This window comes from Marmota monax, unplaced genomic scaffold (assembly GCF_021218885.2).
Source record: "Marmota monax isolate L192 unplaced genomic scaffold, Marmota_monax_Labrador192_F-V1.1 WCK01_AAM20220418_F8-fsc00012, whole genome shotgun sequence".
NCBI classification, from domain to species: domain Eukaryota; kingdom Metazoa; phylum Chordata; class Mammalia; order Rodentia; family Sciuridae; genus Marmota; species Marmota monax.
The window spans coordinates 7,851,851-7,996,029 of NW_026695227.1; the positions used below are offsets into that span (position 1 = coordinate 7,851,851).

Sequence of the window (144,179 nt, forward strand, 5' to 3'; positions counted from 1 at the left end):
TATACCTCCATCTGTGAATAGTCTTTCTGTTTTGAACTCCATCATCCCCTTCCTTCCCTGAATATAGAAACACAAGGATTGAGAGGTGGGTATGCTATGTTATTCTCAGGAGAAATAGAGACATGGCATACATGCCAATATCTGGAAGGTGAAGTTCCTGAAAATTGTCAAGTTCAGTGGAGGGATGATTTGTTTTGGGAAATTAAAGTCAAAGAGTTCTCAGGAGGACTTGAGCTGGGTGAAATGGCTGAAGATTACATAGCAAAAGGAATTGGGTTAAATCATAGGAACTGCAGGCACACTCCTATTTTTTCCCTAGTGTTTTTTATTGTCTGATCTTATGAACTTTCATTGCATCCTTTTCTAGATACAATACCGACATTCTTGATACATACAGAATTTGCAGAAGTTCCTATTTCTGTGTTCTGGAGCTTTCTACTTTATCACCTTGTGTGCTGAACTCAAGGTAAACCAATTATCTCCATCTATAAACTAAACTGCTTCTGCAACACATTTTCCCTTAAATTCCCATGAAGTAAAAAGAATAGTCTAGCAATCTTCCACTTGTATTGCTCATAATTCTGGGCAGATAGTAAACCAATTAAACAGCACAGCTGTACAAACATTCCAACTATAATTTATGAAGCTCAGATCATGAACACATTTTCATTGTCTTCTTTCTCCATATGGAATCTCATTGTTTCTTTTAATTATTTTTTAAAAATGTGTTTATGGAAAATGGGATGTTCTTTAGCTAGTTAAAGTAAATTTAAGCTGTGTTTGAAATGTTAAAATGAATTTTTTAGAGTAAAACATTTTTTGGGGAGAATATATAGCATAAAAATATTCCTTGGGAGTAGAAATTAACGAATATCTGAGTCCAGCTTAGACAATGTGACACAAGCTTCTCCTTCACTGTTTCTCAGTAGTTATCTTGTAGGACTATCTCACTGGATAGGTGTCTAGCTTGGTAACCGCAAGCCATTCTGCTAAAGGTATTATCATTGCAATGAACACTAAAGAGTGCTGGCTTATAGCAGATCGATTCTAAGCATATTACATTAGTTATGCTATTTAATTTTTAAAATACCCTGTTATCCCATTTTGTGGATAAGGAAACAAAAGTCATCTAGCAAACCAGGAATTTTGACTCCAGATTCCTACTTTGAACCATGTTACTTTATTACTCTCTTTAAAAAGGAAGCAACTCATTTCACTGGTTTTCCTTAAAGTGATCTCTTTTTCCCAGGACTACTAACTGGTTGACTGACTAATTGGTCCATGACTAACTGTTCATCCAGTCTTCAAATGACAATGACACAGTTTTCTACATTGCATCACTAAAAGGCAGACCAAGAGAAATCACTTCCTAGAAATGATTAGAGAAAGAAAAATAAGTTTTGCAGCTCTACTTTAAACACAGGGACAAAATTGCCTGTTAAGTTTTTTTCTTTCTTTTCTTGATTGTTGAGATCCTTGTGCTTTGCAGCAATCAAAACAGAACTAACTGTTGAACAGTCCACATTCCTTATCCTTCTGGAAACTAATGCTTTGAATCTTAAGGACAATATCTTTCTTTTTCCCCTCTAATTCTTCCTTGTAAGTTTCTAGGAAGGGCACTCTCTCAAATGAACTGCAATCAGTTGCTCATTGTTCATGAGCTCTGCTGTGTCAGGAACGTAGCTCAGGTCCTCCTGACAAGTGTGGATTAGTGGTGGCTAAGGTTGATGGGGGCACACTTCCCTTAGTTCTTGACATTTCTTTGTATAACTTTTCCCATGGTATATTTCAGACACTTTAGATATTGTAGGAATGGGGCACAAAAGGTAAATAACTTTTCAAAGATCATGTATTTTGAGAGCCGGAGCTGGTCATTTTCTTGGCCTCAAACTCTTTTTTTAAATTTTTTCCTCCTCTCTCATCTTAATTGCACCTTTGTGGTCATAGATACCAATCAAGAAAGAAAACAAAATAAAACAAACTCAAAGTAACCAATAAAATAAAAACACAAAAACTTTGTTTTGAACTGTTTGGCCACAGGACTTATCATTTATATACACAGGTTGAGTGTCCCTTATTCAAAATGCTTAGGATCAGCAGTTTTTCAGATATAAAAAAGATTTTGGAATATTTTCATATATGTAATGAGATATCTTGGGGATGGGATTCAAGTCTCAATGAAAATTTCATTTTTGTTTCATATATACCTTACACACATAGCCTGAAAGTCATTTTGTATAATATTTTTAGTGTGCCTGCATTTTGACTATTATCTGTTACATGAGGTCACATGTGGAATTCTCCAATTGTGGTGTCATGGTAGTGCTTAAAGATTTTTGGGTTTGAGAGCACTTTGGATTTTTGATTTTTAGATTAAGGATGCTCAACCTGTATATTTTTTGAAAATGTAACAAATATATGACTTACCATATTGTGAGGTGCTTCTGTTGAACTCTGTAGCTTAGTTTCACCAGGGATGATAGAGCTTTAGGAAGCTGAGTCACACCAGCAAGACAGGAAAAAGTGCTTATGAATTAATTCCCCTCACCATGCCCACTGAGCTGTTATGTTATTCTTGGAGGGGTTGACAGTAGGAAGGTGTCAATGACATGGCCTCCCCCATGGCTCGGTGCTCCATTAAGAAAGTCCATGGTGAAAAATTCTGGTTTATCTCCAAGTAGAGACTTGTTATTCATTTCTCATTTTTAACAACAAAAATCAACCATAATTTTATTTTCCTTTAAACTACCTGAGAAAGGAAAAAATCAATTAAATGGCACGTATGATCCATATGATCCGAGTACTGGCTTTACTTCCTCCCCACCTATGCCTCGATCTTTCCCAGGAATGTATTATCATTATTTGGTTGTATGTATTTTTGTTGTGTAACTTAAAATTCTTCATAGGATTTGGTTGGCGTATGAAATAATCTATAATTTGTAATTTATAATCTATAATTATAAATCCTAATTTTACTGCAAGAATAACAGGGTGAGTAGATTTTTTTCTTTATTTGGGAGAAACCTATGAGGCCAGATTCCTTTTTATAAAAGGAATTCATTTTCTGTCAGGGGAGAAAAACTTTTCCTCTACCCTCTTAGGTTTAGTTATTGGAAGCCTGTGAATTATTGACAAAACAAACAGCCAAAAAACAAACAAAACCAAAAAACCTCCCCCCCCCCAAAAAAAAAAGAACCAGATTTTTGTTCAGATACACATGTAGAAGTTCACAGAAAACTGACTGGAGGAGGTGGTTGGAACTTATTCTCCCATCCTAGTAGGGGAGGGGAAGGAGAGAATAGCACTGATGGGAAAACAAGTGAATTTTAGGAATAAAAAAAGAACCCTTAGGAGAATATATGGGAAATATCATAGTTTGGAGACAATGTTTTTTATTTTATTTTATTTTATTTTTTTTTATCTTGGGGCTGGCTTCTCATATCTGGTTATAGGAGTCAATCTTCCCCTGTTTGTGAAACTTCCTAGGAGGAAATTCATGACAATTGAATTCTTTATGGAAACTGCTTTAAGCAGGTAAGATAAGTTCAGGAAAAACAAAAAACAAAAAACTTGTCCATTCTGGGTCCCTTCATCTTCAAAGATCTCTGCTTTCAGAAGGGAAGTCAATCTGGGTAGACGGCTTGACATTGTGAAGTTTATGTGTTAGAATGGGCTCCAGATTTTTCCAGGTTTTAGTCAAATCTGATAACATGTCCTCTGAGACAGTAGTGGTGGTATGCACTAATTAGATTTCCAGAGTGTGGAAGCTGATACTCTCAGGTCTTTAAGCTCTTTCTTGCTCTACTCCAACTCAACATGCAAACTTCAGGATTTTGGTATTTCCTGACATCTGATTTCCTTTTTTTTTTTTTGAAAGTTATAAATACTTTGTCATTTCTTGCTTGAAATGACAAATTTGTGTTTATTTTAAGTCAATTTACACTTCTTTTAAATGGACACTAATGCTAATACCACTTCTTCCACCAGGAGAGAGGGACCATGTCTTTTTTGTTGTTGTTGTGGAGAATTAAAATAGTTTTATTTTTCCACATTTTGTTATTGGTTCATTACAGTTGCATATAGTGGTGGAATTTGTTGTTACATATGCTTACATGCACACAATATAACAAATACAATTTGCCAAATATCATTCCCTGGTATTTCTCCTTTCCTTCTTTTTTCTCCCTCTCCCTGGGAGAGCAACCATTTTTACTAAATAAGTATATATCAAAAAGAGTCATTCCTGAGGCTAAGTTAGGGTAGAGGAAGGAATTGGGGAGGGAAGAGGGGAGCATAACGGTTGCTGGGGAGTAAAACTGATCAGGTAATGTGATATGCTTGCAACATACCACAGCGAAACCAACCATTCTGCATAATTAATATGTAGCAAGAAAAAAAAAATAGTCCTTTTTCCATTTTCACTTTTGCCTAGATTTGTTTTGTGTTTAGTTTAACCAGTCTCACAGACATCTATTACTTTATTCTTGCCAAGGTTAGAGTCAAGTACTAAAGTAGACAGAAGTTAGTTCAAATACATAGAATCTGCTCAACCCCAAACCACATATTTTATAAAAGTCTGTTGTAATATTATGAAATTCAAATTATATCCCTGTCTACTTCATTATGTTTCAATGGTTATCCCATTTCTTTCTTTTCATTATTTCTTCTTCTTCCCAAACAATTCCAACATGTATTATAATAACTTCTACTGCCCTTAGAATAAGACCCCAACTTCTCAAAAAAGCCCACAAAGCCAATTATGAGTTTGCCCATCATCTCATTTTGGACTTCATTTCTTATTGTCTGCCCTGTTGGTTTGTTCCAGGATACTGGCTGCCCTTCTCTTCCTGTGAGGAACCAAGCTCATTCTTGCCCAGAGCCTTTGTACACACTTACCTTGCCTGGGTTGTTTTCATTTAGACTTTTTTTTTTTTTTTTTTGTGGCTGGTTCTCATCATTTGACTATCATCTCTCCAGGGAAGCCTTTTAAGTTACCCTATCCCACCTCATCCACTTTCTCTCACATTATCTTGTTTTATTTTCTGCATATCAGGACCGCCATCTGAAGTTATCTTGTTTATTGTCTATTTCCTCAGCAGAATGTAAACCCAGTAAGAATCAGACATTGCCTGTCTTATTCTCTCCTGAGTCCTTATTACTTCCCCTAAATGGACTCATTCACTCAACAATTTGTTGAGTGAATCATATCAAATAGAAAAAAAATATTGTACTGCTTTATACATAGTTTCAGGGTGATAAGTTTTCTAACCAAATAGTAAATTCAAGGAACCTTTGTAGAAAGTTGGTTTGAAGTTCTTAAATGAATATTTTGAAAACAGCTTTACCCAAATTTTAGATATTCATTCATATAATTCTTAAAATTTTAGAATAAGCATAAAAAATTGGAAATATAGTACTAGATCCAATTCCTTTTCTGAAGCTTTTGGTATTATGTTGCTCACTCCTGAGTACTTTCATGTAACTAACAAGGACATTAATTTCATTCCTAATTAAAAGGACATTCTTCTACATAAACACATTTGATCACCAATAAGGATATTTACATGGATACATTACTATGGTATATTCCTCAGAATCCAGGAAAGTTTCATCAGTTGTCCTGGTCGTGCCCTTGATAGCAAAAGAATCCAGGAGAATGGCTCACTGTATTAGTCGCCATATTTATTTAGCTCCCTTCACTTTGGAACAGTTCTTTAGGCTTACCTTGACTTTAAAGTTTAGGCCAAATATTTTGACGAACATCAATTACTTTTGGTTCCTCAGGATTAGATGCTTCCTCAGGATTAGACTTAATTATGAGTCTAGTGGGAACATGACAAAGGGATGTTAAGTTCTTCTCACTGCATCCTATCATGTGGCATGTGATTCTGATTTGTCCATTACTGATGATATTTATCTTCACCTCTTGATTAAAGTGGTACTCTCCAGATGATACTTTAAAGTTATTATTTCTCTTCATAATAAATATTTTGTGGGGCTGACACTTTAATATTATGCAAAATATCTCTTTTTTCCCTCATCAAAACTTTCCTGTATCTAAGTATGTTTTTTCCTCTTTTATTTGGTTATAATCCATTATTTTCTTTATTTGTTATGATGCTCAAACTGCTCCCAGTTGAACCAGTAGAAGTTTGTTCAAGCTGGATTCTATGTCCTTTTGATATTGTCTCCACCATTTTTCTGCACATCCTCGATCTCTAGCACAGCAAGACACAGTAGTTTATCTTGTCCCTTTTACTACTTCAATTCTGTTAATACCCAGCCATTTCTCCAGGGAGCCTTAATATTCCAGGATCATCATGTACTTTCCCTACTTCACTTTGTCTATAAACGGCTATTTCCCCAATGAGACTTAGTGTCTTTTGCTGAAGAATGGTAATTAGAAACCAAGGTCTGCACACTTGGTGTACTTATTACTATTGAGGTGTCATTGCTATTAGACCCCTCAGCAGATTTAAACAAAATGAATGTAATAAATATTCATATCTTATTTCCATATATGTGTGTAGATATATCTATACAAGAACTATGTTAAATAGAAATGGTGAAAGAGGGTATCCCTGTCTTGTTCCAGTTGTTAGAGGGAATGACTTCAATTTTTCTCTATTTAGAATGATGTTGACCTGGGGCTTAGCATAGATAGCCTTTATGATGTTGAGATATGTTCCTGTTATCCCAAGTTTTTCTAGTGTTTTGAACATAAAGAGGTGCTGTATTTTGTCAAATGCTTTTTCTGCATCTATTGAGATGATCATATGATTCTTATCTTTAAGTCTATTGATGTGATGAATTACATTTATTGATTTCTATATGTTGAACCAACCTTGCATCCCTGGGAAAATTGGGAATTAAACCACCATTTGACCCAGCTGTCCCTCTTCTCAGTCTATACCCAAAGGACTTAAAAACAGCATACTACAGGGACACAGCCACATCAATGTTTATAGCAGCACAATTCACAATAGCTAAACTGTGGAACCAACTTAGATGTCCTTCAATAGATGAATGGATAAAAACAAAGGGGCATATATACACAATGGAATACTACTCAGTAATAAAATAGAATAAAATCATGGCATTTGTAAGTAAATGGATGGAGTTAAAGAAGATAAAGGTAAGTGAAGTTAGCCAATCCCAAATGCCAAATGTTTTCTATCATATAAGGAGGCTGATTCATAGTGGGATTGGGAGGGAGAGCATGGGAGGAATAGATGAACTATAGATAGTGCAGAGGGGTTGGAGGGGAAGGGAGGGGGCATGGGGTAATTAGTGATGGTGGAATGTGATGATCATTACTATCCAAAGTACATGTATGAAGACATGAATTGATGTGAATATACTATGTATACAGAGATATGAAAAATTGTGCTCTATATGTGTAATAAGAATTGTAATCCATTCTGCTGTCATACCTTTTTACATAAATTTTTTTATTTATATATATCTAAACAAATGGATCTAAAAGGACTTAAAAACAGCAAACTATAGGGAGGCAGTCACATCAATGTTTTTAGCAGCACAATACACAATAGCTAAATTGTGGAACCAACCTAGATATCCTTTGGATAAAGAAAATGGGGTATATATACACAATGGAATATTGACTCAGCAGTAAAAGAGAATAAAATCATGGCATTTTCAGGTAAATGGAGTTGGAGAATATAATGCTAAGTGAAGTAAGCCAATCCCAAAAAACCAAATGCCACATATTTTCTCTGATATAAGGAGGCTGATTCATAATGGGGATGGGGGTAGCATGTGAGGAATAGATAAACTCTAGATAGGACAAAGAGGAGGGAAGGGAAGGGAGGGGGAGTGGGGGTAGGAAAGATGGTGCAATGAGACAAACACCATTACCCTAAGTACATGTATGAAAACATGAATGGTGTGACTCTACTTTGTGTACAACCAGAGACCTGAAAAATTGTGCTCTATTTGTGTAATATGAATTGAGTTGCATTCTGCTGTCATATATAACAAATTAGAATAAATAAAAATAAATTTTTAAAACCATAAGTTTACATAATTCGTCCAGCTCAGTCTTCTCTAAGCATATCCTAATTTGCTGTTTCCAGTAAATTCATATAGTAATGATGTGTCAGCCTAAATGTGTCCCAAATCTAGCCTGACCTTTGATTGCAAATTTTAAAAAATTCTGTCTACAATTGGTATTGTTCCATTGAAGTCTAAGATAAATTGTAAACAGGGTATTTTGGGGAAAAGACATAGGAAAGAAAGATTGAGAAATGTATATTTCCTATTCAAGTGATTATTTAATAACAATTTTTCTCAACTATCATTCCCCATGTGTTAAAATATTTTAGAGTGTAGCACACTTTCCCAATCTTCCCCATCTGGATCCTTGTAACCACTGTATATGCTTTTACTGCCTTCATATCTTTTTAGCTAAGGAATAAGCTTTTGTTCTTAAGTGTATAAGTTTGTTTACCATATCATACTTTACATTTTATGATATCTGAGTTGTGTATAAATAAGATCAACTTATGATCTGAGAGTGGGTGAAATAAGATATTCAGCAATTTCAGGCTTTCCAATAAATATCAAGGCCAAATTATTTTTATCAATGGTAAATGCTGAGAAGTCCAGAGGAAATAGATTTTTTTTTGATACCAGGGCTTGAACTCAGGGGCACTTAAGCACTGAGCCACATCACCAGCCCTTTTTTGTATTTTATTTAGAGACAGGGTCTCACTGAGTTGTTTAGGGCCTTGCTAAGTTGATGAGGCTGGCTTTGAACTTGAGATCCTCCTGCCTCAGCCTCCAGAGCTGCTGGGATTAGAGGTCTACACCATCCTGCCCCACCCTCAGACCTCTTTGGCTAGTCAGAAACAAGGTGTCCACAAAAATGAACATATGAAGATTGCCTAATAATTGGGTAACACAAATCCAATCTGAATGTTTTAATAAATCTATGTGAGTGTGGATTGACCATTAAAATATTAGTTTTCTTTAATATCAGTAAAAGTATGGAAATGTGGTGAAGTGTAATTATTAGGAAAAAAGGATGGGCATTGGGACTAGAAAAGTTGTGCATAGAGGGAACCAGAGTTGTTGCAGCCTGGTCTCCCCTGATGGTGAAGGATAATTCCTGTGTTGAAGGTGAGGTAAAAACAAACATGCTCCACCCATCAAGTACCCATTCTGGAGTGCAGCCTTGAGCAGGATCCCCAGTTAGTCTGTTGACATAATGAAAGTTAGTAATTAATTTAATATCAAAACATTGTAGGTCTTGTCCTCAGTTATGCACCACTTTTGCGAGCAAGAACAAATTGCTCACTCTTTTCCTGCCTTTTGCTCCCCAGCTCTCCAGGAACACCTGAATGCCTAGAAGGCAGTTGTGTTTTCTACTCCAGCAGGAGGGCAGGTGAGTAGGAAAAATGGTGTTTGCTCTGAAGTAAGTTAACATTCCATCTCATTTAAAAGAAAGAAGCAAAATGATTCCTATAAAGGAGGAACATAAAAATATCTGAAGGAAACTGAATAGATTATTTAAGAGTCATTGTTATTCCATTTTAATGATTTCAGTTATGATATACATCATTAGTTTTCTATTAGCTTTTTAAAATTATGATTATACTGCTTTGTAAAGTAATGCTATTAAAACTAATGTTTTACAATATAAAGGGAATTAGTTCATTGTAGCTTTTTATGTTTCCAGAAAAATTAATTTTGGTAAAAGTCTTTAACTTCTACGGCTCAAACAGAAAAGTGGAGGGTAGGAACCCATCCATCTTGACTCTTTAAGCCTAGTTTTTTGTTATTGTGGAAAAAAGATAGAGTTCAAATAATTTGCTTTTCAATTTTTTGCTGTTATGAATACTGTAAAATGGGCATTATTCAGATTTCAAGAATTTTTTCGCCTGATATTTGAAGATAGAGCAAACATAAGGTTTCATTCTTGTCGAGGAGCCAATAACACATTGATTCCTGTCGGCCACTAGATGTCCCCGTAGAGATGTTCCTACCTTAGAGGCTTCTGTAAAAAGATACCTACAAGGCCATGCGGTGGCTGGCTACTCCCAAAGCCCTTTTCCTTACTTTAAGTTAGCACCCAGAACACAAAAGATGCTTTCTCTTCCTTTCTAGAGGATTAATTACAGAGGACTGGATGGGACTTGAATTTAGCAAAAAGTGAGTAGAATTAGGTTTAGGCATTTGCCCAATATTTATATTTATTAATTACTCAATCAAGAAAAATGAGAAGCCTTGCAAGTGTAGTTGAGATTTATAGACAACTTTAATTAAGCATGCTAAAATAAGGAGTGGCTTGGGTTTGAATTAGATAACAAAATGACAAATAATAACAATTATATTTGTTAATAAAATATTTTAATATTTGTATTTTGAATATAAAGGTGTTGAATGTTCTGGAAATTAAGGAAAATTTCAATAAGGAACTCATTCAGGCAATGTTGATCTCCAAAGGAAGTTGGAGTTGTTGAGATTTCTTATATAGCTTCTCACCTCATAACTCTTCTCTGTTCTCCATTCTGACAAAGGTTGACCATGCCAGCTGCCAGAGCAACATGACATGATGCCTTTACTTAAGTTAATATTTTTCATAAGTTCATTTAAGTTTTAGCTCTAAGATTACCAGCAAAAGGAGGAGGTAACTGAATATTTTGATTCAAAGGGTCACTTAATTTGGGGGTTTTATAGAGTCACAAAACTGGATTAGAATAATAAAATTCATGTTTTAAAAATTATCTGAATCATTCAATAAATTTTGGTGTAAACCAAAAAACCAAGGCAAACCAAACCAAACAAACAACAATAACAGCAACAACAACAAAAACTGAATACAGTGTTAAAAATATTTCTATTTAAAACCTGTCTTTGATTTTTAAAATTGGGAAATAATTATTTATTAGAATAGGTGAATCATTTCAAAAGGATAAATCCTGTATTTAAAATAATATAGACTCCATTTATCAATTGAATATGCCTTATCAACTTTGTGACTATATAATCTCTTATAATGTTGATTTAGTATTTCATGATGTATTACTTACAATCCAACATAAGAATAATATGGGGAAATGAAAAATGAATTAATGGAAAATAACTAAAATTTTTTCTTTTTCTAAAGAAAGCATCTGCACTGGGGGGTGGTGGTTATTTTCATAAAAACTTTCTTTTCAATATGGAAGAAAAAGACACAAGTGGACACCCAGTCTTTAGATTCCCTTAATTAAAGTGACAAATGGTGATATTTGAGCAAATTTGGAGGATGGGAACAATGGCAAGAGACTGACAAAGGCAATTACTCTATTGTCTCTAAAAATAGGGAGAAAATTATACAATGGAAGAGATAGAGGATTTGATAATCCTGGGAAAAAATTCTTAAATATTGAATGAAGTTTGTGAGCCCTTTAAAGAAGGAAAAACGGGTCATTAAAAATAAGCATATGAAATTACAAATGACAAGTGCTAGAGAGGATATGAGAAATCAGAACCCTGAGAGGAATGTAAGGTGGTTGAGCCAATTTGAAAAATGGACTGGCAATTCCTCAAATGATTTAACACTGAGTTACCATATGACTCAGCAAACCCACTCCTGGTTGTATACCCAAGAGAAATGAAAACATATGTTCACATAAAAACACATACTTGAATGTTTATAGCAGCAATATTCATCATAGCCAAGAGATGGAAGCAACCCAGATGCCCATAAGTGGATGAATGGGTAAGCAAAATGTGGTATAGCCATATGACAGAATAGAGTGCAATCACAAAAAGAAGTGAAGTACTGCTACCTGTTACAACATGGATGAACCTTGAAAACATGCTCGGTGGAAGAAGTCAGCCACAAAGGACCATATATTATGTTTCCATTTATGTGAAATATCTATGATAGGCAAATCTATAGAAACAGAATTAGTGTTTGTTCAGAGCTGGAACAGAGGTTAGAATTTGGGGTGTGACAGCGAGAGTTTCTTTTTGGTGTTGTGAAAATGTTCTAAAATTGATTATGGAGATTGTTACAAAACCCTATAAATACACTAAAATTCATTGACTCATACACTTTAAATGGGTGAATTGTACGCTATTCGAATTATCTCAGTAAGATTTTTTTTAAAAGAATAAGTATGGGTATGTGAAGAACACACACAATAAAACCTGGAGTTCTAACCCTCAGGTTTATAGTGATAGCATCCACATCAAAGTGTGGGTGAGAAAATGAGGATAGAAAAATTAGATGTGGCATAATCCTGAAGGACATTGTTCCAAATGCCATAATCCTGAATCTTGAAATTCTGAAAGATACCTGAAGTCTAAAATCCTGAAAGATCAAAAAACTGAAAATATAATTGTGGAAAAAATAATTTTAAATATGTAAAAGACATTTATTTAGATTTTTAAAAGAAGCTTTATTTGAAAAAAGTATATGTTTATTATTTGAAAATTCTTTTTAGATGTTCATGACAGTAGAGTGTATTTTGACATATTATACATAATGGAGTATAACTTATTCTAATTAGGATCCCATTCTTGTGGTTGTACATGATGTGGAGTTTCATGGTGGTGTATTCATATATGAACATAGGAAAGTTATGTCTGATTTATCCTACTGACTTTCCTATTTTCATCCCCTCTCCCTTTCCTTCATTCTCCTTTGTCTAATCCAATGAACTTCTATTCTCTTATCTCCCTTATGGTGGGTTAGCATTCTAATAACACAGAGAACTCTTTAATTTTAATTTTAATTAAGCCTTTAATTTTTGGGGATTGTCATATTTCACTTAGCATGATAGTCTCCAGATCCATCCATTCACTGGCAAAAGTCATAAGGTTATTGGTTTTTTTGAATGAATAATATTCCATTGTGTATTAATACCATAGTTTCTTTATCCATTCATCTGTTGAAGGGCACCTAGGTTGGCTTCATAGCTTAGCTATTATGAATTGAGCTGCTATAAACATGGATGTATCCATGCCTCCGTAGTATGCTGATTTGAAGTCCTTTGGGTATATACCAAGGAGTGGGATAACTGGGTCAAATGGTGGTTCCATTCCAAGTTAAAAAACACATTTAAATATGACAGAATACTATATACATCATTTTACATAATGAATATACAATAAGAACATACATATTTTTGCATACATATACACCCAGGTATACTGCCAGTATAATAGTGGCAGTATACCTGGGTGTATACCTGGGTGTATACCTGGGTGTATAGCAAATGAATTATATTCTTAAAGAAATAGGTCAAAAGTTAAATGTTTAAATGCAGGTCACTATAGTTGGTAATTGTATGCATCCTGCTTTATAACTGCAGTCTTCTGAAATACTGTGATAAACAACCTAAGACTTTTTTTTTTTTATTTTGACAATACTGGGAACAACCTAAGTCTTTCGATAAGATTGATTTAAAACTGCAGTGGGTCAGCACTGCATATGCAATTGCTTTTAAGTGCAGAGATCGCAAAAAATTTTGTCTTTCATAAATGCAGATGTACAAAAAGGACATTTCTTCATTTGCTGAGGCAGTTTCAACATTTTTACATACACCAATTCTTACACATAAATTCAACATTGTGATAAAGCAATTTGCAGAGTAAAATTTTGCAAAACCATGCCTAAAATGAGTTGGGACTCTAAAAGTCTTTACAGAATTTATACCTCCAGTATTGGAAATTATGCAAAGATGAAATGCATAATAACATAATCCTGGCAATTGAAAATATTGAGGAATAAAACTAAAATGAAAGACAAAAAAAAAAGGGAAAATCAAAATAAAACTACCCCCCCTCCCACACACACCAAGAGGAAATTATAAAAAGTATTTCACAGGGATGGATTATAGGCAATTGCATGGAAATAATCCATAATGGCTGACTTTGATGATTATCAACTATGTTTTGAATTCTTGCATTACAATAAATAGTTACTTTTTTTTTTTCCTGTTAGGAAATGGCTCTCCTTGAAGAGTACATTCACATTAGTTTCCTAGGTGGTGCTGCTGTTTTGGAATTCTTGTGTTTCAGCGTTCACCAACATAAACATCCCCCTTTCTTCTGTGCCGGGCTGCATGTTGTTTTGGGTATGTGGAAATCTATTCCACATGTGCTCATATATAGACCGCAAGAAAAAATACTAGTGATTAGATGGCGATATTGGTGTGTGTCTTCTTATCCTACTGTGCACACAATTATTTTTGAATCAGTCAGTAGCTTTGTGCCACCTTCAGGCAAATATAGCTTTTATGAAGCAAAAGCTCCTCGGAATTCATTAGCTAGAGAAATGTCAATACAGACAAATGGCACATTTTTAAACTGAAGTTTTGCTTGTTGCTGTGTAGTGTGACCCATCCCGTCCCCAGAATTCAGTTTTCTACTCCTCTTCTGCAGCCTTTATCCAAGGGGATTACGGTTTGGGGATTTTGGCATTTAGGAGTTTAGCATTCAGAAGTTTAGTCTTTTGGGATGATGATCTTGGGAATTTTAGACCTTAGGGATTTAAAAAATTTGTTCTAATTAGTTATACATGACAGTAGAATGCATTTTGACACATCCTACATACTTTAGGGATTTTGATCTTTAACATTTGGAATTATGGCATTTGAAATTGTGACTTTTGAGATTCTGACTGGCACTGATGGCATCCTAAGTCATTCTTAGGATGTTCTCCCAGAATATGAAACCTCACCCCTCACCATGGATGTTGCCTGAGCTGGGGGCTGCTCTTGTTCCCTGAGGAACCCACGTAACTTCTGTTCTTGTGTTGGAGCCTCTGCTCTAGATTTTGGAGGAGTACATCACACCTCTTCATTCACTCTTGTCCCTTATCTCTTCAATTCCAACCAGTGGGGGAAATATCCCATATCTCACAACTTATAGATGCCATTTTGAACATCATTATTTGACAGAATTTTGATAGCCTGAGGAGAATTTGGAGTGCTGTAGGCTAGGCAACAGTTTGGATGATTATTATATATTGGTAATTATTATATAGCAGTGATGTACCAAAATGATCCAGGAAGTTAAGCTGCTTAACTTAACTATAGAGGCTTATAAGCTGATTATAGGCCTCTCTTGTTCATATTATTGAGTACCACAATTTCTTCTCTGTGATGTGGGTGAGGGGTTGCAATGGCAGGTTGACCACAGTAAGACACCCAAAGCAAGGAGGTATCACAAATACACTGTCTATTAGAAGCATCTGCTGATTTTGCTAGGCTGAAATGGTAAATCAAATACAAAACCAATAACATAAGATATGGGTTAAGGTGGCCAAATATTTACATAAGTGAAAAAGACTATTGTCTATTTCACCCATAATGTCAGTATGGGTGAACAACTTTTATGAGTGATTAAGAAAGACTAACAGAGTTAGCTTGCTGTGTTATCAGCTTTCCATCACTACAATAAAAATGAGATAATTAACTTATCAAGAGAAAAGGTTTATTGTAGCTCATGGTTTTAGAGGTTCTAGTCCACGATCAGGTGGATCTGTCACTTTTAGGCCCCTGGTGGAGGTGCTGGATGGCAATGGTAGGAGGAATGTATGGCAGAGCAAACTACTCACCTCATGGCCAGAAAGCAGAAGAGGAAGAGGTCAGAGTCACACAATCCCCTTCAAGGGCATGACCCTCATGACCTAAGGGCCTCCCACAAGGCCCCACCTTCTAAAGGTTCCCCTACCCAGGGACCAAGCCTTTAACACATGGGTGTTTGGAGGACGCTCAATATCTGAACTCTAGCATCTGCCTTTGTACGTCTGTTCTACACAGATCAGGTCAGATCAAGATTGTCTTATTATTATATCTTTGTTTCAGGAAGCATGCCATAAGAAAAGTATTGACCAGAGGAACAGAAGGGTATGGAAGTCATGGCAAAATATAATAGTTGAAATAAGTGAGGAGGTTGGTTTGGACACACCACCTTTCTCTGATGTAATCACTTGCTCTTCTCTGTATCTTGTGGAAGTTGTAATTTTGTTCAGATGAAAAATTTATATACATTCACATCTTGTGGAAGTTGTAATTTTGTTCAGATGAAAAAGTTATATACATTCACATCGGTCTCCCATGACACACTTGAAGGTTGGACCATTCTTGGTCTTCATATCCTTTTTGTATTATATTATTCATATCGTTTTTAGGATGATATTAGTTTACTCACGTGGATCTCAATTAACATATAGATTTATTGAAGGGAAGAAAATGTAGACATTGTCAAACCAGAGGACAGACTTAGGGCTGACTGGTGAAGGGTACAAGGAGGTAAACTATGGCTGAATATAAGGATGAGATTGTGCAAGCCCTCATAGGGTCCTATAATTTTGAGGTAGGTTATATTAAAAAATATTCTTCATCACCCCTTGTGTGTGGATGGCATTTCTCCATCCTCATTGACTTCAGGTTTGCTACGTGAATTGTTCTGGCCAATGAAACCTGAGTGGAAATGCTGACTCATGGTTTTCCATGTCTTCTTTTTTCTCTGTCAGTGTGACTGGCACTGTTCAGAGAGAAGCTGCTCCTTCATTCTATATCCTAGACTCAATACCAGATGTAATGTAGCCTCAGGTTGCTCATCCACGATGGACTTTTTCTATTGTGAGCAAGAAAGGACTGGTATTGTGGACCACTGAATTTTGAGTTTGTTATTGCAGCATCACCTGGTATATAGGTACTGGTATTGTTTTCCCTGAAGACAAAGGCGATTATTTCTAGTGCTCTTGTGGGGGAAGTTCCCATGTAGGACAATAGTTTGGATCGCCTCTCCTCAAATTCTAGGAGTCCATGAGCATCGTTCATAATCTCTGTTTCCTTCTGTCTGGAGCTGCAGTATCCACTAAGGTTTCTCCTAACATTCAGTGAAACTTTTAGGCTCACAAAACTACCATTGCCAATTTGGCTCTAGCCTGTCCTCCTAGCAGGGGTCCTAACTTGTTGTCAGGGTAACACCAGGGGCTCTACTTCAGGGAGAATCCTTGAGTCAGTTAACATAACAGCATCTGGAGTTACTGTTTCTCTGTTGTAATAGCTCAGGTGACAGGAGACGAGATCTGGGCTGGGTGGGCAGGACTCTGCCTTGGTTTAATTACCATCTAACAGGAGCCACTGCTCCTTGGAACAATTCCATTGGCATGGCTTTCAAAGTTTCCTTTGGGAAATGACTGGTCACAAGAGTCAGTGCCCTCAGGGGAGTCCAAAAGAGGGCTTCCATAAGATATTTATTGTTTTCCCAGCCAGATGCAGTCTAATTAGACATCATTTTTACCAGAAGCAAAGTTGCCTTGAAAAATAGGCTTTCATTAGGTTACCAAGGGAACTGAGCCAGAAAGTTAACAAAAAACTCAGATTCTCATATGGAAAGTAAAAAGTATCACTGCCTCTTTGGCCTCAGACACATTGTGAACTCTCTGTACTAATCTATTTTGTATTTAGATTCTACTCATCTTGATTTATGTGTTTTCATCGTATCCTTGGAAGAATCAGTACTATTGGGGTAGAGTACATTTCTTTATTTTGATTTTTTTTAGCTTTATTACCTTTAGCCAGAATCTTCTTTTGGTTAACTAGAAAATCAGTTGATGTGGTAAGGAAATTTTAGGTCTTGCTGGAATATATATTTTTCTCCACTAGTATCAGAGATAGCAACTTTGATGCAACTAGATATAGGGTTAGATATATTTGAGCAAAAGTGTTCTGATATGCAGTTTCCAGATAGGACAGGATTATGACAACAGCTGATACCCCCAACATAACTTGCCTGCTTTTTATGGAAATGCCAGATATATACATGTTGATCTTTGTTTTTTAACTCTCTAATATGGGATCATGTTCTAAATACATTTTCTTTCAATGGTTTTGAGTTTGAAATGGGTAAAAGTGGGACCTCATGGCACATGCCTCTGTCCCAGCCTCTAGAGAGCCTGAGGCAGAAGAATTGCAAGTTTAAGGGCATTTTAGCAAAAAAAATCCCATTTCAACATAAGTAAATAGGGCTGGAAATTTAACTTGGTGGTAGAAAGCGCCTGGGTTCAACTCTTAGTACTGAAAAATGAATGAATGAATGAATGAGGGAAAGGAGAAGGGAGTCTGATGTTCTGCAGAAAAACGCTAAAAATCTATCTTTCTTTCTTTTTTCTTTTTTTTTTTGAGGCAGCCTTTGAGCCTTCTCTGGAGAGCCCAAAGTTTATGGAGAACATAGTTGGAAACTCTGTAGTATAATACAAAGGATATTAGAGTTCTAGACATACCTTCACAATTGATTAGTTAGGCAACTCTGGACAAGACACTTTATCTCTCCGGGTCTTTATTATCCCTGTGTGAAAAGTGAGAGGGAATAAAATGATTTTTAAGGTTCTTTCAGACTCTGATTCTACTTTTGGGGGATGAGGGCAAAAAATTCAATGAGGAATTGAATCCAGGGAATCTTTATCATTGAGCTATATCTATTCTTTTTATTTTATTTTTAAAAATTTTAACTTGGTGAGATCTCACTAAATTGCTGAGACTAGTCTGGAATTTGTGATCCTTCTGCCCCACCTCCCCAGTTGCTGGGATTATAGGCATGTGCCCACTGTGCTTTGACTCTAATACTTTTGTGGTTTGGACCAGAATGTTCTCCAAAGGCCCATGTGTTGAAGGTTTGGTACCCAATGCAGCAATGTTCAGAGGTAGGTTCTTTGGGAAGGGTTTGCATCATGAGGGCCCTGGCCTCATTAGTGGATCAATCCATTGATGGATTTATAGTTTGACGGCATTACTGTGGGGTGGTGTAAACTGTAGGAGGTGGGTCTACTGGATGGAGTAGATGCCTTGGAGTGTGCTTTGGAAGGGCACATTTTGTCCCTGGTCCTTCCACATATGCACTATCTCTCTCTCTCTCTCTCTCTCTCTCTCTCTCTCTCTCTCTCTCTCTCTCTTTCTCTCTCTCTCTCTCTCCCCCTTTCCCTCCCTCCATCCTTCCTCACTGCTCTGCTGCACCCTTCCTGCCATGGTGTTCTGCCTCACCTCAAGTCCAGAAACAATGGAACTGGCTGACCATGGACTTAAACCTCTGAAATTGTGAGCCAAAATAAGTCTGTCCTCTTTAAATTGTTTTCCTTGGGTATTTTGTCACAGTAACTAACACAGATACCTTTTGATTATGAACAAGGATCCCTTAATAAAGATAGGTACACAAATATTGCATTGAGAATAGAACTTTAAATTTTAATTAATTGGTCAATGAATAAAGATTTGGAGGATGATTTTTTTTTCTATTTCTTCGGTTTTTAAGTTTTAGAGCTGTAAAAATATATTAAATCTAAGCCAAGTACCAGCTTTGATATTTAAGAACCCTATTTTAATCTACTTCTGCTTGTAGGAGTTAATTGACAGCATGTTTCTGGCATTTGATAATTTCCTCTTCTTTTATAATCACAGAGTTTCAAATCATACAGTGCAGGCTGTAAACAAAGGAAGAAAGTTATGTTTTTGATTATTTTGAATGACTTTTCATTTATGCTAACAATCCTGCTTTTTTTTTATATGATGCAGTGCTCCAAGAATCACTAGGACAAGTACAAGCAATCTGAGTCCAGGAAAGACACTTTCTTGGATGAATTCTTCACTGTGTGCTTTACGGAGGCTGCATAGCAAAGTATGGCAGGGCACCAAAGCAAAGAGCAGATGTGTGTGCTCTGGGTCTGAGCAGTAACCAGGAGGCCTGGTCCACAGGTGTTCCTCCTTATTATTGGTATACATATGTCATACAGTCTCGTAGTGTTTTGCCAAGTGACCTGGGGGTGTAAGGATTGTTTTCCCCACTTACAATGTTGAAATAGAGAAGGCTATTTTTATAAACATTTAAAAAATTATAGTCCAGGAGCTACTTCACCAGTATCCTCTTACATAACTGTAGATTCTACTGGGGGACCCGGGAGTTCAAATCACACCAAATATATGGATATTGTATGGTATTTTCCTTCACCTGACTTAAATCTACTCTTATAATAAGAATAATACTATACTTAGTTATTGACCCCAGTGAATCAGATGATGCAATTATTTTTGCTATTTCACTATTCCTTTTTTTTTTTCTTTTTTCTTTTTTTGGTACTAGGGATTGAACTCAGGGGCACTTGACCACTGAGCCACATCTCCAGCCCTATTTTGTATTTTATTTAGAGACAGAGTCTCACCGAGTTGAGTTGCTTAGTGACTCACTTTTTGCTGAGGCTGGCTTTGAACTCGCAATCCTCTTGCCTCAGCCTCTTGAGCTGCTAGGATTATAGGCTTTTGCCACTGTTGCATTGCCTTCACTGTTCCTTTATGTATATTCAGGGACGTGGGTTCTACTCTTACTCCTGATGTGCGATGAAATGAATTTCTGGTCAATCTTAATTAACTAAGTCTGGACCCCAAAAGTAAAGTGTCTGGTTTCAGTGAGAACCACTGTATTCAAAGGTGAGACTTGATTTAAAGCCCGAGCTTCTCCCCTCCCTCCATTCAGGGCTACTGCAGGCTGGGAGCCTCGTGCTCCTAGAGTGGTGGCAACAGTTGGCTATGTCAAGGGCTTTTCCTTTCATAGGCAGCTAGCCTCTAGTTCCTCCTTCCTTCACTTGCTACCTTACTCTGACATGTTTATGTTGGTGGGTGGGGAGGGAGTAGGGCCCTGGGGCAGAAAATGTTCCTTGATTGGAACTGTGGCAGTAATGGTGACATGCATGACATGGTAGACATTAAAGCTGATCTTTCCTGGCATAATTGCTGCAGTAGTTTGCATACCATTTGAGTGTGTGCCCCAAGGAATCATGTGTTGGAAATTTGGCCTCTAGTGTGGCTATGTTAAGTGGTGGTAGGACTTCAAAGAAGTTGAACCTAGTGAGAGGTAGTGGGGGTTCTGCCCTTAAGAAGGACTAAGGTGGTTCTCTGGGAACCTTGAGTTAGTTATTGTAAAAGGCTTGCTATAAAAGGAGCAAGCGTGACTCCTCCCCTTACTCTGGATCCCTGTCTCACAATTTGATCTCTCCCTCTCGCACATGTTCTCATTCTGATACCATCCACCATGAGGTCCTCATCAGAGCTGAACTGATACTAGCGATGGCCTTGCACTTCTATAACCATGAGTGAAATAACCATTTATTATACCTTTATAAATTTTCAGCCTCATATATTTTGTTATAGTAATGTAAAATAGACCAATACGTGCACATACATATATGTAGGTGAGACACACATCGCAATTCCTCTGACATGGGCAAATGCATTTCTATTTAGTTGCTCACTTCTTTCATCATGCCAAGGAATAAAAGTTCTCACTTCTTTTTGTTGATGCTTGTTAATATTTCTTGCAGGTGCTCTGAGTGTCTCAAATTCCCCATACAGTCCTTTTTCTCATGTGAAACCTCATTTGGTTTAAGAGAAACACTCAGACTCAACACTCCTGCATTCTTTGCCCTGATAAATCCCAGTAACAGTTACTTTCTTGCATAGGCTATTTGGCCTGATTCTTGTCCCTGTGTTCCCAGCCTCCTTTTAAAATACCTATTTCCAGGCTTGAGTTGAAGTGTAAGGCAATTTTCTGAAAAACTTAAAAAAAAAAAAAAATCCCCCTCTGGATTTCTGTGGTGCTGCCAATGTTCTGTTTCTTGACCAAAAAGACACGTGTTTATTTAGTAATAATTCATTGTGCATTTTGTTTAACTTTTGTAACTTTTCTGCGTCTTACTTGCCATTAATTCTACTTAAGGATAAAAATAGTCAAAATAATATCACCAAGGTGTTAAAAACAATGCAAAAAAATCATTTCAAATCTATAATACCCAATTTTCATTTACTTTCAAAGTAGGGTATTTTTTTTTCTGGTTCTTGGATTCTTTGAATAACTTTTACCTTGTTCTGCTCCTTATTGGAAGAAGGATCTCAGTTGAAACTTTAAACATCTGTACATTGATTTTAAAACTACTGTCTAGTGAATATTAATATCAAGTGCCATTTTTCCAATTATCTATAGTAAACTTTATCATGTTTACAATGAGGAAAATTGGAAATCATATTTTGGAAAACATATTTTTGTGATACATTTTAAGATCAATGGATTGAGTTTACCAAGAAACTGAAGCAAAGCAATGCAGGAAACTCTGGTTCAATATAGAGGCATTACCTTCAGACCTACCAGGCTCAGTCTTAGGACCAAGATTCTCATGGGTATGACTTGGGGGCTTCCACAAAAGTGACCTTCAATTCCATGAAAAGTAACATAGGCCAGTTATCATCATGACACGGATGTCAGAGGTGTTATCTACAGCAAAGCTGGTGGGAGACTAATCATACATTGCTCAACTCCTTTACCTCTAAAATTAGTGATTTTTAAAATTATCTAAAAGCAAGTAACTAAAAACGAGTGCAGTGAGTTAAGTCTAGATGTTTTTTTCAGATTTTCCCTTGATTTTACTATCTGCCTCATAAATGGGCAATAAGTAATAGCTATTGGTAATAGACTTGTAGATCAATATAGCAGAAAGTGAGGAGGCTTGGAAGTCTGGATTGCATAGAAGGAGTAGTTGCGGCGAGTGGTCCTATTCCAGACCTGTTAGGATCAGGACATATGGTTGAACAACTTTAAGTGGGAGTGGGGGAAGGATGAATGAATGGGGTCTTTGAACAAAGAATGTAATAACAGAAAACCTGTCTTTTTTTGTTTTTGTTTTTCCATTTTGGCATACTTCATAGGCAATATAAAGTGTAAGAAAAATAAAGACATAAGAAGAAATACAACTGTCAGTTTTCACAGGGGACAATTATTTACATAAAAAATCAAAATATCTCTAGATAAGCTATTAGATTGTTTAGTGAATTTAACAAAGTAATTTTTTAATGTTATCATAAAAATTTGTTTCTAAATACCAACAATTAGAAACTGAGATTTTAAAATACCATCTATAATTAAAAAATTAGATACTTAGGACTAAATCTAATGAAAGAGAGGCTGATATTTTACATAGAAAACTATCAAATAATTCTGGAGAAAAATGAAAGATCTAAATAGAGGAAAGGTCTGACAAATTCATAGTTTAGAAGACTTTGTATTATGAATATATTACTTTGTCCAAATGCAATCTCAATTAAAATTCTCATAAAATTGTATGTGGTATGTATATTTGTAAATTGATGATAAAATTTATTTAAAAATGTTAGATTCTCTCAAACAAGAATCACAAATTTGGAAGACTTATATGAGTGGATACCAAGATTGAGTTTAATCCTAAGTTAATTACTATGATATATTATTTATGTAAGACTAGGAAAATAGATCATTAGGGCAAAGCAGAAATCTCAGAAATTGACCTACTTCTAATTTATGGCAAATGTGACACTGCAGAGAATGTGAATGAGACAAGCTTTTAAATAAATTGTTCTGAATTAGTTAGGTGGAAAAAAAGAATGCTTTAACTCTATTCTACATGCTTCCCCCAAATCAGTTGGAAGTAGAATCTGGTTCTAATTATGAATAATAAAACAAAGTTTCTATAAGATAACATTGGAGAATATATTCATGTCTGGGGGTAGGGGATGATTTCTGAAAAGGTATACAGAAAATGCCAATTGTAAAAAAATTATTAATAAGTTGCCCAATATAAAAATGGAGAACTTCTGTTTAGCAAAAATATCATTTTTTTTCTATGACAGTGGAATGCCTTACAATTCTTATTATGCACATAGAGCACAATTTTTCATCTCTGGTTGTATACATAGTGTATTCACACCAATTTGTGTCTTCATACATGTACTTTGGATAATAATGATCATCACATTCCACTATCATTTATAACCCCATGCCCTCTCCTTGCCCATCCAACCCCTCTGCCTTATCTAGAGTTTGTCTATTCCTCCCATGCTCCCTCTCCCTATTCAAATATGAATCAGCCTCCCTATATCAAAGAAAACATTTGGCATTTGCTTTTTTGGGATTGGCTAACTTCACTTAGCATTATCTTCTCTTATTCCATCCATTTACCTGAAAATGCCATGATTTTGTTCTCTTTTATTGCTGAGTAATATTCCATTGTGTATATATGCCACTTTTTTTTTAATCCATTTATCTATTGAAGGGCATCTAGGTTGGTTCCACAGTTCAGCTATTGTGAATTGTGCTGCTGTAAACTTTGATGTGGCTGTGTCCCTGTAGTATGCTGATTTTAGGTCCTTTGGGTATAGACCGAGGAGAGGGACAGCTGGGTCAAATGGTGGTTCCATTCCCAATTTTCCAAGAAATCTCCATACTGCTTTCCATGTTGGCTGCACCAATTTGCAGTCCCACCAGCAGTGTATGAGTGTATCTTTTTCCTCCACATCCTCGCCAACACTTACTGTTACTTGTCTTTATAATAGCTGCCATTCTGACTGGAGTGAGATGAAATCTTAGAGGAGTTTTGATTTGTTTTGATCTCTAATTGCTAGAGATGAACAGTTTTTCATATATTTGTTGATTGATTGTACATCACCTTCTGAGAAGTGTCTGTTCAGGTTGGGTTATTTGTTTTTTTTGGTGTTTAGCTTTTTGAGATCTTTATATACTCTAGAGATTAGTGCTCTATCTGATGTGTGAGCACTAATTTGCTCCCAAGATGTAGGCTCTCTATTCACCTCACAGATTGTTTCTTTTGCTGAGAAGAAACATTTTAGTTTGAGTCCATCCCATTTTTGATTCTTGATTTTAATTCTTATGCTATAGGAGTCTTATTAAGGGAGTTGGGGCCTAATCCCACATGATGGAGATTAGGGCCTACTTTTTCTTCTATTAGATACAGAGTCTCTGGTTTAATTCCTAGGTCCTCGATCCACTTTGAGTTGAGTTTTATGTATAGTAAGAGATAGGAGTTTAATTTCATTTTGTTGCATATGGATTTCCAGTTTTCCCAGCACCACTTTTGTTGAAGAGGCTATCTTTTTTCCAATGCATGTTTTTTGGCACCTATGTCTAATATAAGATAATTGTAATTTTGTGGGTTAGTCTCTGTGTCCTCTATTCTGTACCATTGGTGTACTGGCCTATTTTGGTGCCAATACCATGCTGTTTTTGTTTCTCTTGCTCTGTAGTATAGTTTAAGATCGGGTATAGTGATACAACCTGTTTCACTCTTCCTACTAAGGATTGCTTTAGCTACTCTGGGTCTCTAATTTTTCCAGATTAATTTCATGATTGCTTTTTCTATTTTTATGAGGAATGTCACTGGGATTTTGATCGAAATTGCATTAAATCTGTATATTGCTTTTGGAAGTATAGTCATTTTGATAATATTAATTCTGCCTATCCAAGAGCAAGGTAGATCTTTCATCTTCTTTTTTTCATATTGGTGCATTGTAATTGTGTAATGCACATAATTACATAATGGTAAGATTTATGGTTACATATTCATACATGCACACAATTCAACAATATAATTTGGCCAATATCATTTTGAAGTACTTCCCCTTTCCTTCCTATCCTCCCTCCCTTTGGTCCCTTTCCTCTATTCTACTGATTTCTTGTTGATTTTATTGAGATTCCCCCATTTTTCTTTCCCTTTTTCCTCTCTAGCTTCCAAAATTTTCACTAATTTATATTATAGCATTTCTTGGATACAGGTGAAATAATTTTGATGATGTGAAAACAAACATATATTTGGTGCTAAAAAAAAACAAAAAAAATAAAGCAAAAGTAAGAAAAAAGTCTATGAACAAAATGCTTAAACATGCATTCTATTATGAGTTTGAGTCTTCTTTTTCATGAAAAGGAAAGAAATTCTTTTTTTTTCCACATCTTCATACATGTATTTTGTACAACGATGAGGGTATCCTTCCACCATCCATGCAATTCCCTTTCTCCCTCCCTTTCCCTCCCACCCCTCTTCCCTATCTAGAGGTAGTCTTCTTCCCATGCTCTTCCTCCCTACCCCATTTTGAGTCACCCCCCTCATATCAGAGAAGACATTCGGCATTTGAATTTTTGGGATTCGCTAAGTTAGCCAATCTGCTCTAATGCCATCCATTTACCTGCAAATGCCATGATCTTATTATTTTTTAGTGCTGAGTAATATTCCATTGTGTATAAATGCCACATTTTAAAAAATCCGTTCATCCATTGAAGGGCATCTAGGTTGGCTTCACAGTTTAGCTATTGTGAATTGTGCTGCTATAAATATTGATGTGGCTGTGTCCCTATAGTATGCTGTTTTTAGGTCCTTTGGGTATAATCCGAGAAGAGGAATAGCTGGATCAAATGGTGATTCCATTCCCAGCTTTCCAAGGAATCTCCATACTGCTTTCCAAATTGGCTACACCAATTTGCAGTCCCACCAGCAATGTATGAGTGTACCTTTTCCCCACATCCTCACCAACACTTGTTGTTTGTCTTCATAGTGGCTGCCATTCTTACTGGAGTGAGATGGTATCTTAGAGTAGTTTTAATTTGCATTTCTCTGTTTGCTAGAGATGGTGAGCATTTTTTTTGTATATTTGTTGATTGACTGTATATTCTCTTCTGAGAAGTGTCTGTTCAGGTCCTTGGCCCATTTATTGATTGGATTATTTGTTTTTTTTGGTGCTTATCTTGTTGAGCTCTTTATATACCCTAGAGATTAGCGCTCTATCTGATGTGTGAGGGGTAAAAATTCATTCCCAGGATATAGGCTCCCTATTCACCTCACATATTATTTCTCTTGCTGAGAAAAAACTTTTTAGTTTGAATCCATCCCATTTGTTGATTCTTGGTTTTAATTCTTGTGCTATAGGCATCTTATTAAGGAAGTTTGGGCCTAGCCCCACGTGATGGAGATTGGGGACTACTTTTTCTTCTATTAGATGCAGAGTCTCTGGTTTAATTCCTAGATCCTTGATCCATTTTGAGTTAACTTTTGTGCATGGTGAGAGATAGGGATTCATTTTCATTTTGTTGCATATGGATTTCCAGTTTTCCAGCACCATTTGTTGAAGATGCTATCCTTTCTCCAGTGCATGCTTTTGGCACCTTTGTCTAATATAAAGTAGTTGTAATTTTGCGGGTTAGTCTCTGTGTCCTCTATTCTGTACCATTGGTCTAACAGCCTGTTTTGGTGCCAGTACCATGCTGTTTTTGTTACTATTGCTCTGGAGTATAGTTTAAGGTCTGGTATCGCTATACCACCTGTTTCATCCCTCCTTCTTAGAATTGCTTTAGCTATTCTGGGTCTCTGATTTTTCTAGATGAATTTCATGATTGCTTTTTCTATTTCTATGAGGAATGCCATAGAAATAGAATTGCATTGAACCTGTATAGTGCTTTTGGTAGTATGGTCATTTTAATAATATTAATTCTGCCTATCCATGAGCAAGGTATATCTTTCCATCTTCTAAGATCTTCTATTTCTCTCTTTAGGGTTCTATAGTTTTCATTGTAAAGATCTTTCACCTCTTTTGTTAGGTTGATTTCTAAGTATTTTATTTTTTTTTTTGAGGATATTGTGAATGGAGTAGTTTTTTTCATTTCCTTTTCAGAGGATTTGTCACTGATATACAGAAATGCCTTTGATTTATGGGTGTTGATTTTATATCCTGCCACTTTGCCGAATTAATTTACTAGTTCTAGAACTTTCTTGGTAGAGTTTTTTGGGGTCTCCTAGGTATAGAATCATATCATCAGCAAATAGTGCTAGTTTAAGTTCTTCTTTTCCTATAGTTATTCCTTTATTTTCTTTTGTCTGTCTAATTGCTCTGGCCAGTATTTCAAGAACTGTGTTGAATAGAAGTGGTGAGAGGTCATCCTTGTCTTGTTCCAGATTTTAGCAGGAGATCTTTCTATCTTCTAAGGTCTTCTTTGACTTCTTTCTTTAGGGTTCTTTAATTTTCATCATATAGACCTTTCACCTCTTTCATTAAGTTGATTCCCAAGTATTTTATTTTTTTGAGGTTATTGTAAATGAGGTAGTTTTCCTCATTTCCATTTCTGAGGATTTATCACTGATGAACAGAAATGCTTTTGATTTATGGGTGTTGATTTTATATCCTGAAACTTTGCTGAATTCATTTACTAGTTCTAGAAGTTTTCTGGTGGAACTTTTAGGGTTTTCTAGGTATAGAATCATATCATCAGCAAATAGTGCCAATTTGAGTTCTTCTTTTCCTATGTGTATCCCTTTAATTTCTTTTTTCTGTCTAATTGGCCAGTGTTTTAAGAACTATGTTAAGTAGAAGTGGTAAGAGAGGGCATCCCTGTCTTGTTCCAGTTTTTAGAGGGAATGTCTTCAATTTTTCTCTATTTAGAATGATATTGGCCTGGGGATTAGTGTAGATAGCCTTTATGATGTTGAGATATATTTCTGTTATCCCTAGTTTTTCTAGTGTTTTGAACATAAAGGAGTGCTGTATTTTGTCAAATGCTTTTTCTGCGTCTGTTTAGATGATCATATGGTTCTTTAAGTATATTGATGTGATGAATTACATTTATTGATTTCCATATGCTCAACCAACCTTGCATCCCTGGAATGAATCCCACTTGATTGTGGTGCATGATCTTTTTTTTTTTTTAATTGGTTGTTCAAAACATTACAAAGCTCTTGACATATCATATTTCATACATTAGATTCAAGTGGGTTATGAACTCCCATTTTTACCCCAAATACAGATTGCAGAATCACATCAGTTACACATCCACATTTTTACATAATGCCATATTAGTAACTGTTGTATTCTGCTACCTTTCCTATCCTCTACTATCCCCCCTCCCCTCCCCTCCCATCTTCTCTCTCTGCCCCATCTACTGTAATTCATTTCTCTCCTTGTTTTTTCCCATTCCCCTCACAACCTCTTATATGTAATTTTGTATAACAATGAGGGTCTCCTTCCATTTCCATGCAATTTCCCTTTTCTCTCCCTTTCCCTCCCACCTCATGTCTCTGTTTAATGTTAATCTTTTCCTCCTGCTCTTCCTCCCTGCTGTTCTTAGTTGCTCTCATTATATCAAAGAAGACATTTGGCATTTGTTTTTTAGGGATTGGCTAGCTTCACTTAGCATAATCTGCTCTAATGCCATCCATTTCCCTGCAAATTCCATGATTTTGTCATTTTTAAGTGCTGCATAATACTCCATTGTGTATAAATGCCACATTTTTTTGATATGTTTTTGTATTTGATGTGCCAGAATTTTATTGAGAATTTTTGCATTTATGTTCATTAGAGATATTGGTCTGAAGTTTTCTTTTTTGATGTGTCTTTGCCTGGTTTTGGAATCAGAATGAAATTGGCCTCATAGAATGAGTTTGTAAGTGCTCTCTCTTTCTATTTCCTGAAATAAATTGGAGAGTATTGTTAGTTCTTCTTTAAAGGTCTTGTAGAACTCGGATGTGTATCCATCCGGTCCTGGGATTTTCTTCTTTGGTAGATTTTTGATGGCGTCTGCTATTTTATGACTTGAAATTGATCTGTTTAAATTGTACATATCTTCCTGATTCAACTTGGGCAAATTATATGACTCTAGAAATTTGTTGGTGCCTTCTGTATTTTCTATTTATTGAAGTACAAGTTTTCAAAATAATTTCTAATTATCTTCTGTATTTCTGTAGTGTCTGTTGTGGTATTTCCTTTTTTATCATATATGTTAGTGATTTGAGTTTTCTCTATCCTTCTCTTCGTTAGCATGGCTAAAGCTCTGTCAGTTTTATTTATTTTTTCAAAGAAGCAACTTTTTGTTCTGTCAATTTTTTCAATTGTTTCTTTTGTTTTAATTTCATTGATTTCAGCTCTGATTTTAATCATTTTCTGTCTTCTGCTGCTTTTGGTGTTGATTTGTTCTTCTTTTTCTAGGGCTTTGATATGTAATGTTAAGTCATTTATTTGTTGACTTTTTCTCTTTTTAAGGAATGAACTCCATACAATGAACTTTCCTCTTAGAAATGCTTTCATAGTTTCCCAGATATTTCATTGTGGTGTATCTGTGTTCTCATTCACCTCTAAAAAATTTTAAATCTCCTCCTTGATGTCTTCTGCAAATCAGTGTTCATTCAGTAGCATATTATTTAGTCTCCAGGTGTTGGAGTGGATTTTATTTCTTATTTTATCATCGATTTCTAATTTCATTCCATTATTATCTGATAGAATGCAGGGTAGTATCTCTACTTTTTAATATTTACTAAGAGTTGCTTTATGGCATAGTATGTGCTGCTGAGAAGAAAGTGTATTCTCTTGTTGAAGGATGAAATATTCTATATGTGTCAGTTAAGTCTAAGTCATTGATTGTATTATTGAGTTCTCTAGTTTCTTTGTTCAGCATTCTTTGTTCAGTATTTGGAAGATCTATCCTGTGGTGAAAGAAGTATGTTAAATTACCCAGAATTATTTTGTTGTGGTCTATTGGACTCTAGAGCTTGAGAAGAGTGAATTTGTTTGAATGTAGATGCTCCATTGTTTGGGGCATATATATTTATAATTATCAAGTCTTGTTGGTGTATGGTTCCTTTGAGCAGTATGTAGTGTTCTTCTTTATCCTTTTTGATTGACTTTAGTTTGAAGTCTACTTTATTTGATATGAGGATGGAAACCCCTGCTTGCTTCCACAGTTTATGTGAGTGGTATGATTTTTCCCAACCCTTCACCTTCAGTCTGTGGATGTCTTTTCCTATGAGGTGAGTTTCTTGGAGGCATCATATTGTTGGGTCTTTTTTGGATCCAATATGCTAGTCTATGCCTTTTGGTTGGTGAGTTTAAGCCGTTAACATTCAGGATTATTATTGAGACATGATTTATATTCCCAGCCACTTTTGTTTATTTTTGGTATTTAACGTGACTTGGTTTCTCCTCTGATTAGATTTTCCTTTAGTGTAATGCCTCCCTCTGCTGATTTTCATCATTGTTTTTCATTTCCTCTTCTTGGAATATTTTGCTGAGGATGTTCTGAAGTACAGGCTTTCTAGTTGTAAATTCTTTTAACTTTTGTTTATCATGCAAGGTTTTTATTTCATCATCAAATCTAAAGCTTAGTTTTGCTGGATTAAGATTCTTGATTGGCATCCATTTTCTTTCAGAGATTTGTATATGTTGTTCCATGATCTCTTGGCTTTGAGGGTCTGTGTTGAAAAATCTGCTGAGATACAAATTGGTCTCCCCCTGTATGTGATCTGATTCCTCTCTCTTGCAGCTTTAAGATTCTATCCTTACTCTGTATGCTAGGCATTTTCATTATAATGTGCCTTGGTGTAGCTCTATTGTAATTTTGTACATTTGGTGTCCTATAAGCCTCTTGTATTTGGTTTTCCAATTTGTTCTTCATGCTTGGAAAATTTTCTGATATTATCTCATTGAAGAGATTGTGCATTCCTTTGGTTTGAAACTTTGTGCCTTCCTCTATCCCAATAAATTTTAGATTTGGTCTTTTGATGCTGTCCCATAATTCTTGGATGTTCTGTTCATGATTTCTTACTATCTTCACTGTGTGATCAACTTTATTTTCCTGATTGTATATTTTGTCTTCATTATTTGATGTTCTTTGTTCCGAGTGATCTAGTCTGTTGGTTATGCTTTGTATTGAGTTTTTTTATTTGATTTATTGTATTCTTCATTTCAAGGATTTCTGTTTTTTTTTTCAGAGTCTCTCTCTCTTGAAGTAATCTTTTGCTACCTGTATTTGCTCTCTTATCTCTTTGAGTGATCAATTTTTGCCTGTTTTGCTCATTTAAGTCATTCTTTAATTTAAATTATGAACCTTTCATTTTAATTATGAGCCTTCTGAAGTCCTTCTCTGACATTTCATCAACTTTGCTGTCCATGGGTTCTGTCATTATAGTGTCCTGGTTTGTTTGGGGCACTTTCCTCCCTTGTTTTTTCATGTAGTCTGTGTCTTCCTTTCTTGCAGTGTGGATCTGAGATGTTACAGTTTCTTTCCTATATTCTTGTAGTACCCATGCAGATTCTGTAAAACATCAACCTTACCTTGATGTTGGGCTTCCAGACCCTGCAGGTGTTCCTCACTGAATGATACTGTATCCTGGATCTGGGTTCTGTGCAAGTTGGTGTGGGTGGATCTGGGACCCTGGGCTTGACCTCCCTCAATAGTCTGCTGGTTGGAAGGGGTGGTCCTGTGCCAGAGGCTAGGCTCTAGCGGGGGTCTTCCCCACCAGGAAAGGGGTGAAGTGGGCCTGCTGTGAACCTGGGACCCTCACAGGCCAGTATGGGTGGATCTGGGCCCCCAAAGTAGCATTTAATGAGCAAAGAGGCATGCCACAAAGTGGAAGAATAATGTCAGCAATGCCTACAACTGACAGGGCCTGTAGCCTGGGCATTAAGAACCCCTACAGAGCAGTAAGACAAAGACAAGTAAACAGAAAAATTGGGCACTGGATTTGAGCAAACTCTTTATAAATAAGATATCCAACTAGTTGAAAAGTATAAAAATATATTCTGACTCAATAGTGATCAGGGAAGTGCAAATTAATATTGCAGTAAGGTACTTTAAAGCATCTGCCAGATGGTTAGAAAGATTGGTAATACCAACTATTTTTTTTATTGGTTGTTCAAAACATTACAAAGCTCTTGACATAACATATTTCATACATTAGTTTCAAGTGGGTTATGAACTCCCATTTTTACCCCAAATACAGATTGCAGAATCACATCGTTACGGTAATACCAACTATTGAAGAGGCTGTAGAGCAAGTGGAGCTCTTACACTGATAGAATATAAAATTTTGTACTTTTAATGGGAAATTGGAGTCATTCACTAAAAATGAACATGAACACACTTTGACTTAGCAACTCTATTCCTGAGTACATATATTCATGTATGTAAGAATGTTCAGAGCAGCTTCAGGAATGTTGACTACATAAGCCCAGTTGGATTTGGTCTTGTTTTGGTCCCGTCTCTTCTTTCTATGCCCCTATTTTTCTGAATGGAAATGTTTACTCTGTGCTATTATATATTGGATACTTGTAAATTGCTTTTCTTTTACAGGAGCTCACAATGTGGGATCGCCTTGAGCCTCAACTTTGAACAATTTCAGAATTGTTGAGTCTACGGGGACTCTTGGGAATGAACTAAGTATATTTTGAATTGCCAGATGAGTGTGAGCTTTGGGGCTAAATATTCTGGCTTGGATGTGAGATGTCCTTCAAAAGCTCACATGTGAGATATGGCCAGAGGGTTCAGAGTGGAAATGGTTGGGTTGTAAAAGCCTTAACCCAACCAGTGAATTAATCAACTGATGAGATCAATTGAGTAGTAATTGAAGGCACAGGGGCTGTGGCTGGAGGAGGTGGGACATTGGGGACATGGCTTTTGGGTTTATATTTGTATGTGACAAGTGGAGATCTCTCTCTCTCTCTCTCTCTTTGCTCTCTGATCATTATGATCTGCTTCCCTGTGCCACCCTCATCCACCAGGATGTTCAGCCTGACCTCAAGCCCTAAGGAATAGAGCCAAATGTCCATGGACTGAGACCTTTGAAACCATGAGCTCCCAAATAAACTTCCTCCTCTACAGTTGTTCTGGTTGGGTCTTTTAGTCACAGCATTGAAAAAGCTGACTAAAATAATGGCACACATCTGTAATCCCAGTTATTTGGGAGACTGAAGCAGAAGAATCACAAGTTCAAGGCCAGCCTGGGCAAACTTAGGTCCTATAATAAATAAACAAATAGGTAGATAGATATAGATAGATAGGGGCTGGGATTGTAGCTCAGTGGTAGAGAGCTTGCCTATCATGTGTGAGGTTCTACATTTCATCCCTGATACTGCAAACAAATCATAACAAAACTGTTCACAACAGCTGTATTTGTAATAAACAACATACATATGTATGCATATTGTCACAAAAAGACATATATACGTATATAAGAGTGTACACAGGAGTTTTATTGGTGATAACCAAAACTTGGAAATGATTTAAATATCTGCTATCAGGAGAATGAATAATTAAATTATATTCATGTATGGACAGTGTAATACCATAAGAAATGGAAAAGAATGAACTACAGTTGTAAGAAATAACATGGACAAATCTACAAACATAATGGTTGAGAGAAAGGAGATGCACAAAATTGTATATAATATGTGATTCTACTCATGTAGCACTGAGAACCAGGTGACAGTCGTGGTGATGGGAATGGGTGATAGAAAAAGGTTATCTTTGAGGAGGAAGTTGATAGTGGTTTTATCTCTGAGGGCTTCTAGGGTACTATTATAGTCCAATTTTTGTGTGAGTTGTCATATGGGAAAATTTACTTTGTGATAATCCATTGGATTGTACAATTATGATTTTTGTATTTTTCTGTATGTATGTTATATTTTAGTAGAATTTCATTTCTAAGAACCTATTGTATGTCTAAATAACATTATCTGTGTAGATTTACCATTTATAATATTAGTAAAAGTTAAGTTCCTGGGAATCAACCAAACAAAAAATGTGCAAGGTCTTTATGAAAAAAAATCCATTAACTTTCTATTAAAGATGTTAAAACTATTCTAACCTGTGGAGAGACATGTCATTTACACAAGTTTCAGTATTGCAAGATAATGTGTTCACATATATTTATCTATAATGTAATAAAGTCCCAGATTTGAAATATCTTGAAATGAGATTGAAAGGTTTATAATTATGGAGATGTATGGACTATGAAAATGTAGTTATAGAGTGTGAGAGTGACTCAGATACGGAATGGAGAACTCAGGACTAGAGAGAGATCAGAGCACACATGACCCATGGTGTTAGATGGATACAGTGCCTTTGCAGATCAGCAAGGAAAGGACAGATTTTTCTACAAATTGTGGGGGTTACATGCTTAATGATGTATAAAAAAATATCTCTACCTTATCTCATAAATAAATAATATCTATTAATTAATGAATTAAGTGTAAAAGGCAAAGCTATAAAATTTTAGAAGACACAATATAGAAGAATGTCATTATGATGTCAAGGCAGGGGATTTCTTAAACAAGAAACAACCTGTATAAAACACAAAGGAAAAGATTTATAAATCTCATCACACTTGTTATGCTTTTGATTAAAAGTATAACATGAAAGCATAGCTATAGCAATAAATAGGAGCATATCAATAAAAAGATGAAAAAAGTAGAAAAATAGGCAAAAATGCCTATAAAAGAATTTTGCAAAAGAGAAAATGCTAATGGCTCATAACCACCTGAAAAGATGCTCAAGTGCATTAATAATCAGAAATGCTAATTATTGAGATACCTTTATTCTTGTGAAATTGGCAAGCATTAAAAATATGGATAGATTATGGCATATACTAGAACATTATATAATAGTGAAAATTAATAAATTTAGCTGCATATATTATTCTTGAATCTCAAAAACTTTTTGGGCAGAAAAATCACTAATGAATCCATAAAGTATGATAGCATTTATATAAAGTCCTTAAAGAGACAAAATTGTTTTGATAAATTCACAAATATGTGGTAAACCTATAAAGAAAACAAGAGAATAATTAATGTAAAATTATCTGGCTACTGGATAAAGTTACCTGGAGTGGGATTAGGTAGAGGGGACAGGAGAAGGAGGTGGGAATATGCCCACAGGAACACATAAGTTACCAGCAAAGCTCTGTCTCTTTAGGTGGGTGGTGAGTTCAAAGATGATAATTTATTGTTTCTCTCTAAAAGGTGAACAATTAGTGTCCTCTTTTATTAAGATGATATATTTCCCAAAGGACTTAAAAACAGCATACTACAGGGACACAGCCACATCAATGTTTATAGAAGCACAATTCACAATAGCTAAACTGTGGAGACAACCTAGATGTCCTTCAGTGGATGAATGGATAAAAAAAATGTGGCATATATACACAGTGGAATTTTACTCAGCATTAAAAAAGAACAAAATCATGGCATTTGCAGGTAAATGAATGGCGTTGGAGAAGATAAATGCTAAGTGAAGTCAGCCATTCCCCAAAAAACAAATATTTGAATGTTTTCTCTGATATAAGGAGGCTGACTTATAGTGGGGTTGGGAGGGGGAGCATAGGAGGAATAGATGAATTCTAGATAGGGCAGAGGGGTGGGGGCAGGGGATTAGCCAAGAATGGTGGATGTGATGGACATCATTATACAAATTACATGTATGAAGACTTGAGTGGAGTGTCAACATACTTTATATACAAACAGATACAAAAATTGTGGTATATATGTGTATTAAGAATTGTAATGCAAAAAAAAAAAGAGAGAATAGGTTACCTTAGATTAGGTAGAGAGAAATGAAAGGAGGGGAAGGCAGGGGATGTGGGGATAAGATAGATAGTAAAATGAAACGGACATTATTACTGTATGTATGTATGTGACTGTATGACCAATGTGATTCTATAATATGTATACTCAGAAAAATGAGAAATTATATCCCATCTATGTATGATACATCAAAGTATATAAGCACATTCTATTGTCATGTATAACTAATTATAACAAAAAATTAAAAAAGATATATTTCATAGCAAAAGTGTAAAAGTAAATTCTTTGTCATTATTAAAGAACCAAAAATATAATAATCATATTATTAACTTCACTGATAGAAGAAGTTTGAACTTGGGAATTGGTACCTTAACAGATCTTTGAAATTCGCAGAGGGGAAGTTTCATCTCCATAATATGAGTTGCCACTACTCATTAAAGAGAAGAGGTGCCATTTCACAATGAGAAAGGAAGCCCCAAAACACCCGAAGAAAACTCTCAGGAAAGGAGAATTCTAGTTGAGCATGTCTTACTAAAATACATTGAAAAAACTTTTTGGAGTCATGGGCCAAAGATCACACAAAGGGTACTTCATTTTTATATCTTGAATTCATATGAAAATATGCTTCACAGAGCATTAGTCTGTCTGTCCATGGGAGTTTAAGTAATGTGTGTTGCCATTTTAAACAGAGGCAGTAAATCTCATTAAGTGAAAAATCCTGAATGAATTATTACCATAGATATTCACTTACAGAGGAAAGTTCAGGAAAAGCGAAACTACCATTTCGGGACAGAAAGGCTTAGTCTGCAAAGGATGTTGCAGAGAGGGTATCCTGCCAATATGAATGAGAGAAGGTCGAGAGAAGACAGTCTTCTATAAAGGGCAACAGAGGCACTGTTATGGAAATGAGTGTTTTGGAAAGAGAATGATTTCCATATGTATGTATGATTCTAGAATAATAAGCCTAGTTAAAAATCTACCTTTACAAAGTTAAAATATTTTATAATTAAAATAATGCTAATCACCAAGGAGGGGAAGATCAGAATTTTTTTTCTTTTTCCCTAGAGCTGTCTAATTCTAACCAGACAAAGTTTCTTATTATTTTTGTTTTTTACATTGTGTGGTTTTTATTTTATTTCTTGCTTCAAGATGGTTACGTTTTACTAATTTGCAGGTGAATTGCATTTGGCATGTTAGTAATTAATAACTGGCAGAAGATAGAACCAGACAGGTATAGCTGTTCACTGGGAAATACAAGTTGGAAAAAAATTATGAGCATGCTCAAATCATAATAGCTAAACTATGGAACCAACCTACATGCCCTTCAACAGATGAGTGGGTAAAGAAAATGTGGTACATATGCACAATGGAATATTACTCAGCCTTAAAGAAGAATGAAATTATGGCATTTGCAAGTAAATGGATGGAACTAAAGAACATCATGCCAAGTGAAATAAGCCAGTCCCTAAAAACCAAAAGCCAAATGTTTTCCCTGATAAGCAGATCCATAGTAGGGCAGGGAGTGTAGGGAGAATGAAGGAACTTTGGTTTGTGTAGAGAAAAATGGGGTGAGGCAAGGGGAAGGGTAGGGCTATGGGGTTGGGAAGAACAGTAGAACAAGACTCACATTATTACCCTTTATACTGGAGTGACTACTGGAGTGACTCTGCACCATGTATAGCCAGAGGAATGAGAAGTTGTGCTCCATTTGTGTACAATATGTCAAAATACACTCTACCGTCATGTATAAGTAATTAGAACAAATAAAAATCTTAAAAAATTCTGGGCATGCAAGGGAAAATCTTATCTTTGGGAATGAACATGGCTTTGGATGAGAGCAGAAATGGCATGATGCAGGTACGACAGCAGGCTGTTCTTTTATTTATGAATAAGATCAATTTGGAGAGTTTGGCTTTAATTTTATAGGCAGAAAGGCCACAGAAAACATTCTGATAAAACACACATGTGCAATATTTATTTTTTCTTTCTTTTTAAATTAATTAACTAATTTTAATTAGGAGTGTATAATTGCAGAATGCATTTTGATTCATTATACACAATTGCGGCACAACTTTTCATTTCTCTGGTTGTGCATAATGTAGTATTGCACCATATATGCAGTAATACATGTACCTAGGGTAATGATGTTCATCTCATTCCACCATGCCTTCTTCCCACTCCTCCCTCCCCTTTGCCCCTCAAAGCTCCTCCATTTTCCCCATGTCCCTCTCATTACGGTTCAGCATCCACTTATAAGAGAGAACATTTCGGCCTTCGTTTTTTTGGGATTGGCTTACTTCACTTAGCATGATATTCTCCAACTCCATCCATTTACCTGCAAATGTCATAATTTTATTCTCTTTTAATGTTGAGTAATAATAGTCCATAGTGTATATATACCACAGTTTCTTTATCCATTCATCTATTGAAGGGCATCTTAGGTTGCTTCCACAGTTTAGCTATTGTGAGTTGAACTGCTATGAACATTGATGTGACTGCATTACTATGGTATGCTGATTTTTAGTCCTTTGGGTATAGACCGAGGAGTGGGAGAGCTGGGTCAAATGGTGGTTCCATTCCAAGTTTTCTAAGGAATCTCCAAACTGCTTTCCAGATTGGTTGCACTAATTTGCAGTCCCACCAGCAATGTATGAGTGTGCCTTTCCCCCAACATCCTCGATATAATGCTATTTTAAAATATTAAAGTCTGGTGGTCTTTTGTTTATACTTTAAATTTACTAAGAGTTGGTGTCCCTCTAGGAAACACTAACCTGTGAGTTGTACGGCTGCTATGCTTTACATATTAGGTGTCCCCAAAAGAATGCATGTGTGAAATAATTAATGCAAGACAGTTCATAGGTGAAATGATTGGGTTATAAGTGCCTAAATCTAATCAGTTTGTTAATCCACTGACAGGGATTAGCTGGGTGGTAACTGTAGGCAGATAGGAGGTGGGTCATTGGGGATGTGCCTGTGGGATTTCTGTTTTGTCCTGGCGAGCCAAGCTCTCTGCTTCCTTGTTGCATGTCCTGCTCTGCTTTCCTCCACTGTACTCTTTCACCATGATGTGCTCGCCAATGTCCCAGAGCAATGGATTTGGCCATCTATGGACTGAGACTTCTAAAACTGTGAGCATCAAATAACTTTTCCTCCTCTAAAATTGCTCTTGTCAGGTCTTTTGATCACAGATATGAAAAAATAGACTAAAACAATGGCCAACTGCTAAACCCTTTAGTTCACTCATTTATGCAGTAGATGTTTAGCAAATGCCGTGTGTGTGTGATCTCCTACCTATGGAAAAGCCTGAGTATAGATCAGGAAATAAGGCAGATAGGTAGTATGTAGCCTTACTTGGCTTAGCTTTTATATCATGAAGCAGAAAGACGATAAGTGACTACATAGGAAAAGTAGAGGGTATAAAAAATACTAAAAGAGGATGACTAGTCTTCTCTGGAGGTGACATTTTGCCTAAAGCTGAGAACATAGTTATGCAACAAATAATATTTGATTGACTGGTTGCCAATAGTGTTATTACAGACCTAAGGGTTTTTGAAAATTCTTTAATTCATGAAGTTTTTGCTTGTCAAATTCTGTATCTTTCCTTAGCTCTCAAAATAACCAGCCTGAGAAAGAATAGGCATCTGCCTCTTAACAAAAATCTAAGAAATGCTCCACAAGTCTAAATCCAAGGAAAATATAACCAAAGACGTTTTGGAAATGGGGTCAAATGTGATAACTTCTTTTAGGATTGTTGCCATATTTTCATTTTCCCCATCGTTATTTGGGCCTTGAGAAAGATTCAAACTGCTATCCATGGTTATGTTTGTTCTATAGATAGTTGTATATTCTGGGAAAATTTTGTGAACCTCATTTCTTCCAAACAAATTAACTGGTTAATATTAAATCATGTTTGGAATGAGAAAGAAAGTCAGTTGCTGGAATTCCAAATCTGAAACCTGTTTGTATGATGTTGGGTGAGTCTTAATCTCAGTGACACTCCCCTTTCTTACATGAAAAATAGGTATTTTCTGTATTGCTATCAGAATGGAGATGATCTATGGGAATATCCTGTTACAGTGGCGGGAGCGTGGTAGTTTCTCAGCAAGCATGAGGCTTCCCCAGTGTCTTGGTAGGGTAATCTGAAAGGGCCTAGCACATGATAAGTATACAAGAAGTATTAATTTCCTTTTTCTATTTCCTCTAGATAAAGAACAATTATTAGATGAGATGTTCTTTTAGAAATCCCAGGGAAGGAAATAATCATGCCACAGTGTAGAAGAAAAAAAAAATCGAGTCTCATCCAAAAAGAAAAAAAAAAAGTGTAGGCAATAGAAAGATATAAATTATATAATCACTAGATATTCAATTTATTTATAAAAATTCTCCACTTTTTCATAGAAGTTATTAGACAAATTATGGATGAAGTTTGTGTAATGTATAGATAACAAATGGTCCACTGTGTGCTGGGCCTGGTATGTGGCGCACAGTGCACATATGTGGTCTATGTGTGGTGAATGTAGAGCTCCCTTTGTCTTTCTAATAATTATGTCTTTACTTTGTGTTAGAAAGTGCTCTACTTCCAACTTCCAGGAGAATTTTGGAACAGAGTTAGGTAAGACTCAAGAGGATATCAAATTGATAACTCTTCAAAGATGATCAAATAATTAACATAGGGATTCCTTGTTTTCAACAGGATTCTGTACTTTGCAAAGAACTTTCACACAATTTTTTACCCTCATGATAAGCCCAAAGGTGGGTGTTATATAGACTTCTCCTTTTCTTCCTTTCTTCTTCTTTGTTCTTCCCACCCCTCTTCTTTTTAATGAGAAGGATGAGCCTTAGGAGAAATAATAGACTTGCCCAAGGGTACATGGGCTTGGTCCCAGGCGTCTGGATGCCAAGCCTGGTTGTCCCCTGCTTGCTGTGTGTGGGTCAGCCATACCTCAGGCACCTCCTTCATGAACAAAGACTGTCTATTTCCATCTACCTTTAAAAACAACAACAGCAAAAGTTCGTTTTTTTTTTTTTTTTTTTTGCTTTTGGAATATTTTCCAGAGGGAAAGCACCAAGGACGATGATGCTTTGGCCATCTCGCCCCTAAGTTTTAGTTGGTGACCTGGAAAGGTCCAGGCCATGGCAGGAGCCTGGACATGCCTGCTCACAGCAGTATCCCTTTCTCTTCCTGTAGTTTGGGGCTGGGGTTCCTGAGAGGAGCAATGGGAGTAGGCCTCTGTTTCTAGAGGAGGAATTCCGAGATAAATGAATTTTAGAATGTTGTCATTTGGGGTTGTCTTCAACAAGCAGTGCTCTATTCCAGGCATTTAATAATTACTCAACAAATACTTTGTTGCTTAATTACAATATTATTGGAGATTTAAAATGACCTTGTTTTCTTGCGTCCTGTAAGAGAGAATTCTGCATACAGATTCTTCTTAAGGAACAAAAAAATAAGGCTGGGTAGCATAGCCCAGCACTTTCTTGTGAACTCTGCACTCCGTATCCCTGACTACCTAGGTGCATTCCGAGTACTCTATAACTCAGTATCCCCTTACTGTTTTATATAATATACTCTCATTATGAATATAGAGCATGGACATCTTAGGAGTGAATGAACATGTTTACTTGTAGTACTGCTTTATTTGTGATTTGGAATTTAGCCATTACCTTTTTCCACCTCATTGACCCCGTTAATCAAGAATTGACTGCATAGATATTTCAGTTGGAAAAGTTAACTGCTTCCAAACCATAGAGATGCCGCCTCTGAATGACTTCAAACACTAATTTCAAGGATCAAAGAGTGTCTGGGCCAGTCAAGCCCTCCTTGAACAATAGAGGTCAGTCCACTGTGGTGGTGCTGTCTTGTGGTTCTCTGACTTGTCTGGACGTCATAAAGCTGGAGCCAGAACCCAGACATTATGCCTGCTTCAGAGAAATTCTAAGTATAAATTAGTCAGAAATTAAGTATATCCCATTTGGCAAGGGCATGACAAACATCCCAGAGTCTCAAATATATTTAAATGCCATAAATGGTGAAATTCGCAGCTCATTAAATATGAGGAAATGATTTAAATAATAAAACTCCAAACTTCAAACTCACTGTTATTTTTTTTTTTTCCCACCTTCAATTTCCAGCCAGGAAATCGTGTCATAGAAAAACAATCTGTGGTTGGATGCTCTGCTGCCAAAAGAGTACATTAAAGTTATCTTAAACTAATTCCTTTAAATGAGTGTCTAACTGATTCTTTAAAACCTCTGAGGGAGATTCTGTAAACTCCTTTGGTAAACGCTAGCAATGCTTGAGTGACCTTGCAGTTAAAAGGGGCTTCCTAATATTTGAACTTAACCTCCTTGCCGACTACCATGAGTTTGTTTTTGTGCCTGTTAGAGATGGAAAAGATCTGTCTTGCGTCTACATGGGAAATACTTGAAACAATACTTCTGCGTTTACTAAGGTATTTCTTGGAATAGCTTTTTTTCCCTTATTCTTTTAAATAGTTTGTAGGATTAGCCCTTTAATCTGTTCATGTAGGATTCTTGTTAAATTATATTTTTGATATGTGATTGTTGAGTCGTAGTAACCTTTATGGTGAAGTGTTTTAGAGGAATCTGAGGGCCTTTTCTATCTCGAGACTTTTTAAAGATTGTGAAGGATGGGGGTTATTCAGTAAATCTCATTTTACCCTAAATGTTCTAACTCTGTTTCTTGGACTATAAATAGTGTGGATAAAATTTGGAGAAGTCTACAAACTTTCCACTGACTTTATTAGACCAGTGTTTTCCACTGGTTATTCCTGAGGGGCAGGTCAGATCTGATATGAGGTTGGCTCAGCATAAATACTGTGTATACTGACTAACCGTGAGAATGAAAGCCATTAGAAGAGAAATGACAGAAATGTGTAGGCTTGAAAGAATGTTTTGGAATTCATACCATGGCTGCCCATTTAATCTCAATGTTCCTTAGAGGAATTTATGCATTCTTGAAGTTTTCTATACCACTTGCAGATTATAGATTCCCAGATTTTTTTTTTAGGGGGGAAATCTAAAAACATTTCCAAAATACATATGTTTTAGAAAGAGGACATATTTCCAAAATATGAATGTTTCAGAGTGGTCAAAGATATACAAAATGAAGTCTCCATAATATCCAGCAATTAGCAGTTGGTTGAGATATGGCAAAGCTGTAGTGATTTCAGAGGACAGCTGGTGGGCACGAAACCTGGCTGTGGTTGGGTGTAAGAGTGTAAGGAGGAAAAAGGATAGCGAATTTGAACATGGTTGTAGATAGAATGGGAGGCAAGAGGGAAAATCAGGGAGTTGAGATTCACTCAAATTCTCTGATTTTTTTTTTAAGAAGAATTCTACTTGCAAGACAATAGGGAAGGTGTCATTCACATTCTGCTTCCCTCCCTTTCTCAGCTCTGGATCAGATGAACGTATGCATGTATGCATGTATTTATTTCCTTGAAAGGCATAATTGGAAGAATTGAAAAGAACATCAGCCACAGTTTAGATTTTTACAGATTGTGGACAAAAAAGGGGAAGGCTTTGACACCCAGGATTATTTATTGAAGGGAATTACCTTGTAGCAAGGTCAATTAAACTTGAGTATTTATTATGTGTAAGACACTGTGCCTGGCACCAGGATAATGAACATGCCCTCAAAGAGGAAACTATCTTTGGACTTCAATCTCTACTGCAGTTCAGTTTAATGAAGTGACTCTTATTTAAGTCCCCCATACAATGACCCATGTAGGAAATTTCTTTCAGGATTCGGTATTAGCATTAACCTTGTCTTCCTTGAGAAATATGATTTGTATTTTTTTTTTGTATAGTAATAATAGATAACATATATCTCCTGAGTGTCCAGGGACTATGCTAAACATTTCATCCACATTTTCTTTTTTTAAAAAGGATAAAGCTTTTGATGTAAAATAATATAAAACATTTTATATAATAAAATAGACAAATTAATTAATTATTTTTCTCAAAAAGGGATTATATATTTGCCCAAAATGGCTTATGGCCAGACCATTGTATTGGTAGAGGCTTTAAAATTTAAGGAAATATATTGTCTATGATACTTTTAGCATCAGTAATGAATGTACTTTCCAAGAACCTTTCATTTCCTTTTTATTGGTGTGTTATAATTATACCTAACAGTGGGATTTGTTGTTATATCATCATACGTGCACACAACATAACAGTATAATTTGATCAATTTTATTCTCTAGTCCCTCCCCTTTTCCTTCTCTCCTCCTTCCCTCTGGTCTCCTTCCTTTATAGTGTCTCCCTTCTATTTTCATGAGATTTACACACACCCTCCATGTAAATACTTTTTCCCTTTTTTCTCTAGCTTCCACATATGAGAGAAAGCATGTGACCCTTGCCATATGAGTCTGGCTCACTTAGCATGATGATCTTTAGTTCCATTCATTTACTTTAGTTACACTCATTCTTCTTTATGATGGAATAAAACTCCCCAGTGTATATATACCACATTTTCTTTATCCATTCATCCATGGCCAGATACCTAGAGGCTGGTTCCATAATTTGGTTATTGGGAATTGTTCATGGCTTTAACTCTTCTGGATAAATGCTCACACTCTTGAGTATTTATTGTTATTTATATTCTTGATGGCTGACATTCTAACTGGGGTGAGATAAAAATCTTAGTGTAGTTTTGATTCGCATTTCTCTAATTGCTAAAGAAGTTGAACATTTTTCATATGTTGGCCATTTGTACTTTTTTTGAGAAGTGTCTGTTTAGTTCATTTGCCCATTTATTGATTGGGTTATTTACTTTTTGGGTGTTCAGTTTTTTTGAGTTCTTTTTGTATCTGGATGTTGATCCTCTGTCAGAGGAATAGCAACAAACATTTTTTCCCCATTTCATAGGTTCTCTGTTCATGTTCTTAAGTGTTTCCTTTGCTGTACCGAAGCTTTAGAATTTGATGCCATCCCATTTATTAATTCTGGGTGATATTTTCTGAGCTGTAGGGGTCCTATTGAGGAAGTCATTGTCTGTATCTGTATGTTGGAGTTTTGATCCTTGCATAGTTTCTGATCTAATTCCTACATCTTTTATCCATTTTCAATTGATTTTTGTGCAGGGTGAGAGATAAGAGTCTAGTTTAATTTGTCCACATATGACTATCCAGATTTCCTGGTATCATTTGTTAAAAAAGCTGTCTTTTCTCCAGTGTATGCTTTTGGCACTTTTGTCAAGGATCAGATGACTCTTTCTGTGTGGGTTTGTCCCTATATCTTCTATTTTGCTCCATTGGTGTATGTGTCTGTTTTTATGCCAGTACTGTGCAGGTTTTATTATATCTCTGTAGTATAATTTGAAGTTGGATAATTGTGATGCCTTAAGCATGGCTTTTTTTGGCTTGATTTGCTTTGGCTATTCTGGATCTTTTCTTCTTTCAAATGAATTTTAGGACCATTATTTTTTCTAGTTCTGTGAAGAACTTCATTGGTATTTTGACGTTCACCACACTTTTCTCAGGATATTCCTATAGTGTCTCTTTGAAGAAAGTGCTGTCATCATTCCACTGGTGAGGTTAGGTAACAGACTCTTGAATTTTCCACTCTCTTTTAGCTGCCAGGAAGCTTAAAGCAAAAAAAGCCAAAATCAGCAACTGCACTAACCTCTCCTTAAAAAAATAAAAAAGAAAAGTGGAAAAGAAATTAGGCTTAGACTATAATCACACTTCTTAAACATTCAGTTAGGATGGCTCAATTTCAGTTGAAGGTTGCTGAAAAATATTAGTTGACTTTAATTTTCTACACATTTTTTTCTTCTCTAGACATTCTTCATCATTATAAAAGTTTTTTTTCATCCTTTCTGTGATCAAATATATATTTTTTATAAAGAAATGGGATTAATTTTGTACCTGTATTAGCATTCACATGGGACCATTCTGTTATAATTATGAGTTGGGTTCTGATTTGGTTCTTAGACTTCTGATATTTTCATCAATTAACATACACAAACATTTAATGCAACTTTTGCTTCTTTGGACCAACTTTATTTATTTATGCATATAATAACATTTGCAATCACATAAGATATTTTACATGTCCTTGGGAGGGGGGACTAATAATATGTTTTAGTGAAGAAACTAATAAAAATGTCGATATTTGAAATTTGGAGCAAATCTAATTGTGAGAAAACAATGGATGTTTTATACATTCATTTTCCTTTTAGATTTTTCATCTGAGTAAAGCTTTTCTCTGAATCTTTGAATAGTTTTCCTTGGTAAGATATGGAATTATGAAATAGCTATTTACACAATTAACATAACATTTTGACCCTAGTTTTTATGTGTATAAAATTTCCATTCAGAAATTGTGATGAAAGATTTCATAACACAACCTTTAGGTGACCTTCAGGATATATATCAACTGATTTGGTTAACTGTACTTGGTCAACATGAGTAAATGTGATTTACCACCTAAGAGATTAGGAAATGAATCTTATTTTCCTCATTTGTATTTAATTTTATCAGATGTAATAAGGATGATAATTTATAATACAGAACACTTTCCCATAATGATCATTAATCATTATAGAATAAATGAGGATAAATAACATTTTTGAGTTTTAGTATCAGATGGATTAGATTTTCAAAAAGTTGAGAATAGAGTTAACTTCCTTGAACTTGGGATTTTCCTTATTTAAAATAAGTTGATGATGTTTTTCTCAACTTAGAGTAAGTTGGAAGGCACATGTATGGATTGAATTGTGAATGTTTAACAGAACTGTATTGGCCAACCACTGCTGTACAACAGGGGGGGGGACTGACATGGGTCTCCATGTTACAATTCCAAAATGAATGGCCCATTACTTAGGTCACTCTTCATTAACAAACATTTAATTAACTTTTCATTATAATACTTTGAAATAGCAGTGAAATACATGAATGAATATCTCATTCTATTAATATTTATTGTGTATCCTCTGTATGCAAGTCACATTTTGGACCTTGGGGATAAAATGAATCATCAAACTTAAACCTCTATACTCAAGAGGTTGCTGTTCAATGGGGGAAATCAAATATGTTCACAAAATAATAGAGCCCTAATAATAGGAGTAGATCAAGGACCCTGGGGATCAAGAATTTATAATTCATATCCTTTGCCATATATTCCCCTCACTCTATACCACAGACCTAAGGATCAAAACCCATGGTCTCACATCCCCCGCCCCCAAGCCCTTACAATTTATATCCAGAATCCCCCAAATACTTGATTTGACCAAGTTAAAAGTGATTAGCTATAGAGTCTGAAAAATCACAAAATAGACACAAATAGAAAACCCCTACATAATTATGGTAGAAAACACATTTGAAATATATAACTAGCGTGTTCAACACTGTAACTCCATCACTTCTGCAGTGTCCTGGTGAAATTCTCCTTTTTATTGTTTAAACAATATTTTGTACCTATCCCATAATTTTCAGTCACTTTTAGTTTTTAAATATGTGGTCTGGCCCAATGAGAAGCATTCATTTCTTACACAATCCTTTTCCCCCCAACACCAGCCAGCTTTAGGCCCCAGAGGCACTTTTCCTTTTCTCATTTGAGATTTGAGATGGCAGGATTATGCAGGGATGTGGTTGCCACTGGGTTATCACTTCTTCCCCTTTTTGGGTTTCTAATGGGTCCTGCAGGGGCATTGGAGGAACTGAGGATGGATAGCAGAAATTGCATTTTTATGTTACATAACAGGTTGCCTATGTTGGGAGGAAAGCCTGGCCTTGCATTAGCTCAGTCTGGTTCTGTGCACTGATGGTGGCCTTCCATATGTGGTTTTCCTCTGTAACAATGGTGTGATGTTCTTGGGAAGTATTGGCTTCAAAAAGAGGGGCACTCTGGGTTCCATGATAGGGCTGCAGTGCCAACCTTCTCTCCTAGTGGAAAATATGGCAGGCTCATAGCTCAAGTCTTTACCTTTGTGCTTCTTCACATGATTTCATAGGAATTTCCACGATTGTCCTTGATAGCCTCTGAGGTCCTAAGGAGACTGCATGTGAGGTCTCCTCACTTAAAACACACTGTATGGTGTCCCTGATTGCTTTATTTGAATAGGTGTTTGAGCACACCTATCTAAAGATATTTCTAGTCCAGAGGTGGGCAAAACTATCTAAGCTCATCTGTGTCCCCCTAAAATATATTTCTTTAAAAAGGCCATAATTTTATTCCAATGATAATTCATTGTGGTCCACAGATTTTGTAGCTCTATAGGTAAGCAGCCAGGGAATGAAGCGGTGGCTTCCTTTCCTACAGGCAAGAGATACTTTGGGGTTCCATTTCACTGGTTTTTACACCTACCAGTAGATATTTACTTTTTTAAAAAAATCTTTGTCTTTATATGTACACTGCTTTGTTCAATTTTTTTAAACCTGCCCCTGCCTTTTTGTAGTGTTGGGGATCAGATTCATCCTTACATATACCAGCCCTATCCTGCCCTTTTAAGATTAAAATTGTAAAAAAATAATTTCTTTATGCTATTGTAAGCCATTTATTTATTTATATTATTATTTTTAATGTCTGAAAAATGTTAGAAATTTAACTAAGTGTGATGGCGCATACCTGTAATCCCAGTGGCTTGGGAGGCTGAGGTAGGAGATCTCAAATTCGAAGCCAGCCTCAGAAACTTATTGAGGCCATAAGCAACTTGGTGAGACCCTGTCTCAAAATAAATTATAAACAGAGCTGGGGACATGGCTCAGTGGTTGAGTGCCCCTGGGTTCAATTCCTGGTACAAACAAACAAAAAACCCAAAACAAACAAACAAACAAACAAAAAACCCAAACAAATTTATTCAAGGATCATCCATGACTATAAGCAGAGCATACTTGAGGATAGTTACAAGATTGTTATTGAAAGCTATTTATAAAAAGAATTTTCATTGAGGAAAATAATTTTCATTGTGTATTTGCCATTTCACATTTCACTTCATTGACCATTCACTTACTTAATTGTGATAATTTTGGGTCATTTGGATGGTTTCAGATGGAAATGTTTTAAATAATACTAAAGAAGAATATCTTTGAGCATGAATGTTTTGCTCCTCTACATTGGATTTTTCCATTTGTTTGAGAGGCAATAACTACTTAGGGAATGATAGATAGCAAGCTACTGAGCTTGTTTCTGGGAACCATTGAAAACATTTTGTAGTGAATATAATTTGGTATTGGTTATGTTTTCTAAATGGTATCTACTCTGATCCTGGAAGAGATCTTCAAACTTTCTCTTTTGGTTGTAGCTGGTTTCTGTCTCTAAGCTTATTTTCAGTGGAATATTTTTTATCATTTAATATTTTATTTTCATGGTTTGGCAGCAAGGGATATATTTATTTCTGCTTTGAGAATTTGGCAAAAACTTTCTGAAGATCTCATAATCATGCCAGCCAATTTACAGTCTCTGTGATCCAAGACCGTGATCACTTCCCTGAATTCTAACAATGTGGTAAATTTTCAGGAGCTTCATGAATGCCTTTCCTGGAAAACTTGTTAGAAGCCCCTGATTAGACTTCTTCCTTTTAATGAGTTCTTCTAACAGTATAGTTTTAAAAATCTATCCTTTTTTGGGAATAGACCCCAAATGCTATTTTATTTAATAAATGCTTCCTTGTTAGAGTGTAAATTAAATGAAACAAAATATTATTCTTATGTTCTCATGATACCACAGGTGGGCCAGGTGTGTCAAGGTGTGGGCCAGGAAGCTAAGAAACTGAGCAGAAAGAACATATTTGTGGAGCATGAACTCGCAGCAGTTATGTCTGAAGCGGACAGCTACCAGAATGGCCCTGTTACTACTCTCTCCTCTTTATAGCTGGAGGGACAAAAAGGGAGGTTCCTAAACACTGAATGTGAGCAAGTAGATTTCTCACAGCAGATATCTACTATTAAAAGTGATTAGAAAAACTAACCCAAGAGTATCTTTGCTGTTGAATTCCTTTGCAGTCACTTCCTGAGGACTCACATTCACAAGGTGGTGCATTCCTGGTAATGAAATGTAGATGCAGGCTTCATTACGTAGCTCAGCATCAGCTAGAATCGAATTTGCTGTTGGAGCAGACCAAACTCCAATGGGCCAGGTTACAGTATGGATGGACAAAGCCTAGAAGATACCTGGCCTAAAGTGCCTCCATTAGTGAGTCTGCTGAATAAGGGGATATTACCGTGGGCATGTGTAGTGAATAGCAAGAGCCTGATAATTCAGACCTTCAGTCAGGATATTTGGCTAATGTCATTTCCTAGGACTGGTGGGGGGATAAAATAATAGGAATTGTGCAACAGCAGGCTGGGTCCTCAGGGAGGAGAGGTTACTAAAAGAATGAACAGGAGGCATAATAGGAAAAAAACTGCAGGAAATTGGAATAATCAACATCATGGCCCGAGCCCAGAAAACTAAGCAGGTTGTTTGCTCAGGATAACTTTGTGTTTCTTTTTAGGGAAATGAAACAGGGAAGGAGAAACCCAAACTCAGCTGTATTGTGAGAACTTTGGTGGATCACATAAGTCTCTTCAGTTGATGGGGAATTATCTCTTTTTTTTTTCCCCTCCCAGTGCTTGGGACAAATCTATGGCCATCTGCATGCTAGGCAAGGACTATAATACTATAATACTGAGCTACATTCTCAGTCCTTTTCATGTTATTTTTTAAATTTTTTTTTTTATATTTTTGGTACTAGAGATTGAACCTAGGGATGCCATAGCCCTAGCTCTTTTTAAGTTAATTTTAATTTTAGGACAGAGTCTCACTAAGTTGCTTAGGGCCTTGCTAAATTGCTGAGGCATGAATTGAACTTGCGATCCTCCTACCTCAGTCCCTGAAGCCATGGGATTACAGAAGTATACCACTGTGGCTGATATTCATTTGATTTTTTTTTTTTGATACTGGGGATTGAACTTGGGGCACTAAACTCAGGGCCACATCCCTAGTCCTATTTTGTATTTTATTTAGAGACAGGGTTTCATTGAGTTGCTTAGCACCTCGCCATTGCCGAAGCTGGTTTTGAATTCAAGGCCATCCTGCCTCAACCTCCTGAGCCTCTGGGATTACAGGTGTATGCCACTGCACCCAGCTTCATTTGATTTTGATAGGCTAAATAAACCATATGATTTATGAGTTTACTATATGCTTGCAATGTAATGGCTATACAAATAGTTGTACTGCATTGTTAAAAAAAATAATGACAAGAAAAGTCTGTGCCTGCTCAGTACAGATGCAATTAAAAATTCAGTTGAATCCACAGAAGTGGAACTGTGATGTACACTGGGCTGACTGTATATCAGAATCAGGCTGACACAGAAGTGATGTCAGAAATCCAATTGCGGACACTGTAGTTTGCCTTCTTTTTTTTTAAAATTTTTTTATTGTTGGTTGTTCAAAACATTACAAATTTCTTGACATATCATATTCCACACTTTGATTCAAGTGGGTTATGAACTCCCACCTTCACCCCATACACAGATTGCAGAATCACATCAGTTACACATCTATTGATTTACATATTGCCATACTAGTGTCTGTTGTGCTCCGCTGCCTTTCCCATCCTGCACCCTCCCCCCTCCCCACCTCTCCCCTCCCCTCCCCTCCTCTCTCTCTACCCCCTCCACTGTATAACCCTGAGGGTCTCCTTCCATTTCCATGCAATTTCCCTTCTCTCTCCCTTTCCCTCCCACCTCTCATCCCTGTTAAATGTTAATCTTCTTCTCCTGCTCTTCATCCCTACTCTGATCTTAGTTACTCTCCTTATATCAAAGAAGACATTTGGCATTTGTTTTTTAGGGATTGGCTAGCTTCACTTAGCATAATCTGCTCTAATGCCATCCATTTCCCTGCAAATTCTATGATTTTGTCATTTTTTAATGCAGAGTAATACTCCATTGTGTATAAATGCCACATTTTTTTTATCCATTCGTCTATTGAAGGGCATCTAGGTTGGTTCCACAGTCTTGCTATTGTGAATTGTGCTGCTATGAACGTCGATGTAGCAGTGTCCCTGTAGCATGCTCTTTTTAGGTCTTTAGGGAATAGACCAAGAAGGGGAATAGCTGGGTCAAATGGTGGCTCCATTCCCAGCTTTCCAAGAAATCTCCATACTGCTTTCCAAATTGGCTGCACCAATCTGCAGTCCCACCAGCAATGTACAAGTGTACCCTTTTCCCCACATCCTCGCCAGCACTTATTGTTGTTTGACTTCCTAATGGCTGCCAATCTTACTGGAGTGAGATGGTATCTTAGGGTAGTTTTGATTTGCATTTCTCTGACAGCTAGAGATGGTGAGCATTTTTTCATGTACTTGTTGATTGACTGTATGTCCTCCTCTGAGAAGTGTCTGTTCAGGTCCTTGGCCCATTTGTTGATTGGGTTGTTTGTTCTCTTATTGTCTAATTTTTTGAGTTCTTTGTATACTCTGGATATTAGGGCTCTATCTGAAGTGTGAGGAGTAAAGATTTGTTCCCAGGGTGTAGGTTCCCTATTTACCTCTCTTATTGTATCTTTTGCTGAGAAAAAACTTTTTAGTTTGAGTAAGTCCCATTTGTTGATTCTAGTTATTAACTTTTGTGCTATGGGTGTCCTATTGAGGAATTTGGAGCCCGACCCCACCGAATGTAGATCGTAGCCAACTTTTTCTTCTATCAGACGGCGTGTCTCTGATTTGATCAAGCTCCTTGATCCATTTTGAATTAACTTTTGTGCATGGCGAGAGAAAGGGATTCAGTTTCATTTTGTTGCATATGGATTTCCAGTTTTCCCAGCACCATTTGTTGAAGATGCTATCCTTCCTCCATTGCATGCTTTTAGCCCCTTTATCAAGTATAAGATAGTTGTAGTTTTGTGGATTGGTTTCTGTGTCCTCTATTCTGTACCATTGGTCCACCCGCCTGTTTTGGTACCAGTACCATGCTGTTTTTGTTACTATTGCTCTGTAGTATAGTTTGAAGTCTGGTATCGCTATACTGCCTGATTCACACTTCTTGCTTAGCATTGTTTTTGCTATTCTGGGTCTTTTATTTTTCCATATGAATTTCATGATTGCTTTCTCTATTTCTACAAAAAAATGCTGTTGGGATTTTGATTGGCATTGCATTAAGCCTATAGAGAACTTTTGGTAATATCGCCATTTTGATGATGTTAGTTCTGCCTATCCATGAACAGGGTATATTTTTCCATCTTCTAAGATCTTCTTCTATTTCTCTCTTTAGGGTTCTGTAGTTTTCATTGTATAAGTCTTTCACCTCTTTTGTTAGGTTTATTCCCAAGTATTTTATTTTTTTTGAAGATATTGTGAATGGAGTGGTTGTCCTCATTTCCATTTCAGAGGATTTGTCGCTGATATACAGGAATGCCTTTGATTTATGCGTGTTGATTTTATATCCTGCCACTTTGCTGAATTCATTTATTAGCTCTAATAGTTTCTTTGTAGAGCCTTTTGGGTCTGCTAGGTATAGAATCATATCATCTGCAAATAGTGATGATTTAAGTTCTTCTTTTCCTATTTTTATGCCTTTAATTTCTTTCGTCTGTCTAATTGCTCTGGCCAGTGTTTCGAGAACTGTGTTGAACAGAAGTGGAGAGAGAGGTCATCCCTGTCTTGTTCCAGATTTTAGAGGGAATGCCTTCAGTTTTTCTCCATTCAGAATGATGCTATCCTGAGGCTTAGCATAGATTGCTTTTACAATATTGAGGTATGTTCCTGTTATCCCTAGTTTTTCTAGAGTTTTGAACATAAAGGGATGCTGTACTTTGTCGAATGCTTTTTCCGCATCTATCGAGATGATCATATGGTTCTTATCTTTAAGTCTATTGATGTGGTGAATAACATTTATTGATTTCCGTATATTGAACCAGCCTTGCATCCCAGGGATGAATCCTACTTGATCATGGTGTACATTTTTTTGGATATGTTTTTGTATCCGATTCGCCAGAATTTTATTGAGGATTTTTGCATCTAGGTTCATTAGAGATATTGGTCTGTAGTTTTCTTTCTTTGAAGTGTCTTTGTCTGGTTTAGGTATCAGGGTGATGTTGGCCTCATAGAATGAATTTGGAAGTTCTCCCTCCTTTTCTATTTCCTGAAGTAGCTTGAAAAGTATTGGTATTAGTTCTTCTTTAAAGGTTTTGTAAAATTCTGCTGTATACCCATCCGGACCTGGGCTTTTCTTAGTTGGTAGTCTTTTTATGGTTTCTTCTATTTCCTCAATTGATATTGGTCTGTTTAGGTTTTCTATATCCTCCTGACTCAATCTGGGCAGATCATATGACTTAAGAAATTTATCTATGCCTTCACTATCTTCTAATTTATTGGAGTATAAGGATTCAAAATAGTTTTTGATTATCTTCTGTATTTCTGAAGTGTCTGTTGTGATATTGCCTTTTTCATCCTGTATGCTAGTAATTTGAGTTCTCTCTCTTCTTCTCTTCGCTAGCATGGCTAAGGGTCTGTCGATTTTGTTTATTTTTTCAAAGAACCAACTTTTAGTTTTGTCAATTTTTTCATTTGTTTCTTTTGTTTTGATTTCATTAATTTCAGCTCTGATTTTAATTATTTCTTGCCTTCTACTTCTTTTGCTGTTGTTTTGCTCTTCTTTTTCAAGGATTTTGAGATGAAGTATGAGATCATTTATTTGTTGGTTTTTTCTTTTTTTAAGGAATGAACTCCAAGCAATGAATTTTCCTCTTAGAACTGCTTTCAATGTGTCCCATAGATTCCGATATGTTGTGTCTGTGTTTTCATTTATCTCTAAGAATTTTTTAATTTCCTCCTTGATGTCTTCTATAACCCATTGATCATTCAGTAACCTATTGTTCATTCTCCAATTGATGTATGCTTTTTCCTTCCTTCTTTTATCGTTGATTTTCAATTTCATTCCATTATGATCAGATAAGATGCATGGTATTATCTCTACTCCTTTATATTGTCTAAGAGTTGCCCTGTGACATAATATATGATCTATTTTTGAGAAGGATCCATGTGCTGCTGAGAAAAAAGTGTAACTGCTTGATGTTGGGTGGTATACTCTATATATGTCAATTAGGTCTAGGTTATTAATAGTGTTATTGAGTTCTATAGTTTCCTTATTCAACTTTTGTTTGGAAGATCTGTCCAGTGGCGAGAGAGGTGTGTTGAAGTCTCCCATGATTATGGTGTGGTGGTCTATTAGACTCTTGAACTTGAGAAGAGTTTGTTTGACGAACATAGCTGCACCATTGTTTGGGGCATAAATATTTATGATTGTTATGTCTTGTTGGTGTATGGTTCCCTTAAGCAGTATGTAGTGTCCCTCTTTATCTCTTTTGATTAACTTTGGCTTGAAATCTATTTTATTTGATATGAGTATGGACACGCCTGCTTGTTTCCGAAGTCCATATGAGTGATATGATTTTTCCCAACCTTTCACCTTCAGCCTATGTATGTCTTTTCCTATCAAATGCGTCTCCTGTAGGCAGCATATTGTTGGGTCTTGTTTTGTGATCCATTCTACTAGCCTGTGTCTCTTAACTGGTGAGTTTAAGCCATTAACATTTAGGGTTATTATTGAGATATGGGTTGTTCTTCCAGCCATATTTGTTTATTTCTGTTACTAAACATTGTTTGTTTTCCTCTTTGATTATTCCCCCCCCCCTTTACTGTCCTACCTCCCACTGTTGGTTTTCATTGTTATTTTCCATTTCCTCTTCCTGTAATGCTTTGGCGAGGATGTTTTGAAGAGATGGTTTTCTAGCTGCAAATTCTTTAAACTTTTGTTTATCGTGGAAGGTTTTAATTTCATTCTCCATCCTGAAGCTTAATTTCGCTGGATACACAATTCTTGGTTGGAACCCATTTTCTTTCAGTGTTTGAAATATGTTATTCCAGGATCTTCTAGCTTTCAGAGTCTGTGTTGAAAGATCAGCTGTTATCCTGATTGGCTTACCCCTAAATGTAATCTGCCTCCTTTCTCTTGTAGCTTTTAAAATTCTCTCCTTATTCTGTATGTTGGGCATCTTCATTATAATGTGTCTAGGTGTGGATCTCTTATGATTTTGCACATTCGGCGTCCTGTAGGCTTCTAGGATTTGGGATTCTGTCTCATTCTTCAAGTCTGGGAAGTTTTCTTGTATTATTTCATTGAATAGACTGCTCATTCCTTTGGTTTGGAGCTCTGTACCTTCCTGTATCCCAATGACTCTTAAGTTTGGTCTCTTAATGTTATCCCATATTTCTTGGATGTTCTGCTCATGGTTTCTTAACAGTCTTGCTGAGCTGTCTATGTTCTTTTCCAGTTGAAATACTTTGTCTTCATTGTCTGATGTTCTATCTTCTAAGTGTTCTACTCTGCTGGTAGTATTCTCCATTGAGTTTTTAAGTTGGTTTATTGCTTCGTGCATTTCTAGGATTTCTGTTTGTCTGTTTTTTATAACCTCTATCTCCCTGTATAGTTGATCCTTTGCTTCCTGGATTTGTTTGTGTAATTCATTGTCGAAGTGATCTTTCATTGTCTGATTTTGCTGTCTAATGTCTTCCTTGATACTCCAGATCATCTGAAGCATGTATATCCTGAATTCTTTATCTGACATTCCATCTGCTGCAGCTGATACCTCTTCTAAAGTTGTGTTGACCTGCATTGCTTGTGGTCCTTTCTTTCCTTGTCTTTTCATACTGCTTGCGTATCTTTCCTGGAGGCGCGGGCGGCGGCTCTGCTCTCTCCTTATTCCAATTGGGGTGTCGTGGCTACCACACCGGCAGGTCACTGGGCCTGTTCTGGGCGCTGGCGGCAGCTCTGTTCTGCCCCTACTCCAATTGGGGTGACGAGTGTACCACGCCGGCAGGCCACCGGGCCTGATCCGCCGGTCGGTTGCAGGTTTGCCTACCCTGCAGGCGCGGGCGGCGGCTCTACTCTGCCCCTACTCCAAATGGGGTGACGTGTCTGTCGTACCGGCAGGCCACTGGGCCTGTGCCGCTGGTCGGTCGCAGATCTGCCCACCTTTCGGGCACGGGTGGCGGCTCTGCTCTGCCCCTACTCCTATTGGGGTGTCGTGACTACCCCGCCTGCAGGTCGCTGGGCCTGTTCCTGGCAAGGGAGGCGACTCTGCTCTGCCCCTACTCCAATTAGGGTGGTGTGTGTACCACGCCGGCAGGCTCCTGGGCCTGATCCGCCGGTCTGTCGCAGGTCTGCCTACCTTGGAGGCGCGGGCAGCGTATCTGCCCTGCCCCTCCTACCACGCCCATGTACCACTGGGTCGCAGGTCTGCCCACCTTGTGGGTGCGGGTGGCGGCTCCGCTCCGCCCCCTCTCCAATTGGAGTCACGCGGTCACCATGCTGGCGAGCCGCTGGGCCTTCTCCGGGCGCTGGCGGCGGCCCGGCTCCTCCCCTCTGGCTCGACGACAAATTGAGGAGACTCGGGTGTCTGTGCCTCACCCCCCCTACCAGGAGACCAACTGTTTCTGTCGCCGCTAGTATTGATGAAGTTCTCTCCTCCACCGCTTTCTGCTGACATCAGATCTCTGCCATGTTGGTATCCTATGCGAATGGCAGCATTTCGTTCCCCTTGCCGGGCAACCAAAGCAACGGGTGAGTCCTGACCGGCTCTCAGCAGGACCCGGACCGAGAAGCAGTTTCCGTGGGCTCCTAGCCCTGGGCCAGGGCAGTTCTGGGAGCCGGAACTCGGCCACTCCGTGCTCGGTGTAAGCTCCGATAAGAGTAGGCTCCAAGAAGCAGTCCCGCGGGCTCAGTTCCAGGAGCCGGAATTCGGCCGCTTAGTGCTTGGTGTATGCTCTGATAGGAGCAGGGTCCAAGAAGCAGCCTCTGCAGGCTCCCCAGCCCTGGGCCAGGGCGGTTCCGGGACGGTTCCTGGAGCCGGAACTCGGCCGCCCCGCGCTCGGTGTTCGCTCCGATAAGATCAGGTTCTAAGAAGCACCCAGGCACTGAACCCTAGCAATCTGTCTGCAAGCTGCAGGTGAATTGCAGCCTGAAATTACCTGTTCTATGGCTGAATGAGCTGCGGTCAGTCGAAAACAGGGATGGTGACATCAGCTTTCCAACATGGTGGCTGCTGGCCTCCTCTGTGGTCTGACCGGTGTGGAGAACCGAGATGGACCGCTTCCTTCCCCCGTCTCGAACCCAGAATTCAGCCCTGAGTACGGTGCTTGCACGGCTGGCAGAAACTGCAGCGCTGTATCCCTGCGTCGCTATCTCCTCGTTTCCGTTTGCCTTCTTTAACAGAAACATGAAGGTGCTTTAGCCAAGGTTGGACCAGACATGTTGATGAAGCATCCCTCTCTTACTAAAACCTCTTATCCATCTACAATCCTTAGTTTATACTCAGAATCTGAATTTCACAATTGCAATTCACAAGGTGTTGGGACAGCACATACCCTGACATGACTATTCCAGAGTAAGATATTTGGAAAACAAAGTTATAAAAGGAGGCCTTTGCTAAGTAAAAGTGGGAAGGGTAAGTAGAATTGGAAGGGGGTCCAGGGAGAGTGGAAAATACGTTTGTGGGCTCTCCAGCTGGCATGGTGTGGATGTCTACTGTGACCACCACTTTGCCCATGCTTCCTGCTGGCCTGCATAGATGCAGATCATGACGTAAGTACTAACTAAATTTTAAGAGATGGCAAGGAGAAAGTAAATACCTCACAAAATGCAAAACAAGCAGTAAGTATATGAAAGACAAGATAAAGTATTTGAATATTCCAGAGAAAAATCTAGAAAAAACATGAAAATATTTATAGGATTTTAAAATAAGATGAATAAAAGAAAAAAAAGATGAATAAAAGACTTAAGAGAAAAAGTTAAAAGGAATGGCTGAATCATATTTAAAAAAATAAAGATAAATAAATCTGATAGGGAAAAAAGAGGGAAAAAGGCTGATAAGAAAAGGAACAAAAATGCTTTAAAAATGTGATTTAAAATAAAAGACAAATAAAAGCAAAAAACTTGAAGATAAGATGGATGGTAGACATAAAACAGGAAAAGTAAAGTGATATGCTTGAGCTATAAACTAAAACAATGCTGAGATGTTTTTCAAAAGATAAATAAAGTAAAGTAAACAAACAAACAAACAAACACTTGAGCAGCTGCTGGAAGCCAGCGAGTGGCAGGAGTCCTTAACAGAATTCTGAGTTGGAAATGATTCTGCATAGTGTGAGGCCCAATGTAATAAACTCCCTAATGGGCCGAGATGAGAGATGATATATCTGTCTATCTACATCTGTGCTCTTAGAATCATGCTCTCAGCACACAGTAGGCACCAGAGCCCATGTCAGGATTGCTGGACAATTAGGAGCACTGAGCAGGGCCCTGGGGGCTGATAGCTTTAGCTTCAGCCATGTGTGGGCTCCTGGGTCTGCAAACTCCATTGTGGATTTAGGTAAAGTAGATGTAGTTAATCCTTGATCATCCAGGGTTATGGACGAAAGCACTAGTTTATGTATTTTAAAATAATTTATACTTGGCTTTTAGACTATGGGGTTTTTTAATTAAAAAAAAAATTCCCTTATCCCTCTGCTTATCTCTCCTTAGGTCACTACTGTTATCACTTTTCTGTGTGTCCTTCTAATCTTGATCTATAAATTGATTCAGTCATACATATATACTTACAGGATTTTATACATACACTATAGTCATAGCTAACAAAATGTTTACCACATTCTAACTATGGACTATATTGAGTCACGAGCTTTATGTGCATCCACTCCATTTCTATAGCATTATCATTTTGATTTTATAGATGAAGAAAGTGAGGCAAATGGGATTAAGTAGCTTGTCCAAGGCCCCCCTGCCAACGAAAAATGGAAACAGGATTTGCCTTTAGGGTTCTTGGTAAGCATTACGGTGAATTTCTGCTTCACTAATTGAGATCGCTTTATACCAACTTTCTGAAACTTAGTTTCACCAATCATGGAGCTCTTCAACATGGTCATATATAGATCTGATCCATTCGTTAAATTTTGTGGCATTCTGCTGTGTATCAAAATTTAATTATTTCTTTACTATGAGCACTTAGATAATTCTCAGTTTTGATTGCTGGACACATTTCCTTTAGAGGGTCTTTATTGAGTACCAGGTAGGTGCGAGGTCGTCCTCTTGGTGTCAGATAACCAGCAGTGAACAAAGCAAAAACCCTGCTGTCGCAGCATCTATTTTCTAGTTGTGGAAATAGACATAATCCAGTGAATGTATTGCCTGCAGCAAAACAAGAAAATTGTCATCTCATGATAGAGGACACTGAAGAGGGACAGAGCAGAGTAAAGGAATAGGTAGTGGAAGGGGTGCCATTTTATATGATGTAACAAGGTGATTGATCACCACTCTTTCCCCCTATTAAATTTTTTTTAAAAAATAATTATAGACCCTCAAGAAAACACAAAAGACTACAAATAGGTCGCAGGTACATTTTACCCTGATTACCTGATGATAATATCTTACATAATCATAGAATGTAAGATGTGAGGAAATTGACCTTGGCATAGTCTATAGAACTTTATTCAAATTTCATCAGTTTTTGATACACAGTCATGGGGCATGTGTGTATTTCTGTGCAGCCTTATTAAATGTAGAGATTGTTGTCACATGAATGAAACCTAAAGGAATGAAAAGTAAGATCAGGGCCTGTCTGGATGTAAAGTCCTTCAGGCAGATGGTCTAGTATGTGCAAAGGCCCTAAGACAGGTGGGAAGCCAGTGAGGCTAAAGAGGAACTTTGTGGGGTGGGGTGTTGGGCTTGATCAAAAGGAAATGGGATGGGGGGAGGTCAAACCATGCATTTTTTTTGTACTGGGGACTAAATCCAGGGGTGTTTAACCACTGAGACACATCCCCAGTCCTTTTTTATATTTTGTTTAGAAAAAGTGTCTTGCAGAGTTTCTTAGGGCCTCACTTAATTGCTGAGGCTGGCTTTGAACTCATGAACCTCCTGTTTCAGCCTCCCAAGCCCTTGGGATTATAGACCTGTGTCTCCAGGCCCAGCCCATGCAGAGTTTTTAAAGCTACAGTGAAGTCTAATTTTTATCCTGAATGATTTTGATAGCTATTGGAAGGTGACAGAGCCAGATTCCTGTTTTAATTGGATTACTCTGGTTGCCAAGTGGAAGCAGGCCAACTAGTTATGGGTTGATTCTAAGGATTGTTCTCAATTATTCCTGTCTTTCCTAAAAGGGGATTACATATCCCCACCTGCTGCCATTTGATATCCACCCCATGGGAGGGTTACCCCACCATGCCATCCACCTACCTGCACAATTATCTAGCTTAGACCACATGACCTGCTTTTCCAATGACTGTGTGCAGATATGACTTGTGAAGAGCTCTAAGTAAGATCACATGGCTCCGCTCAGCCTCTGGGTTCTATTCTTGACCACAAGAAGAGCAGGATCCTGGAATGAGAAGACATATGAAAAAGAGCCACAGTCTGAAGTAAAGCATCCACTTACACATAACATGATGAGAAGTATTGTATTATTCTAGGCCATTAGGATATCAGAGTCATTTATTATTGCAGCTTAGTTGACTAATGCAGAGGGCTGTTGTCATGAGCCAGATGATGGTGGTTGGACTATGGTGGCAGCTATACTTTCATGCATGTAAATTAGAATTTCTGGGGTATAATTGCTGGGTGGAAGAGCATATGCACTACTGTTAATCTAGTAAAAATCCGTCAGTCCACGTGTGTATCCATTGGTTGTGCAAGAAAGTGCCTGTTTTCTTATGTCATAGCAAACATCTTTTTACATTTTTTCCCAATCTGATGGTAAAAACATATCTGTCATTGTAATGTGTATTTCTATGATTACTGGAGAGATCAAACACCCTTGCATATTTCTTTTTATCTGTTCTTTCAGGTAGACAGATTATACTATGATGTAATCCCAACCTACTTTTCCAGCACTTCTCACATTTTCACCATTATTCTCCAGTTGAATAATATATTTGATTGAATACCTACTGGGTGTCAGGCAGAACCCTGAATATTTTATATACATCTTTTTGTGTGTGTGTGTGTGGGGAGAGGTACCAGGGATTGAACCTAGGGGTGCTTAACCACTGAGTAACACCCCCACCCCCCCTTTTTATTTTGTATTTTGAGACAGGGTCTTGCCAAGTTGCTTAGCACCTTGCTAAATTGCTGAGGATGGCTTTGAACTTAGGTGTGTGCAACTGTGCCCAGCCTACATACATCTTTAAATTTAATTGTCACAACATTGTCATGATATAGATATCAGGACAAGAGCTATTGTTGCTCCTGTTTTTTTTTTTTTTTCCTCCTGGTGCTGTGGATTGAACCCCAGAACTTGTACATGCTAGGCAAGTGCTGTACCACTAAGCCATACCTTCTGCCCCAACTGCCACTTTTAAGCATGAGGAATCTGATGCCTGGCGCTATTATGTGCTTTGCTTCTAGTTATGCAGCTGGTGTTAGAGATGGCTCAACTCAACTCAAGTACTTTTTCTAATGTTCACATTGTCATCTGGGCTAATTTACTCATTATTCCTCAGTCAAACTTTGCTTTCCTTGGCTCTCATTTGCTGAACTATCTTGGTTGGGGGTGATTCTGTGCTGCTCAACTCCTTTCAAATTCTCATCTGCCCTTATAAATCCCTCACATTTTTTCTTAATCATTAAATTCATTAATATGAATTTTTCAGCTGAGAAAAAATATATACTTATGAATCTACTAAAGGATGTTATATAGCTTAGGTAGTAGCCCTGAGCAAGGCACATAGTAGTCATAAAATAACTTGCAAAATCTTCTTGAACAAAACTCTTTTAACATTATTTTATGCAGACTTATAGCCTTTGAATGTATTGCAAAAATTTAGTCCTTGAATGTATTGCAAAAATAAATTAAAATTTTTATTTTATTAATTTATAAAAATAAATTAAAACATTTATTTTATCCCCTTTTCCCAAATTTTTCCACAGTCTTTTCTCAGCAGTCCTTTTTGTAATGTTTTATTTTACCAATTGAATAAGGAAGCCTTTCAAGGTGGCAGTGATTGCCCTGTGTTATATATTAGGAATCTCAGAAGATGCCGATGGGCAAGAAGCCTAAAATAAAACACAAGGGGAGCATAGAGCCCACCCATGCTCACCCACACCTTTCTCTTATATTGAGTTTCTGTGTTATAAAGGATGAACACATTATTGTCACGAGAGTCAAAAGCTATTATAGACTTCAAATAGTTTCTTCTGCCTTGTTTTTTCTACTGAGTAATTTAAAGAACAATATGCTTCTGTCCACATGTACTTTAACTAAGAATGGACAATTAATAAGCTTGATTTTTCTTCTGTGGGAACATACCTGTCTCTAGTAAATTCATAATTCTTCTCCATTCAATTACAGTAGGTCTGATTTCTGCTCATCTCCATTTCTTTGTAGCCTCTACATGTCTCTGAAGATACGCGTGTTCCAACTTAATTTTCCATTGTGGGGAAACAGACAAGTGTGTCTGACACGTACTGAACAGGAAATAAGAAAGCATTTTTATGTGAAGAAAATGTAAGTGCCATCTGAAATCAGGCAAGCAGTTAATTAAAAAGCATCAATCTATGTACATTTGAAGAAGTGGTCCTCCTGGGAAACTGGACCAATCTGGATTTCAGTCAAATCTTATTTCCAACATGCTTAATTTTAAGATTTTTTTGGAGGTTGAATGATTATATACAAGTGTGATAGGATATTTCTTTAAAATTATTGCCATCCCCAAGGTAAGCACTTATTGTTTTGTTTAGATTTCACATAAGGCATTGCACTATGCTTTGGAAATAACACATACAGACTGGAATAACAATTATTTCTTTTTTGAATCTAAGTTCAATATGAATGAAATCTTAGGTTATTATGGTATTTTACTTTATAGATTAGCATGGAAGGCTTTTTTTCAATAATAAAGATAAGCTCTAAAAGAATTTGGATGTTTCACTATTAGGTTACTATAATTTTTTAAAAGAACTAATATTAATTGCATTTTTTTTGCGATCAAAAATGTGAAGAAAAATGCAATAAAATGTTGGTACGTGGCCTTCGCTATTATGAGTCAAATAATGTTCTCACAAACAATGGTAACTTATTTATGTAACTCATTGTTTCTTATAATAACTTTTTAGAATAATTAAGGTAGACTGCATTCAGCACATAAATGTTGTTAGTCGAAAAATTTCTGAAATGTCCTGCAAACTTTCTTTTCTGTTAAGCTTATTGAAGATAAATTAAACCTTTCCAAATGGTTCAGGGAACTCTTGGGAGAATTCATTGTTTTGTGGTTGGAAGATAGTCTAAAGTGTGAATGATAACATCATCATCATCATCATAATCCTAGCTAATACTTGTGATATGTATTATATTGCATGCAGGCAAGCCTTCAAGGATATTAGTTATATTAGCTACTCAATTCATATAACAACACTGTGAAGTACCAGTATCCTCCTCAAGTACAGAAGAGGTAACCCAAGCATTGGTGTTGGAAGGGTTAGTAATTGCCCTTGGGTAGTCCAGATCAGAGGATTCACTTTCAGGCACTCTATCCTTACAGTGTAAAGTCTCAGCCTCACACTTTTTATTATCTAAGATAAGCTCGTGTTCAGGTGTCAAGTTTGAATTTTGGCTTTATTACTTGGATATTGAATGATGGGTAAGTTCTTAGCTTTTCTAAGTTCCAATTTTTCTTTTTAATCTTTAGATGAGGATGCCATTAACATCACAGAGTGTTGCGAAGAGGAAATGAGGCAGTGTAGGCAAAGGGCTTGGCATGTGGGAAGCCAACCATGAAGAGTAACTTCCGTGACTTGTTTTTATTACTTCTATTTTATTAAAAGGTAAGAATTTACACGTGCTCTGTGACATGGGGAACTATTTGCATACCTGAAAAGTACACCTCAGTTGCTAAAAATTTTTAGTCTGTAACTATGGTTTTCTTCCTCATAATTGGTTATCTGCTTCTGCCATGTTCTGATATTGTTTAGTGGTGAAAAATAATATTGAATATGTAATGAATCACACCATCATGTATGATTATATTGCACCAATAAAAAATATGGAGAAAAACATAAGCTCTAGAAAATTCAGCTCCATCATTTACTGATTTGTAGGCAATTTATTCATTTTTCTAAGCCACAGTTTTCCTTCTTTCAAAGGGGGATCTGTATTCTTATTGAAACAATTCCATAAATTTGATAATATGATACTGTCCCTTTGTGATATAAGTAAGAATTTCGAGAAAATATTCTATATCTTAAGATGCCCTCAATATAACCTTCTCAGCATCTGTTTTCTTTTCTTTTATTTCCAAGTTTGTCTACTTACTTCAGCATTTTAAATTTGGTCAGGACAACTCATTCAATATTCCTTCTTATTTTTCCCAAATGCCTGATTGCCTTTGAACACCTCCTTTATTTGTCTTTCATTTTTTAGCACTGGCAGATTTGGTATATTTGTTGCCATCGTTTGGGATGGTTTGGCGGGAAAGGTTTTCCTAAGGGAGAAAGATTTCATATCACCCCACCCCTTTTGTGGGGAAAGCAGGTTGGCTTCTATTACCAGTTTTGACACATTCATATTGTGGAAATTGTTTGCATGTATCAGTTTTTGAAATAGCTAGTTCCACTCTCTATTTTCCTGATTGCTTTTGATTCAGCCAATTTCATTTGGCGCTCTCTCTCTCTCTCTCTCTTCCACTTGTATTAGGAATTTTGTAACTGCAGAAATAATGAGTTGGAAACAATAATTATGTATACCTTTAGAGGAAAACACAGACATACAGATTCAATGTAATTCCTATCAAAATGTCAATGATATTGTGTGCATGTACAAATATGTAACAACAAATCCCATCATTATGTACCATTAAAATGTGGAAAAAATACCAATGACATTCTCCATAGGGCTAGAGAAAATAATTCCACAGTTAATTGGAAACACACACACATACACACACACACACACACACACACAAAGCTTCAATAGCAATCTTGAGCCAAAGAACAAAACAGGAGGCCTTATACCAACTGACTTCAAAACATACTTTAAAGCTGTGGTCACAGAAAGAGCATGATATTGGCTGAAAAACTGACACATGAACCATTGGAACAGAAGTACACCAAGATCTACACATCTACAGCAATTGATTTTCAACAAAGGTGATAAGAACACACATTGGAGAAAGACAGTCTTTTTAATAAATGAAGTTGGGAAAACTGAATATCCACATCGAAAGGATGAAACTAGACCCCTCTCTTTCCCTATATGCAAAAATCAACTTGAAATGAACTAAAGTCTTAAGACCTGAAACTACTAAAAGAAAATAGGGGAAGCGCTTTGGGATATTGGAATGGGTAGGATTTTTGGGCAAAATCCCCAAAACATAGGGAACAAAAGGAAAAATAGACAAATGTGATTACATCAAATAAAAAGCTTCGACACATCAAAGAAAACAACAGAGCAAAAAAAAAAAAAAAAAAAAAAAAAAAACAAAACCAAAAAACCCCCAAAACCCCCCAAAAAACCAGCCTACATAATGGGATAAAATGTTTGCAAGTTATACATCCGATAAGGGATAGATATCCAGAGTTAATAAGGAACTCCCAAAACTCAACAGCAAAATTCTGCAAGTAGCACAGTTTAAAAATGGGCAATAGATCGAAATAGACATTTCTAAAAGAAGGTATATAAATTCTGACAGGTATATGAAAAAAATTCTCAATATCACTAATCATCACTTCACCCTGTAAAAACAGCAATTATCAAAAAGACTAAAGAGAGTAGGTGCTGGAAAGGATGTGGAAAAAAGGGAAGCCTTCCACACTGAGGATAGGAATATGAATCAATTCAGCCATTATGCAAAATGGTATGGAGATTCCTAAAAATACAGCACTAAACATACAGCAGTGAATGATCCAACAATCCCATTACTGTGTATATGTCCAAAGGAAACCAAATCAGTATGTTGAAGGGGCAGCTGCACTCCCATGTCCATCACAGCACTCTTACAATAACTAAGAAATAAAAACAAGCTCAGTGTCTGTCAGTTGATGAATAGATAAAGAAGATGGGGCACATAGATAGGTTAATATTCAGCCACAAAAATGAATGAAATCCTATCATTTGGGGCAACGTGGATGTAACTGGAAATCATTGTAAGGGAAGTAAGCCAGGCACAGGAAAATAAGTACTGCATGATCTCACTCATGTGGAATCTAAAAAGTTAACCTCATAGAAGATGGGAATAGAATGGTGGTGACCAGAGACTAGGAGAGGAGCGGGGATAGGGAGAGGCTTATCCATGGGTACCAAGTTGTAGTTAGATAGGAACAAGGAGTTCTGGTGTGCTGCTGTGCAGTGGGCGACTACTGAGAACAACAATGTGCTGTACATTTCAAAAAGCTAAAAAAAAAAAGGATTTTGAATATTTTTACCACAAAATGAAAAATATGTGAGGAGCTTAACCTATTTAACCTGATTTAATCATCAGGCAATATATACATATGTCAGGACAGTTCAGAGCCCTTCACTAATATATGTAATATTCATATTTTTGTGTATCAGTTAAAAAAAAGGAAAACACTATATAATTGTGCTTGAACAAATTGTGAAGCATGAAAATGACACGCTTGGGTCAGCTTCTCAGCTCCTTTGTTGCCTATGGTAAAGATCCCTAAGTTTATCAACCCCTCTGGTGCGGCCAGATGAAATGGTACAGAGGACTGTTTTGCAAGGAAACTGCCACCGTAGAAAGAGTCAGGTCATAGGAAGGAGTCATAGATGAGTTTGAAATACAAAATCTATCTCTGTCTTTCACCATTCTAGCATTACTTTTTAAAGAGTTCTCAGATTTTCATATTTTAAAATTCATTTTACTGTTGTTTTAAAACATGACAATTATTTTGTCCATTGACACTTTAGGATTTAGATATTTTAATTAGGTGATAGTTTCATATAGTTAAAAACGAATCCCCCAAACCTTCATTATTAAAGAGATAACAGAAGTCTTACTCTTGCCTGTTTCTCACCAGTCCATTTTCTACTTGCTTTATCTTCTTTTATTAGTTTCTCATATATCCTTCAAATATACAACTATAAGCAAAGATTAACTATATTCATATTTCATCACTTCTTTTTCCAACTTGATTTTTTAATTTAATATATGGTAACATCTTTTCATATTAGTATCTAAGAGATAAGTGGGTCTAACATTGTTTACATGACTGGTCTCATACAGATACACACTGGAGTTATTTCTCATTTTTTTTTGCTTGTATAATTAAAACTGTAGTGAATAACAGGCTACTTGTACCATATAACGTGGGAAGTTTATCTGTAGGATATATTCCCAGAACTGAGATGGCTGGGTAGAGGGAGAATGCATTTGGTAGTGTGATAGTTATGACCAAATGGGCCTCTGAAGAGCATCATATGTGCTGATTAGCAAAGTAGGGGGTGCCTCTTTCCCCTTGGCTTTGGGAGCATATGTTAACAAATGCCAGGCTTTTGACCCTCTTGTAGGTGAGAAGTAGTATAATTATTGTAATTTAAGTTTTTTATTTTGTATGAATGATATCAAGTGTCTTTGTATAGGTTTAAAGATATTAGTTCTTTCCTCTGAATTTCCAGTTGTTTATATATCAAAGAAATTAGATTTTTGTCTGGGATGTCACATAATTTTGTTTCCATTTTGTTACTTGTTTTTTTTTTCTTCACTTAAAGTGTCTAGTAAAGGGCTGGGGATGTGGCGCAAGCGGTAGCATGCTCCCCTGGCATGTGTGCGGCCCGGGTTCGATCCTCAGCACCACATACAAAACAAAGATGTTGTGTCTGCCGAAAACTAAAAAAAATAAATATTAAAATTCTCTCTCTCTCTCTCTCTCTCTCTCTCAAAAAAAGTATCTAGTAGAAGCTTATTATTTTTTATGAAATAAATTTGTCAACTTTCCTTTAATGGATTTTGAATTTTGACAGCTGATTAGAAAGCCTTTTCTCTGCTGAAAGTTATAAAAGATTTTGTCCATGTTTTCTTCTAGTAATTTTATGGTTTGATCTTTTATATATTTAATTTAGATTTTTTGTATATTTAAATTTTATATATTTAAATTTCTTGGATCCAATTCCATCATCTCCCAAATAGTGATTTCTTTTCGTAGCACCATGTATTTTAAAAAAGCTATCTTTTGCCCACTAATAGGAATGCAGTATGTATTTGGGCCAATTTTTGGACTTTCCATTCTGTTCCAGTGGCTTGTATGTCTACTTGCAAACTTATAGCATGCTACTTTACTTTTCATGCCATTCTAAATAGTTTTAAAAGTAGTAGAAGTCTTCCACAGGGTCCCTCATCTCTTTACATGTACATGATTAATATGAATAATGACTATTCAGCAAGGTGCTTTTTTTTTATAGTATCGCTAAATATAGATTGACCATGCTTAAGGAATGAATAGGGTGTTTTTTATTTTTTACTTGATAGAGTATATGTTATATGTGATAGAAAGTAAGGAAGGACAGGATTTCTTTTAAAAAATGTTCTGTTGTTTGACATTTTATATACGTCTTTGATACCTGTTGAATGAAATACTATGACTACAATGAAAATGCTTGTAAAATGCTTGTATGGATATAATTCATTGTCTGTCCTTGGTTCCAGTCCAGTCCTTTTCCTCTTTGTTTATGGTACTGCTGCCAGTGTGACTTGTTTTAAACATGATCATGCCAGTCTCTTATATAAATAGATCAGTGACTATGTGTCAGAGTGAAGCGACCACATGAATGGCAGTTAAGCCACCTAAAAGTCAAATGATTTTCGAGTATTAACTTTGTTTTATAACAGCAGTGTTATGTATGATAAGAAGCAAAATGACCTTTGCCCTTGATCTATAGAGTTTACTACCTAATGGAGAAGACTTAGGCTGACCATGGGATCATACCCAAGTGTGATGTGGCTCTAATACAGCCTTGAGCTCCCTATCTAGGCTTGTCACCTCCTATTACCTGGCTCTCCAGCTATGACAAAATATTCGCAGTTTCTCAAATTAAACCACTCTCACTTATCTCTGTGATTTTGTGTCTGCAACATTTTTCTTGGAATGTCTAGATACATTTGACTGAGTCTTTCCTTACTCCATGGAAGAAGCATTTATTCTGAGAAACTTTCCCATACCCTCTGCTCTTCTTTGCTGCCTCCTTTCCTTTCTTGCTTCCTTCCCTTTTAATATTTATTGTCTGGTATGTGCCATGCTCTATGCTGGAGATACCATGGCGATTCAGAATAGCTGGATCCTTGTTTGCACTGTGTACCAGGCAGTATGCAATCCTGGGTGATGCAAATATAAACAAGCAAGGCTGTTTCCAGGGAAATCACAGTGTGGGGGAGACAGCACACTTTAAAATGTGATAGCAAGTGAAATGCTGGAGATATTTGGAGGGTGTTATTTAACTAAAGACAGCCATTTCAGGAAAGTGTAGGTTCGAGTCAAATGATTCTGGAGAGGTTTCCTGATGTAAATTTTAAAGAAAGATTCGATGTTGACTAATTAAGCAGGGCGAGTATTTGAGAGAGGCATTCTTTAGAAAATTGCATGGATGAAAATTAGGGAGGGAGAACCAGCAACAAGAGCCGTTTTTTTTGAAAGCCATTTTGTGATGGGACTGGAGAGGGAGCAGAGATCTAGTACAGAAGGCTTGAGAGACTGTCAGGGCAGGGAATGATCTGATTTGACACATCCTCCCCAGTGGATACATAGAGGTAAGATCCGAGGAAGGGAGATTGGTCTGGAGAGCTGTTCAGAAGGTGGACATCACAGGACTAGATGTGGAAGTGACTGAGACAAAGGCAGGCTTCAGAAAATCTAGCACGCTGTACAGAAAGCAATGGGATCTGAAATAGTACAGCTAAATAATGAAAGTCAGACAAATCCACCAAATGCCAAAGCCAACTCTGAAAACATTGATGAATAATGTAGTCTTTGGGGGCTTTTAGATGACTGTTCTATGTACTTGTTTATTTTAGAATTTATTGTATGTAGCTGACACTTATTAAGCGATCGCTGTGCATGTGACTGTTTTAAGCAATTGACATGCATGAATGGATTTATTCTCAATAATCCTATGAAGTAAGTAGGTGGCGACTTATTCCCATTTTTATAGATGAGGAAATGGAGGAAAAGGGTAATTAGATGATTTGCATAAAATTCCACAATTAGTAGTGGACCTCGTTTTGGTGGGACCTCAAATGTCATTTTGATCATTGTTGGTGGAATTGCATTCTTAATTTCCTCTTTGTATTGTTCATTGCTGCTGTATAGAAACAAAACTGATTTTTGCAGGTTGATCTTATACCCTGAAACTTTGCAAAATTTGCTTAATAACTATAGTAGTGTGTGTGTGTGTTTGTGTGTGTGTATGTATGTATGTGTGTATGTGTATTTTTATGGGCTACTGCCCTAAATTTTGTTATATTTTTTTCCTTCAAAAATCTGTTGCTATTGATTTAATTTAGAATAGATAAAGTCTTTAAACACATCTTCTGTATTTTTAGAATGCTACAGACGGTATATCTTTTAATTTTACTTCTCACATTGTCTGGCTTGGAGATTTTGTATGTTTAAAAAAGATCTAAAAACAAATCAAGTCTTCAGTAACATTTTCAAGTGCTAAAGAAAAAAGTGTGTTCGAGGCCAACAATGCTGCCATCAATTAAGAACACTGGAAGTTTCTGTGGATTGATTTGTTTTGGTTGGAGAATTATGTAGAGTTAAGGCAATATCAGTTACTCTGATTGAATGACCCTCATCTAATTAGATAGCTTAGGTGGCCCTCTCTTCCTGGCAAATGATGGCTCTGCAAATCTGTTCTTGATTTGAAGGAAATTGTGGCTATTCAATTCTTTTCAGAGTAAAAAAGTAACTTGTTTCCTCTTTCTTCTTCACTAATTTATGGTCCCTTGAAAGGCAGGGTTGACTGTTTTTTCTCCCCAAATGGGTCTCCCCCTGCCTTGTTCCAATTCAATTTTGTGTATGAAAATGAATTTCTTTCCATTTTTATTTTCTGCTCCTAAGACATATGTGGAATTTTAGTGACTGTTAACTTAAGATGCTGAAAGCACATTCCTTTCCCACCATTTTGGTGTCTGACCTATTCCAGTGCTTCCTGCTCTTGCAGCCTTGACCTTAGCCCTTGGTTATGATAGATGTGCAACAAATGGATCACATCAAAGCCTCTCAGTACTCAAAGAGACCTCAGAGGTCATTTTCTGGTGAGAAACTAACCCTCACTCCACATTCCTAGTTTTAGGATTTCAATGCATCTTGCAAATGTCAACTCATAAAGTGCAGTTCGTATTCTGTCTCAACAGAAAGATGGAGACATTCACATCCAAGTCAATGGGAATAAATACCAACTAATTATTTATATTCAGATGCAGAGCTCTGGCTCCTGGATTCTGAAAGATATAGGGAAGAAAAAAGCAGACACCCAAAAAATCACGATTAGGGAGACAGCTTAGGAATCTGGCGTCTTGTCTCTTCTAAAGATGAATCACTGAGCCAACGCAGTGGTATACACCTGTAATCCCAGTGCCTTGGGAGGCTGAAGCAGGAGGATTACAAATTCAAAACTAGCCTCAGCAATTTAGTGAGGCCCTAAGCAACATAGAAATACCCTGTCTCAAAATAAAAATTAAAAGGGGCTAGGAATGCGGCTTAGTGGTTGCGTCCCTTAGTTCAATCCCTGGAACAAAAACAAAAATAAAAGATCTATCACCCAGTTCACAACTAAGGAGCACAAGTTTATTGTACCAAGTTCTTCCTGATAGCATTATGGTTTGGACCCTGTACTCATAAACTCTTATGCAAATGTGTTCAGCGTTCCTAACATCTGTCCCATGTGCTTACTGGTACTGTAGTCTGTGACTCCTCCAGAATATTACATGCATTTTATACCTGATAATTATGTCTGTAGATTCATTTTTGTTGTATCTAATAAGCCTTAAGTGAAAAAATAGTGTTCTTTATATTATTTTAAACTAAAATGTGCATTCAGAAATTCTGGAAAAGTGTTTCTGTGGTTGAGCCCATTGATACTGTTTAATTTGTTTGGTCTTACATCTCATCCTACCTTTAAGATTTTTGTTGAAATGCATTCTGTTGCATTTGAAAACTTCTGTGCCCCTTTTCTACTTTCTCAAGGTTTTCTATATGGTAAGTATAGTTCAGAGAGAATACTTAGTTTTTTAAAAAAATCATGTTTTATAAATGTGCTTTCAATAATTTACATATACTTAGAGTATCTCTGTAAATCTGGGACATTAGTATAAAGGAGAAAAGTTGGATATAATGTATCTATATTTGAAGATAAGTATTTTCCCAAGTGAGTGAATCTCCTAAATGAGTGGAGGAAAGGTCTTTTTATATGTTCCAGCTTACATGGCTCTTTTAGGCCTCAGTTGCCTTTCCAGGTTAAGATGGCCCAGTGAGGCCAGCCATGGTGGACTCTGTCTCTTCCTACCCATGTATTGTGCTTCATGCCTACTCTCTGTGCTTCATGCCTACTCTCTGTGCTTCAAAATTGCTTCCAAGGTAAAGGCCTTGCACTGCTATGAAATGCTCCTTCTTTTCCCATTTTCAGCCTCAGTCTCAGCCTCAACACTTCCTCAGGGACTGATTCTCTATTCTACCTCTCTCTCTGCTCCTCCTTGGTCACTCCCAAAATGACCTGTATATGTCAGGAAAAGCAATTACTTATATATTTCCCAAGAAGCACACCAAACAATAATTAAATACTTGATTTTCTTTTCCTGTTAGTCTGTAGGTCTGGAGGGCTTTTCTCCCCCAGTACAATATGGGCTTGAAGAATTTAGATGTGTTCTATCCATCAGTGCATTCCGGCACCTGGCAGTATGCAGATACCAATAAATAGTTGCTGAATGGATGGACAGATGAACAGTTCATATACTTCATGGAATGACGAACTATAATCTCTTTCTTGTCTTCCTAAAATAATTAGAACTCTTTGGGAAAAGGTCACATATATAGTATCTACACAAAGGTGAGACGCATTTGACACCAACAGAATCCAGGGGCTTGGGCTAGTTGGTGCTGTTGACATAGAAAATCTGAAAATTATGAAAGACTTTAGAGGAACTTCTCTGAGTTTCTAGAACAGTGATTTCTAAATTTGTGCTGATATATCCAGAAGGTTTTATATGTAATATAAAAACAAATACAGTGCATTGCTCACCTTGGTATTAATATTATTTTGACTGATTTTAATTTTATCGAATCTGTTATGTTCTCAGTACTTAAAATTTTGTGCCTCAGTCACAGCATATTAAGTTCAATATGAATTAAGAGTGATAAAGTGTTGAATTCCATTTGCATCATTTGGATTTATTTTAAATTAATTTTAGAAATAAATCCACACCAAATTAGGAGCTGACTCTGGGGAAGGGTTCTCTATAACACGTCTCTACATGCACATGGAGTTTGGAACCCTTTGATGCTGGTCTTAGAGAATTTAGGATTGTGGGTCTTGATTTTACAAAGAGAAGAAGAAAGTACACAAAAATTTATAACTGAAATAATTATTACATACACGTTTCAGAGGGAGAGAGACTCTAACCTAACTAGTATTTGTAGTATGTGTTGGTTAAAGTGATGACATTTCCTTGGAAATTGGAAAAAAACTTAATTGATAACTGTGATGATTAATTTTATATGTCAACTTGGCTCTGTCATACTCCCTAGATATTTGGTCAAACACTGATCTGGAGTTGCTGTGAAGATATATGTATTTTTTACTTGAGATTAACATTTAATATATTTTGAGTAAAGCAGCTTGCCATCTGTAATGCAGGTGTGCTTCATCTAGTCCGTGGACAGTCTTGAGTTTAAAAAAAAACTGACCTTCCCCAAGGAAGACGGAATTCTGGCAGCAGACTGCCTTTGGACTCAAGATGAAATATCAACTCTTCCCTGGGGCTCCAGCCAGCTGGTTTACCCAGTAGAATTTGGACTTGATAGTCCCCACAAATTAACGAGCCAACTCTTTAAAATCTGTCTGTCTCCCCCCACTTTCTCTCGCCCTCTCTCTCACACACAGCCTGTTGATTCTTTTTCTCTGGAGAACCCAAATGTAATAAGCACATCTAAAATGATATCTCTTATCAGTGTGTGTGGTTGTGTTTTCAGAAATGTCATTGAAACCTTGACATATTTAGTTGGCCCTCACACCATCCTGTGCAGGGGATTGAGGTGGATCACCACATCCCAGCAGGAAAGTTTTATTTGTTCTTTGCTGGATTATAGGGGATCTGTGAGTTGTATCATTGAAAGTTTCCCCTTCCTGTTACAAGTTAACATGAAGAAATAGTAAAAAAAAAAAAAAAAAAAAAAATGAAGGTGAGATCCTACTTTCAGACTTGGCCAAAGGAACTCCCATCTTGAGAAAAGACCACAACAGAGAAATGACTGCTCTGAATAAATAACCAAGACTTCTGTCATTCACCTTGTTTCCAATGTATGCCAGCCCCAGGGCCCAGGTTTAGAATCTATACCCCTCTTCTCCGTCAGGTATCCTGCCAGCCCCTCTCTTACATGGGATCTGCCCCATGTTCTTTGTGTCTTCACTCTCAGCTTTCCTTTAGTCCTCTGTGGTCCTGTTAAAATTTGAGAGACAGCATCATTAAAACGTTTACTTAACACTTATTATATGTCAACTTCTGGTCTACATGTTTTGTATGTCTTAGACCATTAAATCCTATTGACCCTATGAATGAGGTACTGGTATTATTCCAATTTTTCAGGTGAGAAATTTTAGAAGTTTAAATAAGTTCCCAAGGCCACATATTGTAATGGCAGAGCATAGATTTGAGCCAAGCCAGTCTGAGTCTAGAGCTTATGTTAATAAATACACTCTCGTGTTAAACATCACAACAGTGCTGTGCTATAAGTGAATGGCCCTAGCTTACTGTGTTTTCCTCTCCAGTCACAGCTGGATTTGAATGATGATGCCCAGGGATTGAGTTGTATGGGATCTCCAGGTCCTAGAATGAGGCCAAGGGAAGGTTTCCTGGGGGTGCTCAGGTCTTTGCACATATGAGCCCTCCTTTCACATCAGCAAATTGCAGCTTCCTTTCCTCTTTCCATTATTTTTTTATTTGATCTTCTGCAACATCCCCTTTATCGGTGGTATAAATACTCCTCTTAACTTCTTAATTTTTAATTTATGGCAAAGCTAAGATTGCAGAATTTGGTAACATTTTATTGTTAGATAGAAATTTGCTAGCAGTCATTTGATGTATGTCTGTGGTTTTGTCAGCCCCACATAAATCAGAGACTTACCCTTCAGTTGCCAGGAGGCACAATGAGGTTGGAAGAGATTTCCCCTGGAAGTTAATAATAATGGCCAGTCCTTGCGTTGCAGGTGAGAGAGCTGAGGCTACAGAGCTGAGGCTGGAGCGCCGAGGTGATGTGTAGGGAAGCAGGTTACTGACGACACTTGAATGTAAGCTTAAAGGATGAAAGAATCAACAAAGTGGAGACAAGTGGCAAGAACATTCCAAGGAAGAGCAAGGAGATGGGCCTTTGAAGGATCTAGAGTGAGGAGAGAACTGGAGGAGGTTTTGTCTGGATGAAGTATGGGGCAGGTGGAGGTGACACCGGAGGCAGGAGCCTCGTGATGATATGTGTTACTTTGAAAATTAAACGGCACAGTGAAGGGATTTGGGGATCCCAAATAGAGACACCTTTGGGAAGACTAGTCAGAAGAGGTGTGGAGGGAGGATTGGTGGAGAAACAAGGTAAGATGCAGAGAGATGACTTAGGGCGAGGTTGATATTTGCTCAGTACCCCCCCTCCCCCGTTTAGGGTCAGCATCGTTCCCTTTTTCTCTGAATAACTGCTTCTCTCCTACTCCATATGTGTTTGGGGAAGTTCCACTGTTTCCTGCCTCTTCTCCTCGGTTGTGTAGGTACACATATTTCTTAGGCCTAGATGATGCTGGTATCCATTCAAGCTTGTCCTCAGGCATTCTGATCTGGCCAAGGAACACACATGTGACTTAATTGATGTCAACCAGTTTCTGGGGTTAGAATTTTAAATATGCCGACATGGAAGACTAAGTCATTCCTTCTCTTTTAGGATTCCTAAATGAAAGTGATAGGAGCCTGGATATTAGTCTCATAGGGTTCTTGTACAAAAGTACCACCAATCAAGGTGTCAGTGAGGCAGTGCTCTGAAGGTGCGAGGGCTGCATCCTTCTTTATTTTGTGTAGCTGCTGGTGATTCTTGGCACTCCTTAGCTGGATCCATCAGCCAGTATTTACCTGTTGTCCCGCGACCATCTTTTCCCTTTAGGTCTCCGAGCCCAAACTGTCCTCTTCTTATTCAGATGCTTGTCAATGAATTATAGAGCCTACCCTGACTCAGTATGATCTCATTGTAATTGGATTACATCTGTAAAGACACTGTTTCTAATTAAAGTCACATTTACAGGTTCTAGATGAACATGCATTTTTGTGGGGGTGGCAACATGTAATTCCATAGAGCCTTCTTTCCTAATATCTGGGTAATCTCATTGCACTGGGACAGAAAAAGGCTATAGCACATTTGAAACAGAGACAACAGGTAGACAGGGTATTGGCAGATAAAGACTTCTAGTTTCTGGTTTTTAAGTGCTTAATTGCACTGGGTCCCACAATGATTTTTTGTATTTTATGGTATGCCCAAATTTCCTTTTTTTTTTTTTCAGAAAATATCTGCACTTCCTCATTCTTTTCTTCTGCTTAGGCTAGACTAAGTTAGGTTTCTATCCCTTCTGCTAAAATAGTAGTTCTGACAAATACAGAGATTATGACACCATTCCAGGTGGAAAGTAAAACTGATTTGAGACCTAGTGGAAGTAGTGGTAATTAGTGGCAAGGAATCTAGAAGGTGGAATCTAGAGTAGCTTGCACTCTACTTAATGTTTGGATTAAGGGAGAAGAATGAATCCATAATAATCCTTGCAGTGACTAGGTAGTTGATGGGGATGTTCCCTGAAAGAGATGGAGGACAAGTACAAAAATGCAGGCAATTCAGTTTTTGGAAACTTCTTTAGACTTTTATTATTTATAAGCCCTCTGAAGTCTTGATTTTCTTGAGGGCATATTTTATTTATTTATTTATTTTGTGTGGCACTGGGAATTGAACCCAGGGCCTTGTGTATGCAAGGCAAGCATTCTACCAACTAAGCTATCTCCCCAGCCCCTTATTTTATGTATGTATGTATGTATGTATGTATGTATGTATGTATGTGTTGGAAATAGAGTCCAGGGTCTCATGCATGCTGGGCATGCAATTTACCACTAAACTGAAGCTCCAACTCCATTGATTATTTTGTCTTGAGTGTTTGCTATGATTTATTGGGCACATGGTAGATAGGTAGATATGCCACAATGTTTGTAACAAATACCTAGATAAGTCAACGTATAAAGAGAAAAGGTTTATTTTGGCTCACGATTTTAGAGATTTCAGCCCATGGCTGGCCCATTACTTAGGACCTGTGGTAGCACATCATAGTGGGAGTGCATGGTGGAACAAATTCATTCCCCTTAGGAAATAAAGAGAGGAAGGGAAAGGATCTGGGGTCCTACCACCCCTTCAAAGGCAGGCCCTAGTGACTAAACGATCTCCCAGGAGGCCCCACTTCTAAGTTTCCATCACCTCCCAACAATGCTGACCCAGGGAATAACCTTTGACCATATGGGCCTTTGAGAGATATTTAAAATCCAAACTATAGCAATGTTTACCCTATTAAAAAAAATCCAGAGTTTGAAAGGCAAAATCTCTCCCTCTCTCTCTCTCTCTCTCTCTCTCTCTCTCTCTCTCTCTCTCTCTCTCTTTCTCTCTCCCCCACCCCAGTCAATAGAACACATGCCCCATGTTCTTCAGCCTGAAGATGTTTGTATCTATGCTCAGTTCCCTGGAGTGCCCTTAATTATGTGTAGTAGAAGTTTGCATGCAAAAGGTCACTGGAATCACATTTATATGACAATTGCTAAATTGTTTGAAAAAGAGGGTAAAAAGTAAACTCATAATATAATCCATGGGGAAGCTGGCCATTATTTAAACATGTTAACATAAAAACAAAGATTCCTTCTTGGGACAGAGAATTTTAACTGTTTCGATCCCCCTGCCATACACTTACTTCCTCCTTTAAGGTGTACAATGATGGAAACTCTTTGAGGCCAAAATAAAGTTTACAAGCTACTTTTAGTGATTAATAGTTAAATTAGCTGTAATAGAGATTCAATAAATGTTTGCTGAAGGTATCTACAGTTGGAAGTCATTGCTCATCTAAGGATGCTCCTCAGTTATTTCCATAATAAGAAATGAATAATATATGAGTATATTTATTCTAAATATCTCAGTGTGTATTTTGGAATTCATAAAACCATGAGAGATGGTTTAGAACAAATGCATTTAATGATCAATTAATATTGGAGTGTGTGAATCAACCAACAGACTGGAATTGTGGTTTTTTAAAAATTTTTGTAGGGTGGCAGTAGTATTACAGATGGCCAGTAAAATCTTTTTATGAATTTGTGAAGTCAGTGATCATATTTGGTGCTCTAAGGAACAGGCTTTTGGATTTATATGGTCACTGATAGTGCAGGGAAATTTGCTATGTATTTTGGCACAACACAGTAATAAAGAATTAAAAAAATATAAGTAGATCAAGAGGTGAAATTCAACTTGACTATAAAAAATCAAAACAGCTGAAGAACATAAACTCTAGCAATTGTTTTACTGAATCTGACAGCTTTTATAACTTGTAAAAAATCATGGGAGGTGAAATTTAAACTCTCGTGTCTGCATCACAGTTCTTCTTTGCCCACATCATCTGGCAATTACTTGTCTCTTCTTTCAACCAGAGTCATGTTTGTGAAAGCCTAAAATCGTGTATTTAGGCAAATTTCTTTTGAATATCATGCATTCTTACAAGATCCAACAGCCTAGAATCTTCATGTGGTTCCTTTAAAAAGAGGCTTGATTTGGGTAGTTCCCCAATCCCATCTTACGTCTTAAATATTTTCTTTTACAGTCCTTAGCTTTTTATGTCTCTCATTTTTCTATCCTGAGTTTTAAAATATTTTTTCCTTTGGTTAAAAATAACAAGCTAGGTAAGATAAGAAATTCTTGTGTGTAGGACCTTAAAAAATAAGATGAATTCAGGAAACCAAATAACTCAAGTGCTTCCGGTAGCATAAGGACCCTGGGGGCCATGCACTTAAGTAGGCACATTAGGACTCCAGACCACCATGTCCCATTTAAGGAAAGCACTGTAGAAATTTGCTGTACAATAAAGGAGGAGAGTGCCTTGTGGTTTTATAGCACCTTTCTTCCAAAGTATTCAAATGTGCTTTTATATGGATCATCTCCTTTGTCCTAAAAACATTTCTGGATATAATTTTGTATTAATATGTTGTTCCTTAAGTACCTCAAGTAATTCATTCAATGGGGGATTACTTGCACCCTACTATGTGCCAGAATATGAGGTTTACAGATCACTAAAAAGCCTACTACTATCTCTGAGAACAGTATATTGACCAGAGACCTTAGCAATTTATAATAGACGGTGAGGCTAAGGGTAATGATAGGTGCAAATACTGTAGAATCACAGAGAACTGAGCACTAACTCTTCTTCAAGCATGAGACTGTAAAACTTGTACAGAGAAAACTCTTGAGCAAGTTCTCAACCATACTAGAAAACAAAGATGGGAATCTCTCTTTATCCAGCTTATTTCTCAGGAAGAGTCATTCTCCATAGTTTACTTATTCCCAGAGCTATGAAAAATATGGTGTGATTGTATGTGTGTGTATGCGTGCATGCATGCAAGTGTACACATATAGATTTGGGGAGTGATGTCAGGAGAGTATGCAAATAATTTGGAGACTCTGGAGAAAAAAAATCATACAAATCTTCCAAAGATTTTTCTATTGTTAATGTCAGAATATATCTCAGTTAGTTCATTTGTGCTATGAAGAAAAAAATATTGGTAATTTCTGCACTGGAGAGTTATTTTGTCAATTGGGAGAAGTAACATTATATGAAGTATATTATTCATAAAAACCTATTCTTAAATTATTTTCTCTGTAAAACATATCTATTGTGAATGACACCTCCAAATACAAAGAAATGTGTTATATAAATAAATGAGGAATAATCCATTTCTTGACTTAGCAATAAATAACACATGACAGAGTAGAATTTCTCTTTGTGTTAAAGGATCTGCTAATTATACTCCTCTTCCCTGAAGATGGTACTGATTCGTTACTGATTGAGATAGTAAGAACATAGGAACTGTGAGAAAAGCTGTTGAGGGAGTCATGGATTTTCTATAGTTTCTGTGACAGCTCTGATTTAGAAGAAATCTTTATTAAAATGAGGGGTGTCACAGTGTTGAGGTGCCTGGGTGAGCATTCAGGAAGCCCAGGTGCTGGTATTGACATTGAAACTAAATATCCCTGTCATTTAACCATTTGGAGATTCATTTGCTTCACTATAAAATAAAATGTTAATACATCACAATGAATTCTACCTTTGTGTATAACTATAATGCACCAACTAAAAAGATTAAATAGAAGGAAGATCAGTAGAGTGGAGGAAGGGGATCAGAAAGGAGAAGTACTAGGGATTGAAAGTGAGCAAACTGTATTATCTGCATTTATGATTATGTCAAAATGAACCCCAGTATTATGTATAACTACAATGTACTAATACAAATGTTTGGATTTAAAGATATCCAGCTTCTTCTGGTCATAACATTTTATAATTATGTGATATCACACCTGTTTATGCCATTTTACATTGGACTGTTCCTTAGTTCATAAGAGTTATCTCTGCCTGTTACAGGATTTTACCCCTCTCCTTTGTCTGGGAAATTATTGTTCATTTTTCAAGATCAAGGAACTAAAAAAGGACTTATAGATTTTGAATGTTATCTATGTGCAAGGTACTGACCAAAAGTCAAGGTGTATGCTTCTATTCTTGGTGTAATTTTTTTGTGTGTGTGTCCCAGGGATTCAACTCAGGGGCACTTGACCACTGAGCCACATCCCCAGCCCTATTTTGTATTTTATTTAGAGACAGGTCTCACTGAATTGCTTAGGGCCTCTTCACTACATGGCTGAGGTTGGTTTTGAACTTGTGATCCTCCTGCCTCAGCCTCACTAGCCATTGGGATTACAGGTGTGTGCCACTGTGCCTAGCTTGGTATGATTTTTTTATTATCAATTTTTAAATTTCTTTTAATTAGTTATACATGACAGTAGAATGAACTTATGTACTTTGATATATTATACATAGATGGGATATAATTTCTCATTTTTCTGAGTGTACCTGTTAGAGAATAATATTAGTCATGTAGTAGTCATGTATATACATAAAGTAATAATGTCTGTTTCATTCTACTATCTTTTCTATACCCACATCTCCTTACCTGCCCTCCCATCACTTCCCTCTACCTAATCTAAGGTAATGCTATTCTTCTCTAGTGCCCCCCCCCCATCTTATTGTGAATTAACATCCACATATTAGAGAAAACATTTGGACTTTTGTTTTGTGGGATTGGCTTATTTTGCTTAGCACAATATTCTCCAACTCCAACCATTTACTGGCGAATGCCATAATTTCACCCTTCTTTAAGCTGAGTAATGTTCCATTGAGTATATATACCACAGTTTCTTTATCCATTCATCTATTGAGGGACACCTAGTTTGGTTCCATAGTTTAGCTATTATGAATTGAGCTTCTAGAAACATTGATGTGGCTGCATTATTGTAGTATGCTGATTTTAAGTCCTTTGGGTATAAACCAAGGAGTGGGATAGCTGGGTCAAATGGTGGTTTCATTCCCAGTTTTCTGAGGAATCACCATACTGTAGTTGCACCAATTTGTAGTCCCACCAGCAATGTACAAGTATACCTTTTTCTCCACATCCTCGCCAACGTTTATGGTTGCTTGTATTCTTGATAATTACCATTCTAACTGGAGTGAAATGAAATCCTAGTTTTGATTTGCATTTCTTTAATTGCTAGAGATGTTGGACATTTTTCCATATATTTGTTGATTGATTATATTTCTTCTTTTGTGAAATGTCCGTTCATTTCCTTAGCCCATTTATTGATTGAGTTATTAATTTTTTTGGTGTTAAGTTTTTTGTGTTCTTTGTATATCCTGGGGATTAATGCTCTATCTGAGGTGCATGTTGCAAAAAAGTTTCTCCCAATCTGTAGGCTCTCTTCTTATATTATTGATTGTTTCCTTTGCTGAGAAGAAGCTTTTTAATTTTAATCCATCTCATTTATTGATTCTCGATTTTACATCTTGCACTTTAGGAGTCTTGTTAAGGAAGTCAGATCCTAGGCTAACATTGTGAAGATTTGGGCCTATTTTTTTTCTTCTATTAGGCACAGGGTCTCTGTTCTAGTGCCCAAGTCTTTAAACCACTTTGAGTTGATGTTTGTGCAGGGTGGGAGATCGAGGTTTAATTTCATTTTGCTACATATGGATTTCCAGTTTTGTCAGCACCATTTGTTGAATAGGTTATCTTTTCTCCAGTGAATGTTTTTGGCACCTCTGTCTAGTATGACAAAACTGTATTTATATGGGTTCGTCTCTGTGTCCTCTATTCTGTACCATTGGTTTACAAGTCTATGTTGGTGCCAATATCATGCTGTTTTTGTTACTATAGCTCTGTAGTATAGTCTGGTATTGTGATGCCTCCTACTTCACTTTTCTTGCTAAGGATTGCTTTACCTATTCTGGGTTTCTTATTTTTCCAGATAAATTTAATGATTGCTTTTTCTATTTCTATGAAGAATGTCATTGGGATTTTAATAGGAATTGCATTAAATCTGTATAACACTTTTGATAGTATGGCTATTTTGACAATATTAATTCTGCCTATCCAGGAACATGGGAGATCTTTCCATCTTCAAAGGTTTTCCTCAATTTCTTTCTTTAGTGTTCTATAGTTTTCATTGTAGAGCTCTTTCACCTCTTTTGTTAGATTGATTCTCAGGTATTTTATTTATTTTTTTGAGGCTATTGTGAATGGAATAGTTTTCCTAATTTCTCTTTGAGTGGATTCATTGCTGATGTATAGGAATGTGTTTGATTTATGGGTGTTGATTTTATATCCTGCTACTTTGCTGAATTCATTTATTAGTTCTAGAAGTTTTCTGGTGGATTTTTTTTTGATTTTCTAGATATAGAATCATGTCATCAGTAAGTAGTGATAGTTTAAGTTCTTCTTTACCTATTTGTATTCCCCTAATTTCTTTCTTTTATTTAATTGCTCTGGCTAGAGTTTCAAGGATGATGTTGAATAGAAGTGGTGAAAGAGGACAACCTTGTCTTGTTTCAGTTTTTAGAGGGAATTCTTTCAATTTTTCTCCACTTAGAATGATGCTGGCCTTGGGTTTATCATATATAGCTGTTACAATTGAGGTATGTTCCTACTATCCCTAGTTTTTCTAGTGTTTGAACGTGAAGAGGTGTGAATTTTGCCAAATGCTTTTTCTGCTTCTATTGAGATAATCATATGATTCTTGTTTTTAAGTCTATTAATACGATGAATTATGTTTACTGATTTCCATATGTTGAACCAACCCTGCATCCCTGGGATGAACCCCACTTGATCGTGGTGCACTATCTTTTAAATATGTTTTTCATGTGACTTGCCAAAATTTTATTGATAATTTTTGCATCTATAATCATCAGAGATATTGGTATGAAGTTTTCTTTCCATGATGTGTCTTTGTCTGGTTTTGGTATCAGGGTGATGCTAGCTAGTCTCATAGAATGAATTTGGAAGGGTTCCCTTCTTTTCTATTTCATAGAATACTTTGAGGACTTTTGGTGTTCTTCTTTGAAAGTCTTGTAGAACTCGGCTGAGAATCCATCTGGTCCTGGGCTTTTCTTGGTTGGTAGGCTTTTGATGTCATTTTCTATTTCATTACTTATAATTGATCTGTTTAAGTCATGTATGACCTCCTCATTCAGTTTGGGTAGTTCATATGTCTCTAGAAATTTGTCAATATCTTTGATATTTTGTATTTTATTGGATTATAAATTTTCAAAATAGTTTCTAATTATCTTCTTTATTTCAGACATATCTGTTGTGGTATTTCCTTCTTCATCTTCATTTTGAATTTTCTCTCTTTTTCTCTTCATTAGCATGGCCAGGGGTTTATCTATTATATTTATTTTTTCAAAGAACCAACTTTTTGTTTTGTCAATTTTTATCAATTATTTGTTTTGTTTCAATTTCATTGATTTCAGCTCTGATTTTCCCATCTTCTACTGCTTTTGGTATTGATTTGTTCTTTTTCTAGGGCTTTGAGATATAGTGTTAGTCCATTTATTTATTGACTTTTTATTCTTTTAATGAATGCATTCAATGCAATAAACTTTTCTCTTAGTACTGCCTTCATAGTGTTCCAGAGATTTTGATATGTTGTATCAGTGTTCTCATTTACCTCTAAGAATTTTTAAATTTCATCCTTGATTTCTTCTACTGTCCATTCATCAGTCAATACTGTATTATTTATTCTCCATTTGTTTTGGTATCATATATTTTTTTATTTTATCATTGATTTTTAATTTCATTCCATTGTAGTCTAATAGAATGTAGGGTGTTAACTCTGTTTTTTTTTTTTTTTTTTTTGTAATTACTAAGAGTTGCTTTGTGGCATAAGGTATGGTCTGTTTTAGAGAAGGAGCTGTGTGCTGCTGAGAAGAAAGTATATTTGCTCATTGATGGATGAAGTAGTGTATTGTCTGTTAAGTCTAAATTATTGATTGTATTATTTAGTTCTATAGTTTCCTTATTTAGTTTTTATTTGGAAGATCTGTCCAGTAGTGAGAGAGGTGTGTTAAAGTCACCCAGTATTATTGTATTGTGGTCTATTTGACTCTTGAAATTGAGAAGGGTTTGTTTGATATACATAGATGCTTCATTGCTTGGGGCATAAATATTTATAATTGTTATGCCTGCTTATATATACTTCCCTTAAGAAGTATGAACTGTCCTTCTTTGTCTCTTCTGATTAACTTTGGTTTAAAGTCTACTTTATCTGAGATGAGAATGGAAACCCCTGCTTGAGTGATAAGTTTTTCCCCATACTTTCACCTTCAGCCTGTGGATGTCTTTGCCCATGGGGTGAGTCTCTTGAAGACAGCATGTTCTTGGGTCTTGATTTTTAATCCAATCTGCCAATCTATGTCTTTTGATGGATGAGTTTAGGCCATTAACATTCAAGGTTTCATTGAGATATGATTTGTATTCCCTGTCATTTTGATTTATTTCTGGGTTTTGATTTGTCTTAGTTTCTCATTTGGTTGAATATCCCTTTAGTGAAGACCCTCCCTCTTCTGGTTTTTACTTTTTTTTCCACTTAATTCTCATGGAATATTTTTGTTGAGAATGCTCTGTAGTGTAGGCTTTCTAGTTGTGAATTATTTTAATTTTTGTTTATTATGGAAGGTTTTAATTTCATCTTCATATCTGAAACTTAATTTTACTGGATATAAAATTCTTGGTTGGAACCATTTTCTTTTAGAGCTTGAAATGTATTATTCCAGGACCTCCTAGCTTTGAGGGTCTGGGTTGAGAAATCAATAACATAGCATTGGTGCTATGATGATCGAATTGGTTTCCCCCATACATAATTTGATTTTTTTTCCTCTCATAGCCTTTAAGATTTTATCTTTATTCTCTGTGTTAGTTATTCTCATTATAATGTGTCTTGGTGTGGGTTTGCTGTAATTTTGTACATTTGGGGTCCTGTAAGCCTCTTGTATTTGATTTTCCATTCCATTCTTTAGGTTTGGGAAATTTTCTGCTATTTTATCATTGAAAAGATTGTGCATTCCTTTGGTTTGTATCTCTGTTCCTTCATCTATTCTGATAATTCTTAAATTTGGTCTTTTCATGTTATCCCATAAGTTTTGGATGTTCTGTTCATAGTTTCTTACCATCTTCTCTCCATGGTCAACTCTACTTTCAAGATTATATATTTGTCTTTATTGTCTGATGTTCTGTTCTGTCTTCCAAGTAGTCTGGTCTATTGGTGATGCTTTCTATTGAATTTAGAATTTGGTTTACTAATTCCTTCATTTCGAGGATTTCTGCTTTTTTTTTTTCCTCACAATTTCTAACTCTTTATTGAAGTGATCTTTCACTTCCTATATTTTTTTTCTTTGATTTCACTCCTTATACTATCCTTTACTTCACATATCAATTTAACTATGTACAATCTGAACTCCTTCTTGGACATTTCTTCTAGTATGTTATCAGTGGCTTCTGTTGTTGAAGCATCTTAGTTTGTTTGGGTTTGCTTTATTCCCTTGTTTTTTCATGTTGTTAGTGTGTTTTCCCATCTAGAAGTATGGATCTAAGACAGCATAAATTCTACCCTGTAGACCTTCAGTTCCCCTGAAGGTTTTCAGCACTTCACCTTTAATGGTGAGACTAATATCAACAGCACCCAGTGTAAACAATAGTCTTATACCTAATAGCTCCCACTAAGGCGCCTACTGCTTTCTTGTATTAAACCAAAGTGGAGTTCAATAACTATCTATAGTACAAACAGAATATTTGTTAAAACAATTTACGATTTCAAATGGTGGATGAGAGAAGAGAGGTAGTATAGTATGCAATATTCGCAAGGGAGGAAGAGAGAAGCTAGGAGTAAAAATTCATAGGAAGAGTGGAAGAGGAGCCAACAGAGATTGGCTATTGGTTGGAGAAACGTTGGAAAGAAAATCCAAGAAAATAGACAAGAGAGAGGAAGAATACAAACAAAGAAAAAAATTAAACATATAAGGATACAATAAAAATGCAAAACACCATTCATGTATCATTGTCCTCCACACACTGATGCATAAAAAACATCCTGTTCAAATATATGGTAGAGAGATTAGCAAATTGAAATAAAATAAAATAAATCTTTCTGGAAAGTTGAACTGTCTCTGTCAGTGTTCAACAGTTTCTCAGCCCTGTCTCTGACATCTCTCAGGATCACTAAACCCAGATCAGCCCTCACAAACCCAGTCTCTATCCCTTCGATCTGGGCTTTAGATACCTGAGGCTCAGCCACGCTGCAGTCCCAAGATCTCAATGTTGCTCCTACTTGCAGAGAGACCACCAGGGATACACTCATGCAATGGAGCAACCCCGAGATGCAGCAGCAAGACAAGGGCCACCAGCACTCTCAGCAGGAAGACCCCAGGCTCTTGCAAACCCATAGTCACCCCCACACTGGACCTGCAGGTCCCAGCTGGAGTCCCCAGACAGAGGCTCTTGTGGTGGTAAACCTTCTGGCACCTGGGCCCCAGACCCTGACTGGTGTCCCCAAGTGGGTGCAGCCATGTGCAACCCCCCAAGCAGTTCTCCCCTCAAGCAGTTCTCTGGCTGTGGTAGCAGTGGTAGTGGTGGTGGTGGTTGGTTGTTGGCAGCAGGCAGCAGGTCAGCAGTAGTGGTGGCTGCCGCAGCAGCTGCAACTGGAGCTGTGGTGGCTTTGTCTCCAGGCCATCTCCAGGGGTCAGCAGCAGTGTCAGCTTCAGTTCCATCCAGGGCAGAGGTGTCTTCTGTGGCAGCAGCACCTGGAAGAAGACCTCCAGGTGATCTCAGCCTGGCAACAGTGGAATCAGAGAGCAGTAGCAATCTTGGTGGGATTTTTTTTATATCATTGTAATGTATATTTTTAGGTGAATTTTTTGTCCAATATTGTCATCTTTTAAAAAAATCTTTTATTGATTTTATTTTTTTTAAATACATGACAGCAGTGGAATGTATTACAATTCTTATTACACATATAGAGCACAATTTTTCATATCTCTGTATATAAAGTATGTTCTTGGCAATCTATGCCTTTGTATGTGTACTTTTTTGCATTACAATTCTTAATACACATATATACCACAATTTTTTATATCTCGGTTTGTATATAAAGTATGTTGACACCCAATTCAAGTCTTCATACATGTACTTTGTATAATGATGTCCATCACATTCCACCATCCTTGTTAATCCCCTTCCCCCTCCTTTCCCTTCAACCCCTCTTCCCTATCTAGAATTTGTCTAATCCTCCCATGCTCCCCCTCCCTACCCCATATGAATCAGCCTCCTTCTATCAGAGAAAACATTTGGCATTTGTTTTTCTGGGATTGGCTAACTTCACTTAGCATTATCTTCTCCAACACCATCCATTTACCTGCAAATGCCATGATTTTGTTCTTTTTTAATGCTGAGTAAAATTCCATCTACGTTGGCTCCACAGTTTAGCTATTGTGAATTGTGCTGCTATAAACATTGATGTGGCTGTGTCCCTGTAGTATGCTGTTTTAAAGTCCTTTGGGTATAGACTGAGGAGAGGAATAGCTAGGTCAAATGGTGGTTCCATTCCCAGATTTCCAAGGAATCTCCATACTGCTTTCCAAATTGGCTGCACCAATTTGCAGTCCCACTTGGTTGGATTTTTTTTTTTAATTTTTTATTGTGGGTTGTTCAAAACATTACAAATTTCTTGACATATCGTATTCCACACTTTGATTCAAGTGGGTTATGAACTCCCACCTTCACCCCATACACAGATTGCAGAATCACATCAGTTACACATCCATTGATTTACAAATTGCCATACTAGTGTCTGTTGTGCTCCGCTGCCTTTCCCATCCTCCACCCTCCCCCCTCCCCACCTCTCCTCTCCCCTCCCCTCCTCTCTCTCTACCTCCTCCACTGTATAACCCTGAGGGTCTCCTTCCATTACCATGCAATTTCCCTTCTCTCTCCCTTTCCCTCCCACCTCTCATCCCTGTTAAATGTTAATCTTCTTCTCCTGCTCTTCGTCCCTACTCTGTTCTTAGTTACTCTCCTTATATCAAAGAAGACATTTGGCATTTGTTTTTTAGGGATTGGCTAGCTTCACTTAGCATAATCTGCTCTAATGCCATCCATTTCCCTGCAAATTCTATGATTTTGTCATTTTTTAATGCAGAGTAATACTCCATTGTGTATAAATGCCACATTTTTTTTATCCATTCGTCTATTGAAGGGCATCTAGGTTGGTTCCACAGTCTTGCTATTGTGAACTGTGCTGCTATGAACATCGATGTAGCAGTGTCCCTGTAGCATGCTCTTTTTAGGTCTTCAGGGAATAGACAGAGAAGGGGAATATCTGGGTCAAATGGTGGCTCCATTCCCAGCTTTCCAAGAAATCTCCATACTGCTTTCCAAATTGGCTGCACCAATTTGCAGTCCCACCAGCAATGTACAAGTGTACCCTTTTCCCCACATCCTCGCCAGCACTTGTTGTTGTTTGACTTCATAATGGCTGCCAATCTTACTGGAGTGAGATGGTATCTTAGGGTGGTTTTGATTTGCATTTCTCTGACTGCTAGAGATGGTGAGCATTTTTTCATGTACTTGTTGATTGATTGTATGTCCTCCTCTGAGAAGTGTCTGTTCAGGTCCTTGGCCCATTTGTTGATTGGGTTGTTTATTATCTTATTGTCCAATTTTTTGAGTTCTTTGTATACTCTGGATATTAGGGCTCTATCTGAAGTGTGAGGAGTAAAGATTTGTTCCCAGGGTGTAGGCTCCCTATTTACCTCTCTTATTGTTTCTTTTGCTGAGAAAAAACTTTTTAGTTTGAGTAAGTCCCATTTGTTGATTCTAGTTATTAACTTTTGTGCTATGGGTGTCCTATTGAGGAATTTGGAGCCCGACCCCACCAACTGTAGATCGTAGCCAACTTTTTCTTCTATCAGACGGCGCGTCTCTGATTTGATATCAAGCTCCTTGATCCATTTTGAATTCACTTTTGTGCATGGCGAGAGAAAGGGATTCAGTTTCATTTTGTTGCATATGGATTTCCAGTTTTCCCAGCACCATTTGTTGAAGATGCTATCCTTCCTCCATTGCATGCTTTTAGCCCCTTTATCAAATATAAGATAGTTGTAGTTTTGTGGATTGGTTTCTGTGTCCTCTATTCTGTACCATTGGTCCACCCGCCTGTTTTGGTACCAGTACCATGCTGTTTTTGTTACTATTGCTCTGTAGTATAGTTTGAAGTCTGGTATCGCTATACCGCCTGATTCACACTTCTTGCTTAGCATTGTTTTTGCTATTCTGGGTCTTTTATTTTTCCATATGAATTTCATGATTGCTTTCTCTATTTCTACAAGAAATGCCGTTGGGATTTTGATTGGCATTGCATTAAACCTATAGAGAACTTTTGGTAATATCGCCATTTTGATGATGTTAGTTCTGCCTATCCATGAACAGGGTATCTTTTTCCATCTTCTAAGATCTTCTTCTATTTCTCTCTTTAGGGTTCTGTAGTTTTCATTGTATAAGTCTTTCACCTCTTTTGTTAGGTTGATTCCCAAGTATTTTATTTTTTTTGAAGATATTGTGAATGGAGTGGTTGTCCTCATTTCCATTTCAGAGGATTTGTCGCTGATATACAGGAATGCCTTTGATTTATGCGTGTTGATTTTATATCCTGCCACTTTGCTGAATTCATTTATTAGCTCTAACAGTTTCTTTGTAGAGCCTTTTGGGTCTGCTAGGTATAGAATCATATCATCTGCAAATAGTGATAATTTAAGTTCTTCTTTTCCTATTTTTATGCCTTTAATTTCTTTCGTCTGTCTAATTGCTCTGGCCAGTGTTTCGAGAACTATGTTGAACAGAAGTGGAGAGAGAGGGCATCCCTGTCTTGTTCCAGATTTTAGAGGGAATGCCTTCAGTTTTTCTCCATTCAGAATGATGCTAGCCTGAGGCTTAGCATAGATTGCTTTTACAATATTGAGGTATGTTCCTGTTATCCCTAGTTTTTCTAGAGTTTTGAACATAAAGGGATGCTGTACTTTGTCGAATGCTTTTTCCGCATCTATCGAGATGATCATATGGTTCTTATCTTTAAGTCTATTGATGTGGTGAATAACATTTATTGATTTCCGTATATTGAACCAGCCTTGCATCCCAGGGATGAATCCTACTTGATCATGGTGCACAATTTTTTTGATATGTTTTTGCATCCGATTCGCCAGAATTTTATTGAGGATTTTTGCATCTAGGTTCATTAGAGATATTGGTCTGTAGTTTTCTTTCTTTGAAGTGTCTTTGTCTGGTTTAGGTATCAGGGTGATGTTGGCCTCATAGAATGAATTTGGAAGTTCTCCCTCCTTTTCTATTTCCTGAAGTAGCTTGAAAAGTATTGGTATTAGTTCTTCTTTAAAGGTTTTGTAAAATTCTGCTGAATACCCATCCGGTCCTGGGCTTTTCTTAGTTGGTAGTCTTTTGATGGTTTCTTCTATTTCCTCAATTGATATTGGTCTGTTTAGGTTGTCTATATCCTCCTGACTCAATCTGGGCAGATCATATGACTTAAGAAATTTATCTATGCCTTCACTATCTTCTAATTTATTGAAGTATAAGGATTCAAAATAGTTTTTGATTATCTTCTGTATTTCTGAAGTGTCTGTTGTGATATTGCCTTTTTCATCCCGTATGCTAGTAATTTGAGTTCTCTCTCTTCTTCTCTTCGCTAGCATGGCTAAGGGTCTGTCGATTTTGTTTATTTTTTCAAAGAACCAACTTTTAGTTTTGTCAATTTTTTCAATTGTTTCTTTTGTTTCGATTTCCTTAATTTCAGCTCTGATTTTCATTATTTCTTGCCTTCTACTTCTTTTGCTGTTGTTTTGCTCTTCTCTTTCAAGGATTTTGAGATGAAGTATGAGATCATTTATTTGTTGGTTTTTTCTTTTTTTAAGGAATGAACTCCAAGCAATGAATTTTCCTCTTAGAACTGCTTTCAATGTGTCCCATAGATTCCGATATGTTGTGTCTGTGTTTTCATTTATCTCTAAGAATTTTTTAATTTCCTTCTTGATGTCTTCTATAACCCATTGATCATTCAGTAACCTATTGTTCATTCTCCAAGTGATGTATGCTTTTTCCTTCCTTCTTTTATCGTTGATTTTCAGTTTCATTCCATTATGATCAGATAAGATGCATGGTATTATCTCTACTCCTTTATATTGTCTAAGAGTTGCCCTGTGACATAATATATGATCTATTTTTGAGAAGGGTCCATGTGCTGCTGAGAAAAAAGTGTAACTGCTTGATGTTGGGTGGTATACTCTATATATGTCAATTAGGTCTAGGTTATTAATAGTGTTATTGAGTTCTATAGTTTCCTTATTCAGCTTTTGTTTGGAAGATCTGTCCAGTGGCGAGAGAGGTGTGTTGAAGTCTCCCATGATTATGGTGTGGTGGTCTATTAGACTCTTGAACTTGAGAAGAGTTTGTTTGACGAACATAGCTGCACCATTGTTTGGGGCATAAATATTTATGATTGTTATGTCTTGTTGGTGTATGGTTCCCTTAAGCAGTATGTAGTGTCCCTCTTTATCCCTTTTGATTAACTTTGGCTTGAAATCTATTTTATTTGATATGAGTATGGACACGCCTGCTTGTTTCCGAAGTCCATATGAGTGATATGATTTTTCCCAACCTTTCACCTTCAGCCTATGTATGTCTTTTCCTATCAAATGCGTCTCCTGTAGGCAGCATATTGTTGGGTCTTGTTTTGTGATCCATTCTACTAGCCTGTGTCTCTTAATTGGTGAGTTTAAGCCATTAACATTTAGGGTTATTATTGAGATATGGGTTGTTCTTCCAGCCATATTTGTTTATTTCTGTTACTAAACATGGTTTGTTTTCCTCTTTGATTATTTTCCCCCCCCCTTTACTGTCCTACCTCCCACTGTTGGTTTTCATTTTTATTTTCCATTTCCTATTCCTGTAATGCTTTGGCGAGGATGTTTTGAAGAGATGGTTTTCTAGCTGCGAATTCTTTAAACTTTTGTTTATCGTGGAAGGTTTTAATTTCATCCTCCATCCTGAAGCTTAATTTCGCTGGATACACAATTCTTGGTTGCAACCCATTTTCTTTCAGTGTTTGAAATATGTTATTCCAGGATCTTCTAGCTTTCAGAGTCTGTGTTGAAAGATCAGCTGTTATCCTGATTGGCTTACCCCTAAATGTAATCTGCTTCCTTTCTCTTGTAGCTTTTAAAATTCTCTCCTTATTCTGTATGTTGGGCATCTTCATTATAATGTGTCTAGGTGTGGATCTCTTATGATTTTGCACATTCGGCGTCCTGTAGGCTTCTAGGATTTGGGATTCTGTCTCATTCTTCAAGTCTGGGAAGTTTTCTTGTATTATTTCATTGAATAGACTGCTCATTCCTTTGGTTTGGAGCTCTGTACCTTCCTGTATCCCAATGACTCTTAAGTTTGGTCTCTTAATGTTATCCCATATTTCTTGGATGTTCTGCTCATGGTTTCTTAACAGTCTTGCTGAGCTGTCTATGTTCTTTTCCAGTTGAAATACTTTGTCTTCATTGTCTGATGTTCTGTCTTCTAAGTGTTCTACTCTGTTGGTAGTATTCTCCATTGAGTTTTTAAGTTGGTTTATTGCTTCGTGCATTTCTAGGATTTCTGATTGCTTGTTTTTTATAACCTCTATCTCCCTGTATAGTTGATCCTTTGCTTCCTGGATTTGTTTGCGTAATTCGTTGTCGAAGTGATCTTTCATTGTCTGATTTTGCTGTCTAATGTCTTCCTTGATACTCCAGATCATCTGAAGCATGTATATCCTGAATTCTTTATCTGACATTCCATCTGCTGCAGCTGTTACCTCTTCTAAAGTTGCGTTGACCTGCATTGCTTGTGGTCCTTTCTTTCCTTGTCTTTTCATACTGCTTGCGTATCTTTCCTGCAGGTGCGGGCGGCGGCTCTGCTCTCTCCTTATTCCAATTGGGGTGTCGTGGCTACCACGCCGGCAGGTCACTGGGCCTGTTCTGGGAGCTGGTGGCGGCTCTGTTCTGCCCCTACTCCAATTGGGGTGACGAGTGTACCACGCCGGCAGGCCACCGGGCCTGATCCGCCGGTCGGTTGCAGGTTTGCCTACCCTGCAGGCGCGGGCGGCGGCTCTACTCTGCCCCTACTCCAAATGGGGTGACATGTCTGTCGTACCGGCAGGCCACTGGGCCTGTCCCGCTGGTCGGTCGCAGATCTGCCCACCTTTCTGGCACGGGTGGAGGCTCTGCTCTGCCCCTACTCCAATTGGGGTATCGTGACTACCCCGCCTGCAGGACGCTGGGCCTGTTCCTGGCACTGGCGGCGACTCTGCTCTGTCACTACTCCAATTAGGGTGGTGTTTGTACCACGCCGGCAGGCTCCTGGGCCTGATCCGCCTGTCTGTTGTAGGTCTGCCTACCTTGGAGGCGCGGGCGGCGGATCTGCTCTGCCCCTCCTACCATGCCTGCGGACCCCTGGGCCTGATCTGCAGGTTGATCACTGGTCTGCTCACCCTGCGGGCACGGGTGGCGGTTCCACTCCACCCCCACTCCAATTGGGGTCACTTGACCACCACACCGGCAGGGCCTGATCTGGGCGTGGGAGAAGGATCTGCTCTGCCCCTACTCCAGTTGGGGTGACGTGTGTACCACACTGGCAGGCCACTGGGCCTGACCCGCCAGGCTGTCACAGGTCTGTTTACCTTGCAAGCGCGAAGGTCGGCTCTTCCCTGCCCCTCCTACCACGCCCATGTACCACTGGGTCGCGGGTCTGCCCACCTTGCGGGTGTGGGTGGCGGCTCCGCTCCGCCCCCTCTCCAAATGGGGTCACGCGGTCACCACACTGGCGAGCCGCTGGGCCTGCTCCGGGCGCTGGCGGCGGCCCGGCTCCTCCCCTCTGGCTCGAGGACAAATTGAGGAGACTCGGGTGACTGTGCCTCACCCCCCCTACCAGGAGACCAACTGCTTATGTCACCGCTGGTATTGATGAAGTTCTCTCCTCCGCCGCTTTCTGCTGACATCAGATCTCTGCCATGTTGGTATCCTATGCGAATGGCAGCATTTCGTTCCCCTTACCAAAGCAACGGGTGAGTCCTGACCGGCCCTCAGCAGGACCCGGACCGAGAAGCAGTTTCCGTGGGCTCCTAGCCCTGGGCCAGGGCAGTTCCGGGAGCCGGAACTCGGCCGCTCCGTGCTCGGTGTAAGCTCCGATAAGAGTAGGCTCCAAGAAGCAGTCCCCGCGGGCTCAGTTCCAGGAGCCGGAATTCGGCTGCTTAGTGCTTGGTGTATGCTCTGATAGGAGCAGGGTCCAAGAAGCAGCCTCCGCAGGCTCCCCAGCCCTGGGCCAGGGCGGTTCCGGGAGCCGGAACTCGGCAGCCCCGCGCTCAGTGTTCGCTCCGATAAGATCAGGTTCTAAGAAGCCCCCAGGCACTGAACCCTAGCAATCTGTCTGCAAGCCGCAGGCGAATGGCAGCCTGAAATTACCTGTTCTATGGCTGAATGAGCTGCGGTCAGTCGAAAACAGGGATGGTGACGTCAGCTTTCCAACATGGTGGCTGCTGGCCTCCTCTGTGGTCTGACCGGTGTGGAGAACCGAGATGGACCGCTTCCTTCCCCCGTCTCGAACCCAGAATTCAGCCCTGAGTACGGTGCTTGCGCGGCTGGCAGAGCCGCGGGGCGATTTGCTGAATAAGCAGTGTTACCCTCCGTGCGACAAACCTCTCGCGTTTGAGTCCCCGTAGCCGATCCTCGTGCGATGGAAATCCTTCCTCCAGGTTCCGGAGCACCCCACTATTGCTGGAAATTGCTAACAAGATATCCTTTAGCGGTTCTGACTTGTCATACTCCCACACAGTGAAGCAGCACACGGGGGCAATGCACTCCCCTCGCCGCCATCTTCCTCTCCTTAAAAAATCCTGGATTTTTTAATAGTATAATTTATATTCTCAAAGTATCCTGATTCAAATGATCAGTTATATTATGATAAGACCGTCTACAAATATTATGCTGTTAGATCTTGTGGAAAAACTAAAATAAAGACAAATTGAGGCACCCCAAAAGAGTAGGCCAAGAGGACACAAGAGACCAGGCTACAGTTACAGCTACCTCCAAATAAACTGGAAACTGTACAGCAGACTGTAGTTTATGTGGTCAGCCCAAATAAACTCAGTTTCTTAATCACCGTGTGCTTCAGTTTCTCTTACAGGTCAACAATCCTCACACAATTCTGTGAAGTGGATATTATTACTTCTACTTTCCACATGAGAAAAACTGTAGTTTAGAACATATTAAGGAAGTTATTCAATCTTATTTGCTTCAGAGTAGTAAAGTAATTTTATCCTGGTTCTGACTGTAAATGTTTTCTCTGTATCTCGATGCCCAGATTAAAAGTCACTTTTGGTAGAAAACCACGGCTGACTTAGCCCCTGACATGATCTAACCTGGTGACCCATAGGTTTGTTTTACCTGGTAGAGAATCACCTCATATATTTGAATATGTCTATGTCTGAGGTTTCTCTCACTGGAATCCATTGCATCTTGAAAACGGAGACCCCACCTTATTTCTGCATCTGCAAGGTTTAGCACACTTTGAATGTGTCTGTGTACATCTGAATTATATGTGTCAGATTGCTTGCTGACAAGGGATTGAGAGATTTAGTTTCCATTCAGTCTCCCTGATTTATAACCTATGTGATTTTGAGCAAATTTTACTTTTTCTGAGCTAGTCCATGTCTAACTTTCAGAGGTTGTGAAGATTTAAAATAAATCTTTCTTTAAAAAGTTAGAATAAAAAATTAAATTTGAGCAGAACATCAATAACAAAATCCTTTGCTTCTGAGAATACTATTACTGTGAAATGATATGTTGCCCCTTATCTAACCTGCTCTTGAATTTTGAGAATCTCCTGATACCACTAAGGGCATTTTGAGAGTAGGAACTTAATAAGGATTTATTGTTAGAGAATAAGCAATGTGTATAAATGATTCAATCAATTTGAAGTTACTTTATTCAATGATATTTACTGTTTACTTGGGGAAAATGCCTTTATTCTTGGATTCTTATTATGACGTTTATATATCTTTATGATTCTGCCAATGAATTCCATAGAACTAAAAAGCCTTCTTATTGTTTGCCAAATTGTGAGTATAATCCTTGCCATTTTCTAAAAAATGAAACAGATTGATAATTGTTATTAGGTTCTAAAAGACATTCTGCCTTCATACTTACTTCAATTGGGTCCCTCCCAATATCACTCTGAAGATACCTAGAGTGGTCCTTAGAGATCAATCTAAGGACCAGTCACAACCTTTCTTATATCCATTAAGTCCTACTTGAGTTGGGAATCTGTCTATTTACCTACATCTAAGAGGGTTTCTTAGTTATGCAACCAGTCATGTGACTATAGTGCTAAATGAAAAATAGAATGACTAAGTTTATGTAGGGGCTGGGCTCTGCCAATTCTTTTGACGTTTGGCCTTAGCTCTAAGATGTTCTAAAGTCATTTGAAATATCATTGCTATGATCCTGACAGGTTCTCTAGGTAGTTTCTCTTTTCCCCATGTGTCAGCCCCACTGTAGATAAAATGGAATGTGTAGGTTGCTTGCTCATGAATGAATCATCGCCTTACAGCTGGAGTTATTCCCTTAGCAAAAGGTATGTTGTGCTTATTGAGGAAAACTTGGAAGCCTCTACATTTGAGGATATAGAATTTTTTTTTTTAATTTTTTATTGTTGGCTATTCAAAACATTACATAGTTCTTGATATATCATATTTCACAATTTGATTCAAGTGGGTTATGAGCTCCCATTTTTACCCCATATACAGATTGCAGAATCACATCAGTTACACATCCATTGATTTACATATTGCCATACTAGTGTCTGTTGTATTCTGCTGCCTTTCCTATCCTCTACTATCCCCCCTCCCCTCCCCTCTTCTCTCTCTGCTCCCTCTACTGACATTCGTTTGTCCCCCTAATATTATTTTTCCCCTTCCCCTCACTTCCTCTTGTATGTACTTTTGTATAACTCTGAGGGTCTCCTTCCATTTCCATGCATTTTCCCTTCTCTCTCCCTTTCCCTCCCACCTCTCATCCCTGTTTAATGTTAATCTTCTTCTCATGCTCTTCGACCCTACTCTGTTCTTAGTTACTCTCCTTATATCAAAGAAGACATTTGGCATTTGTTTTTTAGGGATTGGCTAGCTTCACTTAGCATAATCTGCTCGAATGCCATCCATTTCCCTGTAAATTCTATGATTTTGTCATTTTTTAATGCAGAGTATACTCCATTGTGTATAAATGCCACATTTTTTTTATCCATTCATCCATTGAAGGGCATCTAGGTTGGTTCCACAGTCTAGCTATTGTGAATTGTGCTGCTATGAACATCGATGTAGCAGTGTCCCTGTAGCATGCTCTTTTTAGGTCTTTAGGGAATAGACAGAGAAGGGGAATAGCTGGGTCAAATGGTGGCTCCATTCCCAGCTTTCCAAGAAATCTCCATACTGCTTTCCAAATTGGCTGCACCAATTTGCAGTCCCACCAGCAATGTACAAGTGTACCCTTTTCCCCACATCCTCGCCAGCACTTGTTGTTGTTTGACTTCATAATGGCTGCCAATCTAACTGGAGTGAGATGGTATCTTAGGGTGGTTTTGATTTGCATTTCTCTGACTGCTAGAGATGGTGAGCATTTTTTCATGTACTTGTTGATTGATTGTATGTCCTCCTCTGAGAAGTGTCTGTTCAGGTCCTTGGCCCATTTGTTGATTGGGTTGTTTGTTCTCTTATTGTCTAATTTTTGGAGTTCTTTGTATACTCTGGATATTAGGGCTCTATCTGAAGTGTGAGGAGTAAAGATTTGTTCCCAGGATGTAGGCTGTCTATTTACCTCTCTTATTGTATCTTTTGCTGAGAAAAAACTTTTTAGTTTGAGTAAGTCCCATTTGTTGATTCTAGTTATTAACTTTTGTGCTATGGGTGTCCTATTGAGGAATTTGGAGCCCGACCCCACAGTATGTAGATCGTAGCCAACTTTTTCTTCTATCAGACGGCGTGTCTCTGATTTGATATCAAGCTCCTTGATCCATTTTGAATTAACTTTTGTGCATGGCGAGAGAAAGGGATTCAGTTTCATTTTGTTGCATATGGATTTCCAGTTTTCCCAGCACCATTTGTTGAAGATGCTATCCTTCCTCCATTGCATGCTTTTAGCCCCTTTATCAAATATAAGATAATTGTAGTTTTGTGGATTGGTTTCTGTGTCCTCTATTCTGTACCATTGGTCCACCTGCCTGTTTTGGTACCAGTACCATGCTGTTTTTGTTACTATTGCTCTGTAGTATAGTTTGAAGTCTGGTATCGCTATACCACCTGATTCACACTTCCTGCTTAGCATTGTTTTTGCTATTCTGGGTCTTTTGTTTTTCCATATGAATTTCATGATTGCTTTCTCTATTTCTACAAGAAATGCCGTTGGGATTTTGATTGGCATTGCATTAAACCTATAGAGAACTTTTGGTAATATCGCCATTTTGATGATGTTAGTTCTGCCTATCCATGAACAGGGTATATTTTTCCATCTTCTAAGATCTTCTTCTATTTCTCTCTTTAGGGTTCTGTAGTTTTCATTGTATAAGTCTTTCACCTCTTTTGTTAGGTTGATTCCCAAGTATTTTATTTTTTTTGAAGATATTGTGAATGGAGTGGTTGTCCTCATTTCCATTTCAGAGGATTTGTCGCTGATATACAGGAATGCCTTTGATTTATGCGTGTTGATTTTATATCCTGCCACTTTGCTGAATTCATTTATTAGCTCTAATAGTTTCTTTGTAGACCCTTTTGGGTCTGCTAGGTATAGAATCATGTCATCTGCAAATAGTGATAATTTAAGTTCTTCTTTTCCTATTTTGATGCCTTTAATTTCTTTCGTCTGTCTAATTGCTCTGGCCAGTGTTTCGAGAACTATGTTGAACAGAAGTGGTGAGAGAGGGCATCCCTGTCTTGTTCCAGATTTTAGAGGGAATGCCTTCAATTTTTCTCCATTCAGAATGATGCTAGCCTGAGGCTTAGCATAGATTGCTTTTACAATATTGAGGTATGTTCCTGTTATCCCTAGTTTTTCTAGAGTTTTGAACATAAAGGGATGCTGTACTTTGTCGAATGCTTTTTCCGCATCTATCGAGATGATCATATGATTCTTATTTTTAAGTCTATTGATGTGGTGAATAACATTTATTGATTTCCGTATATTGAACCAGCCTTGCATCCCAGGGATGAATCCTACTTGATCATGGTGCACAATTTTTTTGATAAGTTTTTGTATCCGAGTGGCCAGAATTTTATTGAGGATTTTTGCATCTAGGTTCATTAGAGATATTGGTCTGTAGTTTTCTTTCTTTGAAGTGTCTTTGTCTGGTTTAGGTATCAGGGTGATGTTGGCCTCGTAGAATGAATTTGGAAGTTCTCCCTCTTTTTCTATTTCCCGAAGTAGCTTGAAAAGTGTTGGTATTAGTTCCTCTTTAAAGGTTTTGTAAAACTCTGCTGTATACCCATCCGGTCCTGGGCTTTTCTTAATTGGTAGTCTTTTGATGGTTTCTTCTATTTCCTCAATTGATATTGGTCTGTTTAGGTTGTCTATATCCTCCTGACTCAATCTGGGCAGATCATATGACTTAAGAAATTTATCTATGCCTTCACTATCTTCTAATTTATTGGAGTATAAGGATTCAAAATAATTTTTGATTATCTTCTGTATTTCTGAAGTGTCTGTTGTGATATTGCCTCTTTCATCCCGTATGTTAGTAATTTGAGTTCTCTCTCTTCTTCTCTTCGCTAGCATGGCTAAGGGTCTGTCGATTTTGTTTATTTTTTCAAAGAACCAACTTTTAGTTTTGTCAATTTTTTCAATTGTTTCTTTTTTTTCGATTTCATTAATTTCAGCTCTGATTTTAATTATTTCTTGCCTTCTACTTCTTTTGCTGTTGTTTTGCTCTTCTTTTTCTAGGATTTTGAGATGAAGTATGAGATCATTTATTTGTTGGTTTTTTCTTTTTTTAAGGAATGAACTCCAAGCAATGAATTTTCCTCTTAGAACTGCTTTCAATGTGTCCCATAGATTCCGATATGTTGTGTCTGTGTTTTCATTAATCTCTAAGAATTTTTTAATTTGTTCCTTGATGTCTTCTATAACCCATTGATCGTTCAGTAACCTATTGTTCATTCTCCAAGTGATGTATTCTTTTCCCTTCCTTCTTTTATCATTGATTTTCAGTTCCATTCCATTATGATCAGATAGGATGCATGGTATTATCTCTACTCCTTTATATTGTCTAAGAGTTTCCCTGTGACATAATATATGATCTATTTTTGAGAAGGATCCATGTGCTGCTGAGAAAAAAGTGTAACTGCTTGATGTTGGGTGGTATATTCTATATATGTCAATTAAGTCTAGGTTATTAATTGTGTTATTGAGTTCTATAGTTTCCTTATTCAACTTTTGTTTGGAAGATCTGTCTAGTGGTGATAGAGGTGTGTTGAAGTCTCCCATGATTATTGTATGGTGGTCTATTAGACTCTTGAACTTGAGAAGAGTTTGTTTGATGAACATAGCTGCACCATTGTTTGGGGCATATATATTTATGATTGTTATGTCTTGTTGGTGTATGGTTCCCTTGAGCAGTATGTAGTGTCCCTCTTTATCCCTTTTGATTAACTTTGGCTTGAAATCTATTTTATTTGATATGAGTATGGATACTCCTGCTTGTTTCCGAAGTCCATATGAGTGATATGATTTTTCCCAACCTTTCACCTTCAGCCTATGTATGTCTTTTCCTATCAAATGCGTCTCCTGTAGGCAGCATATTGTTGGGTCTTGTTTTGTGATCCATTCTACTAGCCTGTGTCTCTTGATTGGTGAGTTTAAGCCATTAACATTTAGGGTTATTATTGAGATATGGGTTGTTCTTCCAGCCATATTTGTTTATTTATGTTACTAAACATGGTTTGTTTTCCTCTTTGATTATTTTCCCCCCTTTAGTGTCCTACCTCCCACTGTTGGTTTTCATTGTTATTTTCCATTTCCTCTTCCTGTAATGTTTTGCCAAGGATGTTTTGAAGAGATGGTTTTCTAGCTGCAAATTCTTTTAACTTTTGTTTATCGTGGAAGGTTTTAATTTCATCTTCCATCCTGAAGCTTAATTTCGCTGGAAACACAATTCTTGGTTGGAACCCATTTTCTTTCAGTGTTTGAAATATGTTATTCCAGGATCTTCTAGCTTTCAGAGTCTGTGTTGAAAGATCAGCTGTTATCCTGATTGGCTTACCCCTAAATGTGATCTGCTTCCTTTCTCTTGTAGCTTTTAAAATTCTCTCCTTATTCTGTATGTTGGGCATCTTCATTATAATGTGTCTAGGTGTGGGTCTCTTATGATTTTGCACATTCGGCGTCCTGTAGGCTTCTAGGATTTGGGGTTCTGTCTCATTCTTCAAGTCTGGGAAGTTTTCTCGTATTATTTCATTGAATAGATTGCTCATTCCTTTGGTTTGAAACTCTGTCCCTTCCTGTATCCCAATGACTCTTAAATTTGGTCTCTTGATGTTATCCCATATTTCTTGGATGTTCTGCTCATGGTTTCTTAACAGTCTTGCTGAGCTTTCTATGTTCTTTTCAAGTTGAAATACTTTATCTTCATTGTCTGATGTTCTGTCTTCTAAGTGTTCTACTCTGCTGGTAGTATTCTCAATTGAGTTTTTAAGTTGGCTTATTGCTTCCTGCATTTCTAGGATTTCTGTTTGTTTGTTTTTTATAACCTCTATTTCCCTGTATAGTTGATCTTTTGCTTCTTGGATTTGTTTATGTAATTCATTGTTGAAGTGATCTTTCATTGTCTGATTTTGCTGTCTGATGTCTTCCTTGATACTCCAGATCATCTGAAGCATGTATATCCTGAATTCTTTATCTGACATTCCATCTGCTGCAGCTATTACCTCTTCTAACGTTGAGTTGACCTGCAATGCTTGTGGTCCTTTCTTTCCTTGTCTCTTCATACTGTTCGCGTTCCTTTCTACTTGGTGAAACTGTTGTGCTATTGAATTTTCCCCCTATATATTTATATTGGTCTTGTATAGTTGCAAAGTCTCCCTCGCAGGCGCGGGCGCTGGCTCTGTCCCTTTGTGGGCCGCTAGGCTTGTTCTGTCGGTGGTCACAGTTCTGTTTACTTTGCAGGCGCAGGCAGCGGCACTGCCCCTCTTCAGGCCTCTGGGGCTGTACTGCCAATGGGTCGCAGGTGCGCCTACCTTGCAGGCGCGGGGGGGGGGCGGCTCTACCCTTCCTCAGGCCACTGGGCCTGTTCTGTCTCTTGGTTGCAGGTCTGGCCTGTTCTGATGGTGGTCACAGTTCCGTCTACCTTGCAGGCGCTGGGGGGAGGGGGCGGCTCTGCCTCTCAGCAGGTCGCTGCTCCTCTTCTGCCGGTGGGTTGCAGGCCCGCCTACCTTGCAGGAGTGATTGGAAGCTCTGTCCCGCCGCGGGCCACTGGGCCTTTTCTGTCGGTGGTCACAGTTCCCCTACCTGGCAGGCGCGGGGGGTGTGGGGCGGCTCTGCCCCTCAGCAGGCCGCTGGGCCTGCTCCGTGCATGGTCACAGTTCCCTCTACTTTGCCGGCACAGGGGGAGGGGGCGGCTCAGCCTCTCAGCAGGACGCTGCTCCTCTTCTGCCGGTGGGTCACAGGCCCGCCTACCTTGCAGGAGTGATTGGAAGCTCTGTCCCGCCGCGGGCCACTGGGCCTTTTCTGTCGGTGGTCACCGTTCCACCTACCTGGGAGGCGCGGGGGGTGGGGGGCGGCTCTGCCCCTCAGCAGGCCGCTGGGCCTGCTCTGTGCGTGGTCACAGTTCCCTCTACCTTGCCGGCGCAGGGGGAGGGGGCGGCTCAGCCTCTCAGCAGGACGCTGCTCCTCTTCTGCCGGTGGGTCGCAGGCCCGCCTACCTTGCAGGAGTGATTGGAAGAGGATATAGAATTTTGAGTCTTTACCATCAAGTGTTTCCAACAGAAAAGTTCTGGTGGTAAAGCTCAGGAAAAACCTGAGCAGTTATTATAAAGAAACAGAATATTTAATATCTGATTTATTTCAGCTACACTGGATTACAGCAAAAAAATCTGTTTCTCTACTCACTTTGGGGTTAAATGGGGATATATATAAAAAAAAAACCTTAATGGAATTTATTGTCCCGTTTTGATTGTTAATATTTGAGTCTAAATATTTCTCTCTGGAAACTATCAGAGGATTGTTTATAATTTTAAAATCACTTCAGAATAGTAGCAGAATTAATTAGTATGGTTTATATGTACAATTGCTATTGAAATACGTAGGCTTTGGGTTAGTTTTTCCTCCTTTGAGTGCATGAGAATTGTAAGAGTGTAAGAACAGTTGGCATAGATGGTTCCTTCTTGAATTCAGTTAAGTTTATCACAAACTATGTCATGGCCAGAGCTTAACGCGTCGTTCCCCTTCCAGAACACCACTTGCCAAATACAACACAGTGGGGATGGTGGGAAAACTGTAGTGCGTTCACACCAAACCTAGACTTCGCCCCCTAAGGTATGAGTTTGGGGCTGAAGAAAATATGCTGAAAAATCAGCACCCCTGACTGCCCTCTCTCCCACTTCTGAAAACCACAAAGCAGAAGCAGCCATTATTGAATCTTTAACATGGAGTGTTTTCTGTTCTGAGCCCATTTGGAACTGACAGTTAATAATCTGAAATGGCATTTGAGGGTAAAGGGGGCCTGGATGGTTAACTGTGAATGTTAGGGAAAAAAAGAAGATAATATTGCTTGAACACTGCAGCCTGGATGTTTGGCCCCTGAATATGGACGCTCTTTTGGCTTCACCTCACTTGGTAATTAGCACACTGACCCTGTGCAGACTGGAAGCATAAATTTTTTTTTTTTTGGAAAGTACAGAGGAAGAAGTAGGATTAAGACAAACATTTATATAACCAGGAAAAATGACCCAGGAAAGACGGGAAATCTGGTGACACTCTGTTTACCCAGAGCAATGTTAAAATAGTTTGCAAGTGAAACAAAGCAGAGCCCCTTGAATAAATCATGAAGAAAGTATAAGGATAGACCAACAGCCAAGAGCACGTCACAAGTTATCCGTGTGATGTGATTCTCTCCTACAACACCAGACAGACGGCTTTCCTTTGAATATCACTTCTCCTTTCTCCTCTCCCCGGTTATTTCCATCATGGAATCACGTGAAACTGTGGGCCACTGTGAGTGGGAGTTGGAAGAGAATGAAAACAGCATAAGTTATTAGGAAAGAGAAGAATAGCAGGATGTTTGGGTGTTAAATCAGAGGCAGTTTAATAAAATCAAATATCTGCAATCAAAAACAAAAATAATTCATAGCAATTTCACAAGGGGCAAAATCTGGCTTGTCTTTCCAGGTCATGTGCCCTGTGAGAAGATTTGCTCTTCTGAGGTTAGCATGACTGGGGCTGGTCTCCATCAAAAGCTGAAAGCACAGAAGGTATCAGTCGACTGAACTTTCTTAGCTTGTATATAAGTGGCTTTGGTTTACTGCCAGATGGTTTATCTACAGGGAGATTAGCTCTTTTAACAGCAGGTCTCAAAACTTGGCTGGTTGGATTGCCTGCCAGCCAGATGCTAAGAGCCGTAGGTTGGCATGATGAGGAATGCTGTCATGGGTAAGCCACATGCCCCTGCTCAGGGTCCTGAGAGAAGTTGGTAGGATGACTTTGTGGACTTTGCATTTATGCATTCATTTAGGAAGGAGAGCTGCTCCATATGCCGGGTAATGAGACAAAGATAGTCATAGCCAGTCTCTGTCCTGTAGTTGAGAAGCCAAACTTCAAATAACAGTATCAACTGAGGAAGTATGAAATGTGAAAGAGACTATCAAGTGGCAAATAGATATTCAGGGAAGTGAGTGATCAGATGAACTAATCAGTAACATGGTTGCAGAATATGATGGACTTCCATATCATCTCCTGTTCACACAGAACTTCATTGAAACTGGTGGATTTTATATACATCAACTCTTATTTGAGTCTCACATTATTACTACCTTTTCCAGCTGAGGATGGTATGCCCTGGAGGGATGGATAACTTTTACCCAGGTAGTAAGGAGGCCTCACATCCAATTTGAAACCAGTTCTGCTACTCTATGGCTTTCTTAACAAATGGGTAATACAGTTAATCCTTATGATTTGATGATTTCCTATTTGCTAAAATTTACTCATCACACCAATATCAATACTTGGGACACACTTGCAGTCATTTGTGGGCACATGCAGAATGGTGAAAGTTTTCCCCTCACCCTACATACACATTCCCAGCTGAGGAGGAACAAGATGACGCTCTTCCTTCTCACTACTGCTATCCTACTGTAAACAAGCATCCACTTTGCAATCTGCTTATCGCCACGCTTGTAGCACTTCTGTACATTTTATTGGTGATACTTTCTTTTTTGGTACCAAGGATTGAACCCAGAGGTGTTTAGCCACTGAGCCACATCCCCACCCCTTTTTTATTTTTTATTTTGAGACAGAATCTTGCTCGGTTGCTTAAGGCCTCACTATGTTGCTGAGGCTGCCTTTGAATTTGCAATCCTTCTGCCTCAGCCTCCTGAGTCACTGGGATTGCAGGTGTGCACCACAGTACTTGGCTGATTGATGAATTCAGCATTAATGAACCAACAACATAAATTAAAATGTCTTTATTAAGAAACACACATAGAACAAGGATATTATTGACAACTCAACAAAAATGTTCTGAGTAGAGGCTAGAATGAATCTAACCCTATATTTACCTAAGAGCAAAGGTTTATTATTCACCAGTTTGATGTCCAAGGTAACATATAGAAAATAACTGCTGCAAATACCAAGAATTAACTGTACTTAAAAAGAGCGAAAAAAAAATTTGGAGGATATTGCTAGGAGAATAGCATGAACAAAGGAACAGAGCTGGGAAAATTAATGGTTGTGTGAAGAACAGAGTATAGACACACTGAAACCAAGGCTCAGGAGCAATTGTAGTAGAACAAGCTTAAATGCTGGAGTTGGAGGGGGTTAATATCAGTGATGAATTCAGACTACATATTGTAAATGGATTTGGAGCAGGGACATCATAAGAACCTCTTTGGGAGAAAAGTATCTTGGCAGGGATATTCAGGAAGGACTGGTCTGAGGAAAATGGCACCCGCCTTGACTGCCGGGACTTATTGGTAGAACAGGAAACCAGTCCTTTCCACATCTTGATGGTTGATATCGAGGGCACAGCGTGAGGAATGAGCTGACGGAGGTGAAGGCATCTCAGGGGAACTGGAGGAATTCCAAGAAAGAAAATTCAAAATAACAAGGAAGGTGATTTAGGAAAGATGTGTAAGTGAATGGGGAGCCAGTGTAAATTTTGGAGTCTGTGGGTGGTGTGGTTGTGCTCCTTCATGTGTGAAAACAGGGTTCTGGGAAGACGAGGCAACTCCAGGAGTAGCCATGGTGACTTCCACAAACAATTCCAAATATGCGTATTTAGTTTCAGGAGCTGAATCCTCTGGATCCCTATGTAATTTCACAGTTAAAGTGTATTCCTAAGGCAAGAAGAATAAGACTATTCTTTGTTAGACCTGTTACGGATCCTTGGGATGATTTAAAGTTCATTGTTTTCCATTCAGATCCAAATCTTGCATCAGCATGCGTGCATGCGTGAGCATGGTGTCATATGACAATCAATGAACCGTGACAGTATAGTACATAACTGGTACCTAAAATAAAATAAAATAAAAAGTCAATGGTGGCTTTGGAATGACAGTGGGCAATGTCTGACAGATTGAGAGTGGCAGCTTCAGACTTCTGAGGCATGCTGCCCTGAAGCCATCTCTTCATATTTATCTTGTTATATTTCCGTTAAAATTGACTGTCAAAAATAAGTGGAATGAAACTGTTCATGAGTCACCGAGGCTTTCTTTGTAATAAACCTGGATGCATAAGCCTTTCTGAGTTCTTAATTTCAGAAGAATTAGGCATCAAGATAAGTTAATATGACACTCCTGCTTTTTTCCTTTGTAACTGAAGGCTTTCCGGTCTGACCAGTGTTGGGAGTCACCCTGGCTCCAAAGACTAACTTCCCCATCCCCCCCAGAAGAGCCATCCAATGGTGAGCCCTGCTGGCTCACATGATACTTACCCACCAATCAGACTATCCCTGCTGGCTCACATGATCCTTACCCACCAACCAGATTAGCCCTGCTGGCTCACATGATCCTTACCCACCAATCAGAAAGCACCTCATGCCAACTATCAAGCCCTTCAACCATTAAACTGTCATAACTGTCAAACCACCCTGGCTCTATAAATATGCAGAGCTGTTCCTCAATAAATGGGCATTTTCTCCGACAACAAGCCTTGTTTGTTCTTTCAACCAGCCTGGTCAAGGAATCTCAGACCACCAGTGTGAAAATAGGTCTCTCGGGGAAATTGAGTTTTGTCCTATCAAGCAAGATTCACAAACTTGGATACAATTTTCTCAGGAAAGCCTTTCCTTCATCCTCATTTGGAATCAATCTATTACTTCCTTCAACTCTCTGCACACTTGGCTGCCTTAGACTGGCGTCTGTCACCATCTGATTGGTATTAACAGTATTGTATCTTTGTCATCTTTCTTGATTGTGAGCCCTGAAGGAAAGAGGCCATGTCTTGCCTATCTTTCTATTCCCTCTCTATCCCTGGACTACTTTCTTGCTCAGAGAAGTTGCTCTGTTGGGATATTTGGAGTAATTCTTCACCTGTCACAGAAACATACATTCTAAGTAACACAGCTGGTGTTTAATATTAGTCATCTGAGGCTCTGTGTGGAGCGAATGAATGTTTCCTATTCTCTTCTTTGTTAAAATACCTTTTCTTCTTTCTTATATACTTTGGCAAGTAGTGTCTGATTCTTTGAACAATGAAAAAATCATGTCAACTAATACAAAAATAGCTTCCTGGAGGGTCGGGGGGAGATTTTTTCAGTCTAGTAAAGTATCAGAGTCTAAGAATAATTGCAATCTAAAGATCCAACTACATAAGAGGATGGTCCCAATGATTTGAACATTCCTACAATTCTGGTAGGAATGATGGTAGGAGGGAGGGAAGTGGGACACAGTCTCTGCATAGACTAGTTCTACAGGTCCTAATTCTGCTGAAGACATCTGCATAAACTTATGTCAACATAAAGATATCTTTAATTTAGTTCCCAAATACATATGTGATCACCAGGAGCACTTACTGTATCAGGTGACTGTGTTGGCCTGAGATTGAACTTTCAAACATGTGTCTTGTCTGCTGCCTGTCATTGGATGCTTTTCAAAAAAAATGCAGGAATAACATCAGAAACAGAGTCAACTCACTTGAGTTCATTTTTTCTTTAGTCTGAACATCTCTGTGACTGGCAAAGATCCTAGATTGGTGTTTCTTACTTATCCTTCGCACATTCACTCATATTACTTGTGTTTGTGGAGTGAACACTGCATGTAAGGCCCAGGGTTATCCAAGGAGAGAGACTTCACAGTTATAGACTCAAGAGTGAGAAAATGTAATGTTAGGTTTCTATAGTCACCTTAAGTTCTGAGGGCTCTCTTTCCGGATGCAGAAGAAGTCTATGAACTTTGAAGCAAACTCAGTCAAGTTTATGTATTTTCCAGTCTACTCGGGTTTGTATTTACTTACTTTCCTTCTTGGTTTCCTCTCTCTCCTTCCCAGGTGAGTTCTGTCAGCTTCTGTCTCTGGTGCAATCATTGTGAGGTCTCTAGTCCTACCTTAAATAGAACTTATCTCACCTTTGACCCAATCTCCTGCAATACCAAGAGATCATACTCTCATCTGCCAACATCTTGTAAATTTCAGGCCTGATGGCTTTTTTTACTTTCCTTCACCCCATGAAGCTGATAGGCTCTGGCATTCCATTCAACAGAATCCTTGTCCAAGGGAGGAAATATTCATAGCTGGGAAGTCAGGATGTTTATTTCCTTTGTCTGTCTTTGACTCAAAAACCTGACTCTTGTGTTCCTGACCTCATTCCTCACTGTCTATTTTACATCAGCTCTTACTGTGATCAACTTTAACTCCATGTGAGGGTCTTGCTTTCAGATCACTACGCTTACTGGATGATTTATGCATCGGTCAGTGTGGCTGCTATGACAAAATGCTGCAGGCCAGGTGACAACAGAAATGAATTTTTTTCACAGTTCAGAAGGCTGGAAGGCTGAGATTATGGTGATGGCAGGCTTGGTTTCTCCTGAGGCCTTTATTTCTGGCTATCAGACGGCTGCTTTCTCACGGTGTCCTCACTGAGATAAGCACCCCTGTTATCTCTTTTGTGTCCAGTGTGTCCAAATTTTCTTCTCTTATAAGGACACCAGTCAGACTGGATTAGAGCCCATGCTAACAGCCTCATTTTAGCTGAATCACCTCTTGAAAGACCTTCTCTCCAAATACAGTCACATTCTGAAGGACTAGAGGTTAGGACTTCGACATATGAATTTTGAGGAGACACAATTCAGCCCATAACAATTTGTTTTCAAAATTATTGACTCAGGATGATAACTCATCTTTGGTTAACCTATTTATAGTGGCTCAATAAAAAGGTCTATATTCTTTTATTTTTATTTTTTTTAGTTGTAGATGGACACAATACCTTTATTTTATTTATTCTTGTGTGGTGCTAAGGATCAAACCCAGTGCTTCACATGTGCTAGGCAAGCGCTCTACCACTGAGCCATAATCCCAGACCAAAGTCTATATTCTTGCCATTGAAAATAAATCTTGTTATAAGGAGAGCAACTAAAAACAGAGCAGGGAGGAAGAGCATGAGAAAAAGATTAACATTAAACAGGGACGAGAGGTGGGAGGGAAAGGGAGAGAGAAGGGAAATTGCATGGAAATGGAAGGAGACCCTCAGTGTTATACAAAATTACATATAAGAGGAAGTGAGGGGAAAGGGAGAGAAATGAATTACGGTAGATGGGGTAGAGAGAGAAGATGGGAGGGGAGGGGAGGGGGGATAGTAGAGGATAGGAAAGATAGCAGAATACAATAGTCACTAGTATGGCAATATGTAAAAACATGGATGTGTAACCCATGTGATTCTGCAATCTGTATACGGGGTAAAAATGGGAGTTCATAACCTACTTGAATCAAATGTATGAAATATGATATATCAAGAGCTTTGTAATGTTTTGAACAACCAATAAAATAAAAAAAAGAAAAGAAAAGAAAATAAATCTTGTGCTTGCTTCGGCAGCACATATTCTAAAATTGGAACCATACAGGGAAGATTAGCATGGCCCCTGTGCAAGGATGATGTGTAGATTCATGAAGTGTTCCATATTTTTAAAGGAAATAATCAATAACGTGAAGAGAGAGCCTACAGAATGTGCTTGGGAGAATGGGAGAAAATATTTACCACAGAGACCTCAGATAGAGCTCTAATCTCTAGGATATATAAAGAACTCAAAAAACTTAACACCAAAAAACCAAATAACCCAATCAATAAATGGATTAAGGAACTGAACAGACACTTCACAGAAGAAGAAATATGATCCATCAACAAACATATGAAAAATGTTCATCATCTCTAGCAATTAGAGAAATGCAAATCAAAACTTCTCTAAGATGGCCTTTCACTCCAGCAAAAATGGAAGTTATCAAGAATATAAGCAACAATAAGTGTTGGAGAAGATGTGGAGAAAAAGGTAAACTCGTTGCTGGTGGGATTGCAAATTGGTGCAACCACCATGGAAAGCAGTATGGGGATTCCTCAGAAAACTTGTACTGGCACCACTATTTGACCCTGTTATCCTGCTCCTTGGTTTATACCCAAAGAACTTAAAATCAGCATACTATAGTGACGCAGCTACATCAATGTATCTAGCAGCTCAGTTCACAATAGCTAAACTATGGAATCTACCTAGGTACCCTTCAACAGATAAATGGATAAAGAAAAGATGGTATATATACACAATGGAATATTACTCAGCCATAAAGAAGAATGAAATTATGGTACTTGCCATTAAATAGATGGAACTGGAGAATATCATGCTAAGCAAAATAAGCCAATTCCAAAAAACCAAAGGCCAAATGTTTTCTCTAATAAGTGGATGCTGATCCACACTGGGGGAGGGATAGAGAAGAATAAAGGAATTTTGGATTTTTCAGAGGGGAGTGAAGAGAGTATGGGGATGTGGGGTATATGGGGATGGGAAGGATGGTGGAATGAGATGGATATTATTACCCTGTATACATGTATAATTATACATGGTGTGACTCTGTACCATGTTCAGCCAGAGGAAGAATTTGGGCTCCATTTGTATACATGTGTCAAAATGCATTCTACTGTCATGTATAACTAATTAGAGCAAATTAAAAAAATAAATCTTAACCAATGCTTTTATATCTCACAATTGCATAAAAATATTGTATTTCAGTCAGATACCATTTATAACACACTTGAAAGATAAACCTAGAACATTATAATTATAGAAGATTTTCCCTTTCTTTCAGAGGAATTCATGATTACCAAAGGAAGAGCAGTGGCTTTACTTAGTTAATATTTTTTTTATGTAATATGCCAAATCCTTTTCTCTGGAAAAAAAATAAAGTTAATGAGAATCTGGTTGGAACAATAGCCATGCTTTAAAACTATCATGTGAATTGGTTGATATAAAGCAGGAGATAATTTGATAAATAATTTTTGAAGGGTAGGTTGAAACTGGAAAATGATATAAATGTCACTATTTGGGGGGAGTATATATTGATTAATATTTATTTACAAATGTATATATGTACATTGGTGTTTGCATTGTCCATTTAGGGCTATTATATGGGAAGCAAACCCTGGGAATTGTCCATCTAAGGGGCCTTTGTACGGTGACTCGGGCTGCTGAAGGACGCTGCTGCTATTTAATTCTTAGCATGTAGACTTGTCCTTTCTGTGCTAGATAAAGTACTTAGGAAGGGGAAGGCATATGTTAGCAATCACTAGTGACAGGAAACATAACAAGAGTCACATTTACCAAGGGAATACTTTCATTAGCTCATGACTTGAAAGCAGTGGTCACTGATTTTTCTTACTTGTCCCCTGCCATCTCCCACCCCTCTCCCTGCTCCATGCCATCTGAAGGTGCTTCCCTATCCTGGCTTTACCCTCATATCCTTTAAAAATTCATGACAGAGGGCTGAGGTTGTGGCTTACTGGTAGAGTGCCTGCCTAGCACATGTGAGGCACTGGGTTCAATCCTTAGCACCGAATAAAAAAATAAATAAATAAAATTACGTCCATCTAAAATAACATATATAAAATTCATGACAGTTTAAAATTGCATTTGTGTGAAGACATATTTGATCTACTGCAGGTGTTCCAATTGCTAAATTCAGGAAATAGAAGCTAACTAGGGAAAGTCCTGGGTCATTTTTCTCGAACAGAGTGCTTGCTGTTCCCCCTTTCCTTCTGGGTAAAGGCAGTGTCCTGTAAGACCCAGGCCTGGAGAATGGGTGTTTGATTCAGTGCAGCGGTGTCTCCCTCCTCAACACAGGAAAAGAGGGACTTAGTATGATTTTATATTATAAATGTAAACTTGAGACCTAAAATAACAGGAGCTGCTCTCCCCGGTCTCTGCGGTTGCAATGTTGTCGTATTATTTACAGTTGAAACAGACAAAGCCATCAACAGGCTCCAAGCCCACGTTTTCCCCCAACTCTGCTGTTTTCTATATGTGCTTCTACAGGGATGGGCAGATGCAGCCCTGCAGTGTGACAGCACCGTCGCTGTCATCTCTGTTTCAAAACTCAAAAATAGGAAGGCATATTTTTCTTTATTTCTGTTTTCTTCTTTTCTTGTTCCTTCTCCCTCTTTTGTGGTTTTGGCTTTCCAGCTCGGGTTTTCAATAGATCCAAGAGGTTCAGATGAGATGTTCTTTCCTGTCAAACAGGATCCCAAAACCTTTTGAGGTTTCTCAAGGACTTGTCTCTATAAGCTGAAAAGTCTGTTCTCTCTCTTCGCCGCTGCCAGAAAAGTAATTAGGCCATTTTTCTAATTATAGTAATCTTCCCCAAATGGCATATAACTTCAAATCCAAATGCCATGTAAGTTGGCCGACAACGTTCTGCCATGAAGCACTTTACTAAGACAGCTTGAACGCAGGAGTCTTACACAGTGTTAAGGAAAAATGCTTCTCTGTCCCAGTTATAACTGGGTTTTCTTTCTCAGCGTCTTGCTCAGAAGGCACTGAATGAAGGGCCTGGAGAGCAACCCTCCTGTCAATGACAGTTTGTGTAGAGTTGCTGTCTGCGGTGAACAAACTCAACTCCTTTGGGGGTGGGAGGAGAAAAAGAAAAAAACCCTCTATTTTTCTCAGTAAAACGAACAAGATGCAATTGTCCTCATGTTACATTGACTTGAAATTTCTACAGATAGAGGGTCCCACAACACTGAACTCAAGTTGTCATCCCCTAAGAAAAATCCCCTTCTCATCTTCTCTATTGTGCTAACCAAGGGGAAATCAGGTCCTGCTGGTATGTTTTGTGGTCCGAAATATTTTCACAGCAGGTTAATTGCTACTTTTCCTTGTTCCATTTGTCAAAAAGGAAAAAAAAGTTTCCAAATAATATATCCTTTAGAAATTTGATTTTTCTTTGCTGAACCACTCTCTTGGCCTTTCTGGAAGGGGTTTCTGGGCTGGAAGAAGGATATTAAGAAGAAGTCTCTAGGAAATGGAATGGAACACTAAAACCATGAATTGCAAGGGTGTTTCTCCCTGAAACAAGGGAGTTATGGTAATTGAAAAAGGAAGAATGAAATGGGATAGGATTTAAGAAAACAAATGGAGTCCGTGTTTAAGGGTCTACTACAGATATGTGTGAGTTATAGGGGTCTGTGGATGATGCTTAGCTGTGTGGTACCAACCGAAACTACTTGATTCCTTCAAAACAGTGCCCTCAACTTTTGGGCAGAAGAGAATGCATAAAGTGGGTCTTTCTAAGTGTTAGGGCTTTCTAGTCATATTCCAATTTTCTAATACGATAACAGACAACTTGAAATGTTTAGGAAAAGTGCAAATCCCTCAGTGATTTTCCCAAAAATTATATTTAGTGGTCTGAGGTGTGGGTCCTGGAATCTGCATTTCAGCAAGCTTCTTGGGTGGTTCCGATGAGGTGGTTCTCAGTCAACATTGTTCTTTGTTGCTCAGTGGATTGCAAAGAACATGGGCTGGTAGCTTGGGGCACAATTTGGAGCCAGTACAGATTGAGGTTAAATAAGTGAATAATACCTTATAGTCCTGCTGTAGAATACCTTAATATTGAAGGGACACAAGAGGCTAAAAGTGTGGTCGTAGGCAAGGGTGGATGTGTTTCTGCTTGAAAGCTATTCAGGTGGAATTATGACCTGCTAAATGAAAATTTGGTTGTTGAGAACCAAGTTATGGATTATTTTAAAAGGATGGTTATTTAGATTTTGAAGTAGAGATAGTAAGAGGAAGTGGAGCTATCTGTGATTTTTTTAAGGAATGGTTTATAAAAATGTATGTTTGAGATAAGGTGAAGGGTCAGTAATTGGGCAGATCTTATGCCCCATTGTACAGGAATATCTGCCCTCTTATTTTCTTTAATTTATTTCATTTGTTTTTATTTCTGTGGATAATCACCACACTACATACATTTCTTAGGCCAGTGTCTGAATCCTGTATGTTCCTTGTGATCTCTTTCAGATTATATAGGTGAAGTGCTTTAAAATATCCAAACAGGACAAGAATGCTCTTGTCAGTGAACTATGGGGTCTAAATTTCTTGATTGCCTAGAGGTAAAAACAAGGACAAAGGAATCTTGGATATATTTAAGTTGGAAATATGCTTTTGCATAAAAAATAACTTTCTACCCAACATCTCTTGTAATCTGTGTGGTTGCATGTGGTAATAAAGATTTAATAAAGATCCCCTGGCTGGCAATACTTTTTTTATTCAGAAGCACCCTCGTGAGAAGTCAGTTCTTAAAAGGAAGCATATAATCTCATAATCAAAATGCTACTGAGTTCTGGGGACTTACTTCTTCCAATAATCCCCAAATTACCTGCTTATCATAGATAGCCCTATTATTCATCAGAACAGTTCAGCGAGACTGGTTGTTTTTTTAATAGTTTAATTATAATTCATAAAGGGTCAATACAAAGGGATATGAATATAAAAGATTTTAGTTTTGGGTGCTTTGAAAGTGTGCTTCAGCTCTACTGTCTTTATCCCCAAAGGAGTCAGGGAGGGTGGGCAGCCATCAGAAAGTAGGAGAGACAAGGAACAAAGTCTCGCCTGGAGCCTCAGGGGGCAATGAGCCCCCCCCCCCACCATCTTGATTTTGACTCAGTGAAACTGACTTCAGGCTCATGATCTCCTGAATGCAGGAGAGTATGTTTCTGTGGCCTCCGGATTTCATGTTTGGGGTAGTTTGTCATGGCAGTGAGTTGTTCCAATTACCTTTCTTCTGACTTGTACTCTGGCTTGCAGCACCATGGTTATCTGCAAAACTCCTTAAGAAATTGGATTTCTGGGTTTCACCACAGATTTAGAGAACTAGAATTTTTAGGAATTGAAGTCCAAGGACCTGTAGTTCTAACAGGCTGCCTGAGAATGTTACCAGGTTTGATGACCATTTCACTAGTATGCTCTATTAATTTCCTAATTCTGTTATAAGAAATTACTGCACATTTCATAGCTTAAATCAACAGGAATTAATTTCATTATAGATAGGGAGGTCAGAAGTTAGTGATAGTGGGCTAAAACCAATGTATCAACAGCACTGGTTCCTTCTGGGTGCTCTGAGGGAAAGATCCATTTCCTTGCTTTTTTTTGGCTTTTACTGGCTGTCTGTAGTCCTTAATTTGTGGCCCCTTTTGTCATCCTCAGAGTACACCACTCCAATCTCTGCGATTGTCATCGCATCATCTTCCCTGATTCTCACACCCGTGACCCTCTTGTAAGGACCATTGCGATTACATTGAACCCACTCAGAAAATCTAGGAGCATTTCATCTTAAAGATCCTTATCTTGATCTTATCTTCAAAGTCCCTTTTGATACATAAAATAACATTCACAGTGCCTGGGATTACAAGTAGATACATCTGGGTGGGGGGGGGGCAATTACTCAATTTGCCACAGAATGCATGATAACATCTCACCTAGAAACCATAGAGGTAAATGAGTTTCAATCACAGAGTGTTATGCATAATGCATGATTTTTTCACCACCTGCCTTTTGTGTGTGTGTGTGTGTGTGTGTGTGTGTGTGTACAAGCTTCTTTTTCTAAATAAATCCAATGGAAGTTAAAACATTTACATATGGATAATACTGTCTTTGACACATTGGTGGCACATAACAAATGTGAAAAGTTCCTGATTTCACAAAGTATTGTTATTAAATTCCAAATTGATTTCAATGCTGAGGCCTTGGAGGTGATCAAATGGGGAGATTTTGTCTTCTCCCAAATCATTATCAGCCTCTTTCTTAACTACCCTCAGGTCAACACACATTCTAGGTTGAAATAATTCTTGTTCTGCAAATGTAGGTTCAGGTCAACATCATTTCCATAAAAAAAAGAAAAGAAAAAGACATTGCTATGCATGCATGTAACTATGAGACCAGCCCTCAAGGGCCATTTTCCAATGAGTTACCTCTTTAAACTCTCCTTGTAGAATGTCCCAAACTTTCTTTCAGTGTTTTATATTTACTGTTATTGAAGAATTGCAGATTTGAAGCAAATGGCAATAAGTACTATAGAATGAAAGGACATTTCTTAAAACATGTGACATGTGTATTCCTTGTCAGTGACATTGTTGTCTAATCAGTGCATGTATTTTTTTTCTTGAACCTGTTCAGTTGTCTCATTTTCATTGTCGCTGCTCTGATTCAGGCTTTCCTGGGCCTCTTGCGATGACTGCAGTCACTCACCAATCCTTGACCTAGTTTTCTCATTTCCTTTCCAGAGTGCCTCTCCTCCACCATCCACACAATTGCTTCCCACACAATTGCAAGGGTTACTTTTAAACCCATGACTCTGATCTGGTCTTACTCCCACATAAAATCCTTTAGGGCTGCCCTCAAGATCCAAATTAAAATTAGATATGGCTTTTAAGGTCTTCCATGATCTCAGCCTATTACTTTGTTTCCTGTCTTCCAGGTATACTTTTGCATATCCTATGTTCTAGCCCAAGTTTTTTCTTTCTCTTAAAGAATCACACTAGTTTTGAGAGCCATTATGGGGAAAAATATTCTGTGATTAAATATTTGGGAAATGTATTTTTGTACTCTTTTAGAAACTTCAAAATGCCTCTTACTGTCCCATAGTAAAGATAATTGTTAGGGTTTTTGGTAAGTTCTTACTGAAGGAAACATAAATATTTTAAAGTACATTGATATTAAGTGTGCAGATCTATGAATTTTTACAAAGTGAACGAAATTTGGATAGTATATCCACAGTCTAGCTCAAACGGAAGAGTATTCCACCTCTCCAAGCCTCCTCCATGTCTACCACCCTGCTCAGGCCACCTTCATGATAAATGGGTTTTACCTTTGAACTTTGTGTAAGTGGCATCAGGGTTTGCTCTTTTTTTTGTGCGTGTCTCTTTTCTGTTGCATAACATTATGGTGATGGCATTCCTGCACATAGTCACATAATTTGTTCTGTTACTCTAGGACAGGGGTCAGCACTTTCCTCCCTGAAGTCATCATTACCTGTTTTGTATAACCTTTAAGCTAAGGATAATTTTGACATTTCTCAAGGTTTATAAAATATGTATGTAATTCATATATATGCAGGTTATAGATGGATATGCCATAGAGACCATATATGACCCACAGAGCCTAAAACATTCATTACCTAAGCCTGCCAAATCCTGCTCATTGTCTTGTGTGAGTGTGCAATATACTTATTCCTTGTGCTATTTATGGGTTATTTTCTGTTTGTGGTTCTGACAGATAGTACAGCTATGCTTCCTCTTTTTTTTCTCCACATTTTTTTATTGGTGCGTTATAGCTGTATACAATGATAGGATTCATTGTTACATATTTGTATAAGCACAAAATGTAACAATATAAATTGGCCAATATCACTTCCTATCACTTCTTCCCCTTCCTCCCCACCTCCTGCCCCTTGGTTCCTTTCCTCTACTAATCTCCCTTTGATTTTTAGGACATCTACCCCCACCTTTCTTTTCCTTTTTCCTCTCTAGCTTCTGCATATGAGAAAAAACATATGCCTATGACATCCTGAGTTTGACTTATTTGCTGTGAATACTCTTACACATAAACATATGTACACATTTTTGGTAGGAATGGAATTGCTAGATCAAAAAATGAATATGTGAGGTTTTAGAAATACCGCTACATGTTTTTTCACGATGATTGTGCCAATTTATGTTCCCTCAGTCATATATTTCTGTTGTTCCATATCCTTACCAGTCTTTGATATTGATAGATTTTTTTTTTTTTTTTTTTTTTTGCTGTTGTGTGTGTAGTGGAGTCTTACTGTGGTAGGATGGTGATAGGAGACATGGGCTTGTTCTGATGAAAACCAAGAGCTGGGATTTGTCTTAGTTACCAAAATTTCTAGAGGGAAAACCATCTAAAGAAACAGTCTACACTGCTTTCATAAATGTATAAATCTAACTTGGTGGTACCCCCACCCTCTAGAGCAATGGTGAAAAGATTGATCTGGCCAGGGGTGGTGGTGTTCTCCTGTAATCCCAGTGGCTCAGGAGGCTGAGGCAGGAGGATCACAATTTCAAAGCCAGCCTCAGCAATTTAGAAAGGCCCTAAGCACCTTACCCTGTCTTAAAGTAAAAATATAAAAAGGACTAGGCTGGGGATGTATCTTCATGGTTAAACACTGCTGGGTTCAACCCCTGGTACAAACAAACAAACAAACTCACCCCCCCCCCCCCAACAAAACAAAACAAAAGACATTGATCTGCCTTTGTTTGGCCAAGATTAGAATTTCAGAGGAATACTTTATATTAGACCTATAATCTTTATTGAAAAGAAGGGTACAGGGGGTGGCTATTAAAACCAATAGGTGTTGTATAATTCTAAAATGTCTTTTACATGAAGTAGAGCCCTCTTACCAAAGCTATAAAGGCCCAAAGTTGACTAAATGACCAAAAAAAAAAAAAAAAAAAAAGCCAGGTATACCCAAAGAAATAATAAATACCTCATTTTGTCACCCCACCTGCATATCCACAAGTGTAGACATTTGTTCAATGAATGATATTTTGTTGTATCAAACTTTTTCTGCCCATGTGCATCTATCTATTGATTGGAGTTCAGATTTTTTGATAAGTAATTTTTCATAGTCCATAGTTTCTACTTTTGTTTTCCTTATAGTGAGCTCTTAAGCACATTTTTGGAGTTCAAAAATCTTTTGATTTTTATGAGTTCAAGATCTTTCTAAATTTTTATTTTTCCTAAAGTTTTAGTGTTGCTTTACTTGTATTTGACTCAATCCAAATTCTTATTAATTTTTAAAATCAGTTTTTCTTTATCATATCTTTCAAAACACTCATTTCATGGAAATAAGGTTTTCATATTTAGATGGCATAATGTGTACATTTAAATTGCATAATTGCATTGAAGTAGATATGGGAGCAGATATAGCAGATTCTTTATTATCCTAAATTCCCTGGTAGGGTCAGAGGTGCAATACTTGAAATTAACAGATCAGGTCCTGGACATTTCAGAGTGCATAGAGGATGCCATTTTTCTAGAATGTGCATATTCACAGGCATAATTGAGAGAAAGAATTTGATAATCTCCAATATCTTAGAGAAGTCATTTGAAACTGATACTGATCAAGATATCATTAAAAAAATATTTTTCAGAATCTAGTGGCATTTTGTTTGCATAGATTTTCCATAGGCATTTGCTGCATGTGTATGCATGTCTGTGTGCCTGAAAACACACCCCTTTATATATCACTTTTTTAGACTTGGCAAAATGTTCTCTTAGTTGTATAACACTGGACTAATCTTGGCTCCAATCAGGTCTTACTTGCTCCTTGCAATTTGGAAATATTTATATTCAAGTTTGATTTAAAATAAGTGGCATTTGAGACCATGGTAACTTACCTCCTAAGCGTGGGGGCATGTAACAGAATGCAGTCAGGTGTGAGGGCCCAGTCTGTGTGGTACCCTATGGGAAAGACCTGAGAATGGGAGAGTACTCTCAGTATTGGATGTGTACACAGATTCAGCTTTTTGAAACATGTTCCCATTTTTTTTAAATTGCTGTAGCAATTGGCTCTCTATATGAAATCTTCTTGGGATGGAAAAGATAAAAATAAATGATAGGATTTTTAGAAGCTTTTTAAATGCAGTCGGAAGTTAAAAACAGAATCTTAATAATACATGGCACAGTAGAAAGCTTTTCTCAATGAATGCTTTCAGAGTAAGAATTTCTATCTCACGTATTCACTTCCTCACTTGGCTGCACTATAAGAGTCTGAAGTCTGTGGGCAGCAGCTTCCAGGGAATATGAATATACAAGATCATGTGAAAGTAGAGATGTTAAAGGTAGCTAAAACACTGAGTATTTTTTTCCTCTTAGTTTCAACATGGCCCTTAGGATAAAGCAGTAGAAATAAATCTAAGGATATTGTATAGAAAATAAGTAGAGTGTTCTGGATGTTCCTAAACTTTATTAAGAGAGAGAGCTGTGTTTTAATAACTGAACATGGAGTGTTAAAAAGAAACTAAAAGTGTTTAGATAGGTAATGAGTTACTGGGATTAGTTCTGCGAAATATTTAATATTTTTCTATACTTAATAATTTGTGATCTGTTCATTCATTCATTCATTCACTCACTGAGTGTATCTGTGGGATTTTACACTATCCCAAGTCATTTAAAATTGGATTAAACAACCGTGTAGGAGTCTAAGCAAATACCACAAAAAGGAGTAAGTGAATTGGCACCCAAATTGTCAATATTTCTTTTTGGCTTAATGCAGCCTAGTATTACAGAGATGGAGAAATGATGGTGAAAAGGTAATCCTTTTGTCAGTATGCCTTGGAGTTAAAGTATTTGCATTTACGCTAGGAATTGAAGAAAGCTGAATTTATATTTTACAGCTTACAACTTTTAGAAAGAAAAAATTCTCTTTGAGCACAAGCAATGAAACCTCTTATTTATTTATTTACTTATTTATTTATGTATTAGGGCTAGAGTTCTTTGTACTTATAGTTGGCTGTCATGTGCCTGGCCTCTTGTTGGTGTTCATGCCATGATATCGCATACAGTTAAGAAGTAACAGAAGTACATGAAAAAATGCTCACCATCTCTAGCAGTCAGAGAAATGCAAATCAAAACCACCCTAAGATACCATCTCACTCCAGTAAGATTGGCAGCCATTATGAAGTCAAACGACAACAAGTGCTGGCGAGGATGTGGGGAAAAGGGTACTCTTGTACATTGCTGGTGGGACTGCAAACTGGTGCGGCCAATTTTGAAAGCAGTATGGAGATTTCTGGGAAAGCTGGGAATGGAACCACCATTTGACCCAGCTATTGCCCTTCTTGGACTATTCCCTGAAGACCTTAAAAGAGCGTACTACAGGGATACTGCCACATCGATGTTCATAGCAGCACAATTCACAATTGCTAGACTGTGGAACCAACCCAGATGCCCTTCAATAGATGAATGGATAAAAAAAATGTGGCATTTATACACCATGGAGCATTACGCAGCACTAAAAAATGACAAAATCATGGAATTTGCAGGGAAATGGATGGCACTAGAGCAGATTATGCTTAGTGAAGCTAGCCAATCCCTAAAAAACAAATACCAAATGTCTTCTTTGATATAATGAGAGCAACTAAGAACAGAGCAGGGAGGAAGAGCAGGAAGAAAAGATTAACATTAAACAGATACATGAGGTGGGATGGAAAGGGAGAGAAAAGGGAAATTGCATGGTAATGGAGGGAGACCCTCATTGTTATACAAAATTACATATAAGAGGTTGTGAGGGGAATGGGAAAATAAACAAGGAGAGAAATGAATTACAGTAGATGGGGTAGAGAGAGAAGATGGGAGGGGAGGGGAGGGGGGATAGTTGAGGATAGGAAAGGTAGCAGAATACAACAGTTACTAATAGGGCATTATGTAAAAATGTGGATGTGTAACCGATGTGATTCTGCAATCTGTATTTGGGGTAAAATTGGGAGTTCATAACCAACTTGAATCTAATGCATGAAATATGATATGTCAAGAGCTTTGTAATGTTTTGAACAACCAATAAAATAAATAAATAAATAAATAAATAAATAAATAAATAAAATTTGAAATAAAAAAAAAGAAGTAACAGAAACTAGCTATGGAATCAGCTTATATAACTGGAGGAAAAATAATCAATCATGACAACAATAATTAGAATTCATCAAATTATATTCATATTCTGTCCAGGAGCTTCTTTATCCTAATGGTCTCCAAAGCACATTAAGAGCTAATTAGAGAAGAATGGTTCCATTCAACTGATATTTTCTTACAAGTCATTAATGATCATGCGCTACGTTATCTTCTGATGAAGTTTGTAATGAAGATGCTATGATGCGCTTGGACACTGTGTATGTATCTGCAAATGTGTTTATGGGTTCATTCAAAATATTTTAGTACTTATGGAAATTTTCCATTTTAACTTACCTTGCTTGAACTAGCATTAAGCAAGGAAAATAATGCAAATAGATTCACCATCTTACCCTGGGAAAGATGAAGTATTTAGTGTTTACCAGTTACTAGATACAAAAGTGGAAGCTGATTTTTATTTTTCCCTAGTAGATTTTTTTAGAATCAGCCCTGAAGCAACTACGACTTTTTAATTTTTGGATAAGAGGTTCCCACGACAGAAAATTAAGTGAAGTGTGAAGGTCTTGGGTGTCCTGCTGAATTGAGCTTGGTTGATATTGCAGAATGAATTCAAGTTTGTGTATTAAATCAGTTGCATGTGAAGGCTGGAAGTGGCTGCAAAATCAAGGCACTCTCATGAAGAGATTCAAGGAGAGCAATCATGTATCACAGTCTTGATGATCTAGATAATAATCTAAAAGATTTTAGGAGAACAGCACAAAGCTGACACCTGATAGAGAAGGAAACTCACAGAGTGGGAAGATGGCTGGATTCTTGAACAGGAAAATGAGTAAAGAAGAGAAGACTTTTAAAATGGCTGTTGAGATCTTACACGTAAGTTCATATTTGTGGGAAAAGTCTGTGGCTTGTGAATACCTTTGTCAGTGAACCAAAAATGGCCTCTGGGTTAAAGCATTTCCTCATCCATCAGCAACTGAGGAGAGCAAAGTACATGTTTAAAAAGGAAATTAAGTTCAATAGCTTTCGGTGTGTTTGAATGGGAACATACATCATTTTTTGCAAAGCTTCAGTGATATTCTTTAAACTGACAGCAGGTCTGGCTGCATTTCCTTCAGCTTCCTATAGTGAATGAACTTGTGAACTCCTTGGGCCCTGTCTGGCTTCAGACATTTCAATAGTGTTGGCTCCTTTCAGACTTTCAGCTTGGAAGAATTCTTATTAATTTTATTTGTTTTTCTTATGATTTTTTGAAAGTCTTTTACCCAGTTGCTCATTTTTAGTGAGATAAATGGAGAAAGTTACCATTCACAGAGTTGGCCTTTCTTGGTGAAATGATGCCATAGCATTCCACCCCTGCCCCTCAAAGGCTCATGCCCATCTCACAACGTAAAATGCATTCAGTCCCAAGAGTCCCCCAGAGTCTTAACAGTTCCAGTATTTCTAAAGGTCCAGGTCCAAAGTCTCCTCTGAAACGTCCAGCAAACTCTTAGCTGAAAGCCCCTATAAAAATAAAGAAGCAAATTATGTACTTCTAACATAAATGTCATAGAGTGAAACATTCTTATTCCAAAAGGAAGGAATAAGAGCATAGAAAAAAGGGCTGGCATGAAAGCAAGATGGAAGTCCAGCAGGACAAACATCAAGTTCTGTAGCTCCATGTCTAGCATCTGGGCACGTGGTGGCAATGGTGAGGGGTGAGCCTCAGAGGGCTCAGGCAGCCCCGTCCTGTGGCTTTGCCGGTCATGGTCCACGTGGCCTCTCTCTTGGGTGGCTCTCCTCACTACCTGCAGCTTTCCTAAGCAGACATTCCATGTTTCTGGCATCCCTAACTCCCTGGGGTCTCCTCTGGAATTTCGCCTCCACTCTCATAGCTTACATATCACCCTCTCAGCGCTGCCTGCCGGGATTCCAACCCTGACACATAGCACCTGGGCTTTCAGGTGTCCTTTTGAAATCTCGGTGGTAGATGTCATGAATCTGTAATTCTTGCAGTTTGAAAGTCTGATTGTAAAGGGTTCCAAAGAGAAGTTAAAATTTCACGTCTTATCCAAAGTGCAACTGTATCTCTGCCAATGCATTGAAATGTGCTCGTGATCATCCCCATTGTGACAATCTTACAAGTGAAAATCCATCAAAAGCACGTAAGTTTCTTTCATTTGCAGTACTTGGAAGAAAATTCTGTTTTCTATGGTGCTAGTTCTTGACTAGGTAAGCTAAGAATGTCTTACTCTTCATTTTATATATATACTCATAGAGAATGCTATATGATTATAAGTCAAAGATTCATGGTCATTTCAACAAATTACCAAAAAATATTTCAGATCACTATTTACTATGTGGGGAAATTATTTTCTTTTATTACAATTTCAAATTACACATTTACATAGTCTTAGATAATTTTTCAGCACTTTTGACATATATTATATAATTTTATCACACAAATGATCCTATCATAAATAAAAGACATCACATCAAAGACTATACACTGAGTACTTTATGTGGATTATCTTAGTTAATATCTATAAAAACCTGAAGAGATAGACTTTATTTTTGTGTTATAAAATCACTGTGTGATATTTGTCTGATAAGATCAACACAAAGTTTTTGAACCAGTATTTGAATAATGTCCTCTCATTCCCCGAAGTTTATGAAAAAACTAAAAGTAAATGTAGTGTCACTACCCAAAGGTAAACACTGGAAGATTTTTTCTTATATATTCTATCATATGTTTTTTTTCTAAACTACAATATATTTTCGGTCTTACTCTTTCCCTCCCTCAAAGCCTCTGTAAGCAACAAAATTCCATTCAGAAGGTTCGCTGAAGACCTCAATGAAGGGATTTGTGTAAGTGTGGGCAGGGATACAGGAGCCAACCTGAGAAATTGAGAGGCTTGGAAACTAATTGTAGGGGCCTATTATCTCCTTAGCCTGGGGGGTCTGGGGAAATAATAATGCTGTTGGACACCCCATCCCCAACCTCAGAACTGTAATCCAAAATGGCTCCGACTGCTGCAACAATCTCAGGGTAAGACAGGAAAGCAAATTGCCAGACCTCCAGCTCTTTTTCTCTCTCTGCCCTTCTAGTGTCCCATTGGTCTTCTAATTAGTAGAACCCAGTTGGCCTGGGTGCAAGCTCAGGTAATACTTTCCATAGAGGTTAGCATCTCTGGCACAGAGTAAAGGCAAAGAAGTGTAGGGAGGAGGGAAATACGGGGAAGTGCAAATGTTGAAACACCTGTACAAGAGCTTATACATAATCATTTTCTGTTTTATGACAGTTAAATATTAAAAATGGCTTAATAGAGTTGACTCCAAGGAGATGCCTTAAACCTTTACAATAGAATAATTAGAAAATTTGTAAATTTATTATTATTAATATTAATGCTATAATAAGTATCTCTTTAGATACCATTTTTTGTACATATCTTTTATCATATCCTTAGAATAAATTCCTGGAAGAGAAATTGGAGTTAGAAGATCTGCACATTTTGAAATGCAATATAATGTAACTATCAAGTGCAAAAACTCTCTCTCTTTTTTTTTTTGGGTACCAGAGATTGAACTCAGAGGCATTCAACCACTGAGCCACATCCCCATCCCTATTTTGTATTTTATTTATAGACAGGGTCTCACTGAGTTGTTTAGCACCTCACTTTTGCTGAGGCCAGCTTTCAACTTGTGAACCTCCTGCCTCAGCCTCCAGAGCCACTGGGATTATAGGTATGCACAAACTCTTGAAAGCTGTTTTTCTGTGTTAAAATCCTGGCTCTACCATTTGCCAGCTGTGACTTGGCACAGGTTAATTAATCTCTGAGAGGCTATTTCTTCATCTGGAAAATGGGGCTAATGGTAATCCCTATCTCATAGGGATTTTTAAAGTATCAATAAATTAATAGATGCAAAGCATTTAGAGTAGCTTATAAATTATAATTTATAATAAGCACAGTATAAATATTGGCGCTTATTTTTTTGTGAACTTTTTAATATATTTTGGCAAACTACTTTCTAAAAAGTTTGTACTAATTTATGTTTCCTTAACTAGTGTATAAGGGGGCCCATTTCCTCATACCTCCATCATTTCTCTTAATCTTTGCCAGCTTAATAGGCCAGGATGCTATCTCATTACCATTTTAATTTTCAGTTGAGATTTAATTTGGAGATGAATTTACTTCCTTTAATCTAGAAGCAACTTTCAAATCATGTAACTTTAGAATATTATGAACATCAATCATTGTGGTAGTATGGTTACACAGGAGTGATGGCTAATAGAGTTCTGGTTTTTAATATTGGCTGTAGTATGTAATAGCTTAGTCACTATGTAAATAAGGTCACTAATGAATATTCATAAATTATTCATTAGCTAAGTGAATGCATCACCAAAGGGGTTAAATGAATGCAAAGATTTTCCATAGTAAAATGCTAGGTATATAACAGATGTACAATTCCAGTGTGGAATGGGCTCACTACTGTTACAAACAGCCATCACGTGACTCAGGGAATCATCCTTGCACCTGCTCATGTGGTGTGCATGTGTGCTGTTGGCAGTGAGACTAACAGCGATGTTGGAGAGGGATTGCTTTTTATCTGTAGCTGTTAGTGCGTGGTAAGATGCTTCTGGTGATAATTTTATTTTCAGCTTCCTTTTTAGTGACCTCATCTCTCCCTTCTCACATTAGTTATTCCAATGTATCACTATCACCATATAGCGGGTTATGTCATTTATCTGCTCTTGAATACAATCTGCTTAAAACTAGAAGTAAAGATTCTGGTCTAAAGTTTAAAAATGAAACTTCAAATATGTTTCTTTAAATGTAACAGGGGATGTGCTTTAGATCTGACTTGTTATGACTTGCGAGCTTGTGGTGAGCTGGTGACAGTGGAGAAGAATGGTCCATTCCTTTAGCTGGTGATTCAGTATAAGTTGCTGACACACAGGTCATCCAATTAGGTCCCTGCTAATTTTTGTAGTTGTATCTTACAATGTCTGAGAAGAAAGGAAGGTTATGGCATATACATTTTTATAGAAAAAACTGGATAACTCTCTCATGATTGGTTCTCTTGGTTTTCTTTAAGAAATCTTCACTAGTCAACAATCATAAAGGTATTCCATTTTTCCTTCTAGAAGTTTTTTTAAAAATATTTTTTAGTTGTCGATGGACCTTTATTTATTTATATGTGGTGCTGAGAATCGAATGCTCTTCCACCGAGCTACAACTCCAGACACTTCTAGAAGTTTTATAGTATCAGCTTTTATATTCAGGTTTATGATTTATGTCAAATTAATTATTTGTTTATGGTATGAGGTTAAGACCAAGGGTCATTTTTTCCCCTATGTGTGTATCTGGTTGTATTGGTTTTATTATTTTAAAACAAAACTAAAAAAAAACCTTTCTTATCCTCTAACAATTGCATTGGTACTTTGAAAATCAATTGAATGTATTTAAGTTTCTTAATTTTTTATTTTGTTTGATCTATTTGCCCATTAAAGTGGTTTTTAAAGTATGGGCCACAGACTTGTGGGAAGTCCTTGAGATTCTTCCAGAGATTTTGTGAGGCATAAACTATTTTCATAATAACACTAAGATATTATTGTCTTTTTTTTTCAGATAGTATTTGTCCTGGGGATGTAAAAGCAATGGAGGGTAAAGTTGTGGTACCTTCACATGAATTCAGGCAGTGGCCCTAAACTGTGCTCATTGTCCTTGTCTTCCTACCATACACTGCAGTCCACAATGAGACAAGGAAAACTATTCATTGAATTGAAACTGAATCTTGAGTACATTAAATTTTTAAATTTTCCATTTGATGAGATGGGAAGTATGCATAAAACACAACCATTACATGCTGAAGCTCTGATGGCTGTCTACAGCAGGAGTGGCAAATCAGATAGGCAGCTTTGCACAACACATAGTACCTGTTATGACTCCTTACCCCTGTCACCAGGGCATGAAGCAGCCAAAGACAATATGTAAATGAACAAGCATGGCTGTGTTCTAATAGGACTTTATTTAATAGAATGGATATAAGGTGGGATTTGGGATAGTCTGGTTTTAGGTAATTTGTAGAACTCTAGAACAGAGGAAACACTCTTTTGCTATTGTGTGATTTGCAAGCTGAACTAAATACTCCCATCCATGAAATACCATCACTACTTGAAAAAATGATTGACAAAATAAAGTGATTATAAAAAATGTAAATGCTACTTATGAAGTTTTCTTTGTTTTGGAGTCTTTAGTTACTTTTCATAAAAATAGTTTGTTATATTTAATGAATTAAAAAGACTTTGAAAACTTTTAGTTGCTAATATGCTAAATATTGATAATTTTAACTATAAAAATAAAAGGTCTTTTTTATCTTTAATAATTTGCAAGAATGTATAGGAGTCCTGAGACAAATAAAAACACTAGGAACCACTGATTCATCTTTATATCAATACCCCTTTGTCTTAATAATTATATCTTTAGAATAAGTATTAAAGTAAAGTAGTGAGTTCTTTAGTATTATTATATTTTCAAGGTTTTTTAGGCCATGATTATTCTTTCAAATTTTCTTAAAAATTTTAGAATGAGTTTATTGCTGTTTTTTTTTTCTTTTTTTGAAAACCTGTGGGGATTTTGATTTGGATTGACTTGAATATCTAGATTAACTAGGGAAAATGATTTTATAACATAGAATCTTCTAACCATTAGCATGGTCTCTCCACATTTATTTAAGTTTTCTTAAATAATTCTTTAATTTCTCTCAGAAATATTTTCTACATTTTGGTGTACAAATGTACATTTCTAAGCATTCTCCATTTTTGATGCCATTTTAAATAAAATTATTACATTTAACAGACCTTATTTTTTAAATCAGTTTTAGGTTTGTGCACAATTGAGTGGAAAGTAATTGAGTGGAAGACAATTTCCCTGTATCACTTGCTGTAAACATGCACAGCCTTTCTAATCAATATCCTGCACCACAGTGGCATGTTTACAACAATGGATAAGCCTATATTAGCACACCATTTCACCCAAAGTCCATGGTTTTACATTAGGAGGTATCCTTAATGCTGTACCCCTATGTGTTTTAACAAATGTGTAATTTCATTTGCCCAATATCGTGGGATCATCCTTCTCTTTTGTCTAACCTGTGTCGACCACTTACCTTTTACTAGTTGAGCAGTTATGAATAAAGCTGCTATAACATCTGTGTGTAGGTTTTTGGGTAGACATATGTTTTCAATTTATGCCGATAATTCCATGAAATGCAATTGCTGGATCATGGGGTAAAAATATACTTAGAAATGGCCAAACTGTCTTGCAAAGTGACCCTATTATTTTGCATCCCACCAATAACAAATGAGAGTTCCTATTGCTCCACATCCTTGTCAGCATTTGTTGGTGTCAGTATTTTGGATTTAGGCCATTCTCATAGGTGTGTAGTGATATCTCATTGTTGTTTTATCTTGTAATTCCCTTTGCATATGATGTTGAACATCTTTTCATATGCTTAGCACCATCTGTATGTCTTTGGTGATAAATGTGTTAAGTCTTTTATTCTTTTTTAATTAAGTTGTTCATTTTCTTATTGAGTTTTAAGAAGGTTTTTTTGGTTTATTTTGGATAATAGTTATTTATCAGTTGTGTCTTCACAAATATTATCTTTAAGTCTATGACTAGTCCTTTCATTTCCTTGACTTTGTCTTTTACAAAACAGAAGTTTTAATTTTAATGAAGTTCAGTTTATCAGTTTTCTCTTTCATGGACAATGCTTTGGGTGCTATATCTAAAACTTTAAGTCATTACTATATCCAAGGTCATGTAAAATTTTCTCTCTGTGTGTTTTATAGTTGTGTGTTTTATATTTAGGTCTATTATCCATTTTGAGTGATTTTTTGTGAAGGATATAATGTCTGTCTAGATTTACTGTTTTTAAAGAAAATATATATGGATGTCCAATGGTTCCAGCACCTGTCTTCTCCATTGTATGCCCTTGCTCCTTTGTCAAAGATCAATTGACTATTTATGTAAGACTTTTTCTGTACTGTTACGTTCCATTGACCTAGTTGTCTATTCTTTGGCCAATACCACAACTGTCTTGGTGACTGTGTCTTTACAGGAAGTCTTAAAGTCAGGTAGTATTAGTCCTGTAATACTGGACTAAAGGTCTTTTTTTTCTTACCACATAAATTTTACAGTAAGTTTGTTGATATACAAAATAACTTGCTGAGATTTTGATTACATTGAATTTTAGTTCATGTGTTATAATCAATCTATAATGAAATAGTGTTAAAAGTTGGACCTTTGAAAGATGATTAGGACAGAGGGTTTAATGTCATCATGATATTGGGTTTGTTATCATGGGAGTGGGTTCCTGATAGGACGTTTGGACTCCTTCTCTTGTGCCATAAGTGCATATTTATTTGCCATATGTTGCCTTCTGTCATGTTATGACACAACAAGAAGAACCTCACTAGAGGCAACCCCTTGATCTTGTACTTCCTAAACTCTAGAAACATGAGTCAAATAAATTTCTATTGTTTTATAATGTACACATTTTGTGGTATTCTGTGATAGCAGTAGAAAATGAACTAATACACCAAGTATTTCTTTTGTGTGTATGCTAATGTAGATAATATGTTTTACATTTCAAATTTTAAATTCTCCTTGTTCATTGCTTCTGCAAGAAAACAATTGACTTTTGTATATTAACCTTGTACCTACAACCTTGCTGTAATTACTTATTAGCTCCATGAATATTTTTGTTGATTCTTTCATATTTTCTACATATATAATCCTGTCATCTGTGGACAGTTTTATTTCTTCCTTTGGGAGATACACACACATACACACACACACACACCTTTTATACACATAAATATATAACATACACACATACACACACAGCTTTTATATATTCCTTTTGTTTTCTTGTCTTATTTCATTAGCTAGTACTTTCAGTATGATATTGAAGAAGGATGATGAGAGATGAAATCATTGCCTTGTTTCTGATCTTAGTTTGAAAGTTTCTAGGTTTTTATCACTAAACATGTTGTTAGCTGTGGGATTTTTACAGATATTCTTTGTCCAGTTGAGGAAGTTCCCTTTTATTTCTGGTTTGCAGAGTTGATTGATATTTAGTTTTGTCAAATGCTTTTTCTGCATTTATTGATTTGATCATGTGGGTTTTTTTCTTTAGCCTACTGATATGATCAATTACATGAATTGATTTTCAAAAATTGAACCAGGCTTGCATATCTAGGATAAATTCCACGTGGTTTGGTATATAAGTTTTTTTATACATTTGTGGATTCAGCCTGATGATATTTGTTGTAGATTTTCTCATTTCTGTTTATTGTTCATCTACGTATTGTTCTGTGGTTTTCTTTTCTTGCAATGTCTTTTTTTTTTCTTTTGGTATTAAGGTAATGCTGACCTCATAAAATGCTTTTCCTCTGCTTATTCCCTTTACTTGTATCGTTTGAAAGAGATTGTAAAGAATTGGTATACTTTCTTTATAAAATATCAGGTAGACTTCACTAGTGTGTCCAACTAGCTGTGCTAATTTTTGTTTTGAATGTTATTAATTATTGATTCAACTTTTAAAACAGATATGTGCCTATTCAGATTGTCTATTTCTTTTTGTGTCTTTCAGGGAATTGGTCCATGTCATCTAGGTTACCAAATTTATAGGTATTAAGTTGTTCATAATTTTCCTTTAGTATTCTTTTGATAATTGTGGGATCTGTGGTGATACCCCCACTTTCTTTTCTTATATTAATAACTTGTGTCTTTTCCTTTTTCCTAGTCTTTTTGGAGAATTATCTATTTTATTTCAAAAAAGTTGCTTTTGGTTTTGTTGATTTTCTTAATTTATTTCCTTCAGTTTCATTGACTTCTGCTCTAAATTTTATTTATTTTCTTCTGCTTACTTTGAAATAAATTAGCTCTTATTATTCTAGTTTCCTACGGTGGTGGTGTAGATGATTGATTTTAGGTCTTTCTGTTTTTTTTTTTATTGATGCTTTTAATGCTATGAATTTTCCTCTAAGTATTACTTTTGCTGCATTCCATAAATTTTTCAAAATTCTATTTTTGTCTTAATTTTAAAATTATTTAAAATTCAGTTTTCCATTTGTTTTATAGAGTGCAGAAGCAAAATTTTCTGTTGTTTACTGATCTTGAGTATCTGAAATTTTGTTTTGTTCGTGGTTTTGTTCTAGTGCATGTTTTTTATTTCTTAGCTTTCTGTATGCAAACAATCATCTATTTCTTCAAAGAAACCATTTATTTATTCTCTTTTAGTCTTTATACATTTTATTTCTTTTTCTTTCCTTTTGTACAGCTTGAAACTCTTTATAAGAGCTCTGACAGTGGCTTTTTATATTTGATGAGGGTGATGGTAACATCCATCAGGGGAATATCCATCAAATGAAAATTCAGTGGGTTTCAGAAAAATAGTAATTGAGGAACTTCAGAGTAGGGATTGAGTTTTTGGTTATTTTGAGGACTCTAACAAAAGTTACTTGAACCTTAAGAAGTTTCTAAAATTGGGGATAAGTCTATACTTAGATCAATCTAGTTTCTGAAAAGGTGTCTGTCTTGGAAAACTGTCACCTTGGGCATTTTTCTTTGGGGAATATGAGTACTATTGTATTAATTGTAGCACACTGCTTGTAAGGGATTTCAAGTCCAGCACCTCTTGCCCTTGCCCTTCCCCACATAGTGCATATAAGCACTCTGCCACTTGCATTGAGTATACCCTGATTGCAGGTGCTACCATTGGAGTTGGAGATGGCTGAACAGTTGGAGGAAGTCCATGTTGACTCAGGCTCACTTGGAAGAAAATATTGGACACCTGATATATATGTATGTGTGTGTATGTATGTATATATATATATATAATATATATATATATATATATATATATATATATATATATATATATATAAAAACATGCTGTCCATCATAATACATTGTTGATAGGGCAAAGGAGAATCATCGGAACAAAGATTTCGAAAATTCAATTCCACTTCTTAAGTCAGAAATCCAGATTGCACTTAACATTTTTTTATTTTGGCTTAAATGAATGGAAAGAAAGATGTGACTTGAGACACAAATTGGCTATTTTATTTGTTAAACAGCAAGGCCATACTGAGTATTTGCTTTGTTTACAGCACAATGCAAGGCGCTATGGGAAAGAAAGCTGTGTTAGCTCTACTTTACATACTAATTACAGAAATAGCTGCTTAGTACATTTTGAAATTTCATGATGTTAACAAAATATTGCCAGTTACAATGTGAAAGTCCTTGGGAAATGTGATAAATACACATTTAGGTACATACACCTTAAATGCCAAGGAGAAAACTGTGGTATTGTCTCTAACCAGAATGCTCACCCACAATTTGACTGCTTCCAAGGTAAGGAGGCTAGAAATACTTTTTCTCCAAGTTGTTCTCTTACTTAATTGAAGTTTATGATCATTTGCAATAGAAGTTGTATTAAAAGAGATTTAAAAATCAAGAATAAACGAGCAACATCGGTTTACCCATCACTTGTCAAGGGTCACTGATATAACAGAAACAGAACTAGAACTTAGAAACACATTAGTAAGAAATACACAGCCCTGTATTTAGGAAGTATTAATGCTGGAAACAAAGGATGCTGTTTCAAATAATCATGATGAGATAAGGCATAGCAGACATTTAAGAAATATTCAAAATAATATTGAGGTTCTGAGAGGCCTACTATCAGATATATTTATAAATATGTGTCTATCATGTATATCTCATCAGTCTTTTGGAATTTAATATATATGTGGTAACTGTAAAGTCATTTTCAGATCCCATGATTTTCTGTACTTTTTATTACCTTTTTGTCTATTTAGCTGCACATTTTTGTTTTCAAATAAATGAGATTTAATTTGGTAAGTAAAAAATTTTGTTGATTATCTACTACATGTGAGGCATAGTTGGGCCTTAGGCATATAGAGATGTACGATAAAATTTCCATCATCAAGGAAATTAAAATCTAGTTAGAACAATGAACAGGCATCAATGAGATTGTGTTAGCAAGTCATATATTCTGGGTGCACAAAGAAGGGGCTGTCCAATCTGGGTTGAAGGAAGAGAAGACCAGAAAGGGCTGCCAGAGGAAGCACTGTCTGGAAGAGTGAGCAGGATCTGGCCAGATGAAGGGGCTGGCTGCCTGTGGTATGAAGAGTTACAAGTAGGAGTCATTATCGGCTGTATTTCTCATGGGCTGGTGTGAAACAAACAAAGAAATGATGGCTGTAGTCAGAGGGGAATGCTTGGTTTCTGTCTTCTAGGCAATAGGGAAAGAAATCATATAAGGAGATCATATTTCAGAAAGTTCACCTTCTAAATATGATTCCATATGAGTGGAAATGTTCAACTTTGCACTTGAGCAAAGTTGAGTTTGCCAGGGCAAACTAACATACCCAAGCACACAGACTCAGACATGCATGAGGAACCGCAGTGCTTATTTCTAATAAGATGATAACTTATATAATTATTAATACTATAACCAACTTTTTTTTTTTGAAGTCTAAAATTTGTTGGTTACTTTTATTTATTTATTTTTATTGGTTGTTCAAAACATTGTAAAGCTATTGACATATCATATTTCATACATTAGATTCAAGTTGGTTATGAACTCCCAATTTTACCCCAAATACAGATTGCAGAATCACATCGTTTACACATCCACATTTTTACATAATGCCCTATTAGTAACTGTTGTATTCTGCTACCTTTCCTATCCTCAACTATCCCCCCTCCCTCCCCTCCCATCTTCTCTCACTACCCCATCCACTGTAATTCATTTCTCTCCTTGTTTATTTTCCCATTCCCCTCACAACCTCTTATATGTAATTTTGTATAACAATGAGGGTCTCCCTCCATTACCATGCAATTTCCCTTTCTCTCCCTTTCCATCCCACCTCATGTATCTGTTTAATGTTAATCTTTTCTTCCTGCTCTTCCTCCCTGCTCTGTTCTTAGTTGCTCTCATTATATCAAAGAAGACATTTGGTATTTGTTTTTTAGGGATTGGCTAGCTTCACTAAGCATAATCTGCTCTAGCGCCATCCATTTCCCTGCAAATTCTATGATTTTGTCATTTTTTAGTGCTGCGTAATGCTCCATGGTGTATAAATGCCACATTTTTTTTATCCATTCATCTATTGAAGGGCATCTGGGTTGGTTCCACAGTCTAGCATTTGTGGATTGTGCTGCTATGAACATTGATGTAGCAGTATCCCTGTAGTACGCTCTTTTAAGGTCTTCAGGGAATAGTCCAAGAAGGGCAATAGCTGGGTCAAATGGTGGTTCCATTCCCAGCTTTCCCAGGAATCTCCATACTGCTTTCCAGATTGGCCGCACCAGTTTGCAGTCCCACCAGCAATGTACAAGAGTACCCTTTTCCCCACATCCTCGCCAGCACTTGTTGTTGTTTGACTTCATAATGGCTGCCAATCTTACTGGAGTGAGATGGTATCTTAGGGTGGTTTTGATTTGCATTTCTCTGACTGCTAGAGATGGTGAGCATTTTTTCATGTACTTGTTGATTGATTGTATGTCCTCCTCTGAGAAGTGTCTGTTCAGGTCTTTGGCCCATTTGTTGATTGGGTTATTTGTTTTCTTATTGTTTAATTTTTTGAGTTCTTTGTATACTCTGGATATTAGGGCTCTATCTGAAGTGTGAGGAGTAAAAATTTGTTCCCATGATGTAGGCTCCCTATTTACCTCTCTTATTGTTTCTCTTGCTGAGAGAAAACTTTTCAGTTTAAGTAAGTCCCATTTGTTGATTCTTGTTATCAACTTTTGTGCTATGGGTGTCCTATTAAGGAATTTGGAGCCCGACCCTACAATATGTAGATCGGCACCAACTTTTTCTTCTATCAGACGCAGAGTCTCTGATTTGATATCTAGGTCCTTGATCCATTTTGAGTTAACTTTTGTGCATGGCGAGAGGAGGGGATTCAGTTTCATTTTGTTGCATATGGATTTCCAGTTTTCCCAGCACCATTTGTTGAAGATGCTATCCTCCCTCCATTGCATGCTTTTAGCTCCTTTATCAAATATAAGATAGTTGTAGCTTTGTGGATTAGTCTCTGTATCCTCTGTTCTGTACCATTGGTCCACCCTCCTGTTTTGGTACCAGTACCATGCTGTTTTTGTTACTATTGCTCTGTAATATAGTTTTAAGTCTGGTATCGCTATACCGCCTGATTCGCACTTCCTGCTTAGAATTGCTTTTGCTATTCTGGGTCTTTTATTTTTGCATATGAATTTCATGATTGCTTTATCCATTTCTACAAGAAATGCTGTTGGGATTTTGATTGGCATTGCATTAAACCTATAGAGGACTTTTGGTAATATCGCCATTTTGATGATGTTAGTTCTGCCTATCCATGAACAGGGTATATTTTTCCATCTTCTAAGATCTTCTTCTACTTCTCTTTTTAGGGTTTTGTAGTTTTCATTGTATAAATCTTTCACCTCTTTTGTTAGGTTGATTCCCAAGTATTTTATTTTTTTTTGAGGATATTGTGAATGGAGTGTTTTTCCTCATTTCCGTTTCCGAGGTTTTGTCGCTGATATACAGAAATGCCTTTGATTTATGCGTGTTGATTTTATATCCTGCCACTTTGCTGAATTCATTTATTAGTTCTAGTAGTTTCTTTGTAGACCCTTTTGGGTCTTCTAGGTATAGAATCATGTCATCTGCAAATAGTGATAATTTAAATTCTTCCTTTCCTATTTTTATGCCTTTAATTTCTTTCGTCTGTCTAATTGCTCTGGCCAGTGTTTCGAGAACTATATTGAATAGAAGTGGTGATAGAGGGCATCCCTGTCTTGTTCCAGATTTTAGGGGGAATGCCTTCAATTTTTCTCCATTCAGAATGATGCTAGCCTGAGGCTTAGCATAGATAGCTTTTACAATGTCAAGGTAAGTTCCTGTTATCCCTAGTTTTTCTAATGTTTTGAACATAAAGGGATGCTGTACTTTGTCAAATGCTTTTTCTGCGTCTATTGAGATGATCATATGGTTCTTATTTTTAAGTCTATTGATGTGGTGAATAACATTTATTGATTTCCGTATATTGAACCAGCCTTGCATCCCAGGGATGAATCCTACTTGATCATGGTGCACAATTTTTTTGATGTGCCTTTGTATCCGATTCGCCAGAATTTTATTGAGGATTTTTGCATCTAGGTTCATCAGAGATATCGGTCTGTAGTTTTCTTTCTTTGAGGTGTCTTTTTCTGGTTTCGGAATCAGGGTGATGTTGGCCTCATAGAATGAATTTGGCAGAGCTCCTTCTTCTTCTATTTCCTGAAATAACTTGAAAACTATTGGTATTAATTCTTCTTTAAAGGTTTTGTAAAACTCTGCTGTATACCCATCCGGTCCTGGGCTTTTCTTGGTTGGAAGTCTTTTGATTGCTTCTTCTATTTCATCTATTGTTATTGGTCTGTTTAAGTTGTGAGTATCCTCCTGACTCAGTCTGGGCAAATCATATGACTTAAGGAATTTATGGATGTCTTCACTATCTTCTATTTTATTGGAATATAGGTTTTCAAAATAATTTCTAATTGTCTTCTGTATTTCTGTAGCGTCTGTTGTGATATTGCCTTTTTCATCCTGTATGTTTGTAATTTGAGTTCTCTCTCTTCTTCTCTTCATTAGCATGGCTAAGGGTCTGTCGATCTTATTTATTTTTTCAAAGAACCAACTTTTAGTTTTGTTAATTTTTTCAATGGTTTCTTTTGTTTCAATTTCGTTGATTTCCTCTCTGATTTTAATTATTTCTTGCCTTCTGCTACATTTGCTGTTGTTTTGCTCTTCCTTTTCTAGGGCTTTGAGATGAAGTGTGAGCTCATTTATTTGTTGGCTTTTCCTTTTTTTGACGAATGACCTCCAAGCGATGAATTTCCCTCTTAAAACTGCTTTCATTGTGTCCCATAGATTCCGATATGTTGTGTCTGTATTTTCATTTATCTCTAAGAATTTTTTGATTTCCTCCTTTATGTCTTCTGTAACCCATTGATCATTCAGTAACATATTGTTCATTTTCCATGTAATGTAGGATTTTTCCTTCCTTCTTTTATCATTGATTTCCAGTTTCATTCCATTATGATCAGATAAAATGCATGGTATTATCTCCACCCCTTTATATTTACTGAGGGTTGCCCTATGGCATAATATATGGTATATTTTTGAGAAGGATCCATGTGGTGCTGAGAAAAAAGTGTATCCACTTGATGATGGTTGATATATTCTATATATGTCAGTAAGTCTAGGTTGTTGATTGTGATATTGAGTTCTATAGTTTCTTTATTCAGCTTTTGTTTGGAGGATCTGTCCAATTGTGAGAGAGGTGTGTTGAAGTCACCCATAATTATTGTGTTGTGGTCTATTTGATTCTTGAACTTGAGGAGAATTTGTTTTATGGACGTCGCAGCACCATTATTTGGTGCATAAATATTGATAATTGTTATGTCTTGTTGGTGAATGGTTCCTTTTAACAGTATATAATGTCCTTCCTTATCCCTTTTGATTAATTTAGTCTTGAAGTCAATTTTATTCGATATGAGGATGGCCACCCCTGCTTGCTTACGAGGACCGTGTGCATGGTATATTTTTTCCCAACCTTTCACCTTCAGCCTGTGTATGTCTTTTCCAATCAGATGTGTCTCCTGGAGGCAGCATATTGTTGGATTTGTTTTTTTAATCCATGTTACCAGCCTATGTCGCTTTATTGGAGAGTTTAAGCCATTAACGTTTAGAGTTACTATTGATATGTGGTTTGTACTTCCAGCCATGTTTGATTATTTATCTTCTTTTTTTGTTTTTTAATTTAGTTTGTTTCTCCATGGTTAGCTTTCCCCCCGCCCTCTGTCTTTATAGAGGCACTTCCCACTGATGGTTTTGGTTATTGTTTTTCATTTCTTCCTCGTGTAGTGTTTTGCTCAAGATGCTTTGCAATGGTGGTTTTCTGGCTGCAAATTCTTTTAGCTTTTGTTTATCATGAAAGATTTTTATTTCGTTGTCGTACCTGAAGCTTAATTTTGCTGGATACTGAATTCTTGGTTGGCATCCATTGTCTTTCAGTGTTTGAAATACGTTGTTCCAGGATCTTCTCGCTTTCAGCGTCTGTGATGAAAAATCCGTTGTTAACCTTATTGGTTTACCCCTGAATGTAATCTGACTCCTTTCTCTTGTAGCTTTTAATATTTTCTCTTTGTTCTGTATATTGGATATCTTCATAACAATGTGTCTTGGCGTTGGTCTACTGTGCTTTTGTGTGCTCGGTGTCCTGTATGCATCTACAATTTGTATATCCATTTCCTTTTTTATTTCTGGAAAGTTTTCTGTAATTATTTCATTCAGCAGGCTACTCATTCCCTTGGTTTGAATCTCTGTACCTTCTTCTATCCCGATGACTCGTAGGTTTGGTTTTTTTATGTTATCCCATATCTCTTGGATGTTTTTCTCGTGGTTTTTAACCAGCCTTTCTGAGTTGGCTAGGCTCTTTTCAAGATGATATATTTTGTCTTCATTATCTGATGTTCTTGCTTCTACTTGCTCCACTCTGTTGGTGATACTCTCAATTGAGTTTTTAATTTGGTTTATCGTTTCCTTCATTTCTAGAATTATTGTTTGTTTTTTTTTTATAATCTCTATCTCCTGATAAAGATGCTTAACTTCTTCTTTTATCTGTTTATGTAATTCATTTTCAAAGTGTTCTTTCACTGTTTGAATTTGCTGTCTTGTATCTTCTTTAAGGTTCCATTCCATCTGTCTAAGGTATTCCTTGAGTTCTTTATATGACCATTTTTCTGCTGACTCTAGGTCCTCCTGAATATTTAGGCTGTCCTTCATTGTTTGTACTCCTTTTCTTCCTTGCTTTTTTATGCTGCTCATGTTACTTCTTGTTCTGTTTGACTGCTGATTTTCTGTTTACTCTTATAGATTTATTTGATGCTTGGGAGGAAAGATATTAGAAGGGAAGGGAAGAAGTCACTAAAGAGAATGAGAGTAGGCAGGTAGAATTCAAGGAAGGGGGAATAAGAAAATTGAAAAGAAATGAAAAGACAAAAGAAACAAAAATAACACAGATTAGATAATAAAGAAAGAAAGAAAAGATGAGAAAAAAATTTTAACAAAAATAATAATGATAATAAAAAAATGAAAATTTAAATTAAAAAATAATAATAATAATAAAATAAAAAAATTAAAAAAAATTAGAAACATTGAAAAAATTTAAAGAACAACAACAAATAAAAATTGAGAATGAAAGAAAAAGAAGAGAAAAAAAATGATAATAATAATAATAATAAATGCAGTCCTAGAGTTCTATTAACTTCTCTTCCAGTAGGTGGAGCTGTGCCCACTGGGCCAAGCTTCTCCTCTCAATAGGTGGGAACCATTCACTGTGCAGCAGCTCTTTCTCCTAGTCTGGGCGGGTCTCCAATCCTGAGTGTCTAGGGCCTTGTCTTGTGTTTCCTCAAGCCAGGCCGTGCTCACCTGTGGCGCTCACCACAATACTGGCTACACGCCAGGTCTGCTGCTCCTGGGAGCCCTGTTTTCATGAACACCTGGGCTCACTCTCCCTGTTTGCCTCCCTCAGACCCTAAGTTTGTAGAGCTTGGGGCTGAGATCCCCCAGAGAATTTGCTTGCCCTCCTGTAGCCACGCCCCTGGTAGCTGGTGCAAGAGCCCTCAGTTGTCAGCACTGGTGGGAGCGGTAGCCGGGAGTTCCGCGCCGCGAGTTCCGCGCCACTCCTGATTCCCTCGGTCTGGTTATTGCGTTCACAGGAGAGCTGGGAGTGGCCCTTAAGGTTTCCCCGCTGTGTGGAGAGAGATGACTAGGGGATTACACACCTGTCGCTCTGGTTTCAATGCAGTTATCTCCTCCGCCCGTGACGCCATTTCTCTGCCATGGTGGTTTCCCATGCAAATGGTGACCGTTCGTTCCCTTTGCTGGGTGACCAATGCAACGGGTGGGTCCTGACTGTCTCTCCCAATCCCCGTTTCAGTCCTGTGGCCACTGCCTATGAAGGCTCGGTTGGCTTTTACCTCTGTAAGTTCCTAAGGGCCGACCAATTATTTCAGTGGGATCGTTAGTGCTGAGTCACACGAAGCAGGTGAACCGGAGCTTAATTGCCTCCGATTCGGGCTCTGTGTGTGTGTTCTGAGGGGCACAGCCTGTACACCCCAGATCCACGTCAGCTCAGCATTGCCTAGTGATCCTGAGCAAACAGCATTTAGACAGTTTACGGCTCCCTATGCCCGCGCAGTTGAAGATGTCAGAAACTTGATCTCTCTGCGCCTGCCACCATGTTAGATCTCCTCAGTGATATTCATGTTGCCCTTACAGCTTCCTGGCATAAGCAAGTTCTTGGGATTATACAAACTGCTGCTTCTGTTTCCAGTCCAGATTTCTAGAAATGAAACCCTGCCACCGTCGCCTCCGTCTCTAGGCTGCGCTCACGGGCGCTATGCTCGTCCGCGACCGTAGCAGAGCCGCCCTGGCCTCCGCAGCTCTTCAGCCCGGTGCCCTGCCCCTGGGGCCCAAGCGGCTGCCGCCGCGGCTCTCCGTCCCCCTCCTCCGGAGCACGGGTCCCCTGGCAGGGGGGTGCAGAACGACCCCAGAGCAGGCTCTGTCCGAAGGTGCAGCGGCGAACAGGCCACCGAGGCGCTCG

The 144,179-nt window shown here is 37.5% G+C and overlaps 1 long non-coding RNA gene and 1 other non-coding gene across 2 annotated transcripts; both read left to right on the forward strand.

The window, feature by feature from the left end:
- The first annotated feature begins 10,079 nt into the window (after positions 1-10,079).
- LOC131423857 (uncharacterized) lies at positions 10,080-66,645 on the forward strand. Its single transcript, XR_009225956.1, has 3 exons — positions 10,080-10,173; positions 63,558-63,677; positions 64,858-66,645. It is a non-coding gene; the product is annotated as an uncharacterized LOC131423857 (long non-coding RNA).
- A 45,716-nt stretch (positions 66,646-112,361) lies between these two features.
- Positions 112,362-112,468, forward strand: LOC124087481 (U6 spliceosomal RNA). The gene has a single exon (XR_006850073.1). It is a non-coding gene; the product is annotated as a U6 spliceosomal RNA (small nuclear RNA).
- Positions 112,469-144,179: the final 31,711 nt, after the last annotated feature.